Below are 113,106 nucleotides of genomic sequence, written 5' to 3' on the forward strand. Positions count from 1 at the left end.
TCTGGATCAGTTTTAACTCTCCTTGGTCCAGCTACAAACCTCGGACAAGTAAGTCAACTAACGCTATATCATTTTGTTGCTTACTATATGGTTACCTAGCTTGCTACCCTTAGAATCTGGCTGTAACATTAGCTCTGCAGCTAACAGCAGAGGTACTGTCGCTAATGTAAAGGTAGATAGCATCAAGTATGTGTGTAAATACACATTCTGTAACGCAGTGTTGTACACTTCTTTGTTATGTGGATAACCGTTCTGCTATGGCGCACACGATATCCGCCTTTCCCCACATGGAAATGACTGAGTGTGCAGCTCTGCAAACCAGGGTTATCAGATGAGAATGGGCAAATTCGAGGCATCTTACAGCAACGGGTCTACGAGCCATTGCGATACATCCACTGTAAACATTAGCGCATGGTGCCGCCTCTCTCCTCCTCATTAGCATTTAAAGCTACAGACACAGAAACAGCGCATTCTGAGGAAAGCTCATTGTGGGACTACTCGTAGTGGCGATAATTCTGCACCAAGGCTGAATTTTGGGAAAAAGACTTCAGATACAGTATTAGGGGACCACTAAGGCCTATATAAAAGCATCCAAAAATAGCATTTCTTGTGACCTTTAAGACTTATCACTTATCCGCCCAAGTACCTCTACAAAATCTACAATGTGTGCCAAAATAATACATCCTGACAAGCCATGCTGATCAATTTGATCTATAAGGCCAGCATGCGATCCTGACAAGACTTATGTTTTCCATAATCTACCAAATCTAGGTGTCACCATCTGCCTTCGATCTTGTGTGGAGCTGCGTTGGTCTGAAGATAACCACGCCCCTCCCGTTTGCATGTGAGATCGGAAATAAATATAGCACAGAAATAAATGTGGTGTGGAAATATATGTGGAAATAAATGTGGTGTGTAAAAGTCAACAAAAAAAAGTGCCATTAGGAAATAAAAGTCATAAAATGTTGTCTTTACAAAAACGTCATAAAAATAATAATGAATTTATTTATTGATGTCGGTAAATGGATTCAGCTATGTAATTATATAATGATATATTTATATATTTATTGCTATCTTTTTTCAATTTCAGAATCTTTTTCATAGCCATATTTATTTATGTATGTATTTATCTATTTATTTATTTATTTAATTTTGACTAACTCGGCATTCCATAGATCAGCCGTTGACGAACCGATATTTGCTGTTCTCAATTAGCTTGCTAATGTTAACTGGCTAAAGGGAAATTGATTAACTTAGCTTCAACCCTTACGACGAATGGGGCCCAGGCCCCTAGTCAGTTGTTTACCTTACCCATATATGTGTTCTCAAATTTTATTAAACTTTTAATGATTACAAAATGTTCAATAATAATGCACGAACATTAAATTATTGATTTAACCTTTTAACTGTGGTGTGCCATGATGTGACAAAGACAGCACACCACACACAAACAGATTTTTCACCTGTGTCCCGACTGTGAACACAAGAAATCTGCTATCTTTCGAGACTTCTGAATAAGCATGGCGGACGACATGCACGAAGAAATTGCGATGATAGTGTTTGTAATGAATTTCACTGAAAATTCACGGAAAAAAAGAAAAGGGTTTGTTGTTGCCACAAATCGACAAGCTGATCCTCCATCTCTGCTGTCCAAATCCATTTAACTTTAGGTGTGTTCGACTTCATACAGCGCCGGCGGCGCCGACAGCCGGCTGCAGCCGGCTACCTTGAAGCTGAGAATGGCATTGGCTGCTTCAAGTCAGCCGGGCTATTGTTTCGAAAGTTCGATATCGCTTCGTGAGCACGGCAACACTACTTTTTAGACACGACTCGTCCGGAAATTATATAATAATCCGTTTTTCCGTCCGTAGGCTAAACATTGGCATTTCATTGTCTGCAATCTCATTTCAAGGACTCACAGGTACATTTAAAATTAGACAACAGTATAGTAACCTACAATAACATGAATAACGGGAATATGTTAACATTGCATCGTCGTCATGTATTCTACAGTTTGCCATGGCTGGAAAGGTTGTACTACATTACTTCAATGGGAGGGGGAAAATGGAGTCAATTCGTTGGCTTCTAGCTGTGTCTGGTGTTGAGGTAGGAGGATTCATGACATTGCACTTTTGCACAAACTTATGCTGCATACAAATTGTTTAGTGCACTTGACGACACTGTTTGTAAAGGTTTTTCAAACTAACTGCATTTTTGTTGTTCACAGTTTGAAGAAGTGTTTTTGACAAGCGGTGAACAATATGAAAAACATATCAGTGGTGAGTCAACATCTGGTCAATTATTTACTGATTTACTGAATGAGACGTTCACCCTCTTGAGTTCATATGTCTCTGCAGATGGAGATCTCATGTTTGGGCAGGTCCCTATGGTGGAAATAGATGGAATGAAGCTGGTTCAAACCAAAGCCATCTTGAACTATATAGCTGGGAAATACAATCTGTATGGGAAGGACCTGAAAGAGCGAGCTATGTATGATTTTATTTCCAAATATTTTATATTAGATTGTTGATCCAATTTAGTATTAGTATGCAAGTCACACCCAGAACTTGTATTCTTTCAGGATTGACATGTATTCTGAGGGATTGAGAGATTTCATGGAAATGATTATGATCCTGTGCTTCACACCACCTATGGAATTAAAGACGAAGTTGGAGAACATTCAGGCAAAAGCTACAGGCCGCTACCTCCCTGTGTATGAGAAGGTAGTGTCTGGAGTCTTGACCATGAACATGATTAATAAATATGATTACAACTCAAACCCAACTTTTATGGAATTCGGGTTGTATAATAAAGGTTTTTCATGTTGTTTGATACAGTACTTGGGTGTAGTTTAAGACCCTTAGTCCTCAAAGCAATTGCTATATTTCCACAGGCACTCTGTGGCTCCCAGTACCTTGTTGGTGACCAGCTCAGCTGTGCAGACATCCATTTGCTGGAGGCTACACTGATGATGGAGGAAAAATTCCCTGAGATTCTCAAACATTTTCCCAATGTTGAGGTAAACCTCATGCAGCTACGTTTACGATGATTACTGTCTACACAACTGTAAAGAGATGTCATGAGATTACAGAATAAAACGTGTGCTTGCTAAAGGAGGATGAACAGCTAAGTGACTCATCTGAGAGTTTTTAATCCTGTTTGGTTATGGATGTTTTCCTCTCCAGGCTTTCCAGGGAAGGATGAAGGTCCTACCAACCATCCACAAGTTCCTGCAGCCCAACAGCATGAGGAAGCCTCAGCCTGATGAGGTCTACGTCACAACAGTGAAGAAGGTGTTAAACAAGTTGTTTTTAGAATAGAAGAAGCTTTGCATTATTTGCTCATTATAATCAGGGGGTATAATTTGCAGTCAGCATAAGATATATGGAATGCAGGTTTGTCATAATCAGTAAGGTTTTGACTGTAGGTACATTTCTTCTCACTTATTGATGTCCTGTCCACATAATCATTCAAACTTCAATCATTACTAGTTCATTTCCACTGAAAATGCACAATAACTAATTATTTCATAAGTAGGACATAAATACATACAGCTCAAACAACCTGTCACTATCCAAAGGAAATCTGCGTCTCAGGTTACATTTAGAGTTGCCCATGATTCTTTACAGTCCATAATCAAAACAGACATGTTGATAATAAATAAAAACATTTGGCATGGTTACAAATAGTGCTGGTTCTGTTAAGTGAGTGTTGTGTCACTAGTCTTGTTTGTCCCATCACAAAGTGAACAGGAAAAGTTGTAAAATCCTCAGCAAACTGAATAAAAAAACAGTGAAAATCAGTTTTAATTTAATATAATGATTCAATATATTGAAATACAATTGAAGGGGTTGAATTAATCGAATACCAGAAGATATGGTCTGTAAAATGTGCGACATTCTGTGGTCTGATTCTTACCTCAGCCCTGCCATGATACCTGCTGGCATTATCTTCCCAGATCTCTTAAATCTAATTCCCATCACAACTGCCAGAGTTCCAGAGGCCACTGGAAGAAAAAATGGTTACACCTTCCAACACACCCACACTTTGATGTCTCACACACTCCCTGCACGACTGATTCACCAACAGACCAACCACATATTTCAACCACATTTCATTGTTGCCTTTTTTTGTCACAACCTTGAGAGAGATTATAATATAATACTGTGCCATTATACAGCTATAAAACAGGGTGTTCAAACGTGACTACAGTTTGTAACTATACTTACAAAATGAAATATTTTGGTCACTTGGGTCATTTGTTGTTAGTATGGCCCCATAGGCTGATAAACTGCCAAAGAGTAATCCTGCAATCAACGACACCAGACTACCTACAGACAAAAAACAGGAAGAGTAGAAACTGACAACAACAATGAAGTTAACAGGACTTGCAGTTGTTGGTACAGGGGTAAGACCTGGTCAGACCTGGTCATCCTGACTAAAATCTCATCCTACCTTTTCTCTTGTATCCCATGTATCCCCCCAGAGCTATGGTTGCTGCATAGCCAAATCCAAGCCAGTCAATTACCATTGTTGCTGTGGAAACAAAGGAAAATAGGTCAACTATGTGCCAGCTACAAATAATGTTAAACGGGAGCATGCAGGTGTGGTTGAAGGGTGTATGAGGTAGGCTATATACACATAGCATACCCACAACTTTACATAACGGTACTATTAACAACGTAAGTGTATATAAACTTGGTGCTCACAGTCAGCACTGAGAGCATGCAGCCTGGAATTTCAATTAATTAGCGCATTAGCGAGCAAAAATGTTTTTTTTAAAGCCACGGCGAATGGAGCAATGGACACAGTGGGCTCCACACTAGTCTGCTTAATTTATAAAACTCTAAACAATGTAATCAAAGCCGGTATGCGTTGTACACCCCAAACGTATTTTTTTAGCAAAGCCTACTAACGGTTTTCCAATTGCAATGTCACAAACCTGGTATATTTACTATACTTTACGCAGCTCCAACTAGATACTGAAAAATGATAACAGTTTAAGCACTTCCTTGTTTAAGTTGCGCATGCCCAGATTGGCGACGTTCATATGGTACCGCAGGCCGAAGGGGAAGGCTGCAGACCTGCCAAGAAAAGGGTCCAATTTATGGGGCCATTATTGTAGCAAAACTATTCACGAATATACAGCATCAGGGCTATGGAACGCCGTGTTAGTCAAAACTAAATAAATATATAGATAGGTAAATAAAAAGACAAAAACACAAATAAATAAATATGGCTATGACATAAACCCCCCCAAAAAAAAGATGGCAATAAATATATGAATATAGCATCATATCATTATATAGCTGAATCCATTTACCTACATCAATTAATAAATACATTAACTAATTTAAATGACTTTTTGTAAAGACAACATGTATTCATTTCCTGGGACTTATATTTCCTAATGCCACATTTATATATTTTTTTCAACTTTTATTTCCTAACGCCAGATATATTTCCGAACACCACATTGACCAACGTAGCTGCACAAGATCGAAGGCAGATAGGGACACCCAGAGCCAAGATAAAAATATATTTTTATATGGCTCTGGGGACACTTAGATTCGAGAGATGATGGAAGACAAGTCGTATCAGAGATCGCATGCTGGCCTTAGTAGATAGAATTGATCAGCATGGCTTGTCAGGGATATCATTTTGCCACACATTGAAGACTTTGTAGAGGTAGGCCTACTTGGGTAGCCTGGCTCTGCCCTCCTACGTACTTCCGCTCAATTTGGATTTTGCTTCTGTACTAGGTCTGGGAGCTCGGCTCTGAAGTCGGTTTCCAGAAACAATTTTTTTGTAGGTTCAATCAGCGAACAGAGGGAGTGGCTGAGAATGATGACGTTGTGCACTTGTTTGAGTAGTTCAGTAATGGCAGCGGAGAAAGATGCGAGCAAAACTATTCTGCGGTTGTGGCAACGCTGCCGAATATAGGTTAAAGCCGGAGCAAGAACATTCCTTGCTGAGTTTTGTTGGTGGCCATTATGTTGTGGCCCTCCCCACGGGGTTCGGGAAAAGTTTGATTTTCCAGCTACGGCAGCTAGCTCCGTTACAGCAGTGGTGAAGGAGTTGGCTAAGGCGAACACTTGCGATTGGTAATGGCAAATCAGAGTGGCTCTGGGCGGATCCAATAGTTTTAAACTTCAACAGAGGACCGGTTGTCAATGGGGAGATACCAGACCCTCTGTACAAATGAAATGTACGAGGGTCTGGTTAGGACCAGGCTACTACTTGGGCGGAAGTGCTCTGGAATGTAGACATTGGCCGCGTTTCCCAGATTCGTTAAGAAGCTCTTAACGAATCTGGAAAACATGGCCATACGTAGCTTCCCCGGTTGAAAAGATAAGCTAGCCTCAAAATGTCCTGGTTCATCAAGCCCCCACCCCTCGGCTTGAGGCAACAGCCCCGGTGGGTATAGTTGGTATTGCATTTCCGATTTTCTACCCGACTCGTCCGGTCGTTTTTATTCTATTAACTCCAGTCAACATATCTAAAACTATCTCCCCCCCAAAAAATTGTTCGATTCTCAAACCTGGCTCATACTACTAGCTTTTTCATAGAATAATTTCTCCTGATTTTTGCTAAGTTTGAAACCAATCCGAAATGGGTAAACTAGCACCCCATTTATTTGTCAAGAAAAGTTGCCTGGAAACTTGTTCGCGGATACCAACAGGGGACGAGCACAAAAGGGAACATCAGCAAATCGCTGATTTACCTGAGCTTAATGAGAACAAGGAGAAAGGGTTTGATAATCTACAGTTGCCTGCCTTTATTGTAGCACGTTTTACAAATGGTTGCAAAAATACATGATGGTTGTTTGAGAGTTTATGTCCGTTATTTTAAAGCAGATTTAACAATTTCGTAATTAACACTATTATGCTCAAGGCATGACAAACGTAGCCTTATTATACCGTGGTAAAGTTGGTTGGAAGTTCGATATTCAACAGACATTCGGACGCCCGTATCGCCCGTATATTTAGGGACCATCAACAAATTACACATTTAAAATGTCAAAATTCAATAGCTTTTCAACAACATGAACTAGAAACATAACAATTATGTTAAACTGTTCAAAATGTATACATACACATTGCACAGCCTTTATTTTGTTTATTTTCATATCTAAACATAGCATAATATAATTAGTTGAAATATCGTGGCATGTTACGGCGTCATTATTGATTGTTGACATGTTATTCTGGAGCAAGGACGAATATAATGTCTGATGTCCACAATATGGTCGTTATATTGTTATGACTTTATGTCAACACTACAACGATGGCATTAACAATAAGCTAGTAATAGTAAACAACACTCATCATCATTATAATAGTAACATAGGTAGGCTTTAGGCTTAATTTAGCTTGCTCTGCAAAGCTATAACAACGACGGAGCCAGATATTCAAGTTCACAGTTTATTTATCCAACACAATACAGCAGTCAAACTATAAACACAAAGCAAAAATAACAACGTATAGGCCCTGCACCTATAATACTACAGTACTAATAGTATTAATCTTCGTAACATTCACAGGCATCTGCTTTTTGATCGGACTTGTACCACATTCTGACAGTTTTCTGCAATGCCTTAGCTCCAGCTCACAAACTCGCGACTGGTTGTCGCAAAGTATGACGTATACAGCTAGTTGCAAGCATGCACGAGTTTCGGAGCTAGGAACAAGCTTCTGCCCAAGACCGGACGAGTCGGTCTGGAAAGATGGCGCGGTCCATTAGGAGTTCTCGCTTACCTCACTGCACCACTGAGCACTTTTCATAGAAATTAATGGGGACGCCATCTTGGAGGACAGAAGTTAGAAGTTAGTTATATTAACTCTATGTGGTTCATACACTGCAAATATCTTGTGGTTATCCTGAGGTAAAATTCTTCTAAATTATTGTAAAAAACCTATGAACTTCTTTTTTTCTGGACTGGCAAGTTATTTTTTGTCATCGCCAAGAGTGTATGGCTGCATCCCGCCTCATGCCCTCCCGCCTCATGCCCTCCCGCCTCATGCCCTCCCGCCTCATGCCCTCCCGCCTCATGCCCTCCCGTCTCATGCCCTCCCGTCTCATGCCCTCCCGTCTCATGCCCTCCCGTCTCATGCCCTCCCGTCTCATGCCCTCCCGTCTCATGCCCTCTACTTTTCAAAATAAAAGCTTGTCTGGTCCACTATTTCTCCTTCCTACTTTGGTGTACGTTTTTTTTTTAGCTAGACTACAAACTAAAATCCATTCTACGGCTGCAGCCTGGGACGCTCGGTTGAGTTTAGGCGTCACAACGACGGTTGAGGTTAGGATTAGTTTAAGGCTAGGAGTTGTAGCAGAGGTCGAGGTTAAGGTTATAACCACAACGGTTGGGGGACAATGATGGTCTGTACAGCACACCGTGCATGTTGTCACCTGCAGTGTTTTCTTTTTTTTAAAGACACTGATGTGTACCTTAAGGAAAATTAAAAAAAAAAAAACATCAAAGTCTGCAACCATAAATTGCTCTAGGTAATGTTAGCTAATATTCGCTAACAAATGTCAACATAAAACGCTGATTAAGTTTTAAATGAAGGTCATCGCAGGTTTCATCAAATATACGTTAACATCAGGTACAGAACAATAACATCCAGAAATCAGCAAATAATATATTGATTAAAAAAATCTATTTCAAGTTTATCAATTTATTGCAACAAACGTGCTCACGAACTTACCTTTAACTCCATCCGTATTTGCGATTTAGTATTTTTGACCCTCTGACTTTACCATTGGACAGCTTGGGCATGAGACAGGAGGGCATAAGACGGGAGGCTGCAGCCTGTAGCCATACCCGTCTCGACATCGCAGGCTCCGACAGCTTGTTGCGCAATCATTTCAAAACAAAAATAGATACAATATAAAACGGGAAAAAGAGAAAAACAAAGCACATAAAACATTTGTAACAAATGGTTGTGAAGTCATTTACACTCCCATCAAATCGTTAGAGCTTAATTGAGAACCGTTAATTTAGATGTTGCAACCTAGATATGTTTGTTAGTTTGCATAATTATAATTTACATGGAAATAAGATGGAATATATCTAAGGAAAGATATTGTGTTTCTATTGTGTTTTGGTTTTGTTAATATTCTGGGAACGGTTCTGATAGATGTGGGTGTCTAGAGGATCGGGGTTTTGGGTTGATGATGATGTCATCAGCAAGCGTTTTTTTGCGCGGGTTTAAAAGAAGATGCTTTGTGAAATCTCCAACGACCGCCTTTGAAAATAAAGTTGCCAAAGAAAGATGAATTGATGTCTGTTCAAGGGTGTAACATAAATTGGTGTTTCCGCCCGGTCTAGAGTGTTTTTACCACGAAGCAAGAGGAATGACGAGTGACCGGTTCGGATATTGTAAGAGCTATCGCTAAATCGGGTCTGTATGGTTTTGTCTCCGAAGCGTCGTCGTTGACTGGTTGAGTTGATGATCAAACGATTTTGAAAGTACTTTTGGGGATATGGAGCTAGAAAGCTGACAAAAGTATCTGAATTTTAATATGACAATTCTGAAATATTTGGGTGTCGAATTTAATAAAACTGAATTATTTTGATCCAAAAATACAAATTGCATGAATTCAGATTCTTGAAATTCAGATTCTTGAAATTCAGGTTCTTGAATTTCAGATTGCTGAAATTCAGATTCTTGAAATTCAGATTCTTGAAATTCAGATTTCTGAAATTCAGATTAATATTTTGTCTGAACTAGGCCAAAGGTGAAACAGCTTGCCTTCACAGGGAAAAGTAGACGATTTCGGAACGACCGAATCTAGACATTCTCTGAACGATTTTTACCCCAGAACAAAAGCTAAGAATTGCTCGTTGGAGGAAGAGTAGCCTATGGAGCAAGTGCTTATGAAACTTGTAAAAACTTGTGTCTTCTCCTCTGCCAAAATCGGCAGTTACTGTTACCAAGTGAGTCGAGATAGAGTCAGAGGGCGGCGGAGACCGATGGAAGACGCGGAACAACTGGCAACGTAGCTATCTAAAATGTTTTCGTGGGAAACGTGAGCAGTCGTACTATTTTTCTTAAAAAATTAAGAAAAGAAAAGCTTAGTAATAATACTTTATTTTTTATTTTGCCAACATAAGGACTGCTGGCTGTGTACAGTATAGATATCAAAATAAAATCTGTCCTACATGACGGAACATGTAGTGCAGATGGGCCAAGTAACAGTTATAGCATACTGTTGTAGTGGGCATTTATTTGCGTGTTATTTATTGGAGTCATATGAGCTACATGGTTGTGTCTAATTACACATTTCTAATGAGGAATATTGACATATTTATTTCATGCGTTTTATCTGTATAAAAGTATGTCCGAATGCTACGCATGATGTGGCGTACAATCACGTCACAATGGTGTATATTCATACTTAAGTGAAACATTACAGAGCTACTTCACATTTTTTCTGAACAGGCAGGTGAATAGTAACTTGAAGACTATTGTAAGCTTTCTCAGAAGATTTCCTCAGGTTCTACAGACAATTTTGTGCTTTTTTGGTGAGTAATTCTTATTTACACATTAATGTTTCCCCTATTTATTGTAATCTTACACAAAACATAATTTTATGCTCAATTTAATCCACACTTTTGTTATGCGTTACCGTAAATATCATGGCTGTACAACTAAGAAAATGTCCCTCAGATTCAAAATTCTAATACATTTAAAGCAAGTTTTGATAATAAATCAATCATTAAAGCTTAATAATAATAATAATAATTGAATGGCTGGTCGGTATACAGACAAGAAATATGTTGCCAATGTAAAAGGACTGCTGGGCTTGTATGGATTTCAAAATCAAATCTGTCCTACATGACGGAACCTGTAGTGCAGAAGGGCAAAGTAACATCGCATAGCCTACGTTTTGTAGTTTGCATAGTGGGCATTGTTTGCGCATTATTTATTGGAGTCACGAGCTACATGCTTGTGTGTAATTACACATTTCCAATGAAGAATATTGACACATTTATTTTACGGACATACTTTCTGTATAAAAAGTATGTTTGAATGCTACACATGATTACGTACAAAAACGTCATAATGGTGTATATTTATACTTAAATGAAACATTACACAGCTACATCACATTTCTTCTGAACAGGCAGGTGAATAGTCACTTGAAGACTTGTATTACAAGCTTTCTCAGAAGACTTTCTCAGGCTCTTCAGAGAATTTTGTGCTTTTTGGTGAGTAATTCTTATTTACACATTAATGTTTCCCCTACTTACATGTAAAACATAATTTAATTCTAAATTTAATCCACACTTTTGTTATGCAGTTACTGTCAATTTCATTGCATCAAATACATTTAAAGCAAGTTTTGATTTTTTTGGTCAATAAAAAGAATAAATAATAATAAAAAGAGACTCAAGACTCAGTCCACAAATGGCCTGTAAATCAAACCTCAACAGCATTGGAGTTACAAAAGTTACAAGTCTTCTCTCTCAATTGCTTCACAGCCAATCATTGTGTGCCGAAACCAAACTCTTCCAGTCGGGTCAGGACTGGTTAGAGAAAGGGACGACGCAGAAATGGTAACAGCCTAATAATATCAACTTAAATTTCAATGTTTAAACAGCAACATGGTCAAATACCTCTCTGAGTGACTGTGTCTCTAATGTAGGAAGTTGACCATGATGGAACAACTATCCAAGAGGTGGAAACGGATTGGAAAAATCAGGATGATCTTTCACTACATTCCCTTGATGAGGCAGATTATCTGGTCAGTAATTTATGCATAGCGATAGGTGAAAGGGATGACACAGAATTGGTAAGATCCTTTTTTTACATAAACCTAAATGGTTAATCATCAAACATGGTCAAATACCTCTGAGTGACTGTGTCTCTAATGTAGGAAATGGAACGTGGTGGGAACACTATCCGTCAGTCCGTAGATTACGATGACCTCTCTCTATGTTCAGTCAGCGAGAGAGATTTTCTGGTCAGTTTGTGCATCGAAAGCATCAAGGTACATTACATTTTGAAGATAGACTGTGTGAACAATATGTTTCCATCTGACTCACAGTCTGATGAGGACCGTGACCGCCAGCAGAATCCACTTCCGGATAAACGCCTGGTAGGTGTATGTGTGTGACAAAAGGTCAATGAATTGGCTTTTTCTACTAGTGCTGCATCAGCTTTTCCCTCATTTACATTTAGTCATTTAACAGACGCTCTTATCCAGAGCGACTTACAGTAAGTACAGGGACATTCCCCCGAGGCAAGTAGGTTGAAGTGCGTTGCCCAAGGACATAATTTAATTTGGCACGGCCGGTAATCAAACTGGAAACCTCCTGATTAATAGCCCAATTCCCTAACTGCTCAGCCATCTGACCCACGTGACCTCCCTCCCCATATTTCCCTCTTCCCTGTTCTTGCACATTGTACTCTACTTTTGGTCTCCCTAGAATCATGTTATGGATTACGAAGCCCAGGGCCTTCTTCCTTCTTCTGTGAGAGCCGTGACCGAGCCTTGCGTCTCTAAGGACGTGCACCCCCCCATGCTACAAGATCAGAAGAGGCGCGACAGGCAGTCCCATGACACAAGAGTCATGAAAAGGTTCCAAAAAACCCTGGTTGCCCTGGAACAGGACCTTATGAAAACCAAGGAAGAGATCCTAGACACCAACGAGTACTTAAAGGAGATGTCTCGTGTGAAGAGCCAGGGAAAAGGCCTGATGGGTGCGTCTCTGAGAAGACTTGTTTATAAAGTCAGAGGGAGAAGGCTCCAGAAGATTCAGGCGCAGAAGTATATTCGGGTCAACAAAGATTTCGATGCGCTGATCCAAGTGGTGATGGAGGACTGCAAAGATGATCTCAATCTGACGGGCCTAGAGAACTGGGAGAAAGAGGTTAAGAGGCTGCGCATGGCCTGCAGGGCCTGTACTGAGAGGATCCCACCACCCGAGGTGTGTCGTTCCCCACCACAGGTCCAACCCTCTCAGGAAGAGAAGTCCTCCATCCAGCGCGTTGTAAGTAATTAGTACAGACCTACTATACATATTCATTTATTCAGCTAATGTTTGATTCAAGGTGTGGCATGGCACTGTTTGTTGATTATCATCCTACAGAGCAATATCCCAGGTCCCACAGGCCAAAAGGTTATGTCTTGTCTTGTGACTCTGTCTCCCCAGGATCTATCTGAGACAGAGATCACTCTTGTGGTCCCCCGAATCGAGGATGCCATGGAATCCCTCCCTCTGACTCCTCCTACTCCTGAGGCCCTCCTCCCCAACCTGCAGCTTCCCCGGGCTTTGACTCCCCTCAACCGTGTCACTGTTAGAGTTGTGACTCCTACGTGGCCTGAGTCTCTGCCTGCTGTGGAGTATTTACCCCTTCCTCGTCTGACACCAATTACCCACTTGAGTGCTGATGTGAAGAAGCTGCTCCAAGGAGGACTGGAAGGGCTCCAGCAGGTAGGTCATTATCATCACAGGCAAATATATGATGATATTCACTGTTAAAGCATAAATACATTTAAGTTAATTGAATACATTGCGGACTAATGAGGCTGGAAAAGAACCGTGATTTCATTGGTTATATTTTTTCCCAGCTCAGTGATTCATCCATGTAAGCTTGTGTTCTGCTTTCAGGATGTGATGGAGGAGAAGAAGAAGACTGGCAAAGGGGAGAAGAAGAAGCCTGGCAGAGGGGAGAAGAAGGCCAAAACCCAGCGGCATGTCAAACCACTGCTTGTGTTGGAAGCCAGAAACAAACAGCCAGAGGAATACTCTGAAACCAATGTGGAGGAGGAGAAAAAGAAAAAGAAGAATGTGGGAAAGAGGTGAGGGCAGATAGCAGAAAGGCTAAATGGAGGGGGTAGTAGAATGTGGGTGAAAACAGTAAGACCCTCAGTGTAAGGATGAGAGAATGCGTACTGGTATGGCAGATTACATTTTATGTTTTTTCTTATGATTGACAGGTTTCTGCAGTGGCTGTCACGGAAACTCATCTGTTGTTCAGATGTTTAACAAACATCATGCATGCAAACTCATGCTCTTTTTCTCTCTCTGTCTTTTACTATACAGAGATCATGTTGACATACACGCATATGACATCACACTCCACCCTTACACACACACACACATTCACTCTCTCTCTCTCTCTCTCTCTCTCTCTCTCTCTCTCTCTTTCTCTCTCTCTCTCTCTCTCTCTCTCTTTCACTACACAGAGATCATGTAGACATACACACTTATGACATCATCAGTTACACACCAGACTTTGTTTTCATATCACAGATGCTTGACAAAACGTTGTTCTCAATAAAGTTAGCATTTTGTGTTTCATTTGGTATTGCTTCTTGATGGTTACTACTTGACAATTATTACTGCACTGCTTCAAGTGGGCTTGCTGTAGTGGAGATGGACTACTAGTGTTTTCTTTTGAGAGTCTGATAAAGGAAAGAATAAAAATGAACGGTCACACAGAAAAACTCCTACAAATATATACAATGTAAACTTGACAAAATGTGTAGTCTAAACTGGACTATGGGCAGTAGTGGACTTCATGGAAAATCTCATCGCCGTCACCTAGACAATCAAAATGTCATCATTTATTAGATGTTTTTCACTAGCCATTCACAAAGGGAAGGTCCAGACTTGGCTTATCAGGTACTAAAACCAAGCACTGTACATGGCAAGTTAGCAGACACAAACTAGGCTGTGGGAAGCAGGATCTATAAAATGGATATGATTGTAAACACAAAGCAGTTGTTTGGCTAGTAGTTTACTGAGAGGGAAACAGAAGTTGAATTATGTTAGGAGGGACCTGTGAGCAGGGGCCTTTTTATATAGCCAACATTTGTAAAATGATGTAGCTATTCTCATTTACCTGACGATTATATGCCAATTAATTGGCATATAGTTCATTTAGTAAGTAGGCCTACAGCAAATACAACGTAATCAAGAATCAGAAGTGAATAGTTCTACTAAAAATGATTCGTACAAATGAATACACAGACTCGCTTCTACCAGACAGTGAAATAACTGCATTCGCAACCACAACATAATTCACTTATTACCCTCATTTCGATAATACTACAGTGTAGGTTATACATCGACATCAACATCGTTTTTCAAGTGCAACTCCAAAGTTCGTCTATTTTCTTGAGACAATAATTCTGACTTTACGAGTAGCACGACATACAAATCGTATAGGCTCGCCTCGGTTCGTCAAACTACAACTAGCAATACACTAGGAAGGCAGTGCGCGTTCACGCGTAGGGGAGTGGGATTCTGCGGAGGAGTGAGAATTCGGTCCAACACCTGTTGGTCCAACACCTGCTCAAATCACTGTCGTTGGCCTCGCTGAAGGAGCTGTGCGCACCTTGTTGTCTGTGCCATTTGCCCCCAATAGTGTCTAAAATTGTTGGCGTTGACAACGAGCAAACGTTTTCTAGTGAAACAAATAATTTGCCAAACCACGTAACCGCTTTAGAGTACACAGCTGGGGTACGAGGGACTTTAAAAGGGGTCTCTTATGGGGGATGCCAAACACAGTGTGAGGCTGTGGACGTCGGGGAAATCTTGGTCATCCTATCGCTCTCTTTCCCTCTTTTCTCTTTCTTTTAGTTTTGAACCTACAAGGACACAGGTCTTACTTCAAGACTGACAGTGGCCTACAGCGCACTGCGCAGTTTGAGCCGGACTCGTTAGTGAATGCCCATGTTGTTGGTGATGGGGAATGCATTAGTCGTGAGGATTTTTTTATTCATCTCATTAGCTTGTCTTCAACAGCTAGAAACAGCCAGGATATCCAATTGAGAAGTCTTTATTCGATTGATGCTCCAATCTAAGTTTACATTCTTTCGGGTTTCGAGTTTGATAATCTACTTAAGCAATAAGCCCCAATAGGCCGTGGTTTACGCTGATTTTTGAACAGGTAAGGGGAGTTGTTAGGCACGACGCGAAGCGGAGTATAGTTCCTACATAAATCGTTGCCACGCAACAGCCAGGTGGACATCTTTGCCGTCTTTTTCAGTTTGAAATATTCGATGCGCAGTAATATGGAATGTTATAAGGACAACCTGTGAGGTTATGCTAGATTTTACAACGGCATGGAATGCGATATATCCAATCACAATCAAGGATGGGAACAACCAGTTTTAGAATATTTGATAACTTAGTTGCATTCAACTCAAATCTTAAACATCGTTGTAGCCTACTTGTTTTTAGATATTTTCCTCTTTCCATTCGCGCCTCTCCACCACAGGACTGACTCGGAAGTTTAGCGCCCGATGGCATTGCAGCCACGAGACAAACTACACAGCTGCAACAGTGGTGCCAACGAAACATGATTAGGCTACTACTTAAAACAACCACTGTTTAGCATGCACTCATAAATATGTAGGCTACATAAGTAGAATGAATGATCGGTGATATGCAAATGTCTCGATAATTCATATCTAATTCCCTCAAGATTGTCTTCCATAACATGGGCTACACAGGCACATACCGTGGGCTAAAGACCATGTGAAGATTATTGTTGAGGAAATTAGACGTTTTGTGTACATTTGTGTTCATCATACTTTGTTATCGAGATGTTTTGCTGTGCTTAAACTATTGAGACATTGATCCAATCGTTTTCACCGCACCTGGTAGCTGAGATGGTAGCTGCTAGCTAAGTAGGTAAGTAAGTAAGACTTTATTTATATAGCACATTTCATACAAGAATTGCAGCTCAAGGTGCTTTACATAAAATCAACAAAAACAATAATACAAGTGATAAAAGTAATAGATCTAAAACATATAAAAAACCAGACTAGCCGCACCCTATCTGCGGTCTCTCGAATCCGTCTTAAGTTGAGAACATCCAACTTTCGCCGCCCCGCTCGCCTTCCCACAATACCCTACGCGAGCGTCGACGCCCCGCTCGCCTTCCCACAATGTCCTACGCGAGCGTCGAAGCCCCGCTTGCCTTCCCACAATGCCCTACGCGGGTGTCAACGCCTGGTTTCATTGAAAATGAATTGGAAGCCGACGCCCCGCTCTGCCCGCCCCGCTGCAGTGTGAACGCACCATTAGATCCAAGCTGCCTCATGCAGTTTCCAAACATAAAACAACCCAGACAAGCCGCACTCTATCTGCAATCTCTCAAATCCGTCTTAGACCCGAGCTGCACTTGCAGTTTCCACACATATAACAACCCAGACAAGTTAAGTGTCTGTAGCTAAGTCTACAAACAGTGAGGTAAGAGTTTCTATCATGTCGAACAGGCAAAATATGTCTTCTAACTGGGAAAGTACGGTGGCAAAAATAGAAGAAAAGTTACCAACACTGAAAGCACCAGATTTGAATAATGTGTGCGCAGGACTTGGCCTTACAGTGGATAGACGTGATAAAGACGTCTGCAAATTGAGAAGACAAATTCTGCAATATATAGAAAGGGAAGATGTTATGTCAAGAGAAGATAAAGGGATGTCCCTTTTAATGCAACTAAATGACTTAATTGAAGAACAAAGAGAGAACGTTTCAACATTGAATGCAACAGCCTATGTAGCTAGTCAAAATGTCTCTCTTGCTCATCCACTGTACGGGAGGGAATTAAAAATAATCGGACAAATTGGAGAACCAAATCAAAAGGATAAATTAACCTACTTAAGTTCGGAAAGACAAATTCAAAGGGCACTGAAAAAAGGACATGATGAGGGAGAAGTTGTCGAAGCTGTAATTCAAGCTATGGCTCCAGGAACTAAACTGAAGAGTTATTTGGAAAGTAGAATTGATTTGACATTGCAAGCTCTCAGGCAAATTCTATGAACTCATTATATTGAAAAGGATGCTACAGAGCTGTACCACTCAGGGCCGGATTAACCATTAGGGCAACTGGGCACTTTACTTCTCTTACACCTACACCTGCTTTTGGCTGTGCAAAGAACTTTGCTCACATCGTGAAAATTGATGACACCGTTACACCAGTGCGCCAAATGCTACATCGACTGCTATGTCTGTTCGAAGTGTCGTGACAGAGGAACTGAGTCACCTGCAAGCAGCGGGCATAATTGAGAGCATTGATGCTTCAGCATGGGTGTCACCAATTGTTGTCATTCAGAAAAAGTCAGGAAAAATGTGCGTGTATGTTGACCTGCATGAACCCAATAAAGCAGTAATTGTGGATGCCTTCCCAGTGCCCCATATGGATGAACTGCTGTCCAACCTAAAAGGTGCCACCATCTTCTCTACAATTGACCTGACTAGTGCTTACTACCAAATGCCTTTGCATGAAAACAGCCGTGATCTCACAGCATTCATTATACATGATGGCTTGTTTCGCTTTCGTCGTGTGCCATATAGACTTGCTTCTGCACCTTCTGCGTTCCAGAAAATGATGAGCATCGTCCTCTCTGGCCTGCCAGGGGTAGACAACTACCTGGACGACATAATTGTACATGCCTGCCCACGACAAGGCTCCAGACACCGTTGTACATCGCCTGAAATCTGCTGGCCTACAACTCAACGATGAGTAGTGTCGTTTCCGTCAGCCCAGCTTGCCTTTCCTGGGACGTATTGTTTCAGCTGATGGACTGCAGCCTGATCCTGAACGTATACAGGCCATTGCCAATGCCCCTGCACCTACTGATGCTTCCACTCTGCGCTCCTTCCTTGGACTACTCTCATGGTACTCCAAATTCCTGTCCAACCACGCTACTGTGGTGGAACCACATGCCTGAGATCAACTCACAGTGCTTTTCAGTGGACTGATGAGGCACAGACTAGTTTCGAGAATGTTAAAAACATGCTGCTAGATAGCCAGGCCTTGGCTTTGTTTGATCCCACATAGCACACTATAGTGTCTACAGACGCATCAGACTATGGCCTAGTTGGCGTACGGTCACAAGTGGGCTCAGACAGCATTGAAAGGACTGTGGCGTTTGCATCTCGATCTCTCTCTGCTGCTGAACGCAAGTATGCCACGGTGGAAAAGGAAGCCATAGCATGCGTTTGGGCTGTCGAGCGGTGACGTACATACCTCTGGGGACGCTGCTTTCCCCTACAGACAGACCACCAGGCGCTGACGACGCTGCTGACCCCCATGGGCGTCGGGCGCGCTGGTCTACGTATGTCAAGATGGTCTGCTCGTCTCATGTCCTTCAACTACGACATCATTTACCGCCCAGGCATTGAAAATGCTCCAGCCGACTGCATGCCTCGCTTACCTTTACCTGCTGCTCCTTCACCGGATGGCTCCATTGCTCCTGCTAACAGTGATGACTCTGATCCTGAATACGTTGCTCTCCTGACTACTGCCAGGCACAGTAGGTCCGCCACTGACCTCGACTCTGCTTGTGCTACATGCCCTGAGCTTACAAAACTCTGCGGACAGATCACGCGTGGATGGCCTCTTTCACCCAAAGGCCTTGACCCTGACCTGTTGCTGTGCTACAAGCTCCGCTTGTGAACTCTCAGTCAAAGAACCTTTCATTTTTCGTGGCTCTCGACTGATTGTGCCCATAGCCTTACATCCTGACCTGATTGCCATCGCACACGAGTCTCATCAAGGGGTAGTACGGACAAAGCAACGACTACGTGAACTCTACTGGTGGCCAAAGATGGATGCTAAGGTGTTCAGTGCCATCCGCTCCTGCCAGCTGTGCCAGTTGAATGACAAAACAGCTAAGCCGCGCCCAGTTCCACTGCAACCAGTTCCTCTGCCAGATGGTCCATGGCAGAAGGTCGCTGTGGACATAGTGGGCCCATTCGACATTGCTCCTCCAGAATGCAGGTACGCAATTACACTGACCGACTACTATAGCAAATGGCCAGAGGTTGCCTTCACTCGCACTATTACCACTGAAGCTGTGATCGCCTTCCTGTCAACTGTGTTCAGCCGCCATGGCAATCCTCTGAGCATTGTTACAGATAATGTTGTTCAGTTCACCTCTGCTGCTTTTGCTGCTTTCCTACAAGAAAGACAAATACGCCATCACCGTTCATTTACATTTATGCATTTAGCAGACGCTTTTATCCAAAGCGACTTCCAAGAGAGAGCTTTACAAAAGAGCATAGGTCACTGATCATAACAACGAGGTAGTCCCAAACATTGCAAGCAGCCAAAACATGAAGCATACATTGTAAAAAAAAACTAAACAAGTGCCAAAAGGTAAGACCCATAAGAGCATGCAGTTATACAAGTTACAAATTAAAACAACATGAACCACAAAAACAAAGTGCAGGACTGTACCTGTAGAAGAACAATCAATAGTAAAATATTCCACAGCGAGTACAAGACTTAACTTCGTTCATCTTTCTACTATCCTCCTGCCAACGGACAAATTGAGAGAGTGCTCAAACAGACTGTACAGTTGGCCATTCAACAACAGCAGCCGTGGAAACCAGCTGTGACTGACTTTCTGCACGTCTACCGTGCCACACCGCACGCCACAACTGGGACTTCACCTTTCCAGCTTCTACATGGGCGGCCAATGCGCACAAAGCTGACACTGCTGCCTCCTGCTTCAACACCTCCTGCTCCTGCATTGACTGACATGGACATACGTCACAGGGTCAGCCAACGTCAGCACACAATGAAGATATACACGGATGCCAGACGTGGTGCTCGTCCTCCTGCCTTTCAAAAAGGGGACAGAGTGCGGGTCAGAAACCCACTACATGTTCCTAAATGACACAGGAAGTTCAGTGATCCTCTGACAATAAGCAAGAAGATTGGTGAGGGTACATACAGACTGAGTAATCGAAATACCTGGAATGCCTCCCACCATACTGGCTTTCCCACCACTACATACACACCTACACACGAGGACACTAAACAACGTGACGAATCACCTGAGCCTGGGCCCATGCGAGATACACACCAGCCTACCTGGCTGCAAGACTTTGTTACTTAAGAATGTGATACTATACTGTGATTCTTGTGATGCATACAATTGTTTAACTTGCACTTTGAATCAGTGACCATTGATTGTTGAAATTACTATATGCAAAATTTCTGATACACTGTTACTGTAGTAATTGCACTGGAGTTATTTTAATTGCACAGTAATGTTACAATCAAAAGGGTAAGTTGTTCTGCACACCTAAGTGTTTTCTATTATACATGTACATATTTCAGTAGGGTAGTTACTCCTTTTCTACAAAGGGGAAAATGTTTTGTCTTGTACTTTTAATGCAGCACAGGAAGTACCTACACAGGTTTTATACATATGAAGAAGTTACACTTCCGGGAGATGCCATGTTAGTTCTGCCCTGAGTAAAGTACTTGTTGGTTAAGCTCTTCCTACTCCGTCATTTCTCATACATTAGAACACTACACGTGTATTACATCGTAACCTATTCCTGCCATGCCCCTACCTGGTTGAAGAGCTAGATGTCTGAGAACCCAGTCTCAAAGAGATACACAGTGGAAACAAAATAAGACGGAGAACAAGAAGACAACACACATCCAAGCACAATACTTACCCAACAGACACAGACAGTTCCAGTGAAGAGGTGTATCACTTGTGGCCAGCCGCTACACATGCTGATCCACCCCTAAACGCAGAGCCAGGAGAGTTCTGTCCAATGGATGAGACACCCAGAGACAGGCCTGAGGTGGCGTTCGCACCTGAGGAACACGTTGAAGAGGAAAATGTGGATGAGAGATATAGCGTGGAGGAAGAAACTGAAGCTCCGGCTGTGGAATCCGAGAATGAACAGAGTGATGCTGAAACATGGAGGGACAGGCCTAAGAGAGTCTGACATCCCAGGCGCATCTACACCTATGACCAGCTAGGCCAGCCTACCTTCCAACAGCTGAAAACCTGCCCCGTCAGTGTGACAAACCCCTCTGGAGCCAGCCTTGACCCGTCCAGCAGATCATCGTTCAGGTATCCTTTTTGTCATGAATAGACATATATTCACACAGACAATTTAAAGTTAGATTTTCTTTAATGTCCTACATGAGTTACAGTTCATGGTGATGTGGTAACTAACTGACACAGATTAGAGTATAGAAACAGGTTATCTGGACATTTATTTAAGTAATCCGTCCGTCCGTCATCTACCGCTTGTCCGGGGGTCGGGTCGCGGGGGCAGCAACCTAAGCAGCAAGTACTTATTTAAGTAATAAGAACAGAAAATAGGGGGAGACTATGTGAGTACTTTTGAGTTAAGACAACAGTGTGGTACATACTGTAAAGGAAGAATTAGTAGTGTGTACACTTACAGAATAGAATTACTGAATACATCGCTTGAAATGTGTGAACACACAGTCTGGGTGTAAACAGTTTTCTTGTTCCCTTTTGCGAAGATTTGGGGGACCACCAATACTTCTATGGCCTATTCACCCTCCAATACTAATGGACTATGGGCTTGTATTGTGGACACGAAAGACTTTTGCCAAAAAAATAAATAATAATATGGACTATTGAGATAACCAACCTAACCACCCTGCAAAGTGTGATATGTGTGATACCTACCTGTTTATCTACTTTCAACCAAGAGTTCTATTATTGTATTGACATTAAGAAAATGTGTGGCACATTTTATTTTAGTGGGGGAGGGTGTTGCGACCTAGATATACTTGTTAATTAGCATAATTATAATTTACATGGAAATAAGATGGAATATATTTAAGTAAAGATATTGTGGTTTTGGTAATATTCTGGGAACAGTTCTGATTGATGTGGGTGTCTAGAGGTGGGGGATCTGGGGTGATGATGATGTCATCAGCAAGCGTTTTTTGCGCGGGTTTAAAAGAAGATGCTTTGTGAACTCCAACGAACACCTTTAAAAAATAAAGTTGCCAAAGATAGATGAATCGATGTCTGTTCAAGGGTGCAACATGGAGTGATAATAATTTTCTAATGTAGTTATCAGAATGGGAGTAATGACCACAATCCCTTACAGTGCATTCACACTGCAGCGACGCAAATCGCTTGCCATCGTTTGCCTTCCCACAGTTCACCACGCTCGGGGGCGTTTCAAACAGATAAATGTAGAATGTAGTTCTCTAAAGTCACTATTGTAGTTGTCATGGCCAAGTGTGCAGACTTGGGTTTACGTAGTTGCAACATCGATCAAAATACAACTTGTATACAACATACAAAACTGTTTAATAGACATACACGTTGACATGTGTAAAAAACGTTTTACTATATTCCTCAGTCTCTGCTAATCTGTCGATACGATAGGGAGTTCCAGCCGGGCTAGCTAGCTAGTTACCACAGAACGAAGTTACGTAATGTCACTAGACTGAATTAGAAAGTAAGCACCAACAACTTCGGCAACCTTGCCCCATGCATGTTTTTTTTTAAATGAACATCTCTGTACAAATACAGCTAAGTATCGTACAGGACTGGGTAAGCAGCCACACAAACGATTAGTTTCTCCTCCACCTTGAAACCTAGAAAGCTAGAAATGTTTGCCATGGTTGCTACGTTAGGAGAAACAAGAAAAAACTCTCCGATTGGCCATCGCTAGCAAAAATCGCTCCTCATTTGCACAAAGTTGAGAAAATCTCAACTCTGTTGCGTCGCTACCCACAATGCACCACGCAAGCGATTCGCCTGGCTTCATAGAAAATGAATGGAAAACATGTTGTCGCTCGCATCACGTCGCTGCAGTGTGAACGCACTGTTAAAGTCAATGAAACACATTAGTCCAAATGCAAAACAATATACTTCAAACTGGATATCAACTGTAGAATGGGTTAAACAGTCTCTAGGAGCAGAACTAGTTTCTGCACTGGGCGGTCAACAATAGACAGTTTTCCGGAAAGAATGTCCCTTTTCTATCTTCCTTTCTCCGAAACAAATCTTAACTTTTTTATCAAGTCTATCATTGTATCCGTTACTCATGCTGATCTCCAATCATTGCGAGGTAAATCGTCCATCTTCTCCATGTCAACATCTCCAACTTTCAAGTTTCTCTTTGGGGTATGCCATTTCTGTCTTGTAGCAATATCGGAGAGATATTCTCTTTTCCAACGGGACCAAAACTGTTCTGATAAGTACTGAACCTGCCGCCACATTTTGCATGCATACATGTCTTCTCTGATGAATTGACCTGGAAGGGGCAGTGCTACTTTAGACTTCGTTGTTAGCAGGTGATTTGGGGTCAATGGCTCTGGGCTATTAGGGTCCATAGATTGTCCACTGTAAGGGGCCTACTGTTGACGATTGCTTCGTAGAAGAATGTCCTCAGTGATGCATCATCTATTATACCGGCTGAAAGTGAAACTGTGGAGCGAATAACATTTCGTACTATTCTGATTTGTCTTTCCCATACGCCTCCTGTATGGCTTGAATGAGGAATATGCATCATGAAATCACACTGTTTTTCAACTAAGAATGTGGTGAGCTGCTCAGAGTCCACTTCCTTTAAAGCCTCATGTAGCTCATTTTTAGCTCCTACAAAGTTACTTCCTTGATCACACCTTATTTCACTCACGGCTCCTCTTATGACTATGAAGCAGCAGAACGCATTGATAAAGGCGTCCGTGGTCATGTCGTATAACATTTCAATGTGAACAGCTCTGCAGCAAAGGCATGTTAAAAGTAGTCTATAACGCTTATGTACTTTGCGTGCTTGTTTAGTCAGAAAGGGACTAAAACAGTCCATTCCACAATATGAGAATGGTGGTGATGGATCTAAACGCTCTGATGGGAGATCTGACATTCTTTGCTCTTCTGTAGGTCTTCTTAATCTTTACACCTTGATGCACATAGTTAGCTATAGCTTTGTTTATGCCTGGAATCTAAAATCCATTCGACCTGATCTCATTAATAGTCTGTCCTTTGCCTTGATGTTCACCTTTACTGTGGAAATGGGCTATTATTAGTTTGGTGACATGATGATTCTTTAGAAGGATAACGGGGTGTTTTAGTGTAGTTGAGAATGATGCATTTTTCAGCCTTCCTCCCACCTTGTGGAGTCCATCATTATCAAGAAAAACATCTGTTTGAAACAGTTGGTTTTGGTGAGGGAGTGACTTTTCCTTTTTAAGCTTCCTTTTCTCTTCTGCATATACATTAGCTTGTAAGTCCTTTAGTACAACACATTGTGCATTTTGTCTTTCTTGTACTGTACTGTGGCCTTATCTTTCTTTGCACCACGGATTTCTTTGCACGACGGATGAGACGAGCTACAGCTTTGTACCATGATGAAAACTTAATGTACAAATAACGATTTTCCATGGGAAGATTGAGGTTCATGTTGTTTAATTCTAACTTGTTTCACTACATGCTCTTATGGTTCTCCCCTTTGGGACGTTTTTTTTCACAAAGTATGCTTCATGTTTTGGCTACCCGCAATGTTTGGGGCTATCTCTTTGTTATGATCAGAGACGCAGCAGAGATGCACTTTTGTAAAGCTCTCTCTTGGAAGTCACTTTATATATAAAATTGGGGTGGTAGTATGAGTAGGCCTACCAATACAGAATCTTCAATGTGTGGCAAAATTATATCACCTGACAAGCCATGCTTATTCTATTTACTAAGGCCAGCATGCGATCTCTGACACGATTTATGTCTTCCATCATCTTTCGAATCTAGGTGTCCCTCTCTGCCTTCGATCTTGTGCAGTTGCGTTGGTTTCAAGATAACCACGCCCCTCTCATGTGGTGTTCGGAAATATGTGGCATTAGCAAATAAAAGTCCCATGGAATAAATAAATGTCGTCTTTACAAAAACATCATTTTGAAATAAGTAAATGTATTTATTTATTGATGTAGGTCAATGGATTCAGCGATATAATTATATGATGCTATATTTATATATTTATTGCAATCTTGTTTTAATTTCAGAATTGATTTTATAGCCATATTTATTTATATATTTATGGCCTTATCTATTTATTTATTTAATAAATGATGACTAACTTGGCGTTCCCTAGTGAAAATACATCCTTTGCTTGGTCTAGTTAAAAAGGTCTTCGGGGAAAACAGGAGTGACGTAAATCGGAGCGCGACAGAGAGTCCTGTGAACAGATGCATGGCCGCAGAGCCAGCGTGACTTTAAAACAAGTGACAAAATGGTGAAATCTGGCAAACTACGATCCGGGGTAGGATCAAAGCTCAAGCGATGGAAAAAAGGACACAGCAGTGACTCTAATCCGCAGACTAGCCGATTCCGTCAGGCAGCGAAAGGTCGCTATTTCAGCAGTCCCTTAGGTAAGCAAGATCGGTAGGCTCTATTCCCGTCGCACGTGGGTAGCTAGTCAAGTTATGTGTCGAGCACGACTAGCTTTCCAATAACATGCCAGAGTGCATGATTAAACATAACATAATGAAGACATAACTAAAAGAGTGATAAAATGGCTTCTCTCTTCTTTTGGCCACGTCATATTCTATTTCTTGGATTGATCTAGCTAGCTACTTTGTGTACCAGCGTAAGTAACAGCAGGGTAGGTAATGTTGAGAAACCGTTTTTTTCATATTTGCTTAAATATACTTTACATCCTGATAGAAACCAATACATCTTTCGACAGTAAGATGAAATCAACCCGATATCTGTGATGAACACGACCATTAAGGTCAGACAGGCAATAATGACTGGACGGACAGGCTCCTTGTATGTATGTCTCCCAGCAGTTGTCAGGCAGAGGAGTGGGTGGGATATTTTGGTTTGAATCCTTTCAAACTCAAGCTAAAATTGAGTCTTGGGAGCTCTGCATTATTAGAGGACACATTAAACTAACCGTATACAGGAGTGGCAGGTCTGTTGGCTTCACCGATCGACACAAGGAAAAGCCATATTCAAAGATGTTTGCTGTTCCGGAGAAATAAATTAAGTGTGTGTGTTTGATTGCACACTTGCGGAGTCTGATAATCTGTCACCACAACAAGCAACCTCTTTACCAGACTTGCCACTGGTAAAGATTGATCAAGATTAAAATTTCAGTAAATCCATGTTCATCCCTGTCCTTTGTGTCCAGAAAAGAGCGGCCTGACTGTAGATGCTCTAAAACTGCACAATGAGCTGCAGGCAGGACCCCTGGATACCGGCCCAGGTGTCCGAGGAGATGCCTTTATGGAGGAGGCCGAGCAGGCGAGGTCAGAGAGGACCTCAGGGACTTTCCTCAGTGGACTGTCCGACTGCTCCAACCTCACCTTCCGGAAGGTCCAGCGCTACTGGGAGTCCAACTCTGCGGCCCATAAAGAGGTAGAGAGGCTGCCTCTACAGCAAGGCTGGCTCTGCTGGGAATACACACCCCTGTCAATACAAAGGGGGGGGGGGGGGGGCTGGATGATTGTAAACCATTTTTACTTGTTTTGTGTGTGATAGTCAGTGGGTGTGTGTAAATGAAACATACAGGTGTGTGTGTGACGTATTGTGTTAACTACAGCTGGTTTGTGTGTCAGATCTGTGCGGTGTTGGCAGCAGTGACAGAGGTGATCAGAGCCCAGGGAGGAAAAGAGACGGAGACAGAGTACTTTGCTGCTCTGGTGAGTGTTTGCTGGACCATGTATTGCGCTTGCCATATAAATAGATATAGAGATATATAGAGAAAGAGATATCAGGTTTAATGTCTGTCCCTCACTCTCTTTTTCTACTCCAGAGCTAATAGTAGCTTTGTCATTAATCAATATTCTTATTGTGTGTGTGTTAGATGACCACTCTGGAAGCTGTGGATTCAGGAGAATCTCTGGCTGCTGTGGCCTACCTCCTCAACCTGGTCCTGAAACGGTCAGCCTCACCCTCCCATCACTCCTCTGCTCTTAAACTCCTCAACCAATCACACCTCTGCTCACACTCCTTAACCAAACACTCCTGTTATTACATTCCTGAACCACTCATAGTTCTACTTACACTGATGCATGCTTCAAGATTTACTTTAGCGTGTTCAGATGTTGGCTGTAGTGTGTGTTTGTGTGTGTGTGAGAGTGCAGTGTGAGTATGCGCATGTGTGTTTGAATGTGCAGTGTGTGTATGCATGTGTGTGTTTTAAGGTGTTGACTTGTCTCTTTGTGTGTCCATCAGGGTTCCTACCCCTGTGCTCATTTCCAAGTTTTCAGACACATCCAAGGCCCTGATGGACGTCCTGTCTGCACAGGCCAGCACAGAGTCTCCCCTGGCCCTCCGATGGGTGAGAGAGAGTATGGGTGGGAGGGGGAGTGAGGGTTGGTGGGTGGGTGGGGGTAGGGTAGGTGAGGGAGGGAGGTTGGATAAGGGTTGGGTATTGAGAACGATTCAATTCAGTTCCTAACTTAATTACGAAGGGTATTACAATCTCTTGGTGCAATATTTCCGTACATTAAATTTGCAAGAGTATTCTTCCGCACTATCGCTGGAGCTCCCCCTGTTGAGCCTTTCACATGGCTACAGGCTGATGGGTTGACTTGACAACTCAAACAGGCTCAAAGGTCCCATGGCATGAAAATGTTGGATGCTTTTATATAGGCCTTGGTGGCCCCTACTACTACTACTGTATCTGAAGTCTCAGAAATTCTGAATTACAGCCACTACGAGCAGTCCCACAATGAGCTTTTTCTAGGATGTGTCATTTGTGTCTGTAGCTTTAATTGCTAATGAGGAGGAGAGAGGCGGGGCAATGTGGATGGTGGGGTTGGTCAAGGCCAGCTTGCAATGGTACAAGGCCAGCTTGTGCCATGCGCTAATATTTACAGTGGATGTATCGCAGTGGCTCGTAGACGCGTTGCTGTGAGATGCCTCAAATTTGCCCTTTCCCATCTCATCGCCCTGGTTTGCAGAGGTGCACACTCATCGTCATTTCAATGACGGGAAATGCAGATATCACCCAAATATAAAAGTGTACAACACTTGTGTTACAGTGTGTATTCACACACATACTTGATGCTATCTACCTTTACAGTAGCGACAGTAACTGGACTGTTAGCTGTTAGCTGCAGAGCTAATGTTACAGCCACATTCTAAGGGTTAAGCAAGGTAACCATATACAGTAAAGCAACAAAATGATGGTGTTAGTTGACTTGTCCAAGGTTTGTAGCTGGGTTGGTAATGATCCAGTTGGTACTGATCCAGACTTTAGTTTCAGACGTTCAGCAAGGCCAATTCTGTATTGGCCCAAGTTGAGGAAACAGTCGTCCGTGAAATGTTTGGCGCAGACAAAACTTTTGGGAAGTTGTGTCGGCGCTAGTGCTGTCAAACGCTTAAAATATGTAACCGCATTAATGTCATAGTTAACTCACAATTAATCGCACATTTTTATCTATTCTAAATGCCCTTGATTTCATTTTGTCCCATAATATTTTCCCATTGTAATGCTTTTATCAACATGGAAAAGTGGATCGGCTTGCTTAGTGCAAATGTTTTTTTATTGAAAACAACATTACAATTGCCTGACTTTGACAAGGGCGCGGAGAATTTGCATCAACTGTGTGCTTACCCATCAAGTGGTATTTCAGTCTGGATGTGTGGCGATGATAGCTCAGTTCACAACGACAAAACACACAGATCACTTTGGTCTTGTCAATGGAACCATTTGGCAACTTTTTTAAAGTAAACTTTCCATTCAAAATCTTATTGGCATCCATATTGGTGTCTCGTGCTCGCCATCCTCTCAAAACGTATCGTTAGCCTACTACTAGATGGAGTCAGGTGGCTGAGCGGTGAGGGAGTCGGGCTGGTAATCAGAAGGTTGCCGGATCGATTCCCCGCCGTGCCACATGATGTTGTGTCCTTGGGCGAGGCACTTCACCATACTTGCCTTGGGGGGAATGTCCCTGTACTTACTGTAAGTCGCTCTGGATAAGAGCGTCTGCTAAATGACAAAATGTAAATGTACTACCATTTAGCCTATTTAACCCAAACAAGGGTGTGCAGCGTGATGTTGTTTTGTTTCCGGTCTAGCTAGATCCGGTGTGGTGGTGTAGTTTTTCTAACGTCACCAGTGGTTGCAACAGCATGTGAAAACAATTTAAAAGTTTGATAGGCCAAAAATAAAGTTAATCTTGCGCCAAAAAAATTGAAATGCACTAGTCGGCGCATTTCCAAATAAAATAAAATTAACACACTGGTTCTTCAGAGACTCGGATGAAGGAACTCAAAAAATACTTTGGTGTTCATTTGTACATCCAAAAACTGAGCACCGCCATGCTTCAGTCGTTTGCAAGCCATGATATCTCTCGAGGAAAAAACAATATTTCTTGCACGGTTGTAGCTGATTTACTCATGGGCGGGCCAAATTCTCTGGGCGGGCAAAGCGGAGAAAGGGGAGGTAACCTTTCCCCTTATGCCGACACATTTCATTTTCTCAAAGGAGGAGCAGGATACCAAGGGCTTGGTTTACACCCATCGTAATTTCTATCCACTGGGCAGGCTAGGGGAACTCATATTAATGTTAAACCTCATAAAGTGAAATGTTCATGCCATGGGACCTTTAAGCCAAAATGTTTCTAGCTTACTGCTTCTCCATTAAATGATCGCCCGATGAAATGAAAATTATAAAACAGACCTCTATATTTTTGTATTGTTATCTCCAAAAAATCGAGAATCTGAATCAAGTACCAGATTTGAAAACCGCAATCAATACAATTGAAACCAAAACCAACCCTAGGTTGAATGGGGGAGTGAGGGTGAGAGGGGGAGGGGGCGAGGGAAGGGGGTGAGTGAGCAATGGACCAAGTGTTTTTTGTGAAAGTGATGTTTTCTAAAATTAAACTGTGTGTGTCTCCAGATCCTGTCATGCCTGGCTACCCTCTTAAAGAAGCAGGACGTGTCAATGTGGTCCTACCCCTCCACCCTGCAGATCTACCAAGGCCTGCTTGTCTTCACCGTCCACAGCAAGCCCAAGGTCTGGTTTAGATCCTCTCATGGAATCTGCAGTCAACTTGGCTCAGGGAAAGATCTCCCCTCCCCAGGGTATACATAATTAATGTGTTTTATGTCCCTCAGGTGCGTAAAGCAGCTCAGCAAGGCGTGTGTTCCATCCTCCGAGGCAGTGACTTCCTGTTTACTGATGATGCCCCGCCCCATCACCCTGCTGCCTCGGTAACCGCCAAGTTCTGCATCAAAGAGATGGAGCAGGCAGGAGGTACGGACAACACTTTTCAGTTAACCTCTTCATCTTCAGTCACTCACTCACTGTGAAGGCATTACCATAGCCTTTCCCCCTGAGAACTGTAGAATACAGATTCTTGTTTAATGTGTATGTTTCTGTTCAGGCAGTGCAGAGGACACCACCACGCTGCACATTCTGGGCCTGATGAAGGAGCTCTTGGTGACGTTTCCTCTGGGGGCTGTCAAGTCCTGCTGTGAGACCCTGTTACGGGTCATGACCCTCAGCCATGTGGTGAGACACACGCAGACACAGCATTAGGTACTGCTATGGACATTTGTAGGGAGACTCGATCGATGGTTAAACTGAGTTGTGTGAATTAAAAAGTCACGTTTATTGAACTGCCGACACACAACCACTTCTCCAGCATGACACAATCTTCGACACACAAACATCAGACAAACACCCATGCCCAAACACCCATGCCCAAACACCATCTCACAAGTTCTGATTTCCATACCGCTCCGTCCAACATGACACAAAGACAATTACATACAACTCCATCTAACATTTATAGATTGGAACCGGAGAATCCAGTAGACACCAGCACTTCTCAGCTGACTGCGCTGGACTCAGATGTCATAGGTCCATCCACAATGGATTTCTGATCAGGAACCACTCCTGCAATGCCTCTTGCTCTTTCCCCTCATCAGAACATTCCTAAAACACAAATGATCACTTGTTGAATCTATCGATCCTCCCAGACTTGTGACTCCAAGCTTCCTCCTTAAGTTAAAACTACTCTTCCTTAAGGCCAAACTTTCTAAAGACCTTAGAAAATGCTGTCTTGGAAGTTTTTGAGAGAATCAATCATTAAGCTGAAGTTGGGTTGAGTTAATGTTTATTTGACGTATGACGTAAACATAACGTTACCAACATAACATCATCGAAACACAAACATAAGACAGTAACACAAAGACAATTCCATCAGCTCCATCTAGCATTCTAGAATGGAACCTGGAGAATCCAGCCCACCAGCACTTCCCAGCTGATGGCCCAGAACCCCTATTACCCCTACCTACTTTTAAACAACTATCAAAATACATTAATTGTACAGAAGCCCAACATTTCTTTCACAATGCCCATCCCTAAGGATCCACTGCCGACCACCTCTTGACCTATCCCTTTCCTGTAAGCTGCAAGTTTGGCAGGATGTTTCTTATCAATCACAGAAGCCTTAAATCTAATCATACTAAAAGCAAATACATTTTACATACAGCCTAAAATGATATTACAGTACACACACACACACAAGAAACGACATGCACTCCGACAATCTTGTGTAATACACACACACACACATACACTGGCTACCACACACAAATGCAAACAATCTCTATTACTACGCGCGTGCACACACACAGTCTAATATGGTGCTTGTGTTTACCTCTGTCTAGTTGGTGACCGCGTGTGCCATGCAAGCCTTCCACAAGCTGTTCAGCAGCAAGCCCAATCCTGCCACACTGTCTGCTGAGCTTAACGCACAGATCATCACGGTGAGACGCACGCACACAAGCTGTAACATGTATTCTGGCATTTTAAAGGGGTCATTGACATTTTTGTTTTGTTATTTCACACTGTTCCTTAACATATCTGAATAGGGTATGTAACATTGGTTGGGCTGAAAATTGCCCGGGTGCTGTTTTATGCCCCCTGATGCTTCCTGTGAAACTGTCCCGGGAAAAAACGCTAGGTTTTCTCCTCCTTTTATGGTATGCTCATGAATGTAGAGATGAGCTGCGTGCTGATTGGTTGGTTTACAACGAGTAAAGCTGCTGAGCAAAGACGCAACACGGCCAACAGCACTCACTGAAACAACGAAGGTGGAGACTTGAAATAAAAACATACAAATAAATGTATTGTGTCTACACAACACCTTTCAACAGATTGAATAGATATCATTTGAAATGATTACGTTAGTAGTTTCAACTTCTGTTGTCTAAGCAAACAGGATCGACTTAGGTGGGTAACGTTAGCATTACAGCTTAGCAAACAAACTATCGTGATTCAGCTCTGCTTCAGTTAGCTCTAGCTATCTTGCTGAAAAATAGATCTGGACAAACAAATGCGTCTTGATTTGTAGATTTACATGACAACACGGGTTAATTATTTGAATGAAAGTCAGGAAAATGAAATAACGTTAGCCCCATTGCCAATAAACTAAATCATCACACATTCTACTGATGCTAGATACAGGCAGGATACGTTAGCATTGCTAATAACTTTTAGCGACTACATCATACTACAGCTTGTGGTTGTGATGAACAGCACCTCTCTTCAGCAACAGCTTCATAGCAAATCCTACTTTACATTGTCTCAGGTTTTCAAAACTGGTGAAATGGTTTGAACAAATGTGTAATTTAGGGTCGAACTGCACAGGGATCTTTTCATAGACAAACATCACAGCCTGTTGAGTGTTTGGTTCCTTGGGAAGACTCTGAAAAGTGTCAGCGTGGAACACTGCATTAACGACCGTAGTCCATTTTCAATATCCTTGAAAAACGTTATTCTTTGTTATTCTGTGGAGGTACACAGAGCAGCACACCTTTGACAAAGGTACAGACCAGAGCCAAAAAAGTGGAGCCACCGAACGGATGTCAGTTCGGCTTTTTCCGTTGTGAGATTTGCATAGGATAAAGGTGTCAATAGACTTTGGGGTTCATTGTATGTCCGTTTTACCCACTGAACTGTCGTTATTTAAATGTGACAAGGTAAATTTGGCTCTGCAGTCAATGACCCCTTTAAGAAAACGATGCCATGTATGGAAAGCTCAAAATGTGATTCAAAACTTGGATCTCTAAATTTATTTTCCGTGAAAAATACCCTCACAAGTGCAGTGAAACTTGGTGAAAAACTTGACCGTGTGGGCCCCTTTTACTGGCCTCTGCAAGGTCAAATGCTTTTTTTTCATGGGGTGAAGGGTTAGATAAAACACACTTTTGAATGGAAGTGAATGGTCAGGCCACATTAGGCTAAACAAACAAGCATGTGTGTGTGTGTGTTCCGTCCTGCCCCAGGCCCTGTATGACTACCTGCCCAGCGAGGGCGACCTGCAGCCGCTGCTGGCGTGGCTGGCAGTGATGGAGAAGGCCCACGTCCATCTGGGGGTGCTACAGAGCACGCTCAGCCTGGCCCACTTGCCCCGCCTCTGCTCCGCCGCCATGAGCTGCCTGCTCTCCCCACACACACAGGTGGTGGCGGCTGCCGCCAGCACGCTGAAGGTAGGCACGCACACACACACACTCTTGCTAATGGTATCCCATACGAATGTGTACCAGTAACCTGTGTGTGTGTAGACCCTGCTGATGGAGTGTGTGGCCCCTCACATGGAGGAGATTGGTCCCATTAATCCCTCAACCACCTCAGGGAACGCCCTTCACGTCTGCAAGATGTTCCGGTAGGTGACCAAAGTAACGGAATGGAACCAAACCATCGCTTCCAATGGGAAGAGACTGACTGTGTGTGTGTGTGTGTGTGTGCGCGCTAGCATCGTGGAGGAGGGTCTGTCCTACAAGTTCCACTCCTCCTGGCTGTTCGTGCTGCAGATTCTAGGCTGCTTCTACAGAGCTGCAGGAAAACAAGCTCACCCCATCATGACCAAGGTAACACACACACCCCATCATGACCAAGGTAACGCACACACACCTTATCATGACCAAGGTAGCACATATTTGTGTGTGTGTGTGGCTGTATTGGCAGAGACCTGAATGATACAGCCCCTTTGTCACTGGTCACTCAGACACTCGTCTGGAACAGTTGTTGTTTTGCACAAAAGGGGCTGTAATATTAAAGTTAGGGGTCGACCGATTATCGGCCGATATTAAGCGCAATAATAATAAGTACTTGCCCATTTCTAAATTGGAGTCAGATATTAACGAGTCAATCTCCCTACCATCTAATCGAATTGTTTCACAGCCGGGGACAAACACAAGCATCTGTGGTCTTACAATTTCCTTGCATGTGTTTTCCCCAGTCCCTGCAGTCCCTGGCAGACCTGCGCTCCACCCCCAGGTTTCCCTACAGCGGGGAGCTTGACCTGGCCATAGGGGGCGCTGTGGAGAGCATGGGCCCAGAGCTGGTTCTGGGGGCCGTGCCCCTCAACATCACCGGCAACGAGTGAGTATGCCCTGTCACCCCTGGCAACACCGGTAACCTCTGACAACACACTGACATCAGGTTACATCAAGTCCAGTATTGAGGCCTCTGTAACCAGTATGACATCTAATCTATGACACATACTCTTTAAAAAAGTTATTATCTTTCTTACACGTCCATGCAGACACACAGTGAAAGTTTGTGGCTAAGGGGACAGTCTGGTTGCTAACTGGATTGTGGTTTCCAGGGATGATCTGGAGTTCCCTCGTAGCTGGCTGGTGCCTGTCATACGAGACCATGTCAAGAACACACAACTGGCCTTTTACACTTCCTACTTCCTGCCTCTCGCAGCAACGCTCCGGCAGAAAGGTGTGTCTGAGAGGACGCGTGACAGTGTGTGTTTGAGAGCATGTGTGTGCGTGCGTTTTCTGACCTTGTTCTGTGTGTTGCAGCGCTGCAGTTGGAGCAGGCAGGACAGAAGCTTGAGGCTAAAGTCTACCAGACACTGCAGCTGCAGGTACCAACCTTACTGGCTGCTTACTGCCTGCATACAACCTGTTTACACTGGGGGCTTCCTACCTTAATACCTGTTTACACCGGGGGCTACCTACCTTAATACTTGTTTACACCAGGGGCTACCTACCTTAATACCTGTTTACACTGGGGGCTACCTACCTTAATACCTGTTTACACGGGGGGCTACCTACCTTAATACCTGTTTACACCGGGGGCTACCATCCTTGCTACTCGTGTACCTGTTCACTACCTGCTTACGACGTGTTTACTATCTGCCTTCTGCCTGTTTAGGCACTTCACTAACTGTACTACACATGGTTTTGTAGCCCTCCCTTCCCTCACACACAGATGTACCATGGTGGTGGTGTAAATGCTCCATCCCTCTGCCCCCCAGATCTGGACCATGCTTCCTGGCTTCTGTGTGGGTCCGCTTGACCTGGTGGCTTCCTTCAAGGGCATCGCGCGGGCGCTAGGCAACGCTATCAACGAGCGTCCAGACCTCCGGCTGACCATCTGCCAAGCCCTGCGAACCATCATCACCAAGAGCTGCAACACAGGTAGGCCTACACATAAAACAAATACACAGGCAGAAGTAAAGCCTACTTTGTCTGCATGTGTACGTTTGTGTCTGAATATGTGTGTCTGTCTGTGTGTACGTGCATATATGTGTGTGCACGTGTGTGTCTCATGGGGTGTAATCAGTGTCACCGGTTAATATGCACCGGCATGCCTTAGATCGTTGTTTCAAAATGAATGGTTTTATTGCACACATGCCACCTTCCTGTGCACATGCCTTATCAAATTTAATATGCACAAATTATGGCTGTTTATACGCACACCAAATCCAACTGTAAGGTGTATATTCATTCTGAGCTTTCTAAAACTCGGCAGAATAGCCTACACATAATTCACCCGTATCATGTAACTGGTGAATGCACTGTACGCTGACTCCGATTGCACCCCATAGACGAGTGTGTCCGTGCATGTAAGTGTACATGTGTAACTGTGTCTGTGGCTAACTGTGTGTCGTCACTGCAGAGGAAGAGAAGGCAGAGGTGAGGCGCTTCTCTAAGAACTTCCTGCCCATCCTGTTCAACGTGTACAGCCAGCAGCCAGGTCAGGGGGAGATCGCCTCACACAGGATGGCTGTCCTGGACACCATCAAAGTCTACCTGACCATCACTGACACGGAGGTATGCATACACACACACAAACATACTCACACAACCACCCATATAGAGCCACATGCACACACACAACCACACATACAGACACGCGCATACATACAGTGCATCTGTAAAGTATTCACAGCGCTTAAGCTTTTGCCACATTTTTATTAGTGCTGTCAGTTAAACGGTTTATTAACGGCGTTAACGCAAACCCATTTTTACGCCGTAAAAAATTATCGCAAGATTTAGCGTTCAAATTTTGTAGTTTTTCACATGCTGTTGCAAAACAGATGCAGTAACATTAGAAAAACTACAACACCACACCGGATCTAGCTAGACCGGAAATAAAACGGGCACGCCGCAAACACTTGTTTGCGAGCCAGCCAAAGAGTAGTCGGCTAACATTACGTTTTGAGTGGATGGCAAGCGCGAGATGTCGAAATGGATGCCAATAAGATTCTGATTGGAAAGTATACTTAAAAAAAAATTGCCAAATGGTTCCATTGACAAGACCAAAGTGATCTGTGTGTTTTGTTGTTGTGAACTGAGCTATCATTGCAGCACGTCCTGTCTGAAATACCACTTGAATTCCAAGCACACAGCTGATGCGAATTCTCTGTGTGACAAAGTATTTTTTGCACCCTTTTATTGATGGACAGTGTTACATTGTGTGAGAGATTATTTGCTCCAAGTGTGAATGACTGATCCAAGTGAAAATGTTATGTTACAACCTTATTGGGTGTGCTCAATCCTTCGGCGAGCACAACCATGGTTCTCTATATTTATTATTTTCCCACCGCTAAAAAAACTTGAATATTTGCACTACATAGACAACGTCAGTGTAAAAATGTTCCGTCTCGGTCCCGATTGATTTCAGGCTTGAATTAAGTTTTTGTGGCTAAAACTGCCAGGGAAGCCTAACTTCACAAAGTCACAGCCCTTGCGCAATACTTTGTTGAAGCACCTATGGCAGCAATTACAGCCTCATGCTACAAGCTTGGCACACCTATTTTGGGGCAGTTTCTCCCATTCTTCTTTGCAGGACCTCTCAAGCTCCATCAGGTTGGATGGGGAGCGTCGGTGCATAGCCATTTTCAGATCTCTCTCAGGTTCAAGTCTGGGCTCTGGCTGGGCCACTCAAGGACATTCACAGTCCCAAAGCCACTCCTTTGTTATCTTGGCTGTGTGCTTATGGTTGTTGTCCTTTTGGAAGACGAACCTTCGCCCCAGTCTGAGGTCCAGAGCACTCTGGAGCAGGTTTTCAATTCAAGGATGTCTGTACATTGCTGCATTCATCTTTCCATCTGTCTCCCAGTTCCTGCCGCTGAAAAACATCCCTACAGCATGATGCTGCCACCTCATTGATTCACTGTAGAGATGGTAATGGACAGGTATTTAGCGGTGCCTGGTTTCCTCCAGAAATGACTCTTGGGACTCAGGCAAAAGAGTTCAATCTTTGTTTCATCAGACAAGAGAATATTGTTTCTCATGGTCTGAGAGTCCTTCAGGTGCCTTTTTGAGGAGTGGCTTCCATCTGGCCACTCTACCATACAGGCCTGATTGGTGGAGTACTCTAGAGATGGTTGTCCTTCTAGAAGGTGCTCCTCTCTTCACAGAGCAACGCTGGAGTGCTGTAAGAGGGACCATCAACCTGGTCACCTCCCTAAGACCCTTCTCCTCTGATGGCTCAGGCTGCTAACTCTAGGAAAAGTCCTGGTGGTTCCAAACTTCTTCTATTTACGGATGATAGAGGCCGATGTGATCATTGGGACCTTCAATGCTGCAGACATTTTTCTGTACCCTCCCCCCGATCTCTGCCTCAATACAATCCTGTCTGAGGTGTACAGAAAACTCCTTGGACTTCATGGCTTGATTTGTGCTCTGACATGCACTGTCAACTGTGGGACCGTAGACAGGTTTTTGCCCTTCCAAATCATGTCCAATTAACAGAATTTACCACAAGTGGACTCCAACTTGTAGAAACATCTCAAGGGTGATCAGTGGAAACAGGAAGTACCTAATCTCAAATTTGAGTGCAATGGCAAAGTCAATTTTGGAATTAGGCTGTAACATTACACGTGGAAAATGTGAAGCACTGTGAATACTTTCCGGATACACTGTACACACTCACTCACAACTGCATACATGCATATGTACACACACTTACATCCAGTACTTTATGAACCGCACCCCACCAGAATGGGAGCTTTGTGTTTGTAAATCTGGGTATAAACCGCACTGGAATATATGCTGCACTTAATACGGAAACTTCAACAACCTTCAAGGATAAACAAAGTTGAAAGTTGAAGTTTCCGTATTGAGTGCAGCATATATTCCAGTGCGGAATATGCGGAAACAATGATACCAAGCAATACATGAGTATAGGTAGTACAGCATGCCGTTGTGTAATGCGTAATGCATGTTTTCTATTGCCCGGGAATTGTTTTGAAAAGTGTTTATACTGTTGTTTTGTTATAAAAACGTTCTATAAGCCGCTTCGAAATATAAACCGCAACATCACAAGAAAAATGTTAAATCGGGTTATAAACCGCAGTTAAATTTCTGAAAAATACGGTAATTAAGATATTCACAGACACAACCAGTACAGACAGAATAACACACTTGCATTAATCAGTGCATCAGTAATGTGCTGTGTGTGAGACCCTGTGTGGTGTGTGATCTCCCTCTTCTGTCCACAGATGGTGTGTGTGTTCCTCCAGAAAGCCACAGAGAAGCTCAGCCACCCAGACAGCACAGAGTTTATAAGGTAGGACCCTCCAGACAGTGGCGTTTAGAAGGAAGGACCCTCCAGACAGTAGAGTTTAGAAGGGAGGACCCTCCAGACAGTGGCGTTTAGAAGGGAGGACCCTCCAGACAGTGGCGTTTAGAAGGGAGGACCCTCCAGACAGTGGAGTTTAGAAGGGAGGACCCTCCAGACAGTGGAGTTTAGAAGGGAGGACCCTCCAGACAGTGGCGTTTAGAAGGGAGGACCCTCCAGACAGTGGAGTTTAGAAGGGAGGACCCTCCAGACAGTAGAGTTTAGAAGGGAAGACCCTCCAGACAGTAGAGTTTAGAAGGGAGGACCCTCCAGACAGTAGACGCAACAATAACAATTTTGCAAACAACTTCATCAATGTGACTGGGACTCACCTTTTCTTTTCCTCCTCGTCTCCCTCCTTTGCCTTTTTTCCCTCCTCTTCATCTCACTCTCCTCTCCCTTCTCCTCTCCTCCAAATGTCTCCTTTCAGGCTGTCAGTGATGGATCTTATGGTTGCCATGGCACCCCAGGTGGACCAGGTGACCATGAGCAACACCTTTGAGCTGATCAAGCCCCACCTGGAGGTACACTCTCGCATCCATACATACACACTCACATGCTTACACACACACACAGCCTCATAGCCATACATACACACACACACTCATACACAAATCCACATACACTCATGTCCATACACACACACATACACGTGGACTCCTTTCCATACGCACACAGTAAGTAATCGGCCTGTGTGTGTGTGTGTGTGTGTTCAGAGCAAGGTGGCCAGCATGCAGAAGAAGGCGTACCGAGTGCTGGAAGAGATGTGTGGAGGAGAGAGGGACGAATGCAAGGCCTTTGTCCTGTCTCACCTGGAGACGCTCAAACACGTCCTGCTGGAGACCCTGAAGAATGCCTCCTCACCTGCCAAGAGGGTACGAGCTGTGTGTGTGTGTGCATGCTAGTGGGAAAAAGAGATGTGTATGCATGTGTTTGTTAGAAAGACTGTTTGTGTGCTGGAGAGAGAGAAATGTGCTGAATGCGTGTGTGAATATTGTTACGTGTGTGAGATTGTTTATGTGGTGTGAGAGGGTTGGAGAGATGCAGACCTAGCAGGTGTAGGTTGTTTAACTATCTCTCTCACTTACCCCTCGTTCCTCTCTCCCTGCCTCCTCCCTCCCTCTTTCAGCCCAGACTGAAGTGTCTGATCCACATAGTGAAACAACTAAGTGAGGAGCATACAGACTTCATCACCGCCCTGATACCTGAGGTACACTCTCTCACACGCACGCAAACACCTGTCTGTCTTTACTAAGACTGTGTGTCTTTACTTAGACTGTGTGTGTGTGTGTCTCAGGTGATTATCTGCACTAAGGAGGTGTCTGTCGGAGCTCGTAAGAACGCCTATGGTCTACTGGTAGAGATAGGAAACGCCTTCATGCGTTTCCATGGCAATGCTAAAGGTAAGACGCTGCAGCATAAACACGTGCAAGCCAGAGTAATCCATGTTTTTCTACAGTGCTTTTCCAATAAAGCTTATTTTCTCTCTCGCTCTCCTCTCAATTCCCCCATACTCTCTCTTTGTGTCTTTCTCAATCCCCATCACCTCCCTACTCTTTCTGTCTCTATCCCCCTCTCTCTATCCCTCTCCCACTCCCCCCACTACTTCTCTCCCTCCCACCTCCCTCCCCCCTCTCAGAGGCTATCCAGCAGTACCTGCTCCTGGTGTATGTTGGTCTCACAGGTTCAGTCACCATGATCACCTGCACTGTCCTGGCCCTCACCAGGCTGGTGTTTCAGTTCAAAGGTCAGTACACCCGTGCACCTGAGTTTGGGATTCAGCTTACCTTGGTAGCTGGAAAGACGAAAGCTCAAAAGAGTTCTGTTTAAGTATGTGTGTGTGACTCACGACTGCGTGTGTATGCGCGCGTGTGCATCCAGACTCCATAGACATGTCCACCATGGAGGAGTTGTTGCACAACGTGTGTATGCTGCTCAGGTCTCGTACCAGGGAGATCGTCAAGGCTTCCCTCAGCTTCATCAAGGTCATCCTCTTCATCATGGACCCAAAGACCCTGGCCTCACACGCCACCACCATGGTAGGACTCTCTCTCTCTCTCTCTCTCTCACACACACACACACACACACACACACACACAAAGATTGTATCATGTTTGTCTCTCTCCCTCTCGCTCTGCCCCTGCCTCCTCCCTCTCTTAATCTCTCTCGCCCCCCACTCTCCCTCACTCTAACAGATAGAGGGCATTGGGAGCATCCAGGATGATGTGAGGAGACATTTCAGGACCAAGCTGAAGAACATCTTCACCAAGCTCATCAGGAAGTTTGGGTAACGCTTCCTACTGCATGCTGCTTTAGTGTGTGTGTACTTTGCTGTGTGGCGTTTCAGTGTGTGGTGTTTGTGTGTGTAATCTACACACTAAAAATCCCCCCTCCCCTCCTGCAGGTTTGAGCTGGTGAAGAGCATGCTTCCTGTGGAGCATCACAAGGTTTTGGTGAACATCAGGAAGGAGGAGGCTCGCTCTAAGAGACGCCGGCAGGCTGAGGACCAGGACGGCTCAGAGAGTGAGGACGACATGCCTACAGCCAAGGGGGAGAGGTACACACACATCCACACACATAAAAATATACACACACACGTGTATACACAAACTGACCAGTCCTGTCCTAACCTCCAAAAGTAGCACTGATGCATTTCTCGTCACTCTGTCTCTCTTTCCCTCCCAGTATTGAAGAAATCCTGGCAGAGTCAGACAGTGAGCCATCAGACAATGAAGGAAAGGCCAATAAGACCCAACGGAAGGCTGGCAAGCAGAAGGGCCGTGCCTGGCTGAAGGAGGGGCAGGGAGATGAACCACTCAACTTCCTGGATCCCAAGGTGTCCCAAAGAGTGCTAGGTAATGTAGTTTTTACTGTCATTGATTAAACCAGTTATTTTATTCCACCATTTCGGCATGGCAGGATTTCTAAGTAGTTTTGTGGCCTGTTGGCAACATGGTTGATGTTGCTGACATGATGGTTGTTGTTGTTCTCTAGCCACCAACCCTGACCTGAAGAAGAGCGCCAAGAAGAACCACGGCTTCAAGGTGACATCTGATGGACGACTGATCATCAGAGAGGATGAGGATGGAAAAGTCAACAAAGGTAAGGAGGACTGGGTAGAGAACGTGTGGTTACAGGGTTTTTCCTGGGTCACAATGGGTCTTAGGTAGCCTGACGTTGTCATACTCATAATTCTAGTCAGAATATGAGTCTGAAAACTCTCCGTTGGGCTGTGACTACGGGGCGTGTTTCAACCGAACTCGTAAAACAAATGCCTCTTCGCTCAATCAGAATCAGAATTGGTGTTTATTCGCCATGAAAGTTTGCACAGACTAGGAATTTACTTTGGCAGGAGAGCCTACCCAGGCAGCCATTTTCAGCGCCAAGGCAGCCATTTTCGGCGCCAACTCAATTGGATAGACCTACAACCAATCAGAGCAACGTAATATGTTGTTTGTTGAAAACGAATTCAACCCAAGCGCTCTTTCGTGACATTGTTGATTACGTTACTGTTGATCATCTGTCCATCATCGTATAAAGCCCGCCCTGGCAATTTCATTGGTCCGTCCCGATTCTGGTTTTCTGTAGTTGTCCCCAATACGAGACCCTCCAGACCCAACTTCCCAACCCAATTTTTTTTTTGTGGGCGGGGAGAAGTTGGGCTGGCAGCCAGGCTAGGTCTTAGGTGCTCCCAAAAATAAAATGAAACCCTGTCTGTGTTACCGTGTCACTTTATTAGCAGACATCTATGGATTATTAGTATTTTTTACCATTTCATAAATAATGGAGGCTATGCTTGAGGAAATCATTTTGCTTCCACTTTAGATTAAAATAGATAGGCTAATAGATTGACAATAGTCCAACCCCATGGTGCTATCATGTATGGTTCAAAGATTATCAAGGTTTACTCCTTTACATATATTTGCAAACTACTGAAATGTAGATCAATAGAATCTAGAACTAACCAGTGGTCAGAAATGGAACACACAAATTATGATATTCAAGTTTATCGAAGCAAGCTATTGTTTGCGCACATCACAGTTGAGTCTTGATCAGACAAGAAGACACACTCGATCTTTCTATCAACGAGATTACTATTGATCAAAACAGAACAAGGGTTCGGCTGTTCTTGAAAAACATTATTATACATATTCGCGGACATGCACTGCATGAGTGATTAATTGCGATGACGGCTCCAATAGAAGTTATAGCGAGCACATAGAACTTTATATATTTTCTAATAAATGTCTTTATTCCCAGGTGTTATGCAATTTCCTTTTATTTTCTTTGTGCCTATACTATATATTATCATTCCAGGTTAAGAATACCAGTGAAGGCTGTGTTGGAAATCGTTAATCAAACTTTTGTCAGCATTTTGAGTGGACATTTCACTTACATTTGTACAGGTGTATTTGTGCACGTTGGGCTGGGGTGGTTCTAACTGAGCTGTTTCTCTGCTCCACAGATGAGGAGGGAGAGATGAAGGACATCCTGGAGGAGGCTGGAGTCAAGGCAGTGAGTTCCACTGGATCACGGTCCTGTCTGCTAGAACTAGAACTAATACACCCGTTAAGACTAGAACTAGTTAGCCTGGTCCTAACCAGACCTTCGTACATTTCATTTGTACAGAGGGTCTGGGATCACTCCATTGACAAGCGTTAACTTCCTTGAAGGCGGGTACTCTGTTGAAGTTTAAAACTATTGGATCTGCCCAGAGCCACTCTGTTCTGCCTTAACCAATTGCTAGCGTTGGCCTTACCCAACTCCTTCACCACTAACGGAGCGAGCTGGAAAATCTAACTTTTCCCAAACCTGAGGGCCACAACATCATGGCCACCAACAAAACTCAGCAAAGATTGTTCTTGCTCCGGCTTTAACTTCTGGATTATTTGGCAGCGTTTCGACAACGGACCAAATGGCTTCGCTTGCATCTTTCTCCACCGCCATTACTGAACTACAACTCAAACTAACAATGGTCATGTCTGTTAGGACTAGAGCCAATACACAAGGGCTTGGTTGACTCTGGTTTTGAACTCTCCTCTGCTCTTCTCTGACCCGCAGAAGAAGACCCAGAAGAGGAAAGTCCAAGATGGCAGCTTTGATGATGACATGGACATAGAGCCTCAGCTCAAATACAAAGGTAGGATCAGAACCCAACTCTTCTGGCATAGGCTATGTGTGTGTTTGTAAGTTTGTGTGTGTGTGCATTCTGTAATGTTTTGTACTCTTTCTCTCCAGCTGGTGGCTCTGGCATACACAGACCTCTGGGGGGCAGCAGAGACACGGGTGGAGACTACAGGTCCAAGGTGAGGGGACACACTCTTACACACACACACTCACACACACTCTTACACAGACACACTCGCACACACTTTTACACAGAGACACATTCATACATAGACACAAACTCACACAGAGAGACACACATACACACCCTCAAACAGACACACATAACACAGACACACTCGCACACAAACACACGCACACAAACTACAGTACACATTCTGTAAATCCCCCTCCACGTGTGTGTGTGTGTGTTCCCTCTACAGAAAGGAAAGGGAGATGTGAAGAAGAAGGGCAAGGTTGACCCGTATGCCTACATCCCCCTGAAGAAGGCCCAGCTCAACCGCAGGTATACACACAGTTTCACTACACACAGTACACCACACACACAATTACACACACCGTCACCCCACACACTGCTACACAAACAGTTACAACGCACACTAAAACTTGTTCACCGACTGACTGTGCAATGCTTGATAGATTAATATTTCTGACAGTACACCACACACGGTTACACACAATGTTACACGACACACAGTTGCACAACATGCTGTTGCATTACACACTGCTACACACACTATTACACTCACTACTGTTTGTGTGTGTGTGTGTGTAGGAAGCGAGCCAAGATGCAGGGTCAGTTTAAGGGCATGGTGCGAGGTGCCCAGAAGGGGGCGTTGTCTGGAAAAAAAATGCAGAAGAACAAGAAGAAGGTGTGACATGCTGCTGCTGCCAACCAACCAGTCTTGGAGTAGAGTGGTGATAGCAGCCAATCAGCATGGACTATGCAGCAGACTTTGGAGGCTATAACATAGGAAGTGTTCTTCTAATGTTTAAGCTTATCCTGGCTGTCTGAGATCAGTCAGGGGACCAGTGTCTGTTTAGAATGTGTCTATTTACACCCACCCCACCCCCCTCAAAACTCATACGCAACAAGTGTGTGTGTGTGTGCGCGTGTTTGACTGACTGTAGGTTGCCTCTCTTGCTCAATTTCAAATGTTTTGTATTTTCCCCTTTTTCAAGTAATTTAACTGACCGTGTATGTGTGCATCACACATTGTGTGTGTGTGTGTGTGTGTGTGTTTGAGCATGTCTTCATGAGAAAGTGTGTGTATACCCTAGTGTAACAGTTTTTGATTGGTATCCCGATCCACATTCACACATGTGGAATCTATCAAATCTTTCTAATGTTTGTGGACGGAAGCATATATCCCAGAAAAGATTTATGTATCCTGCTGAAAAGGATGGATTTCTTGTTGCCAATTTGTGAAAAAGGAAATAAGGTGGTGTTGCACACTTTGACCACAAGAGGTCACTTAAGACCATTTGAACTTCAACATTAGAAAAAATGAGTAAAATAAATGATTTTGATTCGGTTTACAGCGCAAATGTAACTGTTGTAGTGAAATATTTTAATAAACTATATTTGACTCCTGAACTTTTTACATATTTTCTTTAATGGTCCTAAAGTATTGTTATTAACTGTACATGAGGTCAGGGTAAAGTACACTTCAGTCACATGAACTGCTTCTAGAACAGGGGTGTCAAACATACGGCCCGCGGGCCGGAACCGGCCCCCAAGGAGGTTCGATCAGGCCCGCAGGATAATTTGAAAGTGGAAAAAATGCATAAAAGACATGGAATTAATATTTTTAATTCGCTGCAATTCATGGATTATCCGCTAAGGGGCGCACTCTTTCCATCAGAGTAGAAGACAAGCCGCATCACTGAGACAGACTGAAAACAGCAGACGGTATCAATTAATACCTTGGTCTCTACTAGGGATGGGCGAACGATGCCTTGTGAAGCTTTGATGGTTTCTTCCGGATTGTGCCGGCCCAAAGAGCCGAACTATCGGCGCTTTGAAAATGAACAGCGTCATCTAGCAGCCGTTTAAACTGGCTGAATGAGGCGTAGTGGTTGTCTCCGACGGTAGACTACCCTACGTTATTCAATATTTAATTAAGGCTACATGTGTTCATTTTGATCTGATATTAGTGCTCACACATTAAAATGTTGTGATACATCCGTAGGCCTTTAGAATTATGTCATTTTCTCACAGTAAAAGTTAAAGAATATCGTACGAGATTCACTGGACTGGGGCGCGAACTTGGGATCCCAGATTCGCATTAACAATATGTAATCTTACATCGCTTTAACCAACTACACCACCTAAGAGATCATTACTTGTTAATGCGGTTGGACGGACTTTATACGATATGGTCTTTATATCAATTAAACTAGATAACACAGAAGAAAGACATGATATTTTGGTTATTTATAGCAGAGTATGGTATAATTTTAATGGTCCGGCCCACTTGACATCTCCCTAGGCCGTATGTGGCCCACGATGCGAAATGAGTTTGACACCCCTGTTCTAGAATGATTAGAAGACATTAAAAGAGAGAGTGTGCCTCTCAGTGAGAGACACAGACTCAGTCATTCCTGTAGACTGTTTCCTAGCTGGATCTGTGTTAAAACAACATTCTGCAGCTGAACCAGAGCTATTCAAGTTATTCAGTTACTTTCAGCACACACACACAGTCAACACAACACTTCTACTGTTCACTGTCCTCTGTAGGCCTGACTCAGATCCCTGTGCAGTCTTTATTTACCCTCCCCCTCTTTCTCCCTCTATTTGGTGGATGGGCATCTCTATCCCCCCTCCCCCTCACTCTGTGCACCCAGTAAACTAAAGTGTGTGACTGTGGGTGAGTGAGAGAGGGCTGTTATCATACCAATCCACCATTCCAAGCCTGCATGATTTTTTTACCGCCTGCTTCTAGAACACTTCCATCCAAGTTGTGGTGAGCTGATGTCTGGAGTGTGCTAAGTAGGATCTTGTAGAAAAAAACATTCCAAATGGTACCAGAGCATTCCAGATAACTCATCTTTGCTCCATAAGGCTTGGTTTTCAAAATGAAATAATTATGTCTGCCTCGAAAACAATTAGATTTGGAAACTTGAAGACATATATCTGTAATCTTTTCAAATGAAGGTTCTGTCTGTAAACCAAGTTTTGCATGCCGTTGTAGCTTACAGTGTAACGGAAGAAAATATACATTTGTTTTATTTTTGCATAGTGTAGCATGTACAAAAAAAATGACCTCCAGTGATTTAATGGGAGAGCTAAAGAAGAGAAACGTGTTTTAATCAACAGTTTATGAATCTCTCTCTGACAGGATCTTCTCCCATGTCCTCTGGTCCACCGTTTAATTAGCTTGATGAAACCGTGGTAGGGGACAGGAGGTATGACATCATCCAGTTTAATCTGCTAAAACACTTAGTCAATAAACATTCCACAAGGTATTGGTCTCCGTCTCTCCTGTCTCTTCCACTATCTCTCATCTATTTCTCTTCTTTCTACATCAGTCTCTTCACCATCTCTTTTCTGTTTCTTTCCTTTGTCTTTGTCCTTATCTCTGGTCTCTGCTTTCTTTCTCTCCTCTTCATCTTCTCTCTCTCTTCCAACACTGAATGAAAACACAAGTAAAATGCGTACTGTATAACCAAAAACTTTTAATAAAAACAGGGAAAAGTTGTTCTCTGAGTTTGTTAATACATAATTCATATAAACAAATACAAACTTGATAGATTACATGTTATGCCAGTGCCAAACCAGTGATGTCCCAAGCCCTTAAACAATACTTATTTCAATAAAAAATATCACCCGGATGAATGTATTACAATGGATGGTTGGATGCTCTCCACCTCCACCTCCCACCACCAGTATGTCAGTGAGAAACCCAGTAAAGGACAGTAGATTTGAGCTGAGGCAGCCACATGTTGACTGACTACATTTATTTCACCAGCTCAATAAATACACAAAAAACTGCCCTGCAGTTATAAAACAACTTCACTGAGTCTAAACAAAGCCTTATACTAATATCAGATATGTGCTTCCAAAGCATATTCCTAGAAAATGAAACTTTAAACAGACTTTACATAGATAACTTTCTTTGGTTGAATGAAGTGTATGAATATTTGGAAAGTCCTTTACAACCCCTCCTGTCTTGAAACAGATGGCCCTCTACTACTTTCTACACACTTCTCAGTACATCCCCTTGGAGCATGCAATTCTCGAAACGCAATCACACACACACAACATGTAAAATGTACTTACACACATTCAACCTTTGCCAACGTTCCAAACACACAATCTGGCTACAGCCTTCAACCCCAAACACTGTTTGCCTCTGGTTCACAAAAAACCATTAGACAACTCCTAATTCTCTCCTTTCTCTCTACTTCCCTTTCCCTCTGTCCCCCCTGCCCCAGCCTGACTCTCCGCACACCAACACACACCGAGACAGGGACCAGAACAGTTCAACCTTGCAGTTCTCTCTCTTAACATGTCAGTATATTGTTTTCATCACTCAATTCATGCATACTGTATATCCACATTGACATTACACTATTCTCTACTCTATGTGTGGCAGAGTTTCTCTAATAAGAATTAGTCATGAAGGTAGGTTCATTTATATACAGTCCTATCCAAATAAACAATTTCCTGGCTCCTCAAGCCTTAACCAATCAAAACGGTCCATGCATATGAACTCAGTAGCTAATTTGATATTCCTCCAGATATCTCGTTTGCTGCCCAGCAACAAAGCTCAGAGCCCCCAGTGAGGACCCCTGGCTTGTAGATGGTCCCCTTGCTGCAGGGGGGGAAAGAGAGAGACAGAGGGGTAATCAATAGTTTTATGGGGGACGTGGTCAGGAGGTGCAACCCCCCCCCCCCCGCCCCTTCCTCTTCTTTCCTCCTCCTCAGAGCCTGGGAGGGGGGCGGGAGGGAGGGGGGCCCGAGGGTCCGGGGGGGGCCCGGGCAGGGGGAGGACCAGGGGAGGGTCGGACCACGGCGGGGGGGACTCGGGCTGGGGGGGTGGAGCGAGGTGCTCTGGACGGAGGGGCGGAGCGGGGGGCTGGCGAAGTCGACCTCATCAGAGGCTGCTGGTCCACGGGAGGTGGGGGAGGGACATGCAAGGTGAGGGCGGGAGGGGGAGAGGCGTGGGAGGGCGGGGGGTCTTCGTCTTTGACACGATGGAACCTGATACAGCGACCCTGTGGAACAAACAGAGAGTTAGCTACACAATACACACACACACATGCACACAGGAGTGGACTGTCTTCTGTGCCCACCTGCAGGACAGTGACTACAGACCAGAACAGAGCACCCACACATGAGGCCCCTCATTCCTCTCGCCTTCCCTCTCTCCTGGCTCTCCCCTCTTTCTTTAGCTCATGCTTTCTAAAAACAGAGAGGGGTTTATCTTTCTCTCTGGGGTGTGGAGTGTGTGTGTGTCTGTGCATGTGTAACTGGTTGTAAGTGTGGTCTTCATAGCCCTCTGTCTTTTAACATCATTTACAAGTCAGGAAGAATGGCGCGCTTCTCTAATTGTCCCCACTGTTCCTCCTCTCTTTAGGATCACTGCCACTTCTCTTTATCGCTCGGTCCTCTCTTTCGCTCGCTGCTTGCCTCCTTCTCTCCTTCTCGTTCTCTCTGCCCCCTCATTCACTTTCTCTCTTCCCACTTGTGCTCGCCTCTCTTTCATATTGCGTGTCTCTCTTTATATCCCAGGTCTCCTCACTCCCTCCTTCCATCGTTTCCTCCCTCTCTCTGCAGTTAAAGGTTGGAGGGTTGACCCTAGGTGGTCTGATTTAACACCTTATTAAACGCAGAGGGCCTTCAGTAACACAGGGGCAATTCCGAGGGGCCAGGCAAGGCTGGCATTGTTCCTGTTCATTGTGTGCGAGTGTGTGAGTGTGTGTGTGTGTTTGTGTGTGTGTGTGTGATTGTGGGGCTCAGTGAAAGGGCCAGTCTGTAAGCAGCAGAAGAGCAGCACCAAAGCAGAGGCAGCATATGGACGCTTGCACAACCCAAACTCATGAATATGTGAGGGTCTGTGTGTGTGTGTGTGTGGGTACGTTTGTGTGTTTGTGGGTGTGTCTGTGTGGGCATGTGTGTGTGCATCAGGGAGAGCATATGGCCTAAATAAAACTGCAACCTAATGAATAACAGTGAGAGAGGAAGGTCAACAGAGGGAGAGGGAGGGATAAAGCGGTGGATGGATGTAGGGGAGGGGTGGAAGATGGGAGGTGTAGATGGAGGGGAGAGGAACAGGGAATGGATAAAGTGAAGGGCCAGAGAGAAGAAGAGACCCAAACTCTGGTGAGAGGCTCCTAAAAACTGAAGTACTGAGTACTTCTCCTCTAGTCCCCTAGAACTGATGAAGTATATGTGTCTGTGTGTGTGTGTGTGTGTGTGGAGTGTATGTGTGGTGTGTGAGAGTGAGTGTATGCATGTTGATGTGTGAGTGGGTCAGTGAAAGGTTAGTGAAAAGGATCTTTCAGTCCATGTGGCTGTCAAGGCTATTATTTGTACTCTTTCTCCTCTCTCTCTCTCTCTCTCTCTCTCTCTCTCTCTCTCTCTCTCTCTCTCTCTCTCTCTCTCTCTCTTTTCTCTCTCTCGGTCTCTCTCTCTCTGTACATCAATGGTTTCTATGTTTTAGTGATCCTATAAAGCTCCATGTATCTTCACATGGTTCATCTGTATTTAAGATCAAATGACAAGCCTGTAGTCACACACTGTCAGTGCTTGTCTCAGCACAGGATTAAGAGATAGCTGAAGATATAGAAAGGAGAGAGAGAGATAAATAGAGAGACAGAGAGAGAGAGAGAGAGAGAGAGAGAGAGAGAGAGAGAGAGAGAGAGAGAGAGAAAGGGGAAGACAGACATTTGACCTGACAGCTCTGCCTGTCACCTCACATGACAATAAAACAATCCACCCCCAAACACACACACACACACACACACACACAATACACAAAGAAGATTTAGATCTTCTAATGGCATCTGCAGTCCTCTCAGGAAAATAGTCACTTTTCCTCCCCTCTTCTCCCTTCCTTCCCTTCCTCTCCTATCTTCACCTCTAATTTCCCCTCCTCTCCTCTCCCTTCTTCTCCTCCTGTGTGTATTGGGGCTGGACGAAGCAGCAAGTAAGGGTACAAAAGAAGGGAATCTCTTCTGTCACAATATGGCTCGTGGCCTTTCAACTCCCCATCTGTCTGTGTGACGCTCTCTCAGGGCGGCTGACACACTCTCTCTCTCTCACACCCATACACACGCCTACACATACACACACACACATGCATGCACACACACAGACACACACCCACACATACACGCATACAGCCACACCTAGACCCACATACACACACACAGGCACACACACGTTGTGGGCATCCACTGGCAACCCGCTGACGGGTTTGCGTCTTCAGTGAAGTGAGAATAACGTGTGGAGATGTGAGAGAGCTCCTCCTGTCTGATCCACCATTGGACTGAGGAGTCCCATCCATGCGCCTCATCATCATGGCTGTGCTTTTCATCACGATGCTGTGCTTTTAGATGCCTCAGCGCTGTGCTTTTCCTAGTCGTGGCTTGTTTTAGTGTGATAGATTACACACTTTGTCTGTCTCCCCCTTTCCCTGTTCAGAGCGTTTGAATATGATATAGGCAGCGCTCTCCCTCTACCACAATGCTGATTGTTTAAGGCTCAACAATGTCTTTTCATGTCAAATACAACCATCACAGCCCATTACGGAGCTTCCAAATTACCCTCCCTTATCCCCACCCCTCCGTTGGTGACAAAAGTCGATTTTTCCCCTCATTGGATCCCGCGTTGGAGGGGGCGCTGTATTTTCTGGGCTAAATGGCGCGTGAAGGGAGAGGCTCATTGTTGAGTGTCTCTGTGAATATCTGCCTCAGACGAAGGTTGACAAAGACCCCGGAAAGTTCGGTTTCTTTGACAGAGATGGATAAGGTTGAGAGGAGGAGAGGAGAGGGGAGGAGAGGAGACGAGGAAAAGAGGAGAGGAGGCAAGAGCCTCTAGTCTCTCCAAGGTGAGACTAGAGGACACAAGGAAAGGAGAGGACAGAAGAGGAGGAGAAGAGGAGTGGAGAGAGGACAGGATAGAGAAAGAGGAGCAGTTTAGGAGAGGAATTCCTAAATGACTGTGTATGGTCCCTTGACCAACAGATTTCAAGGACACAAAGCACACACATTAACACACTGATCTGTAAGGACATACCATCACAGAATGACCCCATTCAGACCTGAACCGATATATCACCACGGTTACCTAATCTGATGGCTAATTACCATTATGGGATGTCCAACTTGGACCTCGGAGCGCCTTCACACACCCAGTCAGACGCACCAACAGTACATCTATTTCAAAATACGTTTTCTATCTTAAAGCTGCTGTAATGTCTCTGATCATCTTTCCCCCAGCTGAGTGGTCAGGCACACAGTCCACTGTCCTTCCCCAGAGAGACCCACACAGCCAGGCCTGCTTTGGGGCTGTTCTCAGGGAGGTGGGGAGTGTACAGGGCTGACTGTGTAAGGACAATGCAAGCTCTGTGTCTGGAGCACATAGAGACTGCTATCACTGGGTTCATTCACTGATTCCGTATGTGTGTGTGTGTTGGTGCGTGTACTATTTTTGAATCAGTGGTTGCTCGTTGGCCACTGTGAGAGTTTGCTATGTTAGTCACAGGCACCTGGTGTCTTTATGACAGAGGGTGCAGATGTTTCACTGACACAGAGAGAGAGAGTGAAAAAGAGGGAAAGAGAAATAAAAAGAAAGAGAAACAGAGAGAGTAAGTGTTACCGTATTTCTTCGATGAAACACCACAGCATTTTTCGAACTGTAGCTCATTTAATTAGTAAGTAGGAATAACACAGGGATACTGCAAAACAGTGTATTTATCACTGCATCTTTGGTGTCTCATAAAAGTGTAAGTAAGCAAGTTTGCTGTCAACTATATATGTTAACAGCCAGCAAAGCATAAGCCGCAAGCGTACAAAGTTAGATTGATGAGTGATGTTTCTAACTAATGTTGGCGAGGATGCCGATGAGGACGCTGATAGCCAAAATTGATATTTAGTGACATCTTTGTACCATATCTGTTTGTAGCAACCCAAATGTACAATATAATTATAGTACATACAAATTGAATGTTGCTGGTTTTTTAAAGGGCGGCATTTATTTAACTGTGTCACATTTAAATAGGGCGTTTATTCTATTGCAGTGTTTATTGAAGGGTGGCTTTTAATCGAAGAAATATGGAGCACACTGATGGTTAAAGGTCACATGACATGATGTTTTTGGATGCTTTTATATAGGCCTTAGTGGTCCCCTAATACTGTATCTGAAGTTTATTTCCCGAAATTCAGCCCTGGTGCAGAATTACAGCCAGTACGAGCAGTCCCACAATGAGCTGTCCTCAGGACATGTTGTTTCTGTGTCTGTAGCTTTAAATGCTCTGAGGAAGAAAGAGGCGGGGCTAACTGCCATGTTTCGGTTGTTTGCAAGCCATGATGTCTCGAGGAAAACCAATATCGCGCTCGCACGGTCGTAGCTAATTTTCTCATTGGTGGGCCAAATTATCTGTGCGGGCAAAGCAGAGAAAGGGGAGGTAACCTTCACTCTTATGATGTCATAAAACCAGCATTTTCAAAACCGAGCGTTTCAGCTTTCATTTTTTCAAAGGCGGAGAAGAATATCCAGGGCTTTGTTTACATCTATTTTAATTTCTAGCCACTGGGGGACCAAAGGCAGGCTAGGGGAACTCATATAAATGTTAAATAACCTCCTAAAATGAACATTTCATATCATGGGACCTTTAATTTCAGACTAGTATGATAGTCTTGATTTGTATCATTCAAACAGCATCAGTATAAGGTTAACCAAGTCCTAGTTAGTATCTGTACTAGCTGGTATAAGTACTAGTTAGTTTAAGTACTAGCTAGTGTATCAGTACTAGTTAGCATCAGTACTAGCTAGTATATCAGTACTAGTAAGTATCAGCACTAGTTACTATCAGTACTAGTTGGTATCCATACTAGCTAGTATATCAGTACTAGTAAGTATCAGTACTAGTTAGTATCAGTACTAGTTATGAGCAGTACTGGTCTCACCTGGTCCCCAGGTTGGGGTCTCATGAGGGACACCTGGTCGTATCCTCGTCTGAAGAGGGCCCACAGCGCGTCCAGCTTCCCCTGGATGGGGCTGTACCATCGTCTCTGCTGGGGGGCCCCGCGAGGGGGCTTGCGAGGGCGGGGCTCGTAGGGCTCGTACTCCTGCTCTGGCATCTTCACCACGGCATTCTTGGGCTTGTCCAGCTTGGCCCCCTCCTCTGTGGAACCCTTTTCCCCCCAGCGCACCTACGGAGGGGTGGGAGGGTCAGAAACAGAGAGACAATCTAAATGTCAAAGGGGAAAATCAGCAGCCAGGTTATTGAGTTTTTTTTTTTACTTGAACTGTGTGTATTTAATCTCTACTCAATACGCTAGTGAGACAGAGAGAGAATGTCTGTGCATGTGAGAGGCAGTTATCCACCAAATTATTTGGGTGCTTGGGTAACAGCTACAATGCAAATGTAATGTAATGTAATAGGTGTGTTTGCGTGAGTTAGTGTGTGTGTGTGTACCTCCATGCGCTTGATGCCCCCCACCCCTCTCCCTCCATAGTAGGAGGCATCCACAGTGGGCCACCTCTTCTTAGGCATTCCATCCTCATCATCAGACTCCTGGAGGAGGTAGGGGCAACACTGTCAACACTGAGACAACTGGTAGCATGCATGTGTGTGTGTGTGTGTATACGTGAGTGAGTGAGTGTGTGATTGGTTGAGTATGTGTGTGTGTGGATGGGTGTGGACTTACAGGCTCAGGAGGAGGGGGGGGTGGAGGTTCTCTGATTACCTGGAGAAGAACATCCAAGAACAATCAAGTTAACATCAAGACAACAGAAGGCATGTGCACACACACATGCGCAGACACACATAAACATTACATTTAAGTACATCACTAATAACAATAACAGCTACAACTTTTGACTGAGTGCAAGTAATTATTGAAACATTTTGAAAACTAAGTTCTGATCCGATCAACTGCAGGCTGTAAGACAAGGAGCAAACTATTGTTATTATTCTGTGAAATACAATCTCAAAATTAGCATTTAATATTCAGCTCCCAAACATCTCAACTCCCAATGATAAAATTCAGATTCATTTTGGGCTGCCCCTTAAAAAACACACTTACCAAAGTGCAGCAGAGTGGCCAGAACCACCACATAAAGATCAAACCCAACAACAGGAACAGAACCAGCAAGGATATCAGCAGGATGGTGCCATCGAACTACACACACACGCGGCGAGCGCACACACACACACACACACACACACAGATGTTTGAAAACATGAACTATGTATACATTGTCCCATCTTTCATGCCAGTCAGTGTTGTCCTGCTTCATGATGGTACTCACAGTGGAGAGAAAGAGCAGAGACCTCACAGAGGAGGAAAAGGAGGAGGAGCGAGAGAGGGAAGAAAGAACTAGAGGACAAGAAGGAAAATGAATAAAAACATATATAAATCACTTCAGTTGTATTCAAACGTAAGCAGTAAAAAAGGAGAAACTTTCCAAATGCATTAGGTGTACCAGGATGTTTTTATCATTTACTCAACTAAACTACAATCGCTTAACTTGATGGGTGATCAGTATTGTGTGGAGTACTCACACATTCGGTGGTGGTGATGTGCACAGAGCTGGTGATGTAGGACAGGCCTTCATTCATGCTCACCTGCAGGTAGATCACCCTGCAACACACAAGAAAAACTCTGTTACCCACAACACCCTTCAAAAAAAAAAAACATCTCAGTAGAGATAAGTTCTTTCTGTTTGTCCACACAAGCAAACACCCACACACACACACACATACACAAAGGCTAAATGTGAGAGGTAAGAGCTTATAAGATATAGTAGATTGTAAATTGGTGTGGGTGTGTGACAGTGAGAGAGAGAGAACAGGAGAGGACTGGATATCTATGAACGATAAACGTGACTATTTCTGAAAGTGGAGAATGTGATAACAGTGGCCGGTTGATTCCAGGGGCAGGACTGGAGCTGGGAGCAGAAAGGGCTTTTGTATGTTGTGGTCCTAGTTTAGGGGGTGGAAAAGAGAAGGGACGTCGAGGCCAAGGTTTAGGACTCAGGAGAGGGGGTGGGGAGGGTAACGGAGTTGAGGGGGAGAGGTCTCTTTAGGGTGATTGGGAGAGAAGGAGAGCAGCAGAGACTGGGAAAGAGAGGAAGTAAGAAAGGGGGATGGGAGAAGGAAGGTTCCTTCCTGTTTGACACCCTCTCTGCCTGATCCCTGGTCTTCTCATCTCGCACTCTTTCCTTGTCCTCCCTCCTTCCACCTCTCTTTTGCAGTCCTTCGCTTCTTAAAAAATAGAGCTAGTTTGACGTCTCTACATACCCACCCCCTTTCTTCATCTGTCTATTCTTCTCCCTTTCCTTTCTTCTCTTCCCTCTTCTCTCTTCCCCTATATTTTCCTTTCTTGTCTTCTCCTTTCATCCCTCTATTTTTCCTCCTCTATTCTCCCTCTTGTCTGTCTCTCTTTCTCACAAGCTATCAGGAAGTGCAGTGCTATCAGGTGACTGGTGACAGAGACATATCAGTCCATCAGTCAGTCCACAGCCCTGTATATCCATGTGAGCATAATGTGATTGTGTGAGTGAGCAAATGTGTGTAGGTGTATCGATGTGCGTGTGTGCGTGTGTAGTTCCGCATCCAGAAGGTTCCCAGTCACCATAGATTTATGTGACAGCAGCACCAATGACTTCATCATGTGCGACAAGGCAGAGAGATGGGGAGGGAAAGAATGTGTGCATATGTGTGTATGTGCGTGTGAGTCTGTGTGGGGCACAACCCTAAAATATCCTTTAGGCCTGTGGACCATGATCAGAAACAGCCACTCCTATAAGCCTACAGACCTTGCTGACATCCTCCTCTCGCTTGACAGCTGTGTCGTTTTATTCACAACCTTCCGGTTCTTTTCGGTTCTGCCCGGAATATTATTAGTGGAATGTTTTGTGGTTACATACTGTGCAGAGCACATGTTTATAAATGTAAACTGAAACACATCCTTCACACTCTTTCTTCGGCCTGTCATTGTGTGATCAGGCTCTCATTCTGTTCTACTGTGGAGGGATACATGCTGGACCCCCTTGCAGGCCAGCTAACCAGATGTGGGCGGAAACAAGAGACTGATTGATGAAATACAGCTAAACAAAGAGGTGCTACATCTCCTACTGTCGCATACGACACACAAACAAACCCCTTCCACCTCCTCTTCCTCATGCTCTGGTGGGAAAAATAGTAGCTTTCACCAGCAGAAAAGGAAGACTCAAACCATGTCTGAAATCTAGTTGACAGGGACACGACAGATGGTCACCTGGAGGTGTCTGAGGCCGGGGGCAGGAGAGTATAATTATGGACTGGGCTTGAGGCTGGAGGATTGGGAGGCTGGTGGATGCTAGAGGAGGCTGGATGATACTGGGGGAGGCTGGAGGAAGGTGGAGGAGGCTGGAGGATTGATTGGCTGGTGGATGCCAGAGGAGAATGGGAGAGGCTGGGGGAGGCAGGGAGAGTCTGGAGGAGGATGTGGAGTCTAGATAGGGATACAGGGGTTGATACTTCTCCAGGGCTTCTCCTACCTTTCTCCAGTGTCCTCCAGCCTGTCTTAGGCTCCACCTACTTCCCCCGGGCCTATCCTAGGCTGTCCTTGCCTCCCCCTGCCGCCCTGTTTTTTTTTTCTCTCCTCTCATCTTCCTCTAATCTTCATTCTTTTCTCCTTCTCCTCTTCATCTTATCTTTATCCTCTTCCTCTCCTCTTTTCCCTCTCATCTTCCTCTCCCACTCTTTTCCTCTGCTACTCTCATCCTCCTTCTCCTCTCCCTCTCCTCCTCTTCTTCTAATCTTCCTTCTCCTCCCCTCCTTCTCATCTTCCTTCTCCTCCCACTCCTTCCCTCTGCTACTCTCAACCTCCTTCTCCTCTTCCTCCTCCTCTTCCTCACTGCCTCATCCACACCTCCGATCCTCTCTCCGTATTTCCCTGTTGTGATTGGTGTCTGGCTTTGTTAACTCTGACAAACACTGATTGATCGCAGGCCCTCCCACGACTTTGGCCCTCATTTGTTCAAGGACACTTTCATGCTCTATCCCGCCAGCAGGCATGTCAGTCTCACTGTTCCTCAGCCTGCAGGTCCCCCAGGGCTGAGTCTGCACCTCCAGCCTAGCTCCAACCCACAACCTCTGAACAAGCTGAACACATCCAACTGGTCAAGTCATGGTGTCGTCCAATCAGTGGATGGCTTACTCCATGTGCAAGGCTGGAGAGAAAGCCTCCTTCAGAACGCTCCTCGAACAAGTTATATGGACAGATGGAAAAGAAAGAATGGATGGATGTAACTTACCTTCCCACCTCGTCTATGACTGGAGCAGGACAGAGTAGGAAGGTGTCTTCTATATCGACTGGTCGCTCATCTGCTCAGAGAGAACATGTTCATGTTTACTGGAGACAGAGAATCTGACATAAGGCATTATACTACACATTATAGATAAACTGTCTGAAACCATCAATATGTTCACTTGTATATGTGTGTGTATAGTGGAGTATTAAATGTGTGTGTGTGTGGGGGGGGGGGGGGGTACACACACTATCTCTCTGGGTTAGTGTGTACTAACCCATAGAGTGTGGTTGTGTGCATGTGCGGTACTAACCCAGAGTGTGTGTGTCGTTGAGTTTAAAGCTGCAGAGGACCTGGTCAGTGTTTCTGGCATGAAGAAACCCATTACCTCTTACCACTACCTGGAAGCTCTCTGAGAAAGAGAGATAGGGTGAGAGAGACATTAGACAGGGTCATAAGTATACTAGTAACATATAATGTACAGTGCAGTATTGACAATCTCCTTCACTCACAAGTCTTCCCTAATCCATGTCAAAGGGTTGGAGGATTCCCGCGTGTTCGTATGTGTGTGCGCTGTGTGGACTGATAACCATCATATGCTTCATTGATGCCAACAGTATGTGAGTGTGTGTGCGAACGTGCGTGTGAGTGTGTGTGTGCGTGTGTGTGTGTGGAGGTGTATGTGTGTACAAAATATGTGCATGCATGTGTGGAATGGCGTAGCAAATGCTCCACTGGTGCTAACACATAAAAGTGCTGCTGTTCACAAATATTTGCCAGCACCCTAGCCAGGAGGGGTGTGTGTATTTGTGCATGTGTACGTGTGTGTACATGTGTGTGTCTGACCTTTTGGTCCCCCCAGGCGCCAGTCAAGCGCGGTGACGGGAGCTAGGCAGCATATGCTGCTGTGGGTGTGTGTGTGTGTGTGTGTTAGTGTGTGTGTGTAGTTGCTAACCAGCATATGCTAGAGAGGGGGGAAAAAATGCTCGCTTAGAAATGTGACTGCAGGGTTGACACCAGCAGAGTCAAACTAGATCTGACCTTACCTATGGCACCAACAGCATGTGTGTGTGTCTGTTCATGGTTTTCGGTTGGGCACTGAGGCTTTCTCTAACATTAGCCTGACTAACAGAACTGAACATTTGCCACACCTTTAACATTTAAAGCTACAGCGTAAAGATCACTGGATAAAAAAATTGCTGTGTGTGTGCCTGTGTGTGACAGGGTTTCAAAAAGGTCAAGGATAGACACAGAGAACATTCACGCACAGTAAAAGTATCTGATATTTTCCAGATGTAATCCTACTAACTAATGTGTTGAAATAAACAAGATAATGGCAGTGATTGTCTTTTTGACTACTATCTGACCAAGCTATGTTATTGGTCCCTCGTGTACGGCTCAAGTGTAGAGGAGAGCGTGCCTTTTCTGTGGCCGGTCCTAGACTTTGGAACTCCTTGCCATTAGAGACTAAGATGGCACCCTCCATCTCTAGTTTGAAGTCCAGGCTAAAGTCCCACCTATTTTCTCTAGCCTTTTTATGATTGCTCTGGGGTTTATGTTTGTCTATATTTTATGGTTTATATTTATATCACTTTCTTTTTTTGATAATTCTTATTTTAGCTCTTTGAACTCTATTTTATGGTATTCGTGTGTATTTTTGAGTGTATGTGTAATTGTCAAACGCACTGTAAAGCACTTTGGCCAGCCGTGTGGCTGTTTGTAAATGTGCTATATAAATAAAGTTGAACTTGAACTTGAACTACTACACTTGAGACACTTGATATTCTGATGGGAGTTATATGAATGTGTGTGAGTCTGCAAGCTCATTTTTGTGTGTGAGCTTGTGTGTATGGGGGGTAGGGTTGTGCCATGTCCAAATGTGTCCTTCTCATGTTAGTGCAACGGGACAGTAAGCAGAGGGAGGGGGGCTGGGGGGGATGGAGAGGGGAGAGATTGAGGGGGGGTGGGGGATGGACAGAGAGAGGGGGGCTGGGGGGTGGGGGGTGGAGAGGGGAGAGAGGGAAGGGGGGGCTGGAGGAGGAGTGGAGAAGACGAGATTAAGGGTCAGACGTTAATGAAAGCAGCAATCTCTGCTGTCACCTTAGATAGACCCTCCGACTTTCACTGCCAGGCCTGATTGCCTGGGTGTGTGTGACGTGTGTGTGTGTGTGTGTGATCCGTGCTGTCATGTCTGATAGAGGGGCTGAGTGTTCACTGTCCAGTCTGATGGCCTGTTTTCAGGCAGCTCGGCCTGGTCACTTCACATCAGTCTGAGGGACATGTGTGTGTGTGTGTGTGTGGGTGTGTGTGTGTGTGGGTGTGTGTGTGGGTGTGTGTGTGTGTGTGTGTGTCGAAGCTAAATAAGACCATACGTGTGGCAGCGAGAGACAGAGGCCCTCCTGGCTCCTGAAACCACTGTCACATTACCTACAGTATGCAGACTGTCGGCTCCTACGTAAATACAGAGGGGGCTGGGCGGGATAGTTATGGCTGATGTCACATCCTCTGATGGTGAAACATCGCCCTGTCATCCCTACCCTTCTAGCACATTCACTGTGTCACACAAACCAACACACGCTTGCACTTAACACATGAAAATCCACATGGAGAGACTGTCTGAGAAGACTATGCTCAACTCTGTTTGGAGAGACCAACCTTCTCTCTGTCTGGAGAGACTGGTTCTATCTCTGTCTAGACACAAAGGCTGTTTATCTGTATCACACCCCTATCTCTCTCTTCATCCTTTCTGTATCTATCTGCCTATTTCACGAGCTTCCTCTCCTTTCCTCTCCTCCCCCCTCCACTCCTCTCCTCTCCGTCCCTTTCATTTCATCCCTTCCCCTCCCCTCTCCACCCGTCAAACTCCTCTCCTCTTCTATCCCATAATGAACACTGACTATGTCTGGAGAACGTTAATCTCATCTGCTGGTTGTCGTGGTGATTGTGCTGCAAGTGCACTCTTCCTAAATGAGTCCTAATAAGGTCATGTCAGAGCACATCTATCCTGCTGGCAACACACCAGCCGCACTCCCAGCAGAGTGAAACACACACACAGTCTCTCTCTCTCATCGTATCTCTTTTTGTCTTGTTCTTCATAATTTTTCTTGCTTTCTTGTCCTCTTTATCTCTTTCTCTGTTAATAAAAGTGGGGTTGATGGAGGGATGGAGAGTGGCTGTTTAGCATATTGGCTGTGGCAAACTAGGCCAGAGAAGCAGCGATGCTTAAACATGTCCTGCTAATTCCTCCGACCAACTGCCTCCGCCGGCCCCTCTACAGACACACACACAATACGGTCACTGTCACTCTGGGGTCATCGTGACCATGCAATCAGTCAGCTGTCTGTTATATGTGTCATCACACAAACTCACATACACACACGCACACACACTGACAGCCTGACTGACAGTGAACACATTGTGTTAATCCAGCAGTTGGACATTCACACTGCATACAAAGTGTCTGCGGGACACAGCGATCATGAGCTGGCTCTAAATGCTACAGTCTTTTGTGTTTGATTGCTGTTGTCTGGCACAAGTTCACCAATGGGATGTTCCCAAACATACAAACCCCCAGCCCCACTGACACTCAGGGCTGACCAGCAGTTGCTACAGCAAAAGTGTTCACAGTACTATGCTCCCTCGGGTCAGGCTGACTGTACTGGCCTGTACTGAGACAGAGGTCAGAGGTCAGGAGAGTAGAGGCTGATCTTACCTCCTGCGCACACACTGGAGGGTTCTGCTGCTAGGATCTCAATGCAGGACTTTTTAATGATCTGAGAACACAACAGACCAGGAACAGCTAGTTAATAAAAGTGCAATGGACTACGTTGATAAGTTATTTAATTACCTAACGACAGACAATAGTGGATGGGTATATGTGTGTATACATGTATGTGTGAGTGTGTGTATGTGCGTGAGTATTTGAATGTGTGAGAGTGTTTGTATGTATGTGTATGTGCATACCGAGTCGATGATCCCCCTGAGGGCCTGAAAGCCCCCCCACACAGGAAACACATGTTCCAGGGTGTCTGCTATAGTGGCCAGCTAAACAGAGAGACACACACATAAGATTAATATTAAGCATCAGAAACAGGGTTAGGGTGTGTGTGAGAGTGTGTATTGTGAATGAGTGTGAGGGAGTGTGTATGGGAGGAAGTGTGTGTGATTGTGATTGAGTGTATATTTATGAGCATGTGAAAGTAAATATAAGTATGTATGAGCAGGTGTCCCAGCTAACAAAATTACGTTCCAGGAGTGTCCTCAGTGTTATTTAAATCTCCACAAAGGCATGGTTACGTACCTGTGGTGTCAGCTTACGAAAGTTACATCCCAAGTCTTTTCAGGAAGTAGAAATGTGGGGGCCTCTGAATGTCCTAATGACGTTATTTAGTAACATTATAAAAGTTGCCTGAACGTACATAAGATTAGATCCCATATGAGTACTTTACGTATCGTTATAAGGATTACCCAAAATAACTTTTTCATAAAGTGTCATGATTTTCAAGAAACGTACCTAAGACATTTGTAGCGTTCCCTAAGATTTACAGAGGTACTGAATGTTACAGCCTGTTTGGGACATTTGTACATTCACAATGTTCCTCACTCACACTTTATGAATGTACCTATAATGTACATATATAATGTCCCAAAAAGGCTCCATTCAGTACCTCTGAAAAACCTTATGGGAACATCACAAATGTCTCCGTTAGGTTTCTGGGGTGTTAGCTGGGGTGTAAGTGATTGTGAGCAAGTGACTGTACAAGTGAGTGTTTGTGTGTGTAAGGATCTTGACCAGGGTCCTACCTGTGTTTCATTGAACTCCTTCACTCCAACACAGTACACTATAGCTCCTAGAGACCGAGCCCTCCGTGCCTGCAAGACAACACACACACAAACAAGTCCAGTCAACACACATACACATACAACATATGCAGGGCACAGCACACGCACACACAGTAGGTCCAGTCAACACACATTCACATACAACACATGCATTCAAAGAGAGGTTTACACATAGATAAAAAGAACTTGGTTTTGCCACATTATTGTCAAGTAAAAGGGCAATCGTCCCAACCGGTTCACAGAGAAGGATAATTGTGTTCTCTCACCTCTCGCTGTGCCGTGTCAAACTGCCATTCGTTCAACTCGCCATCAGTGAGAGCAATAATCACACTGGCTGTCCCTATAAACACACAACCACATGTTTAGAATGCAGGCTCCATAGACCTGGCAGTGAATACAAGAGCAGAAATAGAGTTGAAACCTACCTTGGTTCTCTTGATATATCTGTGTGTTAGCCTGCAACCGTGAAGGGGGTAAGCATTGGTTTCGCACCAAACAAAAAGGTATATGAGTTAATAGTGTATCTTTCAGTAGGTGATTCAATCCAAAGCATGTACAACAAGGGACATCAACTTGCATCCTTTAGATCTGCAGTCATTTGCTCTACCACTGAGCCAAACCATCCGTGAAGTTCACAAGCAGAGCATTGTCAAACACTAAACATTAACATTTTTAGGCAAACAACAGTTTAGGCAATGAGCCGGACCTGGCTTCAGAACATCAGTAACCTGGAGAGACAGGAGGCTCTGTTCTCACCATTTCCAGTCCCAGGTTCATGAAAGTGTCTCCCCCTGGGTAGACGTCCTTCAGGGCTCTCAAGCCCTCCGTGATGGCCTGTCTGGGGAGGGGACGAGAGGAGAGCACAGCCCTGGTCACATACCCTGGTACAGGCTGGGAGGGGGTGGATGTGTAGTGAAGTGGTTTTCAGGGGTAGAAATTTGGACAGGTGTGTTGATGAAAATGGGGGTTTCAGAAGACAGTGTGATAAGTTGTAACTGATTATATGAGAGCCTGCAGTGCCATACTGCTGGATCAGAGTGGTTAAGGATAGTGGTTATGAAGGGTGGTTTTGAAGAATGGTTATGAATAGTGGTTGATAAGGGTAGTTATGAAAGGTGGTTATGAAGGGTGGTTATTGCATCAGTCCACCGGTCAAGCCTAGCTGTCATACCTGTCTTCAGTCAGTTTCATGATGGTTTTTCCTTGTGTGGAGAAAACAATGAAGGACATGCGCAGCATAGGACTGTGGAACACACACACATAAACACACATATTATTGTATTTATGCATTATTTTATTCATTATTTTCAGAAACATCATTACAGTATTGAGATTTCCCCACAGTCACACGCTTCTTACCTGACGAACTTCTCAGCCAAGTGTTCAACAAAGGAGTAGATCTCACTCCACTGGTTCTTCACACTTCCAGACCTGAAACATTAAGATTAGCACATTTGAGAGATGGGACAGACATTTCCCCTCTGAAAAACATGAAAAATACAGCTCTGTTCGCCGCAGTGAGATCTTTTGGCTAACCATACAAACAGCATCGTCACAAATCACAAAAAAAGGTGCACAGAACAACAATTTACCATGGAGCACTGAAAACATAGCCTGGCTGCCAGCCCAACTTATCCCCTCCCACAAAAAGATTTGGTCGGGAAGGGGCTCGATTGCGGAAAAACTATATCCGAACAGGAGCTGTTCGGACCAATTAAATTGTCAGGGCGGGCTTTATACGATGATGGACAGATGATCAACAGTAACGTAATCAACAACGTCACCAAAGAGCGCTTGGGTTGAATTCGTTTTCAACAAACAACATATTACGTTGCTCTGATTGGTTGTAGGTCTATCCAATTGAGCGAAGAGGCATTTGTTTTACGAGCTCGGTTGACACGCCCCATAGTCACAGCCCAACGGAGAGTTTTCAGACTCATATTCTGACTAGAATTATGAGTATGACAACGTCAGGCTACTGGAAACCATCACACCACGATAAAGCTTTTTAGTTCACCCCGGCAACATTCCACCATTGTATCCCACTATGCATACATTTTACAATGATTCCTTCTACAGACACTTTCATGCAAAGAAAAGTAACAAATGGTGCTTATAGTAATTGTCGCAAATAATCAAGTAATGGAAGTGCATAGGTCTAAATGTATTACGGTATTAAGTGTGAAGTAACAGCTTGTGTTTAGAGAACAACATTGTGCTTGTGGGACCTCACATGGACCCAGCCTTTAGGTTCACTCTCTTCCACCACCAGCAGCCTCGCCCTCCAGCCTGCAGTACGGGCATCCCTCCCTGATCACCAGCCCTCCCATGGGACCCCTAATGGGGACTAATTGGTCCTTGGATGCAGGGTGGACCAGGACAGATGTAGGAGTCTGCCTCCAGCTCTCCTCTCTCCCCTCTGCTGTTCCTGCCTTCCTTTCTAACAACCCCCACCCTGCGCCCCAAACACATCCCCAGCCCTTCCTTGTCCCCCCCCCCCCCCCCCCCCCAGGCCCTGTGAGAGGGAACAGATGGTCCCACTGAGGACAGCAGGGCTCACAACAGGTTGGCGGTCTGGAGAGTGAAAAGGCTGAGATTTTAGTATCCGAGTGACACAGAGGTGACATCCAGCTGGGGGTGGAGGGGTACATGTGTGTGTGTGTTTGTACTGTAATAAAAGACTGTGACATGAGCAACAGAGGGGCACAAGGCTCAATCTCAGCAGGGGTAAGGGTGTCTCTGTGTGCGGGTGTGTTGCACTTCAACTGTGTTGAATTAACACCAATAGCACCAAAGCATCCACTACCATGATTTACATTTACATTTGTGCATTTAGCAGACGCTTTTATCCAAAGCGACTTCCAAAAGAGAGCTTTACAAAAGTGCATAGGTCACTGATCATAACAAGGAGATAGCCCCAAATGGGAATAGACAATTAAGCACAAACACAATTAAGCACAAGGGCAATTTCAAAGTTAAGGCTTTGGCCAGGGAGTTGTGTCGAGTGAATGGCAAGAATGCTGACTGACCAAGCCTCTGGCACGCCTCTGTTTGGGCTTGCCAGCTTCACCAGACCAACTCAGTACTCTTTCAGCTACCGACCCAGAGCTCTTTCAGTTACCTACACAGTGCTCTTTCAGCTCACTACTCAGAGCTCTTGGCTAACTACCCAGAGCTCTCACAGCTAACTACCCAGACCTCTTACAGCTAACTACCCAGACCTTGATGGAAGGTGTTGGTTCTTAAACATCATCCACCACGCTAATCCCCACAACAATGCTTTCATAATGCTTCGGTTGAGGAAGAAAATCTAAGAATCCAGTCTTCCAAAAACAGCAATACCCAAGGCTGCCTACACACTGCTAATTTACAAGCACTCAATGCTCATTTGTGTTTCTTTTTGGCTTTTTTACACATGTATTTTATTGTATGCCAGACATTACATAACACGCACTGACTCATTGTAACTAATGGGGGTCATTTGCTCTAAATGGTGTTTGTGTGAGTCTAGAAGTCTGTGATTCTCTTTTACAGCCTGGCTTTACGTGTTTTCCGTCTAAACGCATGTCTCCTGTCTGTCTGACTAATACAAACACTAGTCTCTATCTGCAATTCTGAGTCCTAATCTTCCCCTTCTCCGACAGATAGATCTCTGCATCCACAGCAACTCCAGGTACACTGTACTGTGTAGCACATATCTGATATGGCGCCACTGAACAGGGCTTCTCTTGAATGGGCTGGAGACATTCAGGCAGGCTTCAGCAGGCTCTTTGATGTGGTTCTGATATGAAGCTGCGGAATGCTGAGACCTGCTGGTGTTCCACAAGATTGGACAGAGCTCCGGTTCTAAAGTGTTCTTCAGCGTTCTGCTCCTGAGTGTGTCTGTGAAGACTGTGTTCCATTACACCAAACACACATAAGGTTGATGGGCTGTGGTCTGGCTTCAGCACCAACCAGTGGGTCCAGGCAAGGACATGTCCATGCAGAAACATGTCAGGGCATATATAGAGACCGAGCACCCCCAATTTTTTTCTTTGGACAAAAAGTATTCTCAATACTTAATCCCCACCAGGGGCGGAGCCAGATGTGGTAAACAGCCCCTAAGCCCCAATTTAGGACCTATTCAAGCTTTGATGTGATCTTAGGTATGAACTTCCACAGGTAATGCGAGCACACATAGGGCGCAAGTGAAATTTCATAGCATTAATTTGAGAGCGAAATTGTTTTTTGAGCTGTATGAAGTATAAAACATTATGTTGGACTCATATTGTTATATTTGCTGAAAATTACAAACAATTTAACCAAAAAGATTCAGGACTTTTGAGAAAACAATCGGGGCTCACGCTCTCCAGAAGCCACCCCCCTGCTCCGCCCATGATCCCAACTAAAGTTAAAACTGTGCAAATGTGGTGTTGGAATATCCCTTAACTTTTATTGAAGGAGGCAGAGTGTACCCATGTAAACCGGACCACACACAGACACTCCTTCCTAATAAGATCAACATCAAATTGAGGAGTTGAGGAGGAGAATGCTCCTGGCTAAACAGACACATTAGGGCCTCTCCAGAACTATCAGAAGTAGCCTGGTAAATCGCTGGGGTGGTATTTGAGGATTAGCTGGGGTCACTGCCTGGCATTCAGGGTTCAGGGTCTGAAAGGTCCAAGATAGATGGAGGAAAGAGGACTGGAGGAAAGAGGTCTGGGTAGTTAGCTGTGAGAGCTCTGGATAGTTAGCCAAGAGCTCTGAGTAGTGAGCTGAAAGAGCACTGTGTAGGTAACTGAAAGAGCTCTGGGTTGGTAGCTGAAAGAGTACTGAGTTGGTCTGGTGAAGCTGGCAAGCCCAAACAGAGGCTTGCCAGGGGCTTGGTCCGTCAGCATTCCTGCCATTCACTCGACACAACTCCCTGGCCAAAGCTTTAACTTTGAAGTTGCCCTTGTGCTTACTTATGTTTTTTATTGTCTATTCCTCTCCGTACTATTTCACGTTTACAGTTCAGTCATGATCAGTGCTCTGGTTTTCAGAGAACCCTGGTTCTTTCCATATTCAGCGTGTTGTGACACGTTGGCCTGTTCTGTGTCCACATGTATAATCACACCTCACCCATAAAGCCCTGTTATGACAAACATTTCAATTATGATGGCTGGCGTCCATTACTAGGAAGAGTAGGCTACAGTAACTGGAGACTTAACAGTTAAGACTGTTTTGTGTTTTCTGCTGGCATTATTGCAACCTTTCTGTCCAGTAATACAAGGGTATCTAGGAAGGTATATCTACTGTATCCTATGATTAAAAGGGAACTGAAGGTATCGCTATCCTGTGCTATGAACGTATTGCCATAATATACTTAACTAAATGCTATAGTATGAAAGTATCTATACCATACTATGAAGATAAGAAGGTATCAGAAGGTTAAGCTAATACTGTTGAAGGAACCATGTCAGGTGCGGTGATATGGTGAGATTCAACATGGCCTTTTGGCGATAAGATTTTCAACCATGAATCATCCATTCTTCCTTGAGAACATTATAGTTCTGACAAGATTGAGTTGAAACAGAAAGAATATATATATATATATATCATATACTGCATCTATAGATTATTGTTTGGTTAATTTATCAGATTGATATGTTTTAAGGTATTGAACGCCCGAAGCCAAGTTGTATACAGCGCTACAGAACAAGGCTGTGCTACTGTCTGGCAGTCAGCGCAGCTGCATCCGCAGGCGTCGTCAGCATGTAACCCAATCCACGCATCCTGCTTGCCTTGCCCAGTCTCGCCTTGAATCCCGAGGGGGAGAGACTATGTTTTCCTCACAAGCTTCCATCCAGGGGCTTGGACCGACGAGGATTGCGCCAAACGATTGTCATTTTAACAATGTTTTATGGTTAGTCGAATGTGCACAAACTTGGTAAAACAGTTTGACCTAGCTATAAGATCAAAGCCAACCGAGAAGTTGTATCGCTTTTAGAATGTATGCAGAAAAAGTGTGGAACAGCCCAGATTACTAGCTACGTGACAAATTGTTTAACACTTTTATTTAAACTGAAACGATATTTCCGAAATAGTCTGGGTTAAACATTGCAGAGTAGGTCATTGGAAATGTAGAAATATGCTATTATGGGCTACAACAGTAGTCCACGACACGCAGGACCCAGATTTGCACGTTCTCCAAACAACAAAGATGTTGCATAGCAATGCGCATTGATGAGAAAGTAAGTAGTCATAAATAATAACTGCCGCTTACTTGTCGAGGACAAAGTAGAGATCGAAGGCACCTTGACAAGACCTCTCCTCCTCCTCCTGTTCTCCCGCTATATCTCCTTTCACCGACGGCAGTTTGAGAGTAAAAATCCCAAGTAAAACCAGGGCGAGAGAGAGGCGAATCTGACTCCTCGCCATCTTTCTCGGACAGTTATGCTCGGCTACTTCAACAAACGGCAGAGAAAATATAGGCTACATAATTTCACTCCTTTAGAAAAACATGGTTCAAATAATTAATCTAAAAAATTGCCTAAACATACGACAGTGCAATTTTTGCAAAGACCTTAGAAGTAATGGTTACAGTGTTGGTAGCTGAGAACCACATCAGATAGTCCGGTTCTCATTCTCGAACTACGTTGGTGCTCCGGTTTGGAGTGAAAAGAATTGCTCAGTAGGCTAACAGAAAACTGGAGAGGCACGCAACAGGACATAGCCTACATCCCTTTTCCGGGATAACAAAAATTGTATTTTAGGCTACAAGCTAAACCTAAAACAGCCTACGTTTAATGGAACTGAGTCCATTAAACAATTACAATGCCAAGACGTTATTAAAAAAATCAAAGTCTAGTTGATTTAGGAGGAAACACCATTTGAAAAGCCTTTGTCACTCCTTCAAGTAGGTAATCAAAGAGCCTATGGTTTTAACTATATTTTACATTTGCGAGTTAAAGAGTTTGAATAATAACCTACTAATTATTTTTGTCAGGATTAATTTGCCATACTTCTTCAGTTGGTCAACGGCAAGAATGACAAGTAGACAAACAAGACCGAGCTAAGCACAGTGAGGGGTCTGCTGCCTGGGGCTCAAAGGATGTCAAATACCAATTAGTCTAATCATGGCCATTTCACTGTTGCGAGGTGTTCTGACATCTTATTGTTGTCTGAGAAAGACATCCGGAAGTCTGGAGAGGCGATGGTCTCTGCATTTTTTGGTCAAAATGTTAAACAAGGCATTGTGGATTTCCAAGATCAAGAATTTTAAATGGCCATGCTTTGCCTATTCTAATGATTATTTTAATTGTAGGCTAACGTTAGCAATAATATAATCGCCCCAAAACAAAACAAATAAAAAAATATTAAACTTTGCAACGTCTTTCTTCTCAATTAGCCTAGAAATTCCGTTACTGGAGGAGTACAAATGTAAAATTGAACATTAGTAGGCTAAATTAAACATTGCCGGTGTGGTCTTGCCACTGGGCAAATACATTATTCATATAGGCTATTAAACTGTAATTGTTTCAAGAGCGTTTAATTAATTATTCCGGATCAAAGGTCTAATTTGTTCAAATTTATCAGGGATGGTTCTGAGCCAAATTTAGACTGGGGTTGGCAGCAGGATTCTGGCGTAGGTTAATGTCTTTCAAAGGGAGTAGCCTATAGCTAAAGTTATTTTAAGTCAAGAAAATAAGAGAGATATTAGTATAAGAAACAATTAGGCTACTTCTTTGATGAAGAAACATGCAGTATTCTTGTTTATGTAGGCCTTTTTAAATGTTTAGATAAAAAGTCTAAAGAATAGCCAAACATTATGGGATCGGAAACGATTGGCTCCTTGTCTTCGATCGAAGGCTTGATTTGACGAAACATACAAGATGAAATCAAAACGTATTTGGCTTCATTTAGGGATAATCACTGAACATCACAGCGCATTCATACCAGCGTTCTTGGTCTCTGATAATTACCAGCGAACCAAGTAGGAACCAAGCACCAATCAGAGTACTCTGGGGCCTAAAAGACGTAGCTGTGCTCTGTGTAGGCTATATGTGTGTCCTGTGTGTGTGTGCATCCAGTGTGTGTGTGTGTCCTGTTTGTGTGTGCGTGTGTCTGTGTGTCGAGCCGGCACGCTTCAGTGCGCACCAGTGCGCCTCCTGACGAAGATAATAAGTGTGTGTGTGTGAGAAGAGTGGAACGCAGTAACGAGGCAGACTCTGCTGTGATAACTCTCGCTCTCTGACGGTAACAACAGTGAACGGAAAGACGAACCGTTACCGGTGGTAGACTGCACCTGCTGAAGACCAGTCTCCTCACGCGATCAGGTCACGGCAATATTTGCGAACCGTCAGGGCCAGTAGGTAAGTGCGAATGCAACACGTTAACGTACCGGCTGCGTTTGGAGAGTTGCCTAATCTTTAAACTGCGCAATCTTTAAACTGGAAAGGCCTATTTTGAACCTCTACAGCAGAGAACCACCCCAACTTCGAAGATACTGCATTCTAATTAATAGCTTATTCACATTATAAATGATCTTAATGCTTAAACATTGATATGCTATAGCTAATATAGCCTGAGGAATAGGCAAACAACTGCCAAAATGTAGGCTACATTTGGGAACGATGTTAACAATTCAACAAGGTTAAGATTAAATTGTAAAATAACATGCATTAGTCTCTCTGATACGAAAGTCACTAGACCCCAGATGGAAATAGGAGGCTGTTCATTGGGCAGATGGAGAGACAATAGGAGAAACCGACTGAAAAACTGAGACAAAGGACATTAGAAGTCAGACCATGTCCCTGTGTCCGCAATTTTACAGTTGCCTTTAAAATCTAGGTTGGATGCATTTCATTGTTTTGTGAAAATGGAAATTCATTAGTAATAATGTTTAAAATAAATGATCAACATCGGAGACAAGCTAAGCCTGTTAGCCTAGCAAATCCCTTATATAAATTCATTAAAAAATAGTGTCATAATGATACTTATTTACATGAAAATAATCTGCCATTATTACAGCATTTGAATGTTATATTTGGACCAAATCAATTTAATTTATTGCATATACATTACTGTAGATGTGCAAACTACAAGCTAATTTTATTGTAAGAATAAGTATAGTTTGTTCAACATATTTGCAAATAAACCATTAAACAATCGAATAACCGCACTCAACCATCGTTTATCTTTTTTTTTTCAGAAGAATGGAGCACAGTTTTCTACCTCGTTCTCTCTGGACCAGTGAGAGTAAATTCCTCCAGCACGCCACGGACCTCTACACCAGCGTGGTGGTCACGCGCGACATCCCAGCTGGCACATCTTTTGGCCCGTGCGTTCTCCAAAACACCTTCTACGACACCATTGCGTTTATAGCACTAAAGTCCTGCGACAAGATAAATAAATCTTACTTATTTAGGGTAAGCTATGAGGTCTTAAAATATCTGCATCAAACTTCAACTTGTCATTTAATTAAACGTTATCTCTCTAAGAAAAGGGTCTACAAATGTCAGCAATGTAACAACACTATGGAGACGCTCTGACAATATATTACTATATTACTGTTTTGTAGCCTATGATACATAAATAGCCGATTGTTTGATGTCCGGCTCTCTCAGTGGGTCTTAAATGTTTGTTGTTGCCTACATCGGAAATGGTCATCTCGATGATTTCTCTCAACAGGTCGACCCAGAGGCGATGCAAAGCTCTTCCCTCGTGCTCTCCTGGCTACGGCTGGTGCAGGCCGCGCGCAGCCGCGAGGAGCAGAACACCGAGGCTTACCTGAAGGCGGGGCAGCTTTATGTCCGGACCACACGGGACATCAGGCACGAAGAGGAGCTGCTGGTGTGGTACGACCATGAGCTATCTCACCTCCTGGGTTTCACAGAAATGGCAGCAACAGAACCCGCTGCAGGTGAGAGAATGTGCAGGATCCTTCATCATAACGGAATATTTATTTTCAAATCTATGAAAGGATTAAGATAGGGACATCAAGCCTATCAAAGGTGCAATACACTAGCCTGCACGATATAGTCAATATTTTCGTTGAGTAGATGTTAATTTCTGTTTATTTAAACATCTCGTAGGTTAATTCCTCATGATTGAAACATATTTCTGTTTTTAATAGAATTCAGATGCATAAAGTGTACCCAGGCCTTCAAGCACGAGTACCCCTTCCTTGCGCACTGCCGGTTCCTGTGCACGCAGGTGAAGAATGACGCGCTAAGCAGAGAGGCCTACGAGCACAAACACATGGAGATTAAGAGACAACACCGCGTCTTGGACTTCCACAACATAGCCAGAGATCTAGAACACAAGAAATCCAACACCCCCAACCAAGAGGAAGCTGATATTTCCCCGCGCAAAAGGAAGCAGGAGGAGACGGTTTATCCACGGGGGAGGAAGTCGGTGTTGCTGGAAAAGACGAACATCTCCAACGATAGCAATATAACACAGTTAAACCGGGACTACCACCTCACAGCACCGGAGTCATCCGCCTCCGGTCTGAAACTGAGGACGGACAAGTGTCAGCTGAAAATTGACGAGCTGAAAACTGACCATTTGGAATGTAAAAACGGCACGTTAGGAGCGTTAGAAGTTGGAGTGGCGAAAAGGGCTTTTATGCATGAAAAGGAAAGGACAGCCGATGACTACAGACAGACGGGTCTGGAGCAAGGGAGGCCTGATAGTCTTCACTCAAACAGCAGTAGTCGAAGAAGTGCGTTTTCGTTCGTCCTGTCCGGTGATCAAGAGCAGAAGAGCGCTTTCTGTAAACCCAGCAAGAGACTCCCCCCTACCGACCCCACTCCAGACCGAGCCACCGTCACTGCGCTAACGGCTCGTTCCAGCCGTTTAACTGACATGGCCCACGCTTTTACATCAAAATCTGTTTTGGGGTACAACAGTATGTTGTCATCTAATGTTTTGAACGGAGAATTACCAGGTCCACAGACCTTACCTTTGCCCGTTAGCGGAAACGCTTTTCCCTATGCCCCAGATCACTGGTCGAGAAATATTGGAGCTCAGCTGCAGACCACCTGCTCTCTCACAGTCCTCCCACCAACATTCACCTCGTTTGGGGTGTCGGTACAGAACTGGTGTGCGAAGTGTAATCTGTCCTTCCGCATGACCTCGGACCTGGTGTTCCACATGCGCTCGCACCACAAGAAGGAGTTCGCGCCGGAATCCCAGGTGAGGAGGAGGCGAGAGGAGAAACTAATCTGCCCCATCTGCAACGAGTTCTTCCGCGAGCGGCACCATCTCTCGAGACACATGACTTCTCATAATTAAATATGGACACTTTGACAGAAAAAAGCAGGCGATGGTTCTAACTCAATCTATCTACAGGGTTGTGTTAAAACCTTCTTGGCCATTATGTTTACAGCAAAAGTCATAGTGGCATATTAGATATATCTTTCGTGATGGGAATTTAAATGTGAAAACCAACTGAATGTGGGTCCGCGCAGTGCAACTGAATCAAGGCTACATAATTACGCATTATGAGCACACGTAATGGTGGCCAGTGTCCGCTAGATGGCGATATACACACATGTAACCTACCTGTCAAATCACCGATAACGGAAATTGAGTTGACAGCCGGTAAGTGTTTTATGTAAGTGGGAAAATAACCTGTCTGAACTGTGCCTTAGGAAACTCAGGTGGGAAAGAAGAGATTTGAGGTGGATGAAATGCATATAGATGTATGTGATTGTTACAAATATACTGATGTCCCTATCCTCACTGTGTTGTCTCCTTGTCTTTGGAGTTAGATAACGTTATTGTTTTGTACATATTTATAGGCCTATATTTTACTTATCCAGTCTATCCATTCAAAGTTCTTGTTAAAAACAAAACCAAGTGCACCGTTTTGTTCTGGAAGACATGTTGCAGATCTGCACCTTAAGGTCAAGGTTATGTGCCCCTGTCCTGTTCTGAACAGCCTACAGGATATGATGTCCTTTGACGGTTGGCCTGAGTGACCCAAATAACCCAAGTGAACTAATTAGAGAAATCCAATCACTAAAACTTCCAGTCTATAATGAAACTGCATATTTTATAGTAAACCAATTTCTTCTTTTTCAAATAAAAATGGTATAAATAGTCAAGGGACAACATGCTGAGCGTTCCCATAAACTTTTACTTGTTATTGAAATGATGATTATCATAATGAATTTCTTGAGGGAAAAGACCAGGACTGGAGTCTGCGGCCTATACAGAATAGGCTACTTTATACACAGAGAAGTCTCTGTCGCAGGTAAATGAACCGGACAGAAGGCTGATAGGTTCAAGGTACAGTCACAGCTTCGAACTTGAGTAAAAGTTGAATCATTATGTAATAAGACCCAACATAATTTACCATGAAAAGCAAATACTCTAACCATGACTATCCAGTCAAACAATCATTAGTTTGTTAAAGACATTAGAACAAATGTGATTAAACCGACACAATATTATCCTACTTCTAATTAACTGAGCTATTTCTAACGACTGGTATAATCACCTGAGGAAAGAGCCGTTCCAGACTAACGTAGGCCACAAAAAATCTACTGTTGTCCTATAATGGCAGCCTTCATATCCTCCATTAATTGATCAATCTTCATTCGGAAACCAAAATATTGCCCTTGGTACTCGCTAACTGCGTTTAATTTAATCGTTGGAATCGTTAGTTTTTCGGCATTTGCGTTGGACTGAGGTTTCTTTAGACCTGGCGGGCCTCGCTTGGCTGACTACTTTCTATGCGCATGAGCCCTTGAAGTCATACAGAACCAGTGACCTTTAAATTGGCCGACTGAAATAACCCGAGGGTAGGCTACTTCCCGTAGTTCTGATTGCGGCTGACGACGGTACGGTTCCAATTTCTGCTTGCACCAACCGGAGGTTACATTTTGGGTTGGTTGAGTCTGTTTGAGGAGGAAACCCATAAAACGAACAAGCCCGTGACTTGTCAACAGAATTGCTCTACTTGGCAGTTCGAAGGCTATTACCGTTATTATATACTCCATTCATGTAAAATATGATTGCTGGACCCATAATTACTCTCACCATGATTTAAAAGTAGCTCATTCAGTGAACTATAGGAGTAAATCTAAGCATGATCTCACTATAGGGTGATCTCATAAGTGCATCTCCAAGGTAACCACAGGTAATGTGAAAGTTCGGAGATAAAGTACATCTGTCCCGTCTGTTGATACTCACCAAGCCCCAAGCAGATACACCCCACACACACAGAGACACACACACACACACACACACACACACACAGACTAACATGTACACACAGATGCACACACACATCTGTCAGTGTAACACTGAGAGAGTGCATGGACTGTGTTCAGAGGAGCCATCCATCCATCCAACCTTTCCCCTCAATGCAAGGAGACGCAATAGGATTGCCAAGCGTCTGACTTCAAGTGAATGACATCATCATTGGTTGAAAAGGCTCTATTGAGAAGCACATCCTGCTCTCCGCTCTCGGAGGAGGCACAGATGGGTAGCAGTGGGAGAGGAGGAAGCACTCCATCTTTAGAAGTTAAGAATGGGTGACGTCCTAATTGGTACGGGTCTGTTTCCTGTACGGACCAGTGAACCATGTTGGGGGAATCAGGCAAATCAAATGTTGAACAGCATATCAGTAATACTAGGGTGGGGAGTGGGGAGGGGTTGGGGGGTGGGGTAGAGGTGCAGTGTGGGTAAGGTTCAAAGGGGGTTTGAAAGCTAAATGCAACTTTTCCTGCCTTTAAACAGAGGTTGTCATATTTGAAGTTCGGGAGGAGAAGATCCAACCACTTCGGTCTGCCATTTCATGACGACATCTCATGATGGTGTTGCCAATACCATTACGTGGCATTTTGACTGCAGATGAAGAGGTTCAATCCCCCGCACCCAAACCCAATATGGGAAATGTTTGGAAAAAGGCAGACAGTAGATTACTAAATATTTCTCCCTCATACTTTGGATGGTATCAGAATGTGAATGTATTTAGGGAAGACTTTCCTGTAATGTCACCCATGCACACTACATTGTGAGTTTGGATCCTGCTAAGCCCACGACAGTTAACTTCCATTCTGCTGCTGTTAGAGTCCCTCGCCTCCTGCACAGTTTCGAGCCACTTTAAATACAAAAACCATCTGCTAAATGAAGAAATACTAATAAGAAACGATCTAATGTCACTCCTAGGGCTGTTTTCTCCAACACAGGTTAGGCATGTAGCCAGTCTCTGACTGAGGCAACAAGGAAGGTTTTAAGTATCTGGACAACCGTCTCATTCAGTATCAAAAACAAGGTAATAGAAACATCACAAGGTACCCCAGTGTTTGTATTGGATTAAATTACTTTTTATTCTAGGCTTTATAAACGACTACTTTTTCATAATTTAAACAATGACACATTTACAAAACATCAGCTTTTCTAAAACAGAATAATAGTATATAGTAAACAACAATTTTTATTTAAAATATATAAAAATATTTCTGGTTTCTTCATAGCAGACTTGAAGTACGGAGTGGGGGGGATGGATTCCAGATGGCTGACTTTACAATCCACCCAACAGTCCTCTCCGTCGAAGAACAAAACTGTACAATAACTTTGATCACAAAAAAACACCAAATGATAAAAATGATATGGTACAGGAGGACGTTGAAGATCTTCACCTAACTGTAAGTGCATTCTATCAGTACAAAACACGTAAAAACATCTGTAACACTGACATGTTTTGTATGCCATCTATGACCCATGATAGAAGCTGCCTTTGAGACACAGAGAAAGACTTACATTCCCTCTAAAGCTGCTGTGGGTTCTAGGATTCATTAGTTACAGGTCCATCCAGAAAACATGAACAAAGCAACATGAGCTTAGTTTGTTCATACAACTCATAAGTGCATTTTGGAGATATCGACGGAGATCAAAGAGGGCTGGTGACTGGACTGGTTACACAAGCTGAACAGTGGAATCCTTTAGGAATCTATCTTTCAAAGTAAAACAAGTGTAGAGGAAGTTCCAGTGAGAAGTGACCAGCCATTGTTTCATGGTAGGATTGAGAGAGTTCAGTTTGTACATATCTCAGTACACAACATGCAGAGGCCACAACAAAACAATACCTCTTCCACTCTGTTTAATCACCTCAGACAACACTGAACACACAGCTCAGGTAAATGGTGCGTACACACTCTCACGCACACACACACACACACACACACACAGATAGACACGCACACACATTTACAAATGCAGACGCACACACACACACATGAACACGAGATAAAACAGGAAGAATGAATGAATCATTTGTTCTCATTCCCCTCTTTCCATCCAGCCCCTCTTTCCCTTTTCATTTGATCCGTCCCATCCTGTTATCTCCTCATTTCCTCTATGTGATCCCTCCCTCTCTGCCTCCTCTCCATCTCTCCATGCCCTCCACTCCTGTCTTCTCCATATCTCTCCCTCTGGCCTCTTTCTGACTTCCCTGTCCTCCTATCTGCAGGAGCAGGTCTCTACAGACATGGCAGGGTAGACCTTAAGGACCGGGTTCCCATCCTCCTCCTGGTACAGCACGGCCAAGGAGCTCATCTTTTCTGGCACGCAGCAAGGCTCTGGCACGCCTGGCACGATGCCCACCGCTCGCACGATACTCTGGATGGTGGCGTGGTTGGAAGGGCGCATCAACTGCAAGAGAAAGCAAAGGAGGCAGGGAGGGAGAGAAGGAAGTGGAGAAGGAGATTAAGAATGAGGGGAAGGGCAGACAGGCGAGGGAAAAGAATGACAATAGACAGACCAATAATACATATTAACGCATTGGAACCACCAGATAAAACGTGGATACCTTAGTCTAGCTGTTTAAGTATGCTTCTACCTTGGGCATGGGGAAGCCACAGGTGCCAGCGCAGTAGTAGGCATCGAAGGCCTTGGGTGCCAGGACCCACTCACTCCAGCCGATGTCTGAAAAGTCTACCCGGAGGCTTCTCCTGGTGCAGCCTTTCTGCTGGGGCAGGCCCCACTGCCTCCTCCTGGCCTGGCGCATCGTCCGCTCATCGAACCGCAGCTCGGGGGAACGACTCTGGCCCCTGGCCCCTCCATTTCTCCCCTCATGCTTCCCTCCATCCCTACTCCCTCCGTCCTTCCTCTCAGCCTTCCGTCCGTCGTTGGGCTTCTTCACTGTCCTCTGGTCAATGCGAAGAATCGCAAGTTTTTCCTGCTCTTCTTTTTGCACTTGATGTTCTCCTCTCCTCTCCACTCCTCCTTCCTTCCCTTCATCCTGTCCCACTTCCCGTCCTTCGTGGACTTTCCTCCTCTTCTCCTTCTTCTCAGGCTTGGCCTTGGGTTTGAGGGCCAGGTAAGTGTTCTGCCACAGGCTCTCCTTGCTGTACCCCTCCAGAGTGTAGTCCACCTCGGGCAGCTCGTTGTTGTGGATGGGGTCAGAGGTCATCGGAGCCTGTCTCCTGACTCTGCCTGAGAGGGAGGCAGGGTGCGGGAGGGAGGGGGAAGAGACTGGGGGTGAGGCTTCCCCCCCTTCACTGAAAGGGTCAAACCTCTGCAGGGTTGCAGCCACACTATTGGGCTCTACCAAGGCCTGGTCATCTGCATACACCAGCAGGTAGGGCAGGTTAGCCTCAGACAGCGCTTCATCTGGGTACCTCTGGTACTGCAGGCCATAGTCCATCTGAAGAGACACCAGGAGCTGTCCCTGCCCTCTGGCCTCTTTGATGACCTGGGTCACATCCTTCATCTGCCAGACCCCTCTCCTGTGGGGGTGAAAGGTCACATTGCCTAAGAGCGACCCCTGTGACCCCAGTGTGACTCCTGAACCCGTGGGTATGGAGCGAAGGAGGATGTGGACAGAGGGAACAGAGTTGAGGGGCAGGGCGCGGCAGGATGGGGCTTTGAATCGTTTGCAGAACCAGGCTCTCTGTCTAGGGCGCTGGTCAAACAGGAAGTGAAAGCTGGCTGACTGGATGACCTCAGAGTCCAGGAGAGAAGTTAGGTTTAGATGGTACACCACCCTCTGGTCAGACCGCTCTACAGAAATGAAACAACCAATGAATCAGTTAATCAGTAATTCTATATATTTCTTACTGTTGGGAAGACCAGACATGAACAGAAGAGAGAATAGAGCAGAAAGAAGAGAAGAGTAGAGAGAGGAGAGAAGACAGGGAAGATAAGAGAGATTAGAGACAGAGTAAGGTATAAGCTACATATTTATGATGTAGAATTGACGTAAAATTCAACAGCAGAGTTATTGTTCATTGTATGAGAGTTCAGCGGAAGTATGGAATGACTCAAGAGATATACATTACCTTGGATTCAGTCAGCAGCATATGGAAACGCTTACTCCAGTTCCCGCTAAAGCTTCCCCTAAGCCCAATACGGCCAACACTGTCTCCTTCGGCACCGAGACACCATAATCAAATGTTTTAACAGATCTCTCAGTGTTGTGAAAACTCTCTTACATCTCTCCTTCGATTACACGTTGGCTTCTGGAGTAAAAATACACGCGTGTTATCGCATGCCATCTGAGAGCTGTATGCGAAGCGTATATGACCCTCCGTTTTATTTATAAAAACAGAATCGGACAATGAAACGCCACTCTGTGTTTAGCCTCCAGACTCCAGCCAGGGAGACCGCAAGCAGTCCTAGCTGGAGAGGACACGGCACGATGCTGCGCTGCTGTCGCCGCGTAAAAAAAAAAAAACAGTCAGCAGCTGCGCTGCTCTGCAGAAGTCAGTTGCAAGCTGTGATGCTCGCGGGGAATCTTACACATTCTTGACCGTATTACGCGTCTGTCTGCGGTATGGCTTTCCGGCAGAGACACCGCGCCGCGGGGCCGCAGCCGCCAATGCGCGCCCAAAGCGTCCCGAGATCACTTAGCAAAGGCATTCTCAGACTGTTCCATAACAATCCTACCTATTTGGGGTGTCTGACCGCGCCATGCAGACCCCGCTGGGCATTGGCGGGTTTATCGAGCTTATGTTGCCTTGTAGAAGGCAACAGAAACAGTGTTGCTAAAATAAAATACCAAACTGATGCATCTGTTTTAAAGGCAAATTGTTGCATTCCTGCAACCAGGAGATTCATTGTTTAATGCTTCCGTTGCTATAGTGCCATGCAATCCACATACGATTGTGAATATCATTCTACATCATAGTATCTACGGAGGAGTGTCAGATGTGTCTCGTGCGCACAACGGGGAGCTGTCCATTGAGAGCTTTAACTCACCTTGAATCCCTTTAAAACTCCTGACTGTGTTGCCTTCCTGGGGGTGGCGGACCTCGCGGTTGTATTTCTCGTACACTTTGAACATGTGTTGGGAAACGGCATCTGGCCTGGCACCGTCCAAGAAAGACTCGAATGGAGATTCCCGTGCGCTCCTCATGGCTCGGATCAGGTTTCTACCCGCGGCAGCTCCAAGGTAACCATTCAGCCCCAAAACAAGAGTGTACAACGAAAACACGGACAAGGTACCCATCTCACGGAATTAACAAAACACCTAGATCCAATGGATAAACTGCAACGAAAAATGAGTCAAAACCACCCGAGAAAAGGCTACGATGAAAATCCAGGTTCTGTGTGCGTAAAAACTTTCCACCTCGCTTCACACTTCTTTCTCACAGCAAAACGCTCACTCATTCAGTGGCCGGCGGCGTAGGTGCGTAGTGGGTTGGTTTAACCTCCAGTCCTGGCTGCTACTTTCTACACTTGTCTTTGCTTCCACCGTCAGAGGCTACAGGGAGAACACACTGGAGCCGCGAAAGGTGCTGACGTCTCTACTCCTGCCAGCCAACAAGCGCTCTCACACCCACCAGCATAACTCCTGCTGGTCAAATGCTCTCTCTCTTTATCACTCCCCTTTCTCTCTTTTCTAGCCCTCTGTCTCTGTCCAACTACAATGATAATGACGATGATAAGGATAATGGCTAACAGGATGCCAGTGTTTTGCCATATTGTTTACATCTGGTTCTGTGATTCAATACATGAGCACCAGAAACACAAGTGTTTGCTGTCAAAGTAATTCCTGCCACGAGTTTCCATGCTTAAACATTGTTTCCAGTAACAGTTTTTGACATGGTCTCGGTCACACATAATTAGTGCAGAAACACCTACAATAACAAGCTGATCAACCTCACACAGCCCACAAGACCTAGTCATCACGATATTTCAGAATGAACCGAGACTGTCAGAGATGTACGGAGAGAAAGAGATATGATAGATAAACAGATCTATGGATAGATAGAAAAGTACAAATGTGAGAGTATGCGTGTGTATGAATGTGTTTGCATGCATGTGTGTGTGTTTGTGTATGTGTTTGCTTGCATTTATGTGTGTGTGTAGTGTTTCGAGGAGTGGTGTTTTTGTGTAAAGGATTATCAGATGTGGTTCTATTGAAAAAACTCTTGTGATTTTATTCATGGTATTCAGAACATAAGTTCCACTGGGTTTAGCCACTCAAACTCTTCACTGCCGGTGTTTCTCCCTGGTATGTGTGTGTGTGAGTGTGTGTGTGAGTGTGTGTTGTCACTGGTGTTAGTGTGTGTCTCTGGTGTCTGTAGCTCTGTGCCAACAATGCTGGTTCTGTGAGAGTGGTGGCCTCCAACAGGGAGGCTGTAACTAGCTGGGCCCCTTGGGTCACACATACACACACACACACACACACACACACACACACACACACACACACACACACACACACACATGCACACCCACGCACACACATCCACACACATAACACACCCCCACACACAGGCTCTGCTGCTAAATAATTTTCTGGCCCCCAAGGGCCCTGCAGGATACTCCCTTTCACTCCATTCCACACCCAGACAGACGGGGCCAGTCTTAAATCTGCTGTAGAGCTCCTGAGATGTGTTCTACTGTGTATGAGTGTGTGTGTGTTCGTGTGTGTGTGTGTATTTGAGAGAGAGAGAGAGAGAGATAGAGAGACAGTGTGTGTTGGTGAGTGATTAGTCTGTAGGCTTTTGGGCGGCTGGGAAAATATGTAATGACAGGAGGAATATAAGGGTTTTAGAATAGAGAGTGTTAGAGAGTGAAAGAGAGAAATAGTGATTGAGAGAGAGTGAGTGAGTGAGTGAGATTGAAAAAGAGTGAGAAAGATGGGGTAAAAAGAAAGAGAGGGAGAGAGACAAAGAATAGTTGCAGTGAGTTCTGATTGTAATATTTGTGGACTACTTCTATTGCACATAACCACATAAGTTACCAACCAAACATAGGCCATGATTCATTTGTTGCCTTTTTTCTTAACTGGCAAGAGATGCAAGAATACAGTCAGGGAAAAAACCTGAAAGGATTATTTTGTGAGATTTGCTTGTAGTGTAGTGCGTGTAGTGCGAGGTGCGGTGTAGTTTGGCATTGCATGGCTTGGTGTAGTGTATGGCGTAGTGTGGCATACATTATTGTGATGTTTTGTGGTATGGTGTGGTGTAGTGTAGAGTACTGTGGTGTGATGTGGTGTAGCCTTGTGTGGAGTGGTATGGGAGGGCAGAGAGATGGAGAAACAGCTAGAAGGATGACGGCTGTGCCCTCTGACTAACAGGCATATAACGAAACATTTACTGTTCCTCAGGGAGTCATGAATTTCCAAACTGAGGAAAAACAACTTGACGGTACTCTAATATCTGTGTCATTAACATGCCATTGTGAAACATTGCACAATGAAAACATCTCCCCCTCCTCCTATTTTTAATGATCCTTCTCTTACTTTCTTTGCAAGCATCTTCCTCTCCTTCTCCACTTCCTTCTCCTCTTCCTCCTCCTCCTCTATTGCCCTCTCCTATCTTTGTCCTCATTCTCCAATCCCTTTGCATGTTCCTTCTCTTCATCCAACCACTCATCTCCTCTTCATCATTTACAGAATATACAACGTGAATGTGAGAAAGAAAGACACAAAGAGAGAAAAAGTGAGAGAGGTAGACTGAGAGATACGGAGAGAAAGAGAAAGGAAGAGAGAGATATATATATAGAAAGAGGAGTTCCAGTTCACATTTCAAGTTGATTGCCATTTGTAAAAAGTATAGGTACAGATACATTGGAATGATTAGGTCCTGCTCCTCTTGGACCCTGTAATAATAATTCCTAACCTGCTACTACACTTATCAACAATATAAAGTATATCATATAATGTATATAATATAAATAATATAATAACAAATATGAAAAGGGAATAAGGAATACATCGCCTAACAACTCAGAATAATTTTAGATAATAATGAGAACTAAAAATAACCTAACAATCCAGGTTTAATCATGTCAGTGGAGTAAAGTGTCTAGTGCTGGCAGTTGGGTGAGATGGCGTTCGACGGAATGCAGAGTGTCCAGCTGGAGCAAGGATGGGAGAAATAGAAAGAAATAAGGGTTACCAGTCATCTGAAACCAGGGCATGTGGGTCACGGTAAATACTGTGAGAGAGTAGAGGGCACTAGAAAAGCTGTAGCACTAAATGACTTTGACCTCTGACCCCGACTAAGTAGGCCAGCATCAGATTAATGTTGGGCATAATCTACCGCGACACTCACTCCATCATTCTCTTCCTCCCTCTTACCCTCCCTCCCTCGTTCACTCACATCCTCTATCTCCTTTCCTCACTCCCTCCCTTACTCCTGTATCTCCCACTCTCTCCCTCTGTTCCTCTCTCCCTCCATCCCTTGTGACATCACTAAGCCAGAGTTCCACCCACCCCTCTCTAAACTACCCTACAGGCACTACTGTCTAATATGTGGAACTGAATCTCTTTAAGCTCACATGAAGCCAAGACTGAGCTTGCATGTTTTGAACGTCTGTTTTCACTGTTTCACAGTCTGCCGACAGCTGCTTACTAAAAGATACAGTGCACTAATTGTTACATATGCTGAGACAGACATCATGTGCATGAATAGAGACAGCAGTCATTGTGAATGTCAGTGTGAAACAGTACAAATTAAAATCTTTCCTCATCCTCTATCTTTTATCTTCCTCACACCTCTCCAGCTATTCTCCTCCTCCTCTCTCTCTCCTCCTCCTTCTCCTCCTCCTCATTCTTAAACTTTTTTTATGTGTTCCTTCTCTTCATCTCAAGCAGGTTTGAATCCCAAACAACTGTCCTATAGATCAGCATAGCAACAGTGTTGTAACACATTCCTCAAACACATTTCCCCCTGAAATTGAAAGGTAATGTATTCTTGTGCATGAAGCAGTGCTAGCTGGAATGTTCTAGAATGAACAGGGCTGTTTCTATGTGGTATGTTCTAGCATGGACAGTTCTACTTCTGTGCAATATGTCTAAAATGGACAGATCTACTTCCAAGTGGTATGTTCTACGATGGTCAGGTCTACTCAGTAAGAATGCTCAACATGGAGGTTCTCATGTCAGGGCCTTCCAAACCAAACAGCCGTTGTGTTCTGCTCTGTGTGGGGTAATAGTAAACTGGAAGTGTGTGTGTGTGTGTGAATAAGTGTGTATGTGTGGGTAAATGTGTGCCTGCATGTGTACTCTATATGTAGTGGGCGGGGTGTTTGTTTGTGTGTGAGTGTTTGAGAGCATGTGTGTGGGTCTGTGTGTGTGGAATACTGTAACTGGGGGGTGGTTCTGGAAGTGCTCCTGGTTTCACACCTCCTTATGACATCAGAGTGAAGCAGGCTGGTGCCAGCAGTCTGTGGGGGTCCAATGAGTGTGAGTCTGTGTGTATGTCTATGTCTATGTATGTGTGTGTGTGTGTATGCATGTGTGTGTGTGTGTGGAAGAGAGAGAGTCCTGTCCAGGGATGTTGTTTGCTGTGCTGTTCGCTCTTTGCTTTCCTGTACGCAAGTAACCGTGCTGCCCTCAGCCGTATTTCACGGTTGGACAAACACGGGGTCAGCTCATAATGTCCAGCGGTCAGGATTGCAGGAGGAAAACCTTGAACGTCAGTTTTAAGACTCTGAGGATCACGGTCAGCTTCAGCCGGACCAGCAAGCCTCCTGCTGAAACTCAACCGCTAGTCACGGTTCAAACACTCCCAAGGCTGAGGCACGCTCACGTTTCTAAATCATCGCTGGCATTGTTTTACGATTATACTGTCAGGTTTCTCTTTCTCTCTCCTTTTCTCCATCACTCGTTCTCTTTCTGGCCTGACATGTGCAGTTCATTAAGGCCTGCGGGCGCCTCTGACTCTCCTGTTGTTGTTTCAGCAGTTAAAGTGATACCAGCCACACCAGGAACCAGGATGCAGTAAAACACAGATTCTAGAGGTTCCAGAGGACCAGACCAGGGTGGCCACAGGCACATCAACCCAGCCGGGAGACACTGTTCTGGGGCTTGGGGAGAGCAGATGTGCCCCTGTCTGGCTCCAGTCCTCACTGCCTGGAAATGTTTTTAAGCGAGTGTGGTCTGTGTACATGTGTGTGTGTAGGTGTGTGTGTGCGTAACTATAGAGACTTGTGAGTGCTGGGGGTTGCAGCTCCCTGACCCATTCACATGGCTTATAAAACATTCATAGAAGTGGAGGAATGCCAGGATCTATGTGTGTGTGTGTATGTGTGTGTGCATATGTAAGTGCCTATATGAATGTGTGTGTGAATGTGTGTGTGTGTGTGTGTGTGTGTGTGTGAACAAGAGAGAGTGTGTGTGTTCCTCTGTCTGTGATGTTGGGCCTCCTGCAGTGACCCCATGGAGCGCACCATTCTGTCTGCAAACAAAGGGCCGGCTGTCCCCCCCCACATCAACCATGGACTGCTCCGACACCGCCAACCGCTCGCCGCCGAGCTAACCAAATATTTCCCTTCCTGCGCCAAATTTGTCTCAATAAATAGTTTTGCATTGGGGGTTTTCTTTCTCCTCTGGTTCTCTGCTTCTACACGCTCAATACTGCACCCCCAAACACACAGGTGGTCGCCGGGCAAGAGAGTGAGGGATGGAGAGAAATGAGAGAGAAAGAAAGCGAGGGAGAGAGAGAGAGAGAGAGAAAGAGAGGGAGGGAGATTAGGAGAGACTGAGAGAAAGAGGGCTCTTGTGCTAAAGTGTGGGAGAAAAGAGAGATTGACTTCAGTTTTGTAATGGCTCTTCATGTGCTGGACTAGCTGACGTCTGTGGAACATTCTTCTCTAACCACCAAACATACAAACATAAGACTACAGTGAGGTTCCCATTCCCTGTTTAACTGCTGTGTGTCTATATTGTATTAGCACTGCTTAAGGTGCAGTAAAGAGAGATAGAGTGCCTTCTGTTTCTTTCTGTGTCTCAAGATCTTTTGTACATGGGTGGTGTGGGTGGGGGATGCCTGAAAGAGCTCTACTTAAACCACTTCACAGTAGAGGTGTGTGTGGTTGTGTGTGTTTGTGTGTGTGTGTGAGAGAGAAACACTCTTTCAGGATTGATTCTTTTCACAAGACTGACATTCAGGCTTTGTTCTCTCTCCTTCATCTCTCAATGGCCACTTTATTCCGCTGGAGAAACGTCAATGTTTTCCTTTGTACTCTGAACTGATGGTTGATTATTTTTGTGGTTTATGTTCAAGCGTGTGTGCGTGTGTGTGCGCCTGTGTTCATATGTGTGTGTATATAAATCCGCGAGTGTGTGAATGATTATGAATATACCTGTGTGTGTGTGTGTGTGCATATGCATGTACACACATATGTATATTAGTCTGGGCTTCTTCCCCAACAGTGTACATACCCCTTAGCTGACGTTTTCCTCATCAAAGTCTGTAAAACGGAGTAGTCAGAATGTTCTGTTGTGGATGTGACCTGCGCCTGGAGTGTTTACACGGACGCCCATGATATCCATTACAGGCCGGGCTGTGTGCTGCCACTTCCTGAACACGTCCCATAGGCCCGTGACCTTCACCTCCAGAGCCTGCCCTTAAACCCCATTGGGCCAGGGCCAGGAAGAAGGAAATGACTGGTAGATTGATTGGCTAAATCCTTTAATTATTCGGATTTCACAAAGGAGGCCTGACTCAGTGACTGGGCCATGGAAGGAGAGCTGCTTTAGCCAAACAGAGAAGGGAATGTTCAACTGACCTCACCACAGTGTTTTCAAGATTAAGATTAAATTGGAGGTTTCATTTGAGGTCTGGGAATTCCTGTGGGTTTGATAATATTGACGGAGAGCAGAGATGAAACACGAGGGATTGGGGTTTAATGTCTCACTGTCAGAGGAACAAGCGAACAGTTATTTGTCACTTCCTCCCTTCTCCACATTTAAAAAGTGTTTTTGTAACTTTAGTTTTAGAGACATGAGAACTGAGGACAGCGTTAACTGGAATGTGTGTGTGTGTGTCTTTGCGGGTGCATGCGTGTGTGTGCTAAAGAAAAGCCAAAAGGAGTGCGTGAGAGAGGGAAAGTAAAACAGTAACACATAGTGTGTATCAGTGTATGTGTGTGTGCACTAGAATGTGATATGCTCACACATATTCACCATAATATCCTGTTGAGATTTCCCATGAGCCTTGTTTCTGCAGGGATGACTTGAGCCCATGTGGCTCCAGGTCCCTAAAGCCCAGTCATCCCAGGGCTGAAGCTGTGGCTCTGTTGAGCTCTATGTGGAAAGCAGATATGAAATACATGTTAAAAGTATGTTGGCAGCGTTTACTCATAACCTGATAGATATGTCTGGTTGACCTCTGCTCTAATTAGCTTCTGTCTCCATCATTTAGCTGGCCTGTGGCTGATATTTCCATTTAAGTCCTGAAAACTGACTTTCTGTTCTGTCTAAAGAGAGGTGTGTGTGTCCACGTGCACGTGTGTGTGCTCGTGTGTATGTGTGTGGGGCAGCTCCGCTTCCACTGTGTCTCTCTCTGTGCTGTAATTGGACATGGCTGTTTGGTGTGTGATGTCATGTCGGCCAGGTTTCAGAGGAGGCTGGAGAACAGCATCTGCTGATGAAGGACGTGCTCTCGAAGAGCCTTCCAAAAACCTGAATTAAAATCCCTTGGATACTTTCCTGTCTTATGTTCTCGCTATTCCTTTGGTGTCATCTTTCCACCTCATTTGCTCCCTGCCTCTCCACCTGTGCAGTCTAAACAGTTCCCTGTCATTCTGCTTGTGACCTTCCTGTCTAATTGGGTAAAGTGGGGAACAGAGAAAGAAGCAGGGGTGCTGTACTGTTCATTTTCCTCTCCCCCCAGGTCACTGCCAGGTCACTGTTAGGGTCACGCTCCCAGGCAGCTCACCGTGTATTCCAGGAATGCAACCAGGAAAGTCCTTTTGTTAATCACTTCCTGGTCGGGGACCAATAGAAGCCTGTGGTTTCTGTGGTTCTCGCTTGGGAGCCTGGATGAAGGTGTCCAGGGTCATAAGAGCATCAGTCAGGAGCCTGTGCCTGAATCAGGCACCCATCCTGGGGCTTTATTAACCAGCCAGTCAGCCAGTCGGTCAGCCAACTCACCTCTCCCTCTCTCCCTCTCTCTCTGTCTCTCTGTCTCTCTGTCTCTCTGTCTGTCTCTCCTTCTATAAACTATATATATATTTATACTGTATATTATCTTGTTTATTCTCCCTAATCCTCCCTCTTTCTCTCTATATTTATATATAAATGTATACAGTAGGCTACATATTTGAGATTTTTCACTCTTTCACTCTTTTCCTCTTCCTTTCCTCTTTTTTTTCACCTGGCAACAAACTGTAATTTATGGGCATCCCACAGAGAGCTTAACCCTGCCTTCCCACTGCCTCCCCAGTGTCTCCCCCTCTGTCAACCAGGGAATCTGTATGTTTACTTTGGCCCAGGTTTCAAAAGGGCCTCAATCAAACACACACATAGGTAAGGAAATGTGTCAAATGTGTCTAGACACTTGTGGTCTCCATGGTTAGTAATGTCCTATATCTGTGTGTCTATGTGTGTGTGCATTTTCACACGTATAAACAGTGGATTCCATCAGATATCTCCAGAGATAGCATTGTGTTTGGATAAAGGTTGTGGTTTGGAGGTACAAGGATAAAGAGTGTTTTGATAGCACGTTTGTGTGTCGTGTGCAGTGTGTGCTGTATGAGTGTGTGACGGGGATCTAAAAGATTTATAACTCCTAAGTTTGTAAGTACGTTCAGGAGTGAATTATTTCACCTGGGTCGTCTCAGTTCACAGAGACGACCTCTAACTGTGAGCCAAATCCTTGAGGTTGAAAATATTCCTTAATGTGTTTTACAACAAAATGCCACACATTCTGACTAGCATTCTCCACTGTGCTCATGGACAATGGCAAACGTTCATGATACAATATTAGTATCGGTTTCTGTGTGTTCACCTGAGATATAAATACTATTTATGCCCAGTATCACAAATGTCAGACACAGACAGTTAACCTCCAGTCTGTCTGTAATCTGATCAGCCCACTCACGTTCCAGTCTCTCTCCACTCCACAAGGCATGCTTCTCAAGTGAATTCACTTCCTCTCACACAGTGGGGGCAAGATAGGCCCTGTGTCAGATGACATATTTCCTGTGTGTGTTTAAGGTATGTGTGTATGGTTAAGGTTAGAATTTTACTGTATGTACATGTGTGTTTTGAGGTATGTCTGGACAGTCTGTATGTGTGTGTGTCTGTATGTCTGTGGTTGTATGTATGTAAGTATATATTTGTGTGTGTGTTTGCTACCAACTGCATACCAATGAAACAGACCCCTGATTTGCTCCCTGGGGCACCAATGTGCTGTGTGAATGTGAGTGGTCAACTCCCTCTACCTGGTGCCCTTGTTGTGTCTCTCCCCAGAAAGTACTAGAACTTGGGCTCCAAATGTTCTACAGACCCCCTGATCCTCTACATTTAAACAGAAACCCCAGGAACATCCTTGGGACAGTAAAACCTTTGTTCCTGGCAAAACCTGATAATACTACTGGAAGCCTAAGGGTCAAAGAATCTCCCCTATTCCATCTCCTCTCTGTTCCCTGCCCCTTCTCTTCCGCTTCTCCTCCCTTCCCTTCCTCCTCTTCTCCACCCTGGACCAGGGACACAGGCATCCATCAACGGCCCAACCCCCAGCACTGGACCAGGCCGTGGCCCTGGCCCAAGCCTCAAGGCCACCCCCAGCCTGAGTCCCTACTCTCGTCTCGTCTTAACTTCCAGCACCTAAGTTCAAGCTCCTGTCCCTGAATCTCAGACTCAACCCCCCAGTCCGCAGGTCCCCCAACCTCTCAGTCCCCCAGCCCTCCTCCCTCCCAGCTCCACTACTGCCAGTCCCCCAGCCTCACAGCTCCCCAGCCCCAAGTGATGGACGCCAGATTCATCTCTCCTGTGCCAGGGGATGACCCTCACTCCTCAGGGGGCTAATGCTGAATGTAAGGCTGCCACACATCAAAGGTGGTCCTGGAAGGCTGCTCTCCTCTCTATCCTCTGGGGGAGAGAGAGAGTCTGTCTGGGAGTGGAGAGCCAGAATCCCTGGGTCTTGATCAGGATCTGGAGATAAGCCAAGGACCAGACAGCATGGCGCAATTTTATTAACTTCATTAGCCTCATCCCAGACAATGGCCTCTCTGCAGATATCACCTTCCTCCTCCCTCCCCCCTCTTCCTCCTCAAGGCAGCTAGATTATCTCATCCCTCTCAAGGCCAGAAGTCTGGAGCCAAAACACCCTGGAGACCCAGAGCCCTGAGGTGAGCTGCTAGCCCTGCTCCTCCCCTTAGCCTGGCCTTCTCCATGGATCGTGTCCACAATCCATGTCTTTTGTCTCTGCAGAAATGGCTTTACGTCATCCATCCCTTCCTTCTCTGCCCTACCCTCTTGCCCAATGCAAACTTCTGCAGTTAGGTGGATGTTTTGTCCAGAGCAAGGACTGGTCAATAGGGTTTCACAAACATGGCAACAGGACATTAACCATGTTTTCATGCACATTAAAGTATGTTAGTGTGTGTGTTTCAGCTTGCGTGCGTGTGGGGGAAACTTCAGATAGGGGGATCAAGTGAATGCAAACACGAGTTGTTTATATTTGCAACACTAAGTAAAATATGGCGTGTCGTTATGTATCCTGAAAGCATACTTCTACCCCTGGCTACTCATGCTGGGGTGCAGTCTTAGCAAGGCCAAGATAAACGCTATGCTTGGCCTGGCCTACCTCTCTCAGCCTCTTTCTGCACAGACTGCCTCCAGCCTGTAGCCGAGACAAGGCTTTAAAGAACAAGACAGACTAGTTTACCAAGAAACGAAAAAGCTCTGCTGTAGCAGGACTGAGGAGCCTGGTGTCCATGCATACTTCAGTATGACTGGTGTATTTAAGCCCCAGAGGGATCTGCCACAAACGCATGGAGTTCCTGGATGAGCTGAAGCTTCTGGCTCTGGTTTTGGTTCTCCCTTACCTCCTCTGAGGACAAATGCCACCCGGACCGCTGATCAGACACAGAAAATCAAGACTTTAGGGTTGTGTGACCAAGGCCGATTTAAGTCCAAGATTGATGAAGGCAAGAAGAAAAAGGGGAAAGGGGACAAGGGGGCAGGGACAAAGGTCAGGTGACTCAGGGTCAGGGAGTGTAGAGGCAGGGGGGTCAGGGGGGGGGGTGGGTAGGGACAAGGACAGGGGAAGGGAAACAGGGGTGATGACAGGGACAGATGTGACATCGGCTCAGGAGTGGAGCATTTAGAAAGCCCTTGATGTGATGAGGGGAGGGAGGGGGGTTGGGTGGGTGGGTGGGTGGGTGTGTGATGGCTGATTGTGTTTCTGTACTGCCTCCACAGCGCCAATACAAACCTGGACAACCAAAGACAAACACTGGAGACGCCAGTAACTCACTTGCTCCTTGGTCTGAAGAAAGCGGCTTGCTGGTCGACAGTTACAGATGAGCTCGTTAATATGCATGTGCAGACGGGGCCAAGGCCACAGAGGTGCCTTGAATGAAACCTGGAACACCAGGTTAAGGTCAAAACCATTAATAACTTTTCCTCAGTACAAATACTGCTATCATAACCGTTAACAGATCGCCTGAAACCGTTGGTGTACATTCAGCCAACTGTAGCTCAGTAAATGTGACCATTTAAAATACTTTTTTGTATGTATTTTTCACTTCAAAGAATCACTTAGTCGCAGTCCAGTCCGTGGGCCAAAGTGGATCCATTTAGAATGTAAACAGGAAACAGAATAATTCATCATGAATGTCCATGTGTGAACTTGTGTTTGGAGCTGCCCTTGACCTCTAACCTCCAGTCACCACTCTGGACGCAGGCAGAGAGCCTGCCAAAACAATCCTGCAACACCGCTAGTCTTCTCTCACTGCTTTAATATTTCACAGTTCCTATAGTTCCCTTTTAAGGAGACATTTTCTATGAATACTTCCAGGATATATTATTATAATATATCTGGATATCGTCAAATGGTTTCTCGCAAATCCTAAAATGAAACTTGGGACCCAGTGGCATTGTGGGATAGCGGTGGAGTCTGTGGTCTGACTGCAGCTGGTCTGGGGGTGGAATTCAAAGGAATATTCATGATTTAGCAGTGAATCATTTAAGAAAACTGAAACCCTAAACCAGGATTGTGTATCCTTTTATAAAACGCTTGCGCAGGGCTCTGGCGCAAAACCCACAGCCAATTTCATTATTCAACATGTTTGAAATTCATATCATTCCTTTTGTCATCCACCCAAATCCACCTCATTAAGTCAGTGGCATTTTTCATACCACTGAAATCTTTTCAGTGGAGCTCTAAAGTGGTTTGTTGCAATTTCTAGCTCTGCCCACAACAATATAAGACTTCTATTGTGGGCCCTTGGGCTGGGCAGAGCTGGAAATAGCAGCCTAAATGTCTGGTTAAATTGAGGAGATGGAGGGAGGGGGAGGTTACTGGTGTGTGTGTGTGTGTGTGTGTGTGTATGTGTGTGTGTGTGTGTCAAATCAAACTTTATGCACATTATGAAATGTATAATATACAGGATGAATCCATTGGAATGAAAGCGTTGCTTTGCAGCTCCTATAACAGTGTGATAAATGTAAAAAGAGAGTAAGCATAAGCAGAGTTGGAGGCTAGCTTCCTATGGAAGCTACTGACACTGTTCGGAACAACATGTCCACGTTGACTTGATCTGCGGGGCAGAGCATCATTTGGTGTCAAGAGGAGTAAACAGGAGTGGACAAGGAGATAAGATCATAGGGTAGAGGTTAACTGTAGTGCAGATATCAACACATCCAAGAAATCCAAGAGAGGAGAGAAAGAGAAAATAAAAAGAGGAGGGAATGATATGGATTTTCTCTTAGTTATGCTAGTATGGGTACAATTAATGTATGTATTACTGTAAGAATGGTTTTATTCTGATAGGATTCTCTGCTCAGGGTCTGTGAGACATCCTGTGAGCTGCTGGATGTGGGTGTCTGGAGATGAGTTATCAATGAGTCATGGGGGGTAAAGAGTCAACTTAAGCAATAAGCCGACGCTGATTTTAGAACAGGTAAGGGGAGTTGTTAGGCACGACGCGAAGCGGAGTGCCGAAAACCCCCTTACCTGTTCTAAAATCAGCGTAAACCACGGACTCGCGGGGCTTATTGCTTTTCTAAAACTGTTACTACAAATATTTGATATGGTTTCATCAATAAAAACTATTAGAAACAAAATAGTTTAATAATAAACAGTCATTCTTCCGCTACTACAAAGTATAGTTCCTACATAAATCGTTGCCACGCAACAGCCAGATGGACACCTTTGCCGTCTTTTTCAATTTGAAATATTCGATGCGCAGTAATCTGGAATGTTAAAGAATGTTATGAGGACAACCTGTGAGGTTATGCTGGATTTTACAACGGCATGGAATGCGATATAGCCAATCACAATCAAGGATGGGAACAACCAGTTTTAGAATGATGAATAGAGAATGTTTGGTCAGTTATTTGTGAAACGGGTGACTGCCTGAGTGAATTCTGGCTGAGATAGGAAGGGAATCCTGAGGTTTTATGGGTTCATGGTGTGATCCTAGCTGCTAAGGGGAAATATTGTGAAATGTGAGAAACAATAGAGACTGATTCGTTCAGAAACCCTAGGTGTGACCTGTGTGCCACTGCAGTGGCTAACATAGCAAGCACAAAAGAGTGTGCGGACAAGGAATTCTGATGGCACGCATCAGTTTGTGTTTTGATTGGCCCATGCTTAGTATTATTAATGAATCTATTGTAACTGGACAAGTCCCTGACGATTTCAAACAAGCTATTATCAAGCCCCTTCTTAAAAAACCAAACCTGGATCCAGGTTGTCTTAGCAATTACAGGCCCATTTCAAATTTGCCATCTCTCTCCAAAATTTTGGAAAAAGCTGTGGCAAAACAGCTCACTGAGCACCTCTCCTCAAATCAGCTCTATGAACCTCTCCAGTCTGGATTTCGTCTTCACCACAGCACAGAAACTGCATTAGCCAAGGTAGTCAATGATCTATTATTAGCCTCTGACGTGGGCTTTAGCTCTGTCCTTGTTCTTCTAGACCTAAGTGCAGCTTTTGACACTGTAGATCATGAGATTCTCCTGGAACGTATGGAGAACTATGTTGGGACTTCTGGTACTTCACTTCAGTGGTTCAGATCGTATCTATCTGATAGATCACAATATGTCCACTATGATGGTTGCTCATCCAGGAGCTCCATTGTAAAATACGGAATACCACAGGGTTCAGTTTTAGGCCCTCTGTTATTTTCACTCTATATGTTGCCTTTAGGAAACATAATTAGAAGTTTTGGGGTAGATTTTCACTGCTATGCAGATGATACTCAGCTATACATGTCTATAAAGCCGGGAGAATTTCCACATGCTATGGAAACCTGTGTTTCCGGGTTGAAAACTTGGATGACTGCAAATTTCCTTCTTCTTAATTCGGATAAAACCGAGGTTCAAATTTTTGGCCCGAAAAAACACCGAAATAATTTATCCCATCTAACCTTAGACTTAGATGGCGTCAAAGTATCTCAAAGCCAGCTGGTAAAAAATCTGGGAGTCACAATGGACCCAGACCTTTCGTTTGAGTACCATATTAAGCAAATCACCAGAACAGCATTTTTCCATCTACGTAATATTGCCAAAATACGAAAATTCCTCTCAAAGGATGATGCTGAAAAACTAATACATGCTTTTGTTACGTCCCGATTGGACTACTGCAATGTGTTGTTCTCTGGCCTCCCAATTACCTACCTAAAAAACTTACAGCGGGTGCAAAATGCTGCTGCTAGACTATTGACTAAAACTAGAAAGTTTGATCATATAACATCGACTCTTATCTCTTTACACTGGCTCCCTATCCAAGCCAGAGCTGATTTCAAAGTTCTACTACTAACTTACAAATCTCTGCATGGATTGGCACCACTGTACCTCTCCGGTCTCCTTGCACCCTATTGCCCCGCAAGGACTCTAAGATCTCAAAATGCCGGCTATCTGGTAATACCCAAAGTTAAGAAAAAAACTGCTGGAGGTAGGGCGTTCTCATATAGAGCACCTCTTCTTTGGAACAAATTACCCATCTCAATTAAGGAAGCTGATACTGTCTCGACATTTAAAACTAGATTAAAAACGTTCTTGTTTAGTCAATTCTATGATTGTTAAAGGGAAGTATGTGTGTACTTTCTATGTAAACCTGGGGTGTGTGCTTGCCTATGTGTGTATCACATGTAACTTTTAAATTTTAATTATAGCTTATGTTCACATTGCCCAGCTAGATGTTACAAATAAAGTAAACCTGTTACTGTATATTGTTAGTATTATTATTATTATAGTTCCGTTGCTGTATATTGTTACTGTTATAGTTTTTATTACTAGTTGGAGACAATGGGGGACTGGTTGTTTTCATCCTTATTCGTATAAGTATAACCTACTTTAGAGTTCTTTCCCCTGGAACAGATTTCATGTTCCAACTGAGGGGGGCTGTCGTTGTTTTGGTGTGTGGGGCTGCATCAAATACCCTTTTTGCTCTGTTAAATTGCTGCACTAGTCCACACTTGACCGGTGGGGATCTCATTCTATTATGACTGTAACTGTTAGCTGCTCCTGGCATTCTCTAATCCCTGCTCTCCTCTCTGTCCCCCCCCCACACATTCCCTGTGGTGTGGGGGGTTTGAGCTGTCAGGACCCGCTTGGTCGTCGGTCTGCCTACGCTGAACCAGGTCGTCACCCGGAATCCAGTCTCCATGACGGCCAACAGCGAGTTCCCCGGTCCCATCCAACGTCTATAAAGCCGAACAATGGATTTTGGTGTTTCAAAACCCATTGACACTGTATGACTATGTTTAGCTTGTGTTCTGCTCCTCTCTCTTACCAACCGTCTCTGGAGGAGGGGATCCCTCTCTGAATTGCTCCTCCCAAGGTTTCTTCCATTTTTTCTCCCGGTGGGAGTTTTTATGGGAGTTTTTCCTTGTCTTCCTTGAGGGTTTAGGTTGGTTGAGGGGCAGTTCTATGGGCGCATGTGAAGCCCTCTGTGCTCTGTGCTATGCTTGCGTGTAAAAAGGGCTATACAAATACATTTGATTTGATTTGATTTGATTGGGATACTGTCTTTTTTCCAATATTATCAATCTAAATGAATGCACTGACTAATAAAGTAAATTGTCAAAACTCAAACTTCTGATTTTACTGGGGCACAATAGATTTATACAGGGGCACGTGCCCCAGTGAAAAGGGTCTTACCACGCCCCAGCCCTAAACCCACCCTCCAATCTCCTTCCACCCACCCTGTATACAACCATCCCACATTCCTGTCGGGGCCGATCATAGCAGGGTGCAATGAGCTGAAAAGTTGGATTCCTCCTGACTGGCTGTGTGCCACAGATCTACTCAAAAACAGACAAGGGATGGAGGAGGGAGAAGTGGATGAGTGGAGTAGAGATTCGGGTATCCTTTCTTTTAGGGGGTCTTTGTCATCCCCATGACAGGGGACAGATGTGTCTGTCCCACTGTTACTGGGGCCTGTCATTTGGTTCTACCCAGTATTTGCATCAAAGAGCGCCCCTCGGCCTCTCTGAACAAGTCTCTTCAACTCTGTCTTTATTTATCTCCCTTTCTCATCCCGCCATCTCTCTCCCTCTCCTTCATCTGCTCCTTCCCTTTCTCCCTTTCCTTCTCCTGCTCCCTCCCTCTCTCCCTCTCCCTCCCAGCCTTCTCCGACTCTCCCATTTGAATCAGTCAGCTCTAGTGGTAAGAGTCTTTGTTGATGACAACGGAGCCCTAGTGTCAGAGTTCCCATGGGAATAGTTGATGTGCCCACTTGTCCAGAAAGGTGATGTTTCTCGGCTCTGCCCTTTATTCTTCCTCCACCACATAGCGCCTCTTACACGACCCACAGTTAATGTGGTGTCCCAGGGCCCAGGCCAAGAGCCTCATTCTCCATCCTTCCTCCCCAGTGGAGAGACTGCTGTGTGGAAGGGCTTAATCAGCCAGGCCAGCCTGCAGGGGACAGATAAAACACCCAGAGAGCTGGGTCCTCACAGTCCAGCCTGATTTATCCTTCGCCCATTGGTGCACGCACACCCATGCACACACACACACACACACACACACACACATGTGCACACACACAATCTAACACATGTATAGACCCTCGCGCGCACACACACAATCACGCATGCTTACACTCACTCAGTCGGCAGTCATTATTCTCAGAACACGCAAACTTCAGTCTTCTCGCTCTTTTTCTCTCTCTGTTATTTACACACACACACGCACACAGAGACACATACACACACACGCACACAGAGACACATACACACACTCTCACCCGTCTGAGCAGCTGGCAGTGTGAAGGAGGCTTCTGGAAGAAGAGGTCTTTGTGGACGTGGGAGGGCGTGCTGGGCGGGCTGTAAACACACACACTGAGCTGGAGGAGAGAGGAGGCCTGGGGGACACACAGGGCAGGACAGAAAAAGAGGAGAGGAGAGAGGAGAAGAGAGGAGAGGAGGAGAGGAGACGTGAGGAGAGGGGAGAATAGGGGAGGAGAGGAGAAGTAAGAAAAGGGGATGATAGGAGAGGAGAAGTGAGAAGATCGGATGAGACTAGAATAGAGAAGAGAAGAGGAGAAGTGAGGAGAGGGAAGGAGAGTAGAGTAGAGGTGAAAATAGAGGTGAGGAGAAAAAAGTGAGAAGAAGGAAGAAGAGGGGAGGAGATGGGGAATTAGGAGAACAGGGAGTACAGGAGAGAAAGGAAGCACAGCAAAAGAGGAGGAGGAGAGAGATTGGATAGAGAGGATAAATAGAGGGAAAACAGAGAGGAAAGAGAGAGAGAGAAAGAGAGAGAGAGAGAGAGAGAGAGAGAGAGAGAGAGAGAAGGAGAGAGGGAGAGAGGGAGAGAGGGAGAGAGAGAGGGAGACAGTGAAAGATAGAAGATAGCAGAGAAGAGACCAGACTTGTGGTCAATCTTTTGTGTAGTTTCACCACTTCAAACAGGGCCCTACCATACCAGGACTGGTTAGTAAAGCTAGCTAGGGAATTGCTTTGGTCTGGTAGCTGAAGAGCTGCTCTCAGTTATGGTGTGTGTGTATGTGTGTGTGTGTGTATGTGTGAATGTGTATGTGTGTTTGTATGTGTGTGTATGCGTGTGTGTGCGTGTGGTCGGTTTTGAGGTTTGACAGACTTACATAACGTGTGGGAGCTCCTCTGTATTCCAAAGCCAAATAAACAATCTGGCTGTGTTCGACTGTAGAACTGTTTTAAGAAAGAGCTTCATACGTTATTCAAAGATAAAAGACTAACATGTCAAAGCAGAAAGCATAATAAACTCCCTGTAGGACGACCATCTGTGTATGTGTGTGGGGGGGTGGGTGTGTGTGTGTGTTAGTCTGTGTGTTTGAGGTGTGTCTGGGCATGCATGTGTATGGTCTGTGGTGAGTGTGTGTGTGTGTGTGTGTGTGTGTGTGTGTGTGTGTATGCGTGATGCGTCTGTGGGCTTCCTTGGCAGTTAGACAGCAGAAGATTGATGTGTTGGTCATCGTAGGTGGGATGTGTGTCTAAGTAACAGCAAGGGTGTAATGGTGTGGAGGTCTCCACTGGGAACTAATGGTAGTCAGATGTGGAGGTGAACAGCATCCAACAGGTGTGAGCATCTCAGTCCCAGCACTGGCCCCAGCTCCTTCATTGCCTGTAGCCCTGAAGACCCCTAGGCCCCTAGCCCTGTAGGCCCCTAGCCCCAGCCCCAGCAGCCCCAGCAGCCCCAGCAGCCCCAGCAGCCCCAGCAGCCCCAGCAGCCCCAGCAGCCCCAGCCCTAGCCCCAGTCCCAGCCCCAGCCCCAGCCCCAGCCCCAGCCCCAGCCTTAACCCCAGCCACGTTCATGTCTCCAGTACTAGCCCCCAGTCTCCAGGCCCCATGCTAGCCCCAAGCACCAAGCCTTTTACCCAACCCTAGCCCGTGCCTCTCACCCATGTCCCTCATCAATGCCTCTTAATGCTTCACTCACGGTTGTCGGCGTGTGACATCGACCACCACAATCATCAACTGAACCATGATATCACTTCCACCCATGACATCATCCCACCGTGTCAGGTGACTGACATCAGGCAGGTTGCATGCTGGGAATCTGACATCATGGAAACAGCGGTACCTGTTGGGTATGCAGTGATGACATGTTCAGCCATAACGTCAACACGCTTCAATTCAGCCTGTTCGCTTCAATTGTGTGCAGCCATCAATTTAAAAGGGGCCAAACCTGACAGACATTCTCTTACAGTGGAATCACAAAGAACCAACCAAGAGTGTGATGTGTGAGGAGATTGGTGCTCCGACACATGCATTACTTTTTATTGATTTTGTCTGTGTTTACTTTCGAAAATGATTGACTCTGATTCACCAGCTCTCTTCGCTGACCCTTTTTACCTCTCTCCTCTATCCCTCTCAACCTCTCTCCTCAATCCCTCTGTAGCTCTCTCCTCAATCTCTCTCTAGCTCTCTCCTAAATCCCTCTCTACCTCTCTCCCTCTTTCTTCTCACCCTCTTTGCCTCCCTCCTCTGTCTCTCTTTCTCTCGTTAAAAGTGCGTTCTCATTTAAAATTTCCAACCCGTGTTCTCTCTGGGGCCTTCACCTGGTAAACAGCGCAGGGATGTGGATGGGTGGAAACTTTGCCTCATGGCGTCAGGAGTCCGTGTCTGCTAGCTAGCTAGCTAGCGCAGCATGGCGCTACTGCCACGCACATTAAACATAATGACTCCTTATTAAGCACATCAGCTGGAAACAGAACATAAACTGTCATTTATGTGACAGTGAGCCGGTGTTATGGGATGTCTGGGAGGAGAGGAGGTTGGGGACGGAGTTCAGAGAATGAGAGAAGAGAATGCAGGAAGAGGTAGAAAAGTAGAAAGAAGAGGAAGAGAAAGACAGAGGGAAAGAACATAACTGAGAAAGACAGATGGAAGGAAAAACACAGGGTAGGGATGAGATGAGAAGGGGGACTGGGACAGAGACGGAGAGAGAGAAAGACACACACACAGAGAGAGAGTGGGGGAAGAGAGATGAGACAGAGAGCAGAAGTAGCAGGTCAAGCCCAGACCCAATGAGAGACAGAGAGATATCATTTTAAAGATACATCATTCACACATTGATCATCACATTGAGGAGGATCTCAGGCAAAATAAACCGTTTTTTAAAAGAGAGATGAGACTGCACAGACAGACAACAAACAGGGGTTGGCACTCAGGACCAGACACAGAAAGAGAGAGAGAGATTGAGAGACAGAGAGAGAGAGAGACAGAGAGAAAGACAGAAAGAGAGACAGAAAGAGAGACAGAAAGAAAGAGACACAGAGAGAGAAAGAGAGAGACAGAGCATCACGCTCCATGTGGGTTTTCTCTGCAACACGTCTATTTGATGTCATAATAACATAATTGAAGCATAACAACCCATTGATGCCCTGCACAGTTTTGTCTTTGTCCAAGAGAAGCAGAAATTAGTGTGTATTCGTGTGTGTGTGTGTGTGTGTGTGTGTAAATGTGTGTGTGCGTGTAAGTGTGTGTACGTGTGTGTGCGTATAAGTGTATGTGTGTATAAGTGTGTGTATAAGTGTGTGTATGTGTATGTGTGTGGGGGGGGGGAGGGGAGGGGGGTGAGTGTGAGTGTGTGTGTGTGTGTGTATTTAGGAAGGAGATGTTGAGGAAAGCCCTGCTGAGGAGTGTGCTGCAATGGAGTCCCCCTACATCTGCTTCCAGCTTGTTACAATTTCCAGTCATTTAAAAGAAACACTGTTTTTCTTCCACACATGAACGCACGCACACACGCACACACTCTGACAAGCACCCACTCACACCATGCTCATGTCTGTAAGGCCCTGTATTTCAAGGTTAGGTTGACCAAAAGCAAATGTTTTTCAGATCCAGTTCAGTACACTCTAACCTGTGTCCTCTACTTCCCCTGCATGTGACAAGATTAATATCACTGCAGGCTGACAAAGAAACAGAAGCACCCTGCATGGTTTTTACAACCCCTTTATAAGGTCACAGACTTGAAGTGGTCATGGTTGATTTACAGTTGTGTGGTCACGGTTGAGTTCAAAGCCCTGATTTAAGCTGGTCAACAATGATATCCCGCTTGCCTCTGTCCTGAGCTGAGAAGTCCACTAATTGTTAAATAGAGAAATATGAGCCTGGGTCCTCCGAGGGATTCAGTGCCAGGAGTCAAACAAAGTCACTCAGGTTCAGAAGCTGAGAGAGAGAGAGAGAGAGAGAGAGAGAGAGAGAGAGAGAGAGAGAGAGAGAGAGAGAGAGAGAGAGAGAGAGAGAGAGAGAGAGAGAGAGAAGAGAGAAAGAGTCAGAGAGAGAAAAAGAGAGAGAGAGAGAGAGAGAGAGAGAGAGAGAGAGAGAGAGAGAGAGAGAACGTGAGAGAACGTGAGAGAAAGAGAGATAATAAACTTGTCTCACTACTAGCATCTCCCAGGTTCCTTGATGTGTGAGAAAATGTCACAGTGCCATGATAAAATCACACGCACGTGCACACACAAACACACACCAACGCATACCCAAAAAATGAACACATGCACCGAGAGCACAGAGATCTTTCTCATCAGTAATGATTCAGATTAATGACTACCTAAATAGATTGTTAATGATTGTTCACTTCTTCACTGCTCAGGCTAACAGGCTACTAACATGATGCTGATTTGCATTCAGCAGGGTCTGGTGAGAGGATGAAGATGTTACAGCTGTCAGTGAAGATCAGGCCTTTGTCTTGCTCTGCTTATGGAGTCTTTCCATTCCCGATTGAGAACAGCCACTGTCTCAGTCACACATGCTTGTTCTCTACCACAGTTTTCAGCCAAACATCGGGCCCTATTCACACTGGGATTGAATGGACTTCAAACCCAGTGTCGTAAACCGCACATACACGCACACATAACCATCATTTTCACACAGCCTTGTTCAGAAACACACGTACTGTCCGTAGACTACATTTTTACTACTCTAACACGCTCATTACCATGCACACAATATCACATTCACACACACAAACAATAACCACTTGCAGTCTTACACACACACACACACCTACATATACACACACACACACACATCTCCCCCATGCCATGTCTCTGCCTACGCCTCTGAACCTCCCACTGTGGAGTAAACTTGAGGCCTGCCTCACAGACATCTCCGCCTGGATGACCAAGCACCACCTCCAGCTGAACCTCGCCATCTGAAAACAGAACTTCTCATCATCCCGGCCAAACCCTCCATCTCCCACAATCTCTCAATCACGGAATCAACTCCCCACCTCCATCAGAGACACTGACTGTCCCCCCACCTTCAAGAAAAGGCTTAAGACGCGCTTGTTCCGGGAGTTAGGAATGATTTGCTGGACCTGATGTTAGTTTCCTCCAGGATCACAATGACTCTTATTGAGAGACTTGTTGCTCTTGTTGGTTAGTTGTAACTGATTTAAAATTATTGTACTCGCTGTGAAATATTTTACTGTTGCTTGCTTTTCTACAGGTACACTCTTGCACTTTTTGAGGTTCATGTTGTTTAATTGTAACTTGTTTAACTACATGCTCATATGGTTCTTCCCTTTGGCACTTCTTTGGTTTTTCACAATGTATGCTTCATGTTTTGGCTACCCTCAATGTTTGGGGCTATCTCGTTGTTATGATCAGTGACCTATGCACTTTTGTAAAGCTCTCTCTTGGAAGTCGCTTTGGAAAAAAAGTGCCTGCTAAATGAATAAATCTAAATGTAATGTAAATGTAAACAAGATCTCAGCTCCTTGTAGAATGGCCATCTAGACATTTCTGACATGCATTGTTTGTGTAGAGGAGTTTAGACCCTGAGCCTCTAACCCAAGCCCTCTTCTGAGCCTCTAACCCCAGCCCTCTTCTGAGCCTCTAACCCCAGCCCTCTTCTGAGCCTCTAACCCCAGCCCTCTTCTGAGCCTCTAACCCCAGCCCTCTTCTGAGCCTCTAACCCCAGCCCTCTTCTGAGCCTCTACCCCCAGCCCTCTTCTGAGCCTCTAACCCCAGCCCTCTTCTGAGCCTCTAACCCCAGCCCTCTTCTGAGCCTCTAACCTCAGCCCTCTTCTGAGCCTCTAACCCCAGCCCTCTTCTAAGCGGGGCTGGGGCTGTAAATAATGGCCTGAGGACCTGACTGACAGTGTGTGTGTGTGTGTGTGTGTGTGTGTGTGTGTGTGTGTGTGTGTGAGAGTGTGCATGCATGAGTGCGTGTGTGTGTATGATGATGCATAAAGGCTGTGTGAGCATTTACATGATGTGTTTGCACATGTGTGTGTGCAATACTACATATATCTATATATGTTTGTGTTTGAGTGCATGTGTGTATGTATGTGAATGGGTGTTTGTGGGAGAAAGAAAGTATGACTAATGCCTCCAGAATGGTATGTATCCATTGGGGGGCCATTAGCAGTTTTGGCCCCTGGGGGGCCCAGCGGGAAGAGAGACAGGCATTGTACTGGCCCCCGTCACCCCTATAAGGCTCCAAGTCCCTCCTGCAGCTCTGCTGGCTAGTTGGGGGACACTGGAGAGGCGTCAGGGTCAGTAAAACAAACTCCAGCTGTCATTCAGGATAGCCCATCTAATTATGATGTTTGTCTCTGTTAAAATCCAGATTACGAAGGAAGACACTAAGATTAGTACTATACTGTACGTAAGTTGTCCATCCCTGACATAGAAAGGCTGACTTGTGATATTCAGACCTCTGAACTTTCTTTGCAACTAAAGTCTTTGTGATTGTGTGTGCATGTGTGAGTACTTTGTAAAGATTGAGTCCAAGGGAGATGAGGCTAGATCTGTGTCTGTAGGGCTCGGGGAGAGGAGAGCAGGACAAGAGGTGGGGGGGGGGGGGGGGAGCAGAGAGAGAAATAGAGAGACAGAGAAATAGAGAAAGACTAAAAGAAAGACAGGAGGGGGAAGGAAGGAGAGAGGAAATACATAAAATTATAGACATAGATAGAAAAGAAAAAGAGAAATAGATAATTAGAGAAATAGAAAGAGAGAGAGAGAGAGAGAGAGAGAGAGAGAGAGAGAGAGAGAGAGAGAGAGAGAGAGAGAGAGAGAGAGAGAGAGAGAGAGAGAGAGAAAGCGAGAGGCTGTTATGAAAGGTGTAAAAATACCCTTTTGCTCCAAGATAAACCCTCTCTCCCACGGTTTGACATTTACCATGGCCTGGAGCGTGGGAGTGTGTGAGGGGGTTGCCCTGTGTGTGTGTGTGCCCTCTACCTGGGAGAAAAGCGCCATTGATGTTGGTTGTTGCAGGTCTCCCTTTGAGTGAAGTGTGGGCCAGGGTCAGAGGGAAACTCTGGGATTTTCCACAGGTGGCCTACCTTGTGTGTGTGTGTGTGTGTGTTTGTGAATGTCGCGTGCTGAGAGTGTGTTATTAGATGTTATTAGGTGTATTGGTGCGTAATTGTGTAAGTGTACGTATGTGTGTTCGCGAGTGATGCATGCCCATGGGTGTGACTGTGAGGAAGGTGTGTGTGTGAGGGGTAAGCCCTGTTTGTATAAGCCCTGTGTATATATATGTGTGCGTTTTAAAGTGTGTGATTCATATGTAATTGAGAGGGGAAATCTGTTTTTACATGAGAGGAGAGGGGGAGGGGGAGAGGACGAGAAGGAGGTAGAGAAGGGGATAGGAGGAGGAGGAACTGGGGAGGGAGGAAGGGTGTAAGAGGAGGAAGGAGTGGGGTGGGGTGTTGTAGCAGGAGGTGGGGGATAGGAGGAGGAGGGGTGGGGGTGGGGGGTAAGAGAAGGATAAGGATGAAGTGGGGGGTAGGAGATGGAGGGGAAAAGGTAGAGGTATGGGTAGGAGGATGTTGGGGTGGGGGGTAGGAGGAGGCAGGGTTGGGAGCAGGAGATAAACAGAGGCTGTGTAGAGAGGGGTGTTTGGTAAAAGGCCTTCAGGATTCATACAGTGTTTGCATTGGGTAGAGACTGCAAGCATCTTTCTAAATTCTGCTTCCATAAGAACTCTGAAGAATTACATGGTATGGTACAAAATTACCACCACCACCCTCCACACACACACACACACACACACACACACACACACACACACACACACACACACACACACAGACACACACACACACTCTCTAATAGTAGTGTGGTCATTGATAAATAAAACAACAATTAAGTTTAGTTTGAAAACGGACGTCCCAGACTATAACCCATTGTCGTAAAGATAATTCCATCACCACAGTACATCACCTACACCAACGTTGGACCTAAATAAATATTCCCCTTTGTAACAGATCCCGAGGGGAACGAGATGAGGGATGAGACACCATCAATGAGGCGCCCTAGCGCCATCTTCTGGTAGCATCCTGAGAGCCCATTGATAACAAAGATTTTGCAATCTCCTCCTCTACAGCTCTTCCTAAACTTAAACCCCTCCTCTCGCCAGCTCTCCAGCACAATACGTAATTACACAAAAAGTCACACCTCTTGCCCACTAATTTTCTTTCCCAATTTGTTAAATTTCCCCCACCCCGGATCTTCCCCTCCGTCCCCTCCCCTCCGACCCTTCCTCTGTCCTGTGTCCTCCCGTTCCCAGGGCGCTGTAGACTGAGCTCTTGCTGTCAGATCGATGATGCACGCATAACCTTTGGCGTTCCGCATCTGATAAAGTTACTCACTTTCCGCCATGACAGCACGCGTTAGCGCTAATTTAGGGCCTTTTTCGCTAAAGGAGCACTCAGACGGTGCCGCTGCACGGTGCAGTCGTTTGTGACAGGCTGGCGGACCAGCGAGTGACCCGCCACGGTTGATGTTCGTCACTTTGACACTGACCTACTTAAATGCCGTCTCCCCTTAGCTGTCAAAGAAATCACTGCCTTCGCATGGGCGAGCTGGTCATCTACTATTAGTCATTTAGGTTATACAACGACATCATACACTGGGATATTCATGACCATAATGGATATTTTATGTTATTTATATAATCTAAATGTTGAATTATTTTTAGAAGTGTGTTCGGTAAAAACACTTTTACATCTGCTTACTTGTTACTGGCCCTGTTCGTCAGACCGAATGTCTCAACTTAAATCAGACACAGATTGATGACGGTAGGGCAGGGAAGAATCCTCCGCGACGCACCCAGTTAAGGGCGAATGTGGGAGGCATTGACCCACGGCCGAGGTCTCATCAGCGGCTGTCCCCGACCGTCGCCCCGCTGCCTGTCAAAGTCACATTTTAATCGCAAACGTAATTTGAATTTACACTAATGAATACAAATGACTCCCAGGACTCCACAAGCTGAGAGTAATAAATTATTATCGCTTCTAACAATCCTCTTTCTCAAGCCGTTTTTCAATTAGGTGTCCCCACGGAACCGATCAGGGATGACCCGCTCAAATGAAGATAAACGATGCTGCACGTGGAGCAGCGCGTCTGCTACCTCACTTTAATGGGTTTCTAATTCCAAAACATCTTTGACGTGACGAGGCGTGCGTTTTTTTTCATTTTCTATCCACAGCTTGAAGAGAAAGTTAACCTAATTGAAAGCAGGTGTTTATCAACCTTGCTTCAACGGTGGTAGGTGATTTACCAGAGCTACTGACAAAAAAGAAGAGGGCCTTTGCCACTCATTGGACTAGACACAGGTCTATAGGTCTGGGGTACTCAGCAGTGTATAGACTTCCAACTGTTCCTGTCACCTCTGTAATCCTCTCCTCTTCAAGTTCAAACTCAGTAGCCAAACCACCGTCTGTTAGGAGACAGATGTCTGCACATCACCAAGCCTGCATTTAAGCTCTGTGATAATTATGCATGTTCATGTCGTGGAAACACCTAGGCTTTTCCAGAGTCCCAGACAGCACTGCCCAAACACCTAAAACATGGTCACCATGATTCACTCTCTCCAGACCTGTTTACAGCCTTTCGTCTCTCTCTCTCTCTCTCTCTCTCTCTCTCTCTCTCTCTCTCTCTCTCTCTCTCTCTCTCTCTCTCTCTCTCTCCTCTCTCTTGCTCCCTTTCTCTCCCTCTCTCTTTCTGTGGTCTCTATGTCACTGGAACAATCTTCTGTGTAGAGTATCCAGAAAGAGCCAATGTGCCACAAGGGAACATTTCCATAGACTGAGTTCCATTGACCACAGAGTGTAGACATCCTAAATGAATAGCATAGAAACAAATACAAGCTTATTCAAAAATGAATGAATTGATAGGAACGAGTGCAGCAGAAGCACTATAGCTGGCTCTCTTTCTCCACCTATCCTTCTTTCATTTTCTATCCTATTCTTCTCACTCATTCTTTCTTTTTTTCCACCTATCTTCTTCCTCCTCCTATAGTTATGTGTCATGATAATGCATTAGCCCCCATCTATGACCTTTTCACAATTGGCCAACATAAGCTTGAGAAAACGGCAATATTTGGCAGGCCTTGTCCATCTAACTGTGTAACCTCCTGACCTCTCCTCCCCATGACTCTTGTCTCATTTTCACCCCTCCCCTCTCCTGGAGATAGTATCCCCTAGCAGCGCTGAGACTCTGTGAACCCCAACCCATGAAGACCTTTTTACCAGAAAGCGAGGGTCCAGTCAGGCGAGACAGCCAGCACTGTTGCAACAGGCCAATAAAGTTGCAGAGATGTTCGTCCGTTCTCACATCCATCTCCGCTGTGCGGTTAATTCCATCTGTCATTGGCGAGCCCCTCATCTGGGGAACTGTGTTGATTACAACAGAGAACCTGTCACAGTTAAAGGACTTTAGTCTGCGTTGACATAAAACACTCTTAGCATGGATACACTCTCAACAGATTAGCCCAGAATTGTCTTTCTCTGTGGGAAAAGCCAGAAAATACATGTCAGAACCACAATCAACACAACCCAACAGTGTAAACGTGTTTCTAGATGGGATAGGATAAACATGATGGATTGGTGGCCTCAACGGTAAAATGACACGCTCGCCCTTGCTTATAGCCAATGCTGTCACAATAGGAAACAACCCTACATGTATGACAAACACTGTGGCGAAAGACCGTCAGCTTTAAATCCCACTTCCCTCCCCAAGTCCTCACTCCCCCCTCAGACAACAAAGCTCTCCTGGATGTCATTCCAAACCCCACATGTAGCTAGCCACAGAAGAATGAACAGCCCCCCTTCCCGCCCCCGCCAACACCCACCCCCACCCCCCACTACAACCCCAGAATAATTACCAGAGAGCCTGCCAGCGGGACTAATCATAACGGCCTGTCCCTGACTTGCCTGTGCCCCTCGGGAGAGACAGTGAGCCCTGTTAGACATGGAGATCCATTCAGAGCAACTATGAATGGCTCCAGCAACTGTCAGCAAACAGACACGCGGAGGGCTACACACACAAAGGGGTGACATGAATAAACACACACGCATATACAAACATGCAGGCGCACATCAACAGGTACACGCACACACACACAAACACACCAACAATCAAGATTTGTATGCCCATACTGTTTAATATTGTGTACACACATGCACACACGTAATTTACAATAAAGTGTAGGAATGAAAGGACAATTGCTCTACTGAGAAGAGAGTTATCTGTTCTCAAGCTTTTCTCCATGCTTTGTGTATGTGAATTCAGTATCACCTCTAAGCAACCTTCTTAATGCTGCATAAAGTCTTACACCACATGTCCTGGTGCATAACAGTTGAGAATCTTACATCACAGAATGAGAACCCTCAGAGGAGTCATAAGGAAACAAATTATCCCCGAGTTCCTACGGGCCATGAACCATATTTCCAGACGTAACCATCAAAACGGAAATAGGATTGTGTGCAATGTAAAAAGAGACATTTCAAATGAAGGTTCTTGTTGAGGTCATTGTGGGGAGTGAGTACTTGTGCTGATTATTAGCTGATGTGGTTCTGCTGTTGACAGATAACTATGTGCTGAGCGCTGTTCTGAGCCCTATACAGGTGGGCCAGCATCACTTAACTACTGCTGTCCACTCAACACCAGTCCTCTACACACTTCCTGCACAGGCCGCTGTGTCAACACACACACAGTCACACACACGTGCACACACACACACACATAAGCACACACTGACACCCATACGTATCTGACACACAGACACACAGGAACACACACGTGTACGCGGTCACACTCGACATCGACCCACTCGCTGCACGCACACTCCTCTGCTCTCGATCGTTCTCCATCATCCACGTGTTCCCTCTCTCCCTCTTCATCACCTACTCCCTCCCTCTCCATAAATCCCTGTGTTCCCAATGCTGGTCTCAGACTTCTCCCTCTCGTCTTTCCTCTCCACCTCGCCTTCTCCATTCTCTTCCTCTCTGGCTTCATCCTGCACCTCAGACACTGAGCCTGGAGGGCCCAAAGTTAACTTCCAGCTGCTTGACTCCACTTCTGATCTCTGACACGCTGTCTGTGTTCAGAGCTGCCTGTCAGATGTTCACAGCTCTCTGGTTGCCCAGCGGAGCTCCATTGTGTCTGTGTGTGTGTGTGTGTGTCCCCAGTGAAACTCCATAATGTATGTGTGTCCATAGTGTGTGTGTGTGTGTGTTCAGTGCAGCTCCATAATGTGTGTCTTTCATTTCCGTATGACTGCTTGTTTCTCCCCGGACAGAGTTCAAACTCTGTCATAAGAAATAAGAAGCTTTCATAAGAAAGCTGATTCTTCCAGACTTCCGAGGGGTGATGAAACACAAACCCAGGCTTATGTTGCGCTCAGTATGAACAAATACAAATAAAGTAATATGTACAGTAACAGACATTTGTTTGTTATTTATATGGATTAATAAAGTGTTCATGTTAATTATATCAAATATCTTACAGTACATCCTCTAAAATGCAGCCTGCTGAGCTCTCTTGTTTTGTCTTTATTTAATTTAATCTTTATTTAACTAGGGAGGGCTAATTGAGATTTTTAATCTATTTTGCAAGAGTGTAATGGAAATGCATTATGGTAATGACAACAGTATTTGTTGTCACCATGGTGAAATACTGTATGATTCTATGTAATGTTCATATGGAAACAGAGCTTATCAAACTGTAGATGAGTGGTCCATGGGATGTTAAGGTCCCACAAATGGTTGCAGCTAGCTGACAGGACTCCAAGCTGAAGTCAGGGTGCAGAGGGGGCTGGGGGCTAGTGAGGGCTGGGGGCTGGTAAGGGGTGGGGGCTGTCGAGGGGGCTTGCAGCAGGCAGCAGGACATAATTTGTGTGCTATTTTTAAACACTACACATTACAAAAGAAAACAAGGTTGGTGAGTGTGCACAGGTTTGAGTCTGTGTGTTTGGGTGTATGCTGGTGTATGTGTGTATGCTGGTGTGTGTGCGTATGCGCGTGTGTGTTTGTTGCACTGTGAACCCAATAGAGAACAGGAGGATTTACAGGGAGTCAATGAGCTGGTTTCTACACCCTCCTCAGTCCTGTAAATCACAGCCTAACTGAACACAACACAGCTACTAACGACTTTACCACCTTCCTTCCCTCTCTCCCCCTCTCCTCCTCACCTTCCTCCTTCTCTCCCCCCCCTTCTATACTCCTTCATTCCTCAGCTTCTCCCTAATCTCCTCCTCCCTTCCTCCTCTTCTTCCTTCCTCACCACCCCTTCTTTCCTGCTCCCTTTACTCACCTCTATCCTTCTCTCTTCCTCCCATCTTCTGCTCCCTCCTTCTCTTCTCCTTTATCCCTCTCTTCCACTTTCTATTTATCACCTCATCATATTTTTCCTCTACATCCTCCCTCTTCTGCCCACTGTCCTTGCTACACCTCTTCTCCTCTCTTGGATTCTCAACATATCTCCTCTACTCTTTAAACCTTACTTTGGTTCATACA

General features: G+C 44.8%; 7 protein-coding genes across 10 annotated transcripts; 4 read left to right on the top strand and 3 right to left on the bottom strand.

Annotated features, from left to right (window-relative positions):
• The first annotated feature begins 1,683 nt into the window (after nt 1-1,683).
• Nucleotides 1,684-3,574, top strand: LOC124474145 (glutathione S-transferase 3-like). Of its 2 annotated transcripts, XM_047030058.1 has the most exons (7): nt 1,685-1,921; nt 2,014-2,106; nt 2,228-2,279; nt 2,358-2,490; nt 2,582-2,723; nt 2,894-3,019; nt 3,186-3,574. In XM_047030058.1, the coding sequence occupies exons 2-7, from the start codon at nt 2,020-2,022 to the stop codon at nt 3,318-3,320; spliced, it is 675 nt and encodes a 224-aa protein (XP_046886014.1). In that variant the 5' UTR covers nt 1,685-1,921; nt 2,014-2,019; the 3' UTR covers nt 3,321-3,574. The 2 variants fall into 2 exon arrangements, with proteins under 2 accessions (XP_046886013.1, XP_046886014.1); XM_047030057.1 differs by having other exon boundaries at nt 1,684-1,921; nt 2,228-2,490.
• On the bottom strand, nt 3,325-5,029 carry tmem14a (transmembrane protein 14A). The gene is made up of 5 exons (XM_047030059.1): nt 4,943-5,029; nt 4,456-4,536; nt 4,230-4,331; nt 3,919-4,006; nt 3,325-3,777 (listed from the first exon to the last, which is right to left on the bottom strand). Exons 2-5 carry the CDS (start codon nt 4,529-4,531, stop codon nt 3,738-3,740), a joined length of 306 nt encoding a protein of 101 aa, XP_046886015.1. The 5' UTR covers nt 4,532-4,536; nt 4,943-5,029; the 3' UTR covers nt 3,325-3,737.
• LOC124474144 lies at nt 4,592-14,260 on the top strand. 2 transcript variants are annotated; one of them, XM_047030055.1, is made up of 10 exons: nt 4,592-4,626; nt 10,446-10,528; nt 11,131-11,215; nt 11,489-11,563; nt 11,653-11,970; nt 12,055-12,105; nt 12,437-13,000; nt 13,163-13,444; nt 13,622-13,812; nt 13,951-14,260. In XM_047030055.1, exons 5-10 carry the CDS (start codon nt 11,887-11,889, stop codon nt 13,997-13,999), a joined length of 1,221 nt encoding a protein of 406 aa, XP_046886011.1. In that variant the 5' UTR covers nt 4,592-4,626; nt 10,446-10,528; nt 11,131-11,215; nt 11,489-11,563; nt 11,653-11,886; the 3' UTR covers nt 14,000-14,260. The 2 variants fall into 2 exon arrangements, with proteins under 2 accessions (XP_046886011.1, XP_046886012.1); XM_047030056.1 differs by lacking the exon at nt 4,592-4,626 and adding an exon at nt 9,956-10,032.
• An 11,642-nt stretch (nt 14,261-25,902) lies between these two features.
• On the top strand, nt 25,903-46,314 carry rrp12 (ribosomal RNA processing 12 homolog). Its single transcript, XM_047028685.1, has 33 exons — nt 25,903-26,132; nt 26,897-27,123; nt 27,324-27,407; nt 27,572-27,648; nt 27,943-28,048; nt 30,620-30,736; nt 30,838-30,976; nt 31,107-31,234; nt 32,398-32,496; nt 34,018-34,221; nt 34,297-34,397; nt 34,488-34,602; nt 34,974-35,116; nt 35,343-35,464; nt 35,548-35,612; nt 36,006-36,168; nt 36,650-36,804; nt 39,480-39,547; nt 40,029-40,122; nt 40,315-40,473; nt 40,728-40,808; nt 40,896-41,001; nt 41,238-41,345; nt 41,480-41,637; nt 41,794-41,885; nt 42,003-42,155; nt 42,284-42,453; nt 42,593-42,700; nt 44,064-44,113; nt 44,660-44,738; nt 44,837-44,904; nt 45,148-45,230; nt 45,501-46,314. Exons 1-33 carry the CDS (start codon nt 25,994-25,996, stop codon nt 45,601-45,603), a joined length of 3,864 nt encoding a protein of 1,287 aa, XP_046884641.1. The 5' UTR covers nt 25,903-25,993; the 3' UTR covers nt 45,604-46,314.
• Nucleotides 46,315-48,383: 2,069 nt separating this feature from the next.
• Nucleotides 48,384-70,696, bottom strand: antxr1d (ANTXR cell adhesion molecule 1d). Its single transcript, XM_047028686.1, has 17 exons — nt 70,282-70,696; nt 65,397-65,468; nt 65,209-65,280; nt 64,794-64,875; nt 64,463-64,493; nt 64,304-64,377; nt 63,999-64,067; nt 63,159-63,239; nt 62,908-62,968; nt 59,509-59,607; nt 59,202-59,271; nt 56,464-56,542; nt 55,985-56,080; nt 55,607-55,645; nt 55,375-55,473; nt 54,863-55,108; nt 48,384-49,945 (listed from the first exon to the last, which is right to left on the bottom strand). Exons 1-17 carry the CDS (start codon nt 70,434-70,436, stop codon nt 49,652-49,654), a joined length of 1,719 nt encoding a protein of 572 aa, XP_046884642.1. The 5' UTR covers nt 70,437-70,696; the 3' UTR covers nt 48,384-49,651.
• Nucleotides 70,697-72,025: 1,329 nt separating this feature from the next.
• On the top strand, nt 72,026-75,746 carry prdm8 (PR domain containing 8). 2 transcript variants are annotated; one of them, XM_047030085.1, is made up of 4 exons: nt 72,026-72,370; nt 73,210-73,426; nt 73,689-73,920; nt 74,134-75,746. In XM_047030085.1, the coding sequence occupies exons 2-4, from the start codon at nt 73,214-73,216 to the stop codon at nt 75,294-75,296; spliced, it is 1,608 nt and encodes a 535-aa protein (XP_046886041.1). In that variant the 5' UTR covers nt 72,026-72,370; nt 73,210-73,213; the 3' UTR covers nt 75,297-75,746. The 2 variants fall into 2 exon arrangements, with proteins under 2 accessions (XP_046886041.1, XP_046886042.1); XM_047030086.1 differs by having other exon boundaries at nt 72,356-72,366.
• A 2,572-nt stretch (nt 75,747-78,318) lies between these two features.
• gdf10a (growth differentiation factor 10a) lies at nt 78,319-83,250 on the bottom strand. Its single transcript, XM_047030087.1, has 3 exons — nt 82,215-83,250; nt 79,855-81,017; nt 78,319-79,667 (listed from the first exon to the last, which is right to left on the bottom strand). The coding sequence occupies exons 1-3, from the start codon at nt 82,462-82,464 to the stop codon at nt 79,476-79,478; spliced, it is 1,605 nt and encodes a 534-aa protein (XP_046886043.1). The 5' UTR covers nt 82,465-83,250; the 3' UTR covers nt 78,319-79,475.
• Between the last annotated feature and the right edge of the window lie 29,856 nt (nt 83,251-113,106).

Source organism: Hypomesus transpacificus, chromosome 11, assembly GCF_021917145.1.
Source record: "Hypomesus transpacificus isolate Combined female chromosome 11, fHypTra1, whole genome shotgun sequence".
Taxonomy (NCBI): Eukaryota; Metazoa; Chordata; class Actinopteri; order Osmeriformes; family Osmeridae; genus Hypomesus; species Hypomesus transpacificus.

Excerpts from the sequence above, each read along its gene's own strand:
- tmem14a (XM_047030059.1), bottom strand. The coding sequence starts at position 4,531 with ATGGTAATTGACTGGCTTGGATTTGGCTATGCAGCAACCATAGCTCTG. Across the intron at positions 4,007-4,229 it reads TGACCAAAATATTTCATTTT|TGGCCTCTGGAACTCTGGCA; the intron begins GTAAGTATAGTT and ends TTTTTCTTCCAG. Across the intron at positions 3,778-3,918 it reads GGTATCATGGCAGGGCTGAG|TTTGCTGAGGATTTTACAAC; the intron begins GTAAGAATCAGA and ends TTTTTTATTCAG.
- gdf10a (XM_047030087.1), bottom strand. The coding sequence starts at position 82,464 with ATGGGTACCTTGTCCGTGTTTTCGTTGTACACTCTTGTTTTGGGGCTG. Across the intron at positions 81,018-82,214 it reads GAGTTTTAAAGGGATTCAAG|AGCGGTCTGACCAGAGGGTG; the intron begins GTGAGTTAAAGC and ends TCATTTCTGTAG. Across the intron at positions 79,668-79,854 it reads GTGGCTTCCCCATGCCCAAG|TTGATGCGCCCTTCCAACCA; the intron begins GTAGAAGCATAC and ends TTTCTCTTGCAG.
- LOC124474145 (XM_047030057.1), top strand. The coding sequence starts at position 2,020 with ATGGCTGGAAAGGTTGTACTACATTACTTCAATGGGAGGGGGAAAATG. Across the intron at positions 2,491-2,581 it reads GACCTGAAAGAGCGAGCTAT|GATTGACATGTATTCTGAGG; the intron begins GTATGATTTTAT and ends GTATTCTTTCAG. Across the intron at positions 2,724-2,893 it reads ACCTCCCTGTGTATGAGAAG|GCACTCTGTGGCTCCCAGTA; the intron begins GTAGTGTCTGGA and ends ATATTTCCACAG.
- antxr1d (XM_047028686.1), bottom strand. The coding sequence starts at position 70,436 with ATGGCGAGGAGTCAGATTCGCCTCTCTCTCGCCCTGGTTTTACTTGGG. Across the intron at positions 65,469-70,281 it reads CTCTACTTTGTCCTCGACAA|GTCTGGAAGTGTGAAGAACC; the intron begins GTAAGCGGCAGT and ends TTAATGTTTCAG. Across the intron at positions 59,608-62,907 it reads CTCCAGTGTGTGCGCAGGAG|AGAGCTTCCAGGTAGTGGTA; the intron begins GTAAGATCAGCC and ends TCTCTTTCTCAG.
- LOC124474144 (XM_047030055.1), top strand. The coding sequence starts at position 11,887 with ATGGAACGTGGTGGGAACACTATCCGTCAGTCCGTAGATTACGATGAC. Across the intron at positions 13,001-13,162 it reads AGTCCTCCATCCAGCGCGTT|GATCTATCTGAGACAGAGAT; the intron begins GTAAGTAATTAG and ends CTGTCTCCCCAG. Across the intron at positions 13,813-13,950 it reads AAGAAGAATGTGGGAAAGAG|GTTTCTGCAGTGGCTGTCAC; the intron begins GTGAGGGCAGAT and ends TATGATTGACAG.
- prdm8 (XM_047030085.1), top strand. The coding sequence starts at position 73,214 with ATGGAGCACAGTTTTCTACCTCGTTCTCTCTGGACCAGTGAGAGTAAA. Across the intron at positions 73,427-73,688 it reads ATAAATCTTACTTATTTAGG|GTCGACCCAGAGGCGATGCA; the intron begins GTAAGCTATGAG and ends TTCTCTCAACAG. Across the intron at positions 73,921-74,133 it reads AGCAACAGAACCCGCTGCAG|AATTCAGATGCATAAAGTGT; the intron begins GTGAGAGAATGT and ends TGTTTTTAATAG.
- rrp12 (XM_047028685.1), top strand. The coding sequence starts at position 25,994 with ATGGTGAAATCTGGCAAACTACGATCCGGGGTAGGATCAAAGCTCAAG. Across the intron at positions 35,613-36,005 it reads ACCAGACACTGCAGCTGCAG|ATCTGGACCATGCTTCCTGG; the intron begins GTACCAACCTTA and ends TCTGCCCCCCAG. Across the intron at positions 44,905-45,147 it reads GTGGAGACTACAGGTCCAAG|AAAGGAAAGGGAGATGTGAA; the intron begins GTGAGGGGACAC and ends TTCCCTCTACAG.